The following is a 144179-nucleotide window of genomic DNA, read 5'->3' as shown; positions in this document are numbered from 1 at the left end:
GGTCAGTGCTCAGCAGACCTGAGGATATGAACCTCCAGGGTGTGCACATGAATGCTCCTGCATGATGTTATTTTAGACCTGGACAGTGGTCAGCAACACCTTAAGGACACAGAGGGGCTAAGCCAACATAGAAAATCAATAGCATTTAAAGAGGAGAGAAAAAAAACCCACAACCCACCCTGTATACACATTAAAGCGTAAGTAAGCTTAAAAGATCAAAGAGTTTGGCAATATGTGCGTACTATATAGAACAACTGCAATGTTTTACACGCAGCCAGCATTTTTTGCCTTAAGAATAATTAGGAAGGATTCGAGAGGCCTAATTCCGCTTCCAAGTCATATCAGGCACCAACAAACTTGCATTTCCTGTTCTTAAATGTTTTGAGTCTCTCCAGTTTTAACTGCTGAACTTTGAGATAGAGATCATAGTAACAGCAGCAGAGCAGAACAAAGGGAAGGGAAATGCAACAGAAGCAGAAGCTTAAACCAAAGCGTAAACTGCATGTTGTTGATGTGCTTTTATTAAGAGGACATGAAAAGAATATTATAAGGGATTCAAAGCATTAGGGAGTGAGGAGAGAGGGGAGGAAGAGACAACACTTGAAATAAATGCTCCATGGAAAAAAAAAATCTCTAATAATTTATTGACCTTCAGTTTCACATTGTGGAAAAAAAAAAAAAAAGGTAAGTTTTACAAAATCTTAAGATGTGGTAACAAACAAAGAGACACAGCATAGACAATTTTACTTCTTCACTTGCACAGTTTTCTTTTATACATGAACCACATCTTCAATAGCCAGGGAAGGGAACATTATTCTGCTCTAATCACTCTTATTCAGACAGGTGTCAGACCTAGAGAAAAGAGGCTGCACAATTATACCAGAAGAGGAAGGCTGTCCTTTGTTATATGTTTCTACAGCAACCAGCCTGCAAAATAAGAGGAACCTTCCCATCTTATGCCAGGGTTTTTGTGTGCACTCCACTGTGAACTGCATTTGCTTCAAAGTGTGGGGTGTTTTGCAGGACTGGAATGGTCAAGTAGCTAGCCAGGATTCCCACATCAATTCAGACAGCAAAAGCCTAGTGTGTTCCCTGCAGAGCCAGAGGCCCACCCTGACTTCAGCTTCCTTCAGCCTACACACAAGAATTAATCGAGGACTTGAAAGCAGACCACAACTTTGGAAACAGCTGCAGAAAATTCATTCCACTTTCGGAAGTTGCATGGCACTACAAAACAGATTTCATAAGCTAATTAGTTAGATGCAGTGCAGCTTCACGTCTGGACTCTAATTATTTTGACGGAGAAAACAGGTCTCAAACTTATGTATCCTTATTCAAGCAAGGGGGCCCCTGGGGACCCGGTTCTTCTCTTCCTTGTACCTCCTGCAGCCACTAGTGCCTGGGGAAAGGACATGCAAAGCACAGGAAGTCTGATTTTATGGCTCCCTTTGCACTCCTGGGAGTGATCCACAAGATGAAAGGCAACAGCAGTTCAAGGCTGTTTCATTCAACAGGGCAACCTGTGCAAGTACAAGGATATAGAGAGGAGATCTACCCTATCTAAGAAGTTTTCCTATTGCTTAAAAGCCATCTAACAGAAAAGAACCAATGCAGGGGAGGGGCGGAGCAGGGAAAGAGGGGAAGGCTGTGGGTTTAAACACTTTTTAAACCTATCATTTCAAGAAATCAGTTTGACCAGAGGAACTATAACTGTTCACATCTAGCTGAGCCTCATCCTTTAAAAAAATGCTAATGCCTTTGCTAATTAATCAGTATTGTCTCAGTACTCACAGAACTCCAAATACTCTATTTCTGAAATGTAAGGGTCCACTCCAAACAGCAAGTCAAATGTAAGGCAGCACAGAGAAACTTCCAGTGACCGGTGTAAACACTTTCAGATGACAAAGCTTTCACAAATACAGCTACATCACTGTCACACAAAGGCAAGCATCACCAATGTGACTATTTTTGTTTTGCATGCATGCATGCAGCAGTTTACTTATACCGCAGCACACACCAACCACGTTACTGAATGTGCCATTTAAGTTAGGCTCCAGAAACATTAGGAAAAAAACACAATACAATACACACTTCATTACAGGATCTGGCAAAGAAAGCACCTGTGAAACACAAGCTTCTGCAATCCAGAAGAAAGAGAGCAGCTTCATCTCTGTCTCAAGACCAGACTGATAAGAAACAAATTTATTTAAAGAAATAAAATTTTGGTTTCTCAGGATTGTATCTGTCGCTTCTGAGCAACCAGGTGTATAAAGACACACCTGGCTAAGCAAAATAAAAGGCAGCAGAGTTTGAGGGCTATTTTTAAGATTGAGAGGTTTGAAATTCATTTTATATCCCCATAAGAATTTTGCTAGAGCACTTGGGTCTTTGACACCTGGCCACTCAGACGATCATCTGAAATCCAGATGGATGAGGCAATCCAGTCAGTGCAAAGTTGCTGCTCTTTTTTTTTTTTTTTTTTAAAGTAAGACTTCATTACTAACCTATCTTGAGGTTTTTTTGTTTCGATTCTTGAATCACCATACTCCACTCACTACGGTCAATGTGGCTATATTGGAGGTACCCCTCCTCCAACCCAATAAATAAATAAATAACTTTGGACAATGACTTCATCTGGGCTTGGTATCCAGAAGCTCTTCCACAGTATTTGCATTGCAATCGGGAAGCTGCACAAAGAGAGAGCTGCAAGGGATTTTTGGCTATTTCCAGATTAGAAATTGAAAGGCATGACCAACAAATGAAATGTAGCAAGGACACCATCTACAAGACACACCACATGCAACCTGGGGAGCTGGTGGCCTGAGAAAGTGACCTCCATGGCTTCTTCCTTTCGTACATGTGTAATTTAAGATCCTGCCTTGTAATCCTTCCATTTCTGACCAGGAAGCCACCCCTCCCTCCCATCTCCAACTGTTACCCAACAGTTTTCTTTCTTTGTGCAGCAGAGCAAGTCAGCGATCACAAAATGTGCAAAACATACAACAATTCACACAAGCCCTTGCAACATGAAGACAATTGCAGGCATTGTTTCAGCATGCAAGCACTGAACAATAAATAACTATATCTACAACAAGTAACATAACAGGAATGGGACAGTTTGAATTACTTATAAATACAAGGAGCAAAGGGAACTAGGAGCATTTGAGGGATATAATTCATTCCCCACTGTTGCAGAAAACATTTCACCAGTGGGCTGTTCCTTATCAAGCGGAAGGTCGCTCACTGCACACAGGAAAATGCAACGTGGGATCTAAGAGATGCTGTAGACACTGCCCACAGACAAGCATGCTCCGTTTAGCAGAGTTCAGCAGCAATTCCGCTGTATCTTCATTCACAGCAGCATCTTGCTGTTTCAGACCTGGCTTGCTTCCCCTGCAGCTGGCGCTGGCACTTCAAACCACCACAAAGAGAGGTGACAACCATTTCAAATTTCACATACAAACAGTTGAGTCCATGGAAATTGAGTGCTGTGTGCTGCACAGCTCAGAGAGGTTCTGTCTCTTCTCCTTTGAAGGACTGATTAATAATGGCATTAATCCACAATTACTAGCACAAGGACCAGATCATAAGTTCGTCCATTCATATTTAAACCAAGCGCTGAAGCACTGAAGACAGGTTTTTTTCATCCCATTCCTTCATGTCTAGGTTGGATAATTTACAAGGTGCAGATGATTTTCTTCAAATGCAAGAGACACTGAACAATTTTTCTTCATTAAAACCGTTTCTCCAGATCTGAGATTCCAATTCTCTTCTCCAAATAAAGGAGTACACTAAAAGCATGGGAAGGGGGGGGGGGGAGAGAGAAAAGACTTAAAGGGGTTTGCTGAGACAATGTACCATAAGGTTTTTGTTAGATGTCAAAGAAAATCTAAAAGCTACACTCCAGATACAATCTAATTGATGGGCCTCCCCGCCCTCATCACCTCAGTGTTCCTGTTCGATAGCCAACTGCTGATAAATAAGCAAGCCAAGAACATAATTTTTTAGGGTCAGATTCTGCCTTTATTATTCTACTAGCCTTACTCTGCAAACCATCCTCCTGCTACCAGAAAGGCTGTTTATTTTTTTGGCTATAAATTCAGTCATTTGAAACCTACATCAAACCGGCCCAATACGGTTCAACATGATGGGCTCTGCATCCTGCAAATTGCAGCATTTCTGTGTTCCCCCAAAATCTTAAAGTTTTCTGGATTTGGATTTGTTTTAAATCAACATAACTTTGTGCTACTTCTCTTCCACAAAAGCCCACATAAACACTTAGTGCAAAGAGTTTTTTCTATCCCCAGGCCAAGGCAAACCTGGTTGGAGTAAAGCAGAAGGGGAGGTGAAGGTGTCTTACTCCAATGCCTCCATTCACCATGTAGAATTCTGAACTGAATTTATTCACAACATGGAAAGGGACATATAATATCCTTACTTAAAACATATCTGCTATTCATTAAAGCAGAAGTCTGTCTCATTTCTTTTCACACAGCAATGCACGATGCACCAATAATTCCATCCTAAAGTCCTTTATAAGAATTGATTATTCAATAAGAAGTTCAGCCTTGGATGCAGAGACTGTGCTTTGCTTTTTCACTATGAAGCTGTATTAAAATACTAGCTTCCGAGCCACCATCAGCGCAGTCATTTCTGACAGCACTGCTAGAATTTTAGGAGGCAGATCCTATATCATTACAATGCAAGGGAGCTCCAGTGAATCCACAGTTTGTTTGAACATCTCTCTCAAGCTGTGATGTCTAAGAACAGGGAACACTGATAAGAAACACCACAGCCTACGTAACAGCCAGACCATCAAGCCTTTTTGCAGCTGTGGGCCTGAAACACACTATCTGCATTATGTCTAAAAAACATTTTCTGCACTTAGTGTTCATTAGACTTTTCTAGACTTTCTTAGCATAGTGTGCCATCCTTCCCCCTGAAACACACTACCAACACTGAAGCCAAAACAATGTTCCCTGTCATGGGATGAACTTTAAAAAACAAGTTATAAACAATTCTGAAATGGAGGGAACAAAAAAAAATCCCTAACCTACTCAGAAACCCCAAGTCTGAGGAATGGGACAAAGCAGACTGAAGTCTTCCTGAGAGCTGTCAGACTGGGGCCACACAGCGCCACGAAAACAGAGGGTAATCAGAAGTAATTTCCTTTTTGTCCCTCCCACCCGCGGACAAAACAGCAGGAGTCAGTAGGAAAAAACCCTACTTGCTGGATGAGCGCACAGCATTGGAGAGACTTCAGTCTATGGCTGCATTCAGCCAGTTATCTTGTGTGTTAGTCAAGCCAGTTATCTCGTTCGTTAGTGAAGCTAAACTAATGGCTTTTAACAAGATACTGAAGAGCAAAGGAAAGCTTTTTGCACCGTTATATTCTGAGAACTCTTTTTCAAAATAAAACACTCCCTCTCATGTACTATAAACTTCAGAACAATTAAGTCAGTCTTGGAAGAATAAGTCAATATTTTTCTTGGCACAGAACTGAGTCTGGGCATTTAATACTACTGCTCTGATAACACTAAGAACTGCTGAAAGTCAGTAATAATAGAAATTAACTGAAGATGTCAAGACATAGTTCCCAGCTATGGAGGAAGCCACCACACAGAAATCAGGGCTTCCATCTGCTGGCTGTTGGGGGTGCGATTACTCCCAGCACCCAGGATCTGGTTAGGTCTCAGGGGTTTGCCCTGCTTTCCCAGGAGTAAGTCTGTAAAAAACAAAGTGTCTGCAAGACAGCCACCTGAGACAAGCGCAGCTGATGGCACAACACAGCCCAATTTCACACTAGATTTCCATGCCGACCTGCTGCTTTGCATGGGCCCAACCTTGTATTCTTTCAGTCAAAGCTCCCAGTCAGCTGAAAGACAACTACAAGATGAATCCTCAGTGTACCACAGAGAAAGGAATTTCACCACTACCCTACATTTCTAGGTATATACTTCTATCTATTCTGCTTCAAAGACATTTGGGTTTTATGTTTACTGCAAGAGTCAGCCAAATGTCTCCAGCTGCAAAAGACGCCAGAAAAAAAAAAAAATCATCTGTCCCTAACAGAAGAACTTATGTAAGTCTTTATACACACTCTGTTGTTCCTCTTTTCTGGAGAACCTCCATCAGTCTGGACTTCTGGGTAACTCAGATGCAAAGGCAGAGTTTGTTTACTTACTGCAACTGTACGTATTTGCCTTGTTCCTTCTAACCTGCCTTCATGGTTACACTATACACTGTTCAAATCCAAAAAGAAACTACCACTCATAGGGCATGGATTATTTAGGATTAAGCATGCCACTCTGGTTGGTTGGTTGGCTAGTGGTAACTGTGATTCTGTACTAAGGTCTCGAGTGGGGGAAAAGAGCAACACAACACTAAGGGGTGTCTGCCAGACTTGTTGCAAAATACACAGATTAATAGTTCTGGAAGATGCCTGTGATTTATTTTAAATGATGTAACTCTAGAAAAGACAAAAATAAGGAAAAACTAGCAGTTGTTGACCTAACAGTAAGTTAGCATGGAAAAACAGATCTGAAAAATAGTACGTGTAGGTACTCAGATTTTGTAGGGTTTTTTTCTCCTCCTAAAAATCATAAATTCACAACAACCAAAACAAGCAAGGCCAAATTCAGACTTGCTTATGAGAAGATACAATGCTGAAGTTGCACCTGGTAAGAGCTTGGCCCATTATATATAATTAAATTGTTTTGGAACAGTGTGTGCTACAGACTGGTAATTATTTCAGCCAGCAATATTAATTACATGTCTTCCTGACACTGTAACTAGTCCAACATATGTGACCATAACTATTTTGAAAAATATGTATTTTGAAGTATGTCAGTGGAGCAAAAGTAACCTTAGTCCATGCAGGTGCAACCATGCTGTCTAGGCGAGATGGAAAATTAGGCCTGAAGTGCCTGTAAAACACCTTTCATAAGTCAACAAGTTTCCCCAAAGGCTGTCTGCATGGAGAAAGCATGCTGTCTGCCTGGAAATTCAAGTGAATTCACTATCAGGCTTCAGATCAGAATTTACAGTATCTTTTCTGGGCACTGTTACTGGACATACGGAGTGACCTGGCCTCTGATGTCAGGAGACCAGCACTGAACCCTTGTTTAGCATGTGTTTAGCATCTAAATGCAGAGCAGGATTAAATCTCAGAATTATCTGCACTTCCACACAAGTAAAGGACTGAGCAAAAATAACATTTTCAACATCAAAACCATGCAGGAAAAAGGCCCCACACAGAGAAGTGGCTCCAAGATATGTGGCAAACTACTTCCAAAATCTGGCTTTGTCGCAGACGTGATACGTGGCTGACAACAGCCCATGAATGTGTGTCTTAGTTGCTCCAGCTGCAAAGTTGGATTGAATATACTCACCCTCCTCAGAGCTGCTGCTAAAAAGCTTTGTGAAAATCACTATTACAGTGGAATTAAGGTGCTATTTCTTACCTGATAATTTGTAATTGCAACATACACATAATTATGAGGGGAGGTGCTTCCATGTGCTGACAAATGCCGTGGGAATTAACGAATAGGGCACAGTTGTTATGCTGTTCCATACATCTAATGTGGGATCGTAGCAGTCCAACGTTTTGCACCTCTGAATGCCAAAGTAGCCTCCAACCACATACAATTTGTTTCCAGATGCCACAGCGTGGCAGCTCATTCGCTTAGCTGTCACATCTCCCACCTTAGTCCACTGGTATGTCTCACTGTTGAATTTATAAGCAGAGCATGCAGAGAATTCGGTATCTCCGCCCATAATAAAAATCTGGTTACCCAGAACAGCTGCAGCTGTGTAGCGCCAGGGCTGGGGGCAGGTGGCTGGTACTGTCCATCTGTTTTCACACTGATCGTAGCACTGAACTTTGGGCAGCTTGTCATGGCTAACACTGGTACCTCCAAAAGCAAACAGCTTAAGCTTTGCGCTGACTACAGCTGCATTGCTTACTCCCTCTCGCAGTGGGGCAACCATGGTCCATTTGTTGGTCACAGGGTCATATTGTTCTACTTGCTTTAAGGATACTGATGGGGAAGCTGGAAGGCAACCAGTTGCTGCGGTATGTCCTCCTACTACATACAAACAGTGCTTAAGTTCAGCAGAGCCATGCCCAAACCTAGCTACCAGCATGGGAGCAGCCTTCGACCACTCCTCGTGAAGGGTGTCATACACCCACACATCCTTGGAGACTCCGTTTTCTGACCCTCGTCCCCCAGTGATATACACTTTGCAGCCTATGGCACAAGCGCTGAACTCTTTCCGTGGACTTGGTATGTCAGCCTTTGGAATGATCTCCTTTGCCTTTTGGTCCACCAGGTACAGCTTGTCACACATAAAGGTTTGGCCACCCAACAGAAAAAGCGAATGGCCAGTTTTACGGGGTCTGGCACACAAACTAGTGACCACTCCATCATTCTGCAAGATCTTTAACTTGCATCTTATTGATTCTTCTACTATCTCTTTGCTTTTCCTTTGCTTGGTGATAAGTTCTTCCATGGCCACATTCTCCATAAGGTATATGGCTGGCAAGAGGGCCAGTCTCACCGTCTGCAATAGCTCAGGCAGATAACAGTGACGCTTACTCAGATCATAGTTGACCCAGTTGATAGCTGACTCATATACCAGCCTTTCATCTTCAGTTTCTAATTCTTCACTGGAAAGCAGCTGCACTACCATATCTTTCGGCAGCTGGAGGAAGTCTTCACTTTTACTGATACTCTGGAAGTTGCCCAGGCACATCCTCCAAGAGAGTTCATACAGCTTGGTGCACTGGTGAGCGTCTGACAGCAGCAGCATGCCGAGACAGTTGGTGGGATGAAGGTTTTTCTCCAGAAATTCTGCACAAGCATCCCGAATGTCCTGAAACTCCAGCATGTCACCGGCCTCCAGCAGCGACTCTGCATTCTCCTCATTGATAATAACCCTGGAGGAATATGCATAGTCCAGAAGAAGCTCCAAGACTTCCGGGTGAATCGAATTATGAAAGTTGACTTCACTGTCCTGGCTCTCCTTCAGTCCTCCACTGAACATTGCTTCAAAATAGCGGCTACAAGCAGCTAGAACAGCTCTGTGGCAGGGGAATGACCTGTTCCCAGCATGGAGAAGCACATCTGTGAAGAGACGCTGCTGACGCAGAAGGTTCAGGTGAGTAAGGACACTATCAGCGTAGGATGACTTGTGGAACAAGTATATGTTTATGGAGCCAGTACTGGCCCTAGATTTGCGATTTTCATGCATGCTGACTGACATTTTCTTTCACACCTATAAACAAAAAAGAATAAAATAGTAAGATCAATGAGACAGTTAAATTCATGATTAGTTTTACATACCAAAAAGTGTATTTATTATTCACTATAAGACGGAGAAAAAGTCTTAATTTATAGCTGAGTGGACAGAGAATTGCATCTACCTTTGGCATGTGTTTATTTTTTTGTAATACGAGTTTCATAAATGACATACTCTATATTTGTTGCCCAAGAGCAGGTTTATCTTGGGAAACCTGATCTCCAACTTTCATAGCAATACAGTAAGCAACGAAGAGGAGAAAGAAAAGGAACTGGGACTGATTTTCTCACCCTTCCCCAACCTAGACCAGCTGATTCATTACATATGTACACATGCACATGCTTGAAACATTCTCCTATACTGAATCATAGCAGGAAGAGCTACCAGGAATGTCAAAAGCCACACAGGGAACAAAAACCTACTAATCCCATTAGGAAGCTTCCCTTTGGTATAATGATTCCATATGCATCAGCAGAGAATGAAAAAAGGGAACTTTAAAATAAAAACCTAGCAACAATCATAAATTTACACTTGCGAAACCTCTGCAAAAATATGACAACTGAATTTGAGAGATTTTATCTTGAACTCTGCCAGCAGCCGCCTGTTCGAGTGATACAGCATACACACAGCCAGAGTCAGCAGAAAAATGTGTTTTGACTATCAACTGAAGTCACCGAGGCATCGCCTCTGAAGGTACCTCAAGAGTCAGGTACTCAGAGCAGAAGCCATTGGTTCACTCTGAGGTTTGGAGGAGTCATAAAACACAAGACATATCCTATCCTACCCTATTCCTAACAAACACAGTGCTGTTAGGTCCCTGTTTGGAGGTGAATGTTACTGTCATCTGCCATGATATGTAGGTCTATGTATGATTACAGCAGCATGTTTCCAGATTTAATTAAGAGTCAAGGCAAAACAGTATGGAGTATAGGGAAAGGGACGAAAATTGGCAGCCATAGAAAGCTAATGGCCAAAAAGCCACAGTGTAAGTAATAGGAGATGAAGCATATAGAGCCCAGTGCAAGCTGTGGCTGTGACTGCTACGGTAATAATCTCACTTCTCTCTCCCCAGACTGCAGAGGAGTTTCTTGGAGAAAGAACAGAAGCAAACTTCCCCAATTACTATGATATTCGCATGCCCAGAGTCCCTTTTACTGTACCTTCAAATAAGGAACAGGGCAAAAGCCTACCTGGGAAGCACCCAATGCTCAAAGTCAGAGCATGACCTGGGGCCACCTGTGCAGTTTTTTAATGTGGATATACTTCCCTCTCTCACAGACTCAAATATTTTCATATTAGTGAGCATGTTTAAGCAGTACAGAAGTGTACAACTCTATTCCCACATTTCATGCTTCAAGATGACACAAGACCTTTACGAGCCTCAAAAAAAAGAAGCATTTTAAAATAAATACATGTATTTTTCTAGATTCATATGACCAGAATATTTATGACAAAATACAAACCAAATATGATTAATTTGGGAAGCAGACTCCATTGCAGAACAACTGATTTGTGTATATGGAATATACAACACCTGCAGATGACCTGCAGCATAGCCAGTACCATCAGCCTCACTAGCTGTGCTAACACATAGAATAATTGATTCGTCGCATCAAACGGCAAGTTTGTGATGCACCTTTCCCTTCAGTCACAGCAAAAAATCCCTCAAACCAACATCAATTAAGGAACAAAGAGACACCTTACTGCAAAAGAACTATAGCCTGATTCCTTGATTCTGGAACATGATGTCCTGATGAAACTTAACTGGGATGAAAAAGAGCAAGCAACACAGCTCAGGATACAGTGGCTCAATTCAATATCCTCCAAAACAGAGAGGAAATCTCCCCATCAGAGCCACAGGCAGAGTATCTGTCTCACGCTACCATGCAAAAGTTTAGAAAGTTATTTTACCAATGCTTCCTAGACCAACCTATTAAATGCACTAAGCACAGAACGACTTAAGGAGGCTGGTACTTCTCCACAATCCTTTTACAAGAAAAATTATATTACCTTTAATGCAATTGTGTTGTCTGGCAAATAAAGACTCAGACAGCATTCAAGAATCCTAAGACTAATCTCAGACTGAAATTACCCATTTTATCTACAGCCAAAAAGACTATACTGACCACATACAGGTTGAAACCCGCTGAAATTGAAGGATTACGGAAAGGGTCATGGATTGAAATACTGGTACATAAACAGTTTGGAGACACAGATGAGAAGGTGAGCCCTTTACTGGCAAAGCACCCCCTGCAAAATTTTAAGACTTTACTAGGCACTTTACCATTTAACATGCTATTTATGATGCAGCGCAAAGTATTCACTGTATTTCTACAGACTGGCTTTCCTTACACTGAGGACCTACTCCTGCAAGGTTTCCTTGCCAGGGAGCAGGACAGGAGCTAAACACCCACTCATCAGAGACAAGAGCCACTAGATTATGAAGATGCCTACTGCCCCCCTGCTCTCCATCCCAATTAAGTGAGTGTGTAGACACCACAGCATAAGCATGTCAGGATCTCTATGGAAACACAGTTCCTCTCTTTTCCCCCCACATATAGGGGGAATTCAGAGTACACTGAAAATTTTCTTTTATCATGCACAGAGTTCAGAAATAGGGCAGGTGAAGTTCATGTCAGAGGCTGCAAACGCACACATTCAGATCCTTCAGCAGGATGTGTACTTCTGCAAGTGCCACTTGCTCAGTATCATTCAGAATGAGACCATATCCAGAACAAAATAGAGGCAAACATTAAAAACCCACCCTGCAATTAAGGCATACGTTGGAAACTAGTGAGCTACAGACCATATGCAGAGGAGAGGAGCAGGATCACTGTGTGTTACCCAAGCCCACCCACAGCCATAGTAATGAACACTGCCATAATAATTAAAAAAAAAAAAAATAAAAGAGCGACTCTCAAACAGCTACTGAATAAGGAACCCAGCGTTTCACCCCACTAAAACAGAAGACTTGGTCTTTCAGTGAGCAATGCCATTTCTTACAAAGCGCTTACAGATTTCACGTATGCTGGTGTTTTAACTGTTCCAGTAACATTGCCTTTATCACCACAATGTCATCTATTGAGAGAATTCAAAGTATGCCAATTCACATTTAAGATAAACTAATGTATTTCCCCAAGCAGAACAAAGATACACATCTATACATATCGTTTTCTGCCACTGTGGTTGCTGATGTGAGTTCACACATGGACTAGTCAAACACCCTTACAAGCATTTATCATAATTTACTAACACTCAGTGTTTCTGTAAACATGTCCTTTTGCAGTTTCTGACAACTACCTCAGTCCAGAATCTTACAAGAACAGTTAGATGTATTAAATGACATCTCTGATTTCTCTGTTTGGTGTTGGAAATTATGCAAGCCTCAAATACTTCAGCAGTGGTAATTTACAGTCACTGAGCAAATGTTCATCTCGAATAATATGAGTCAACTCCCTTCAGGCACTTTTTCTTCAGAAATAATAATATTTGTATGTAAAAGACAAAAAGTGGTCAGTAAATTACAGATATAGATTTTATCTAGGAAGAGAGGTTGAACCAAGACTTTGATTTATAATTACACTTCAACAGGCTACTTGTCACAGCATCCCAGCAGTAAACACTACTTTAAGACTAAACAAGGCTCCTTGCCCTACTTCGTACCAGCTCTGCAGCATGCAGGTCTCAGCCTAAATCAAATGAAAAACTAAGTATTTTCAAATTAGTGCCACATCCCTGATGTAGGCTCATTTTAATACGACTCTGTAATTACATGGTGGTAGTTGCGTTTTTGTTTAGAATCAGTGGAACAGCTGAAGGAGAGGAAATCTGCTAAACACCCCACCGATTTAACTAACACCGCTTTCAATTGCTAAATCTGCAGCGATGCTATCAGTTTTGCAGAGCCAAATCCCAAGCCTACCTAAAGTCCTCTAGCACAAACTCAAGTGGCTTCCTAGGACCTGCAGCGAGATGGAAAGCAGAACACGCTGCTCCAGCGAAGAATGCACTACTGCTCACCACACGCAGACAAAGAAACCCAACTCTGAATTCCCCTCGGTTCACTCCACCATAACGCCAAAACGACTCCGCCTCTGAAAATAAACTTGGCTAAATTTCTTCCCAACCTGATAAAGAAGCAGCATGAGAAGGTAAGACGCATTTGGTTTCCTTTACAGACCAACAACCACGTGCAAAAGTTTCTGTACCGGCGCCGGGCGCGCAGGGTCGCAGCCGGCTGCGGGAGCAGCGAGGCGCTCGCCCACTCCCTTGCCCTGACTCACGCCCGCTGAGGGATGCTCCGGCCCCCCCGGGGCCCCGAGGAGGACGCCGAAGCCCACCGGGGAGACTAGCAGCCTCCCAAACAGCAGCCAGCACCTTCCGAGGACTGCCGCATATCGGAGACACCTAAGAGCCACCGCGGATGTATAACCCACCGGCCGCCCGGCGCCGGGCTGCCTGCAGAAGGATCGGCGGCCCTCGGCGCTCCTGGCGCAGCGGCGGGGTCCGGGCTTCGGCCGTGGCGGGGATCGGCGGGGCTGCCCGCCTCCAGTCGGAGCGGCCCCGCCGCGCTGCCGGCACCGCGGACCCCGCAGCGCCCGGCCCGAGCAAGCGGCAGCTCTGCCCCGCCGTCCGGGCCCCGGCCGCCCCGCCGCGGACCGGCGCTGCCCCCCTCCCTCCCGGCGGAGCGCGGCCGACGCTGCAACAGGTCGGCGGGCACCGACTTACAGCGGCGGCTGCCGGGCGAGCGGGGATGTCCGTGTGCCTCGGCGGGCGGCGCAGCGCCGCGCATGGGACGGCAGCGCGGCTCTGCTCGGCGCGGCTCGGCTAGGCGCGGCTCAGCGGTCCCGCGGAGAGGCGGCCGGGCAGGCTGCAGCGCCGGGAGCCGCGGAGGGACGGAGGTGGTGCCGCTGGCGGGAGGCGGGCCGCGGGAGGAGGGCGGTAAGAGGGACGGAAGGAGGGAAAAGGGGGCGGCGGCGGCGCCTGCTCCTGCTGCTGGCACTGCCGGCCGCAGCTCTGCCCCAGCAGCGCCGCGGAGAAGGGGTATATGGGCTGCGGGGCGGGGGGAGCGTTTATGCAAAGCGGGTGAGTGACAGGCGGGGGAGGGACGGGAGGAGGCGGGCAGGGCTGTCGCAGGGGTTGTCGTCCCGGCCGGCCGCGGGGAAGGTGCGGAGGTGCCCCCGCGCCGCCCGGCCCCGCCCCGCCGGGGGCTGCGCGACGGGACGGACGGCCCTGCCCTGACGGCCCTGCCTACTCGGCCCGCTCCCCCGCGGAACGGCCGCCCCGAAACCGAAATAACGGCGCGGGTCGGGGGCAAGCCGGGGAAGGGGGCCGGTGGGGAGCCCCTCCGCAGCGCGCCGCGGAGCGGCCGGGAGGGCCGGAGAGAGGCCGGGGCCAGGGGCGCGGCGGGGGCCGAGCTCCGCGCCCGGGCGCCGGCCCTCCCCGCGGCATCGGGGCGCCGCCGGCAGCGCTGACGACGGGCGGTGCAACGCGCTTTTCTGGCGCTGTCGTGAAGCCGCCGCGGAGCTACCGCTCCGTAGCCGCGCACGGGAGCGCTGCAGCGGCACTGCGCTGAGCCTGGCTTTAATTATTAGCCAGTTAACTAACTGTGAGAAAAATGCGCTTCTGCAAAAGGACGATTTCAAAAATAAACGTCTTCTAGACATAACGGCAATGTTTACATAATGGTGTTGTGCAGCTCTCTGCAAGAAAAATACAGGATAGCATACTAAACGCTTTGCATTTACCATTTACCAAAACGATTTACCATTTGCTAGTACCATTTAAAGCAATGGTATTAAAGAGGCTTCAAGAAAGATAAGAACAATTATTTTACTCTCCCCAGCAGGTAACTCCTAGCTGCATATAATAATTAGGAGAGTTCGTTCATTCTTCACAATGAAATGTCACCCAATTTCTTCTGTTAAAAAAAAGCCCTGGAAGCACTTCACTAATGTCGGGAGGGTTACTTGTGTTCCTGTTGCTGGACTCCAGAGTTCACAGATAAGCACACAGCCAGTGCACAGCAGGACACCTCTGAAATTCGGGAGAGCCTGGGGGCATATGCGAGCCTGGAGAGCGTGGCTGAACAGGGACCACATGAAGGAGTAATTTGTTTTATAGATTATTTCTTTTTACAATATTGTTTGATTATGACATGAAGTATTGCAGATTGCAAGGTCTGAAAGTGCTGCACATCTGTATGTAATAAAGTGTATTTCAAAGCTGTTTAGGTGTGAGAAGCTGTTGGAAATTGTAAACGACCTTACGCAAGGGGTATTCATGGACACCATGGGCCTAATCCAGTGCTCACTTGAGTCATGTAGCTCTAGAGGATTTTGGATTAGGCTGTGAATGTACGACCTTTGTTGCACATTACATTGTTCGTGCTACAAGTCTGGGTTCTTCCTTTCATCATAACATGACCCATAAAATGCCTTGATCCTGTTTTCTCCCATTTTCCCACAACAAAACCTGCAGAGATTCCACCCAAATCCTGTTACCTTAGACCTAATTCCATTATGGTGAATATTCCATAGTCTGGTGTCGGAAAATCAGATTATATCATCCTACACAACTAAAACATTACTTCATACAGTGTCAGGATAAACTTCAAACAGGCAGAATCATCACCAGATATGGTGATAATGGTGAACAGAAATGGTAGAATAGTAATGTCACCTAATCTATTGCTCAGCAACATCTGAACTGTAAAACTGATTTGGAGCATGGCTATGAGGACTGGTCAGTGAAAAATGAAGTCTATAGGGAGGACAACATACAAAGCTTACATGGCTGCCTGCGGCACACAGATGCAGACGATACTCTCAATGAACAGAATAAGGCAACAATCCTGAAAGAGAGTGACCAGATGAAGTAGCGATCTTCCTTGTCCTCCATAAAACGAGGAACATGTTGAATTTAATCAGTGCAGAATGATTGGATGAAGCTATACATCATCTGTTGGGAAACAACTACGCGGCCAGACAGCCCCTTCTGCATATGTGTAACTCAGCACATATGTGCTGTGTAAAGCAGTGCTACTGGTGGGAGAAGAAAAAGTAACTCCATAGTCCTCTGCCTGTGATTCTACAACATGGCTTGCAAACCTCAACAGCAGTTCTCTTGAACATGCTCACAGGGGCTCCTATTTATGCTCAGGTGACAAAGAGCATCTAAAGTGCCACTGCTCCTTTCTGCAGAGGAGTTAAAACTAGGCAGCTGTGGCTGAATACAGCTTAAAACACATTAAGAAGTAGGATGCTTGCATGGCTAGCATGGAAAAAATGCTCAAGAAATTAACCTGGTCCAAAAGCAAATCTTTAGCCTGGTCTACGTTGGTCTAAGAACTAAGGTCACATTTAAACACTGTTCCGGTTGAGCCAGTTTTGTAGGTGGGCCAATCTGTTTTTTGACACTGCTGAAAACAAAGCTGGCCTAGCCTATCCCAGGACATAGTTTAACATGCCCACTGAACTAGTTTAAACATGTTTCCCCTAGTATTTGTGTGCCAGGATAGATAGGATCTTTGAAGTGTTGCTAAATACTATGATTTTATCACAAATCACAAGATAATTGGCCCTTTTCTCAAAGCCCCAGCTTCCAGAGTCATGTGAAATTGATAATCTCTTAGTGCTGGTTTTGTTGTTTCTTTTAATAAGAAGTCTGAAAAAAATGACTATGTGAAATGGAAGTGTGGCCTTCAGAAACAGAAAGCATGTAAAACCCCAGATTTTTTCAGTTTTCATCTCTGGAATTGTTAGAGCCACATTTGACTGAAACAATTGGGGTAGCAAAAACTTTGTTCAACTCAAATGCAGCTTGCTATGCAGAGAAGCACTGCTGTTTTGACTAAATGAGTTTCACCTCGCACTTTATTTAAATTGGTTTGGCTTCTGTGTTGAGACAAGTTCTTGGATCCTTGAATGTATAGCAAACTTTATAATATGGCTTTGTTGACACTTAAAACGCTTTGCAGGGATACCTATGTAGCTGAAACGCCTTCCAGACTACTCTAGCAACACCAGCAAGGGTTCTAATGCTGGCAGAGCTGTACAAGCAATATAATCCATTTACCAGTGCAGGTTATTTCATTGAGGAGATGGAAATACTTTTTTTGTTTTGTTTTGTTAGTATCAGCTGCATCTACAGTAGCAGGGTTTGCCAGTACAGCTATCTTGGCAGCCCTTTTAAATGCAAACAAGCAGTATGTGCCCGCAGCACAGGCTGAGATCTCATTTTTAATGCTATTAAACAGCTGTGTCTTGTGCTTTTGCCTTGTTAGACTCTTTTTAACCACATTATTTTGTTCAACTGCTAAATAAACAGCATGGGGTTAAATGTATTAGTGTAATTTATCTTCATTCCTTCCTAATTTACACTTGGAATGAATTAATTAGAATGATCTAATTAACACTGTACAATAGCAGTACCAGTGCCAGAGATCTCCCAGGGGGATGGGGCTAGGAACACCCCTCCGTGACCCACACCTGCTTTTCTTATCATTTGCCTTTGATGGACTTCTCCAGCGTGGCCTGCAAACACAAACAGAGGTTTAGGTTGATGCAGCCCAATGTGGTACAATGCTTGTTTAGTGCCAGAGACATATTTGATGTGTTTGGTGGGAGGTCAACATTCAACAATTCTTAGTCACAATTATGCCAGCTTGCCCAGTAGTTCTGAGGGGAGAAATCCCTCTTTGACCTGTTCTCCTTTTCTCACCTTTATGTATGTTTATTTTTCAAAAGGATTATATTCAGTCAGGCTGGCCCATTAGATGTCATTCCTGCATGGCATGGCAACTCAGGCCAAAAGAAGATACCTGCTGTTGTCTAAAAACTGGCAGCGGTAAGGGACAAATGTTGGTGTCTGTGGCATGTTCCTCTCCAAAACTTCTGTATCACATCAGCATGTCAAATGGTTGTAAGGTGTAAGTCCCTTGTCACTTGTAAAGTATATGAACACTGGCCCATTTGAAATCAGTGAGTTATGCCATCATCTTATCTGTGAGAGGTGGGAAGAGTCAGGCCTTGGTTTCTATGTAAGGCTGAATGTGTTTTGTACAAAAGATTTTAAGAAGAGTCAGTTTGGCTGTAATATAACGTTATAGATGTGGGTAATGTCTGAAGTGAGAATGGTTTTCACCAAGGTTTCTTAATCCTTAAGGGAAGCCCTTGGAAAAGCCCGAGTACTGCATCCAGTCCAGAATTCACAATTCTGCATTATTCCAGCAGTATGTGCTTAGACAGAAAAGTCGTATTGAGAAAAAAATATCATCTCAGACTATAAGGAGAAGCCACCGCTTCTCTTTTGTACATAATGCCTCTGTCCATCTTATAATTTTCCAGTTTGTCTTGCTCTCTGATTACTTCCCAAAAAGTCTCTGCTACCTGAGTTGTATTTTTTGCCTATTCCATATTGCCTGTTCTTCCTCTTAGCCAGAAAAGTAATTCCTGGTCAGTGAAGACACCAGTGATGACAACCCACTTTCGACCAGGTTTGATTAGCAAGGGGTCCCAATTACTACCGGTATGCAAGCCATTTCCCACAGATATGTGGACCAGCACAGGACTGGGGGTACTGCTGCCGAGTGGTTGGTATCACCTCTGCCGTCACTCATGGTGACATTCAGCAAAAGTCTTAGCATCTCATTCATCTTTCATCTGTTCAGGAGATTTCAGTTCCCTCTGTGTATCTTTGCTGGCTGTTCCCATCTCTGAACAGTGACGCCACACAGGGACACTTCCTTGCATCTCACCAGGAGCTGTCTCCAACCAGTGCGGACTTCAGGCCTCAGAGCAACTTCCCTCAGTTCTCTATTGCTAAGTAGCAGTGGCCCCCAGTGGTGACAGCTAAGCTGGCTTCTGATTTTAAGTTTTCCCACTCCATAATTAAAAGCCTCCATGCTGTAACAGCACCTTGGCCTAAGGACTTGTGAGTTCCCCACACCTTCCAGTTCTGCAGGGACCATGGGCCAGTTCCTCCTGACCCCTTCAAGCCCCTACAGACCTAAGCTTGGAACCAACCAAACCTGATGAACCTTTGAGAACAGGGCTGTACCTTACATTATTCATTAAATGTTTAGTCTTTAAGAAGGTACTAGGTAATTTAAACATTGGACAGTGTGTCATCTAGGGAGACCCCTAAATGATGGTGATTTTTTGCTTGTCTTCATCTTTGATGTTAGTACTGAAAGCAGGAAGACAAGAATGCGTTCATGCAAACAAATAGCTTTGGCTTTGTGAGGACAGGAATACACATCTAAATAGCTATTCTTACATTAAAGACTAGCACTACACATCTAAATACAAGGTATTTAAGGACTTTTAATACTTAAGGACTATTTAAGGACTTTCATTCAATGTATTTAAGGACAAGGATTTTTGACATGAAGTGGGAATACACATACTTATTTGGTGGTGAAACTTTGAGTCACTCAAGTCTGAAAATGCAGACATGTATGCCTCAAAAATAATTTACATTTTAGCTGGGGAGTTGTTACACTGTTCCCCTCACTTAGATGATATTTTGCCCTCCGGTCAGAAGGGAACTACTCTTCACTTCTTCAGGCCTGCTGAAGAGACAAGTCATATGCCAAAAGATGCCAGAAAAAATAGAAGGCAATGCATAGCAGCTGAAATGCCCTGACTGCATCACATACTTAGGAAAGAGCTTTGGATTTCTTCAGGTGGATACGAGCAAATGAAAGAAAAACTTTTTTTGCCCCTTCTGCTTTTCAGTGCCCAGGGGATATTGAGCTCATCTGTCCTTATAGATATATAGGTAGATCAGGACCTTTGGTGTAAGTTCAGGTTGCTCAACTGCCAAAAGTCTACATCTCAATGCTACTATCATCCACTGTACCAAATTCAAGTGACAGCAAACAGACAGACTCTTGTAGCCACGCTTTCCATCATCATCGACATATGTCTTAAGAGGACTAGTTCCAAACTACAGGCCATGAGGTCATGCGAAGTGGTCCACAGAACCAAAGTAAACTGTAAAGTTTATGTTGTTTCCAATTCAAAGTTTGATGATAAGAATGCATGAGAAATTTGGAAGCTTAACATGGTTTGTTGGGGACCGCTGCTTTAAAAAGACAGAGAGTACAGAATTTCCTGGTTTTTATGGGTTTAGGACAGATCGAGACAAGTATTTTCAAGCAAGCTTGTTTGTGTAAGTATGGCTTTATTAATTTTCCTGCTGAACAATTCACCACAAACATCTGGAACAGCATTATTAGTAGTTTTGAGGCCACATTAATTGGATGTTCTTAAATAGCATTTTTACAGATACTTAAGAACACTTAAGAAAGGAACACTTTTGAAGGCTCTTGGCAGAACATGAGAAGGTTAAAATAGAGTCTCAGTTACCTAGTCTTATTCTGTGAAGCTTGATGATTGCGAGGACTAAGTAATCTGATTCCAGATATTTTAACAGAATGAAATGTGTCCTATGGAGTTGGTATTTCTGTGGTTTAGATCTAACTTTTGAACATATTGCCTACAGCAGGGGTGGTTTCCCAGCCGCTCTTCTATGCACAAGTAACCTCAGTATCCTCGTCAGCCTGTGTCTGTTTAATGAGAAGGACTTAAAAGGACACACTTGCTTGTTTTAAAATATTTGTTTGTATACTCTATCGAAACCTTTATTTGAGACTTTATTGTTCTTGTGTACAAAGGAAGTCAGTGAATTGGATCCTGCCACAGAGCCAGTGTATTATACAAAGGTTTAAATCCTTCATGGTGTTGGTTTGAAATTTTTAAAATCTTTTTTATAAGCCTTTGTAGAAGATGAGTTCACTGTTGGTGCAGTGCTGGTGCATTTAGAACTGCAGAAGAATCTTTTTTAAGAAGAAAAAACAGTTTATGAGTGAAGAAATGTCACATCATAATAGGCAAAAACCTTGCAAGTTTCACGTTCAACAGTGAGAGGAAACCAGCTTTCTTAGGTGAACTTTATTCCAAAAAGGCCTGTTACCTCTCTGCTCAAAATGTTAATTTGGACGATTTAGTTAAGGCCAGGTTAAGTAGAAGGGCTTAAACTTGGAAGAATGTGTAGTACAGGCAAAGCTTCAAAACTTTCTTAATACAGTCAATATGGCATTTACTCTGGTTATTGATCTGCATCTTCAAAGCTCTGCTTTATTTTAGGCTAGTGGAGTTCAGTTAGAGATCTGATTGCTGCTGAAAGTAGTAAAAATGAAACTGGTGATGCTTTATTTGAGCTCAACATTTTCTGGCCATTTTCCCAACCTCTAGGACATGTCTGAACATGTTTTTACTTTCCTACCTGAAGAAGGAGCCACTTGGCATGTCAACCTATGTATACTTTGGCTTAAAGAAAAGACAGTAGTTTGGAGATACAAAAGACAGCTTCTGTCTTTAGTAACAGGTCATGTGTTAAGATGTAAAAGAGGTAATACATTAAATTAGAAAGAATTTGAAGTGCATAGTTGGAAGATAGCTAACTGATCGCTTGGGCTTTCTTAAATAAATGTATTTAAGGTTTTAGTTAAGAGCCCATTTCCTTTTCAGAATTTACTTTCATCTGTATGTAAACTTAGAATTTTGCTCAAATAGAATAACAAAGCCTTGTGACTCACCACAGCCAAATAATTGATTGGAAGAAACACCGTGTTTTCCTTACAGGGGTAATGAACATTCAGCTGTGGAAGTAATCATATCCTGTGCTGGCTAACAGATCAGAAGATTCCCACTAGTACATTCTATAGACATCTTTGAAATTCATTGCTTATTGCGATAAACTGAACATAACACAAGTATTCTGGATAGAAAAATATGTGCAAGCTTTGTCATATCACAATAAATAGATGAAGGCAGGGGCTTGCAGCCTTAAGACAGTGGTCCTTGCGTAGCAGTTGTCAAGTGCACATAAATGGATTTTCACAGAATCACAGAATCACAGAATCACAGGTTGGAAGGGACCTCAGGGATCATCTAGTCCAACCTTCCTGGGAAGAGCAGAGTCTAAACACATGCCCCAGCACCCTGTCTAGATAACTCTTGAAGGTGTCCAACATGGCCGAGTTAACCATTTCCCTGGGGAGATTATTCCAATAGTTGACTGTCCTCAGTGTGAAAAATTTCCCTCTTGTGTCCAATCGGAATCTCCGCAAGAGCAATTTTGTAGTTCAAAAGTAATAGTTCATCAGAATATCTAAGCAGATATCTCTGAGTGCTCAGTAGCTTGTGTGAAATGGCCAGTACACTTAGGGTGCACATGCACGTGTGCACACACGCCCAGCCTATGGTATGCACAAGCCCAGCCAGAAATTGCGTTTCTACATGTGTAGTCTAATTTTCTCAGCTAGAAACAAAAAAAAATGAAATTTATGGGTGACCAATTATATGAAAATTCATCGGATTTGGAAGTCTGGCTTAAAAAATTTCTCAAGCAAATTTTACATGTTCATGGTTCATATGAAGATTGAAACTACCTAAAAACCTCAGCAAGTGTTAATAAAATTGCCAGATTTTCATGCAAATGAAAGCTGCGTGCATATACATACAGAATCCTAAAATTTGCCTACAGGATGGCCTGAGCTCCTATGACTAAGACACTTTGGAAAGACCTTCTATTCTCTTCTGGTCAAGTACATTTCAAGAAGCTTTCCTTCTGCTGGGGGTCTTTGAGATTCCAGTATGTTAAATGTGGGAGAAACCTTTGAGGTAAAAAATACCTGACATGAGTCAAGAGTGGTTTCTTTGTCAGGTGCCATTGATTTTCCCAGATCACAGTCAGATTGAAAGAAAAAAAAAAGATTTACATAAACCCAAGAAACAACACTGAATTCTCCTTTACAATTGACAGAGCATATTCCATACAGTTTTTATAAAATAAATAAATAAAATTATTTTATGTTGCTTCTCTGAGCAGGTCTAGTGAAGATGTATTTCTGCAAGAGAGCTGTGTTGTCTGAGAGCAAGAGTTTTACATTTTCTAGAGTTCCTACATCATATTTCCTACCAAATAACATTAATGTGTGAACTTCTAAAATATGTATTAAGTAATGTGATGTGGTTTAGCTTTTTAATGCTAATGCATCTTGATAAACAGACTATAAAATGAAAATACATTTAAAACACAGGGCTCCCAGCCCACCTGAATAAAAAGCATAAAATTTTGTCTGTGATCTTCAGAGGAAATTTAAACAAGGACTAATCTTAAGACTCCTTAACTTGTCAAATTTTTCCTTTTAGTATAAATATTCTGAATATTTCAGCATACCCCAATATACTCCTGTATGAGAAATAAGCTCAAAAAATATCCAGTCCATTGTTTTAAAGGACCAAAAGAAAAAAGATCCTTTAATAATTTATTACTATGACAAGGTCTGTAAGAAAAGGAAAACTCTTCAAACCTTAATTCTTCTTCTAGTGTTATACTTACAGCACCACAACTACTACCATGGAACTACCATCATGTTCAACTGTTTACTTGCTAGGTACCATGCTTTAGACACCTCTTTTTAAACTGACAGTTGTCAAGTCTGAGCTGAGTTCTGCAGCCATCTCTCCCCACTGTCTCTCACAGTAAGGTGGCAGATGTCTGCCCCAAGTCAGCACCTCTGCAGGCAGGGTGGGTCACCTATACCCTCCCTGTCTCTGGCTGGGAGACAAGCACATGGCACTCGGCAAGGCAAGAAAACTGCCCAAAGTTTGTTAGAAATGATGTTAAACTCACTGTTCAGGCAATCTCTTATCAAGAACAAACATCAGACATCTGAAAAGGGATTGGGTGAATCCTGGCCTTGTTGAAGATGGTAGACAGATGATTGGAGACATGGTTTTGCCTCACTAACTATTACAGACCTAGGCAATTACATTTAGTGAAACAGACATGCATTCATATTACCTAGGCTCACAAATGTAAAACTAACTCCACCCTTCCCTCTTTAAATGCATCCCTCCTCCTTCTTTTATTATTACTTATGGTACAATTACTTATTCTTTATCGATAAACACGTTCTTAAGGAACTCATGGCAATGGTAGCTTTTCCTTTGTTGTTTTCTGCATATAGTTATTTCTCTCACACATTCCCGTCTGGCTCCATCTTGGCATAGTGCATTCAGGCTGTGTCCTAACTGTTAACAACACACATTTCTCTTCATTGCCCTCCTAGTTTAGCAGTATCTGTCCACAAAGGTAAAAGGAGCTCCAGAGAGGGCAGCCAGCCAATTGCACAGCCAAAATATACTCAGTCACACCCTGGTAATGGACTGATTTTGGAAAGATTGCACAGGTTCCACCCCGATAGGTTTTGGTACCACACCCCCTATCTGATCCACTTATTTCAGTAAATCCCACAGCCATGAAAAGATGGGTCTGACCTGTTAATGCCTGCAGGTATAGATGTCCACTCTACCCTGATCTGAACCAACAGATTAACTCAAAAGTTTCTAAAGCACATTTTCTCAACATTATTCATTTAAAACTAAAACCCAGCTCCTGTGAAGTCAATGGGAGTTTTGCCAGTGAACATAACACCTCTGCTATTTTATTCCTTGGCTTCCTAAGCAGGAACTGCCAATCATGCTCTATTACACAGTAATTTTACTAGGCATCCAATTGTGCTTTCAGTGAAGTAGAGACAAGTTACCCTTTGCCAGCAACAGAATCAGGCGCCTTCAGCAAACCACCAAATTCTCTACATGTTTCTTTTGTTGGAAGACACAACTCTAAATTACTTCAAACGATTCTGACTTCATTCTGGCTTCTGAACTGATAAACTAGAACATTATGCCGTCACATATATGTAGTATCAAACTCCTGTCTGCAAGTGTATTTTCTGACTTTTTTCTCCTCTTTCAGGACCCAGGTATTTTCCCATTTCATTCTGAATAGTAAAGCCTGTAGAATAGACGTTGGTATATTCTATATTGTATCATCCTGCACAACTAATATGAAGTGTCAAGAAAACACAAGATAATAAAAAAATCCAAATCTCAGTTTTCATCAGAAAATCAACTTCAGCTTTAGAAAAATCTGTAGTTATTACTTCAGACTCTTTGCCTAAAGGTACGTATTTGACTGAGGTATCCTTTTGTCTGATTATTTTTTAAAAAATAAATCTCCATATGACCAAACATATGGCTAATTATATTAGGCAATCTTCTTAAAATATTGGCACCTTGGCAGAGCAACTCCTGGCAGAACTGAAAGCAGTAGACAGATATGGCTTTAAACTGTCTTCCTCTCTTTGTTTCCCTTTCTCCAGTTGCAGCTACTGCCAAAGCAAAAAGCCACCTCCAAGCTACTTTTCACAGTGTTTACATTCAATATCCTTCAAGGAGCGAAAGCAGACAAATGGCAGTACATGTGTGCTACTTCAGGAACATGAAATGTGAGTAGCACAAGCCTCCCTCTGTCCAGGGGTTTGCTTTAAAGCCATTTTGCACTATCAGCATCAGTAGAGGTAGTTCTAAGCACAGGGTGCCATTTGCACATTCCCCTTATCCACAGAATGACTTGAACGAAGCTGGCTTTCTAAGTACTCCTCAGCTGAGCAAACATAGTGTTGAAAATGATAATAATAAAAGGCATTATAGATTAGTATAGTCTATTTCTGATACCGTTTATTCATAGCAGTACTATGAAGAACATTTACTCAAAGTATCACAGGTAATATGAGTAATTAATGACCACTAGAAGCAGGAGTTAAATAACATGATCTGACCACTTCTGCTGACAAATTAAACTGCAAATACAATACACAAGCCTCAGAGCTCACTGAACAAAAGAGATTACTTACAGACTGCCAAAAAAGAAAGGAACATCTGTTACTGGGGTCTATACAAAGAAAATATTACTGTTTAACTGCAATCAAAACCATTCTGCAGCTCTTAAAATCCACAGTTCACTTTAAATGTATTGGTTTTTTTTTGAAACCTGATATTTTGTAAGGTTTTCTTTACTGCTTAAAAATTCTTTTCTCCAGAATATTTCACAATAAATCTTGAAATTCTTTTCAGCAGGTCTTACTTAGTATACTAAGCAATACTGCTTACTGCCTTTTAGTTATATTGTGATTGCTCTTTGGATTGTGAATCAGTGTTTAGTCATATCTTTCTCTAAGACTCTCCATAGTCATAGCTTTCAGATCACAATTCTCATTTTACTTCTAAGTGAAATTATCACAATAAATTATATATTCATAGTAAAGTTTAGCGGCTTGGGGAGGTGTGTGTACATTGATTATGTATTAAAGGATTGATCATTCATTCATTTTATGGATACACAGAAAGTTAAAAATATTTCAAATCTAAAGTCTTTCTTACATACACAGAACTTTTACATACAAACTCTGTAAATTCCGTATTTACTTTGCACTTCCCCATTAAGTGATTAAATTAATTCTGAGAGCTGAGATTCCTCAGCTGACTAAAGTATATCAGATTATCTTCTTTATCATGTGAAAATCATACAATATTGGCTGGAAAGGTTCTTTGGAGGTCTCTAGTCCAACCACTTTCTCAAAGGAGGGTTACTTTTGTAGTTAAATCAAGTTGCGTATGGCCCTTTTGAAAATCTCCAGGCATATTTTGAAAAATCTCCAAGAATGAAGGATGTTAGCTGCCCTCAACTCACCAATGATGATCTTGCTTATACTGCCCAGCATGCTCTTCGCTTTCATCACTGCAAGGTCACACTGCTGACTCAGGTTCAACCTGCTGTCCACCAAGAGACCCAGACCTTTCCTGCAAAGCTGGTCTCTCACCAGGCAGCACCCAGCTTGTACCAATGCATGGGGTTTTATGCCTCAAGTGCAGGACTTAACACTTGGTTTTTGTTGAACTTGTTCCTGCTTGTTCCATAGTTGCAAGGTTCCGTGGGTTTGTATATGCCCAGCTTATTTAAGTATTTTCTAATTTGATCCTCCTGTGCTGTGGGTAGTGTCTCTCTCTTCAAACTTTGCTAGCAGTCAGAGAAACCTTATTAGAACGGAACAGAACAGAGCAGTTCAGTTGGAAGGGACCTACAATGGTCATCTAGCCCAACTGCCTGAGCAATTCAGGGCTGACCAGAAGTTAAAGCATGTTATTTAGGGCATTGTCCAAATGCCTCTTAATCACTGACAGACTTGGAGCATTGACGACCTCTCCAGGAAGCCTGTTCCAGTGTCTGACCACCCTCTTGGTAAAGAAATGTTTCCTAATGTCAAGCCTGAACCTCCCCAGCGCATCTTTGATACATTCCCATGCATCCTATCACTGGATAACAGGGAGAAGAGCTCAGCACCTCCCTTTCCATGTCGCCTCTTCAGGAAGCTGCGGAGAGTAATGAGGTCTCCCCCCAGCCTCCTTTTCTCCAAACCATACAAACCCAAAGTCCTTAGCTGCTCCTCACAGGACAGGCCTTCCAGGCCTTTCAACAGCTTTGTTGCCCTCCTCTGGACACATTCTCAACAGACTCAACAAGACCTCAACAACCTTCTTAAATAGTGGGGCCCAGAACTGCACACAGTACTCAAGGTGAGGCTGCACCAATCCTGAATACAGTGGGATAATCCTTTCTTTGGACTGGCTAGTTACACTGTTTGATGCACCCCAGCATGCGGTTTGCCCTCTTGGCTGCCAGAGCACACTGCTGGCTCATATTGAGTGTGCTGTCAACCAGCACTGCCAGATCCCTCTCTGGAGGGCTGCTCTCCAGCCACTTCTTTCCCAGTTTATGCTTGTGTCCAGCATTACCCTGTCCTGTGTGCAGAATGCAGCATTTGTTCTTGTTAAATTTCATGCCATTGATGGTTGCCTAATGTTCCAGTCTATCTACAACCCTCTGCAAGGCCTCTTGTCCTTCAAGAGAGTCAACAGAACCTCCCAGTTTAGTGTCACCAGCAAACTTAGTAACCCCGCATCCAGATTGCTGATGAAAAGATCAAAAAGAGCTGGCAGAATCTGGGAGGCTTAGCAGGAGATTCTGCTAGTAAAGACTGAAATAAATAAAGCGTTGGGTACCTCAGCCTCTTCCATGCCCTTCATTAGTAGGTCACCTGCCTGATTCAGCAGCAGGTCCATATTTTCCCTGGTCTTCCTTTTGCTGCGAACATACCTGCCGGAGCCCTTCTTGTTGCACTTCACATGCCTTATCTGTTTCAATACCAGCAAAAGTTTGGTCTTGCTAATTTCATCCCTGCACGCTCAAGTGATGCTTCTATACCCCTCCTTGGTAGTATATCCTGTCTTCCGCTTCTCATACAGTTCATTCTTGTGTTTGAGCTCAGTCAGATGGTCGTTGACCACATTGGTTTCCTGTGGTGCCTGCTGTATGTCTTGCATATTGGGATAACCATACTGGCCAGTAAAGATGTCAGGTACAAGCAGGTTGAGTCTATGTGAAAACAAGGGGACAAATTTTTTAAAAATTGTTCCAATATGGGCTTTGAGAGCACTCTAATATTTTGGCTTAGAATGATTTTTTTCCTAATGCAACCACTTCACGTTGTCCCTCATATCTAAATCACACATTAAGGCTGAGACACACTAGTACCTTAGTCCCCCTCCGTCAAGGCTATAGATTATGAGTAAATCCATATGTGACAGTTTACTTATTACTACAGTCAAGGGGTTGACAGAAACAGTGTTTGAATCTTGGACCTGAATGTCAGGCTTTTTCTCTAAGCCATGGTTTCCTTTTGCTTGCCTCAATCTTGTTACTGAACGAAGCATGTATACCCACTCTGCTCATTACAGACTCAAAATCGGGAAAGGAGATACAAATCCAGTAAGAGTCCTGAAAAGCGGAAGGTTGATGTTGAACCTGAATTCAAAGATGCCTGGCTGGAGGGATGGATGGAGAATATGAAAAAGGAATCTAAGTACAGTATTCTGGATCTCCTGAAGCTGAAGAGCATAGGGATTTCGAAGAACTCTGAAAGAAAGACCTGAAATAGTTGAGACAGGAAATGATTCAAGAATGAATAAGAATTTCAACAGAGCCAGAACTGAAGCAAGGAAGAAGCCTGGCAGTGCTGTAGAGATTGTGAGAGGTTGGTGACACACAAGCAAACTGTAAGGAAGGTAGCAGCCTTAAAATTCAGTTCAGGGTCAAGGATGGCTTCAAGATTTCTAGCCTTCACTACTGCAAAAGATAATTAAGCAAATTATTACATTAGTTGGAGTTCTCTTACAAAGTTGAAAAAAGAAGATTTCATAGCTGCCAAGCCAGCATCCCTGCAGGCTTTTCCTCCCTTTCAATAAAAGTCACGGGAAGGTGGGATGTACTTGAAGAACAACAGTGGTTTTCTGGTACTGACACCTGTCAAGGCTGGCCTCAGTACACTTACTTTGAAACAACCTATAATATATATTTGCAAATACACATGCGGAGGATTTATTTGTTTGAGGACATATTGCAGAGTAAAAAAAATTAACTAAAGCTGTAAGAGAGATTTGGCATTGGCAGCTCTTCTACAGGTAATAACCATGGAGAAGGACATGGAACTGAAGGATTATAGCAAATGCAGAATATTGTAGGATCATCTCATGTAGACAGAGCTCAGTGGGCTCAACAGAAATGGGAACAGTAAATGAAAGGAAGTTGTAGATGCCATTCTTGAAAAAGCAGTGATGATTCAGGCTGAAAATAGTAAAAATCGTGGACAAAGAAAAGGCGTGGAGGAGAGAAAAGCTCAGTTATGTGCTTTCAGGGCCTTCTGGAAAGTAACAATGATAAAAGCTAGGTGGACAGGGCTTAGTGAAATCCCTTTTCCATCCAATAGATGTTCAATTCACGTTACTTGAAAATGCTGGGCAAGACTGTAAAAATGGAGACTGTGGAGCTGGTTTTTATGCAAAGCTGTCATCTTAATGAGGAAATGTGAAAGGCTGAAGAATAAACATAAAAGAATAATTATTTCATAGACCCGTAAATGTAACAGAACACAGTCCTAGAGAAGAAATAAACAGTTCTTAGATCAAAGGATTTGTAGATCACCTTCACTGGAGGAATAAGTAGAAATTTATTAGTTGTCTTTTTCTTTTTCTTTTTTTTTTTTTAACCCAGCTCAAAATAAGTATACAGCTTAATGTCAACTTAAATTACATCTACAGTTTTCTGACAGATTCATTTGCTTTTTCAGGTTTATGTCTAACACACTGACAGTTTCTAATCAATAGGAGACAATTCCCTTTGAGAGTTATTAAAATATACCTTGCATTTAAATGCAATAAAAAGCATGACTGAACATGCCTCTGTTCCTCATAAGACATAAATACCACATCTGGTCCATAAAAAACATGCATTATACAGAGGTTGTATGAATGCCAGATACGTATTATTACATAGAACTGTTTTATCCATCTAGCTTAATTTCCAGATGTTTTATTACTTGTAGACAAGAGTATTGTCAAAACTGTTTCTGGAAGTCCATTTTTTCAAGAGGGCAAGGGACAGGGATAGTGAGTTAAGCTACAGGAAATGTTTGATACAGTTAATGGCAAGTCATGTGACTGAACCATCAGTGCTATCATGTTTAAAGAGATGCACTTAAAAATTCAATTTCAGACTAAAATTTCAGTTGACTGAATTTTAAATAAGCACTTACTTATTCCTCCAGCAGTAAATGGCACATAATTGCAGGTAATATTTACAAAAAACAGAGCAAGCAACTAATGGAAATGAAATGGAAACCATTAATACAAAAGTTGCTGGTAACTGTAACCATATCCAAAAACATATCAAGCAGCTAAATAAAAATTCTGAGGACACTGAAAACTAATATCCTTTAATTCCTCCAATTTGGAATTGGGCTGTAGGATTTTTCTTGTGTTTTTTTTTTTCTCTGTAAGGAATAGAAATGTGTTTTCAAACATTATTTGAAATGAAAGTGACAGTTCTCAAGGAGCCATATGGCAACTGAAAAGCTTGTTTGGATCCCCCAGAAAAGTGAGGTGTCTAGTGCAGTAGTAAAAGTACAAGGTAGAGGAGGGGATGAAAAGGCATGTAGGTGAGCACATAAAGGAAGGGAAAAGCAGCAGACACTATGGCATAAAAATGATGTTTCACCAAGATGTCGATGAGACAGGGCTAGGTTTAGTTTGAACACAGCAAGGTAGAAATGAGGCAATAGTAAGAATGCCACTAGAAAGGAGGCACTAACATAAGGGTTGGACAGTAACCACTAGTTTTCCTTGTAATGGAAGTACATTTCATTAAATGCAGGAATTGTTTTAGTGAAGTACAAGCTATCAGAAATGTGAAGATTACCGAATGAAAACACAATGATTTTTAGAATATTTGGCATATTGGTGTGACATTTCTGATTTTATCCCTGAAAAAAAAATTTATAATGACTATAGTAAATTTACTTTACAATCCCATTCAAAATAGCATCATAACGTGATCTCATAACTTCTGTTTCTAAGAAGTAACATTAACCCCAGGCTCTTTTCTGTCCTGTAACATTTGCTATACTGGCACTGAAAACCTAGAAGTTCCTCTTCTCAATTCATTGTGGGTCCTCTTTCAAATTACATATCACTTCTCACACCATACCTTTTTTAGTAAATCCTGAGCAGGAGCACAGCCATGTAAAAAAACCCCAAACGTCTCAATAATGAGGTAAAGGGAGAAACCTGGAGCCTACAGTCTATGATTCTAAGGGCAACTTCCCAGTTAAATGATTAATTTAACTACCTCTCTTCAGATTAACTGAACAACAACATTTAAAACAGTTTTACACTATATCAACTAAAAACCTAGAAAACATTTCCAAATTGTTTGAGGTATATAATGGCTGGAAGGGTAAAATCAATTTCAGTCCTATAAAGACTGTGACCCCATAAACTGTATTTACCTGAAACCCAACATAGACTATAAACATGACCCAAGGCTTAGACAGGACTCAAAAAATGGGAAAATATTCATCACCCTGTCCATGAAAAATATGATTACTCCACCATCACTGGATCAGTTCCTCAGAAATCAAGTTGGGATGATCATCAATAATATACCCTACTTCTCAGGTTAAGGCCTGTCCTGCTGCAACCATTAGCCCTCTTCTCTAAAGACAGCGATTGCCTTGTTGATTAGCATTTCAGCACGCCCCTTAAACCAGTCAGAAGTCTTGTGCTTTGGTGTACTGCCAACTACAGGACCAGGGCATCTAGAATTACAGATTGAGTACCACAGCACAGGAGATTATCCTTGGTAAACACAAGACTGCTTGGTGCCAGTGAATAGCCAGCTGAATGGCTTCTCAGTGTGGTCTGTGGCCAAAGCCAGGAGAGTTGTCACGAACCCTCTCAAAAGGTTGTGTATAATGATTGACATAGCTGCAATAAGACTAAGAAGGTAATTAATATTTTTCACTGTATGTATCAGCATAATCACCAATGCATTCCCTCTCCTTCCTCTTTCAAACTCTTTGTTCTTTTATAGTAAATGGAAGGCAATCTGGACAGAGAGCATATCTGATTCTGCTTGTACAGTGGACTGCTCAAAGAGGACAGAGTACACAGAAATATCCTGTGCACAAACACCACCAAGAAGAGAGAGGCAATGCACTTGTGCAGTGCTGGAAGAAAAACATCCCGTATATTCTCTGCAATGTTTCTGTGTTGGAAACATTAAGTGAATTGTTCCTTTTTGAAGCCCACAAAGAAGCACTGGTTAAATTAATCTTAAGACTCTTCAAGACTCCTGCTATTGGAAGTAAAAGCAACTCAGCTTCTCTGCACTGCTAAATATCCTGACAACTCTAGGGATCAAATCTGTCACTTAGAATATGTCTATAATATATGTAACAGAACAAAATTAAACTTGGCTGACTACAGCAATAGAAACACATAATAGCAAGAGAACTCAAAACAAGCAGCTTTTTTGTTACAAACATCACAAAACTTACACCTTTTTGCTGAAAATGGATTTTTTTTTCCAAAGCTAAACACATAAGGACTATAAATACTAATAGTAGCATTTATGTTAGGAGGTCTCAAAATATTTTGCAAAGGAGACACAGCTCTCCAAATATAACATGCTAGCCAAAAACATGCTAAGTCACAGAAATGCAACAATTCCAAGCTAAATCAGAACAGCTGCAGTTTATATGGCAGGTAGAACTGGCCTCATCCTCAGTCTTTAGATTAATGCATTCACCTCTGTCCCACTATCAATTTTTATTGAAAGCATCTGCAAGCTCTCACTGCCACTCTCTATTGTCTAAGAGAAAGACAAGCATTAAAAACAAAACAGTATCCTCAGTTTGCCCCTCTGGGGATTTTTCAATATACCGTTACCTACATTATTGTCTAAAACATAGGGTATTCCTTCTGCAGTTCTCATGAAATCCAAGGCAAAAAGGATACCGATCTACTTCTGATTTTCTGGACTAGAAAATGTGTCTGCCTTGTATGTACTCTGGGTGCTGTTTGCATACATGCTGTAATCCTAACACATGTTCTTGTTTCATTTTATAAGAACCAGTGGAAGAGTTTGTATCCACTGACTTCTTTACTGCTCCATAAAGCATGCCTCTTCTGTAATCAAAGTTTGTGATAAAAATGAAATGAGCCTAAGGAGGCTAATTCATACGTCCTTCCTCCATATCCCACTTCTACTCCACGCTGCATTAAGGAGTCTGTATTTGACATTGCAAAAAAAGGTTTTACATTATTTTCTTCTTAACAGACTACCCTGCATGCAGCTTGCTGCTTTTCAGGATCACAGTCCCATTTTAAAATAATGGAAAATCAGCAACTATTTGCCAGCAGTGAACAATGCACCAAATATAGTTTGGCAACACAGTAGAACACATTAGTGGTGGACAATGCTTTGTGAGCTTTTGGACATACAGATACCAAGTAGATACTGTAACACAAACATCCCAGACATTTTCGGAGCATCTCTGCCTTTCATCTTTTGCTAACCCCTTTCTTGCTAGATCATGACTGCTCTTGAGCCAGAACTTAACTTAATGGGACTTTACTTCAATGGAAAAACAAGCACACACATACGAGCACTCTCTCTCTCCCTCTTTTCTCTTCTGCTCTCTCTACAAGACTTACTCCCTTTCCAGGACCACATAAATGCAGCAGCAGCTCTGCTCCATGTCCAGGTCAGCTTTTCCTGCACCCTACCTACCCAGCACACCAAGGCACAGTCAGAAGGAAGCTGCAAGGTCTCTCTCTCCAGCCACAGCAGGGAGAGACACAGCATGGCCAGGTGGCATAAGAGCAGCTGAACCTAGTTAAGGGTATCCGAGGAGGACAGAAGATAATATCAATAGGGTACTGTGCCTAATAACTTTGATGTCACACACATTTACCTCATTAATAAGAGTGTATATTTAATTTATCTGTTATGTATAATATAGATCTACTGAGCTGGTACTAGCCTACAGCAGCATTGATCAAAGAGTATTGTCAGGAAAGGACTTCTGTGCAGAGTGTGCTAACACCAACCCCAGATGAGGTCAGCCGGATGACACACACTGGCCTCTCCACGTAGCTTGTTCCAGTGCTACACCAAAGAAGTTACCAGCCTGGTCTGATGCATAGGGCTTTTCTACCCTGGCACACTTGTCATTGATGTTCATGAGTTTTCTGTTAGCCCAATCCTTAAGTTTCTCAAAGTCTCTCTGAACTGAAGTTCTACCTATAGGCCTGTCATCCTTTCCTACTAAATTGTACTGTCCACAAACTGGACATGTAATCACAACAGACCCTGCATAACCCTCCCTAGAGAACTGGGACTCCACTTGAAACCACTCTGTGTGTTTTTTTTAGTGGGGACTTAGTACAGAGTAAAATAATTACGAGAAAGAGATCAAAACTTTTCCAAGGCCCTGGCAATTGAATTCATCCTAAGTCTAACATTTTCAGTGACAGTGAGGAGGGAGGCAGAAACAAAACAATATCCACTCAGGTCCCGAGAAATAATTTTGTTTCTTGCCTCTCTAAACAGAGATGGTTTAGCTTTTTCACTACTGGAAAATTATTTTGGTGTCCTTAAAGAGCGTGGGCTTATCCCGTGCACTGAATTTTGCCCTGTTTCAGAAGCTGAAACAATTACCTATTAACATGCAATCTGTAATTAGTATATTTGAACATTAACTACTCAGAATACAAGTAATCATTAAATAGGCATCAGATTTGCATAGATTTTTCACTGACAAAACGCAATAACATTTATTTTGCCATATATGCACAGCATGGAGGAACTCAGTAAAAAACTGCGTGTGTGGAATCCCGGGGCAAGTTCTAATCGGCTAACAAAAAGTGCAGACGAGACTAATTGCTGCTTCCATCACGCCTGTAGTTCCACTTTCAGGTTGATGTCCCCAAGAGCCAAACGTTGATTCTGTGAGGGCGTAGCGCCACCTGCTGCCGAAGACAAGGCTTCAGAAGGGAGGATGTTTCTGCCGTCTTTCCCCGTAATATTGCTAGGTTTAATTAAAAACAAACAAACAAAAAAAGTAGAAGAAAGAAGGAAAAAAAGAATTACCTCTCTGTATAGACCTCGTCCTCTTTGATTATTAAAGAAGTCTCCAACATATAAAACTTGCAAGGGTTCTGCGCCTTGAACATTGCGTGGGAACTCCTACTAGGTGTTTATGGGCCATTTCAATTATTCTGTCATATTCATATTCTGTGCTGACAAGGTGCTTCTCTAGAAAACATCCCTTTTAGAGCTTGTATACACCGACAATTTAGTCTAGTATAAAGCAAGGGATGTAGAAGGAGCTGTGTCCTCAGTGTGTAATTTATTACAATGATGCAACAGATAAGTGACTAAGATGCTCTGACACTATTTTAACCTCAAACAAATGTGCAGTAGTTATGTTTGTGTGGGTCTGCCTTTTGTTCATAATATATTAGCAGGTGCCTTCCTGCCGCACCTCTTCCTGACTGACCAGCCTGCTCATGTGGATGCGCTCTGCTCTTGAGATCTCAGAAGCCTGATGTCACCGCTCTGAAAAAATGCTGCTGTGCAGCCATGCTTGGTCCAGTTCCAGGAGACAGAGCATCTAACTAGCCAAGCTGGTACCTGGTCTGTGTGCTATGCTGCCTTGTCATGTTATCAGCTGAAGCTATGCTGGGGTCCTGGATTTTATTTCCCTCAGGAACCAGCAAAGAGGCAGGATACCCTGAATGCTTAACATCAGAAAACTTTTGAGGAAACTACTGTTATGCACTACTATCATAGCTATCTTGCACAGACAAACTAGTGGTCCTGTCTGAGTCCCTTCTCCCCATCTGAGCTGCACCTCTAGCATGATTAGAAGTTTTGCACCTTTTAATAGCACAGAGTTCCATGACTGAGGGAATGCAGTTGCAGGAAGCCAGACAGGTACGGAGCTGGAGACTATAGTGCATAACTATAAGGAAGCCCACCCGGAAGAAACTCAAGAAGAACAAGTGGAACTATTTTTAAGGAAAGCTGTATTTAGCAGAAGGCCAGAATTACCTGAATGTTTGGGGTGTAGAGGTAAAAGATCTGGAGATCTTCAGGGAAGTGGTCCTAGAAGCATAAGAAATTCTCCTTCTGCTTGAACAGCCCTTATTCCTCCAAGCTCAAATTAGTGACTCATTTGCTGACAACCTTGCCTCTAATCCAAGACAGCTCTGCCATGTCCCACCCTGCCAAACTGTGTGTGCAGTGACGGACAGTGGTCTGAGAAACCAGCAGGTAATGATCAGGCACAAATCATTAATCAGACTGTACAAGAGTCCTTACTCACTTCAGTGTTTTCCCCCCTCTCGTACCTCATTGCAGTCGCTACAGACCAAAGAACCAGGGCTAATGAAACTAAAGACCCTGGAACGATCTATTTGGGAGCAGCAGTCCTCCACCAGAATAGGAAACCTCATCAGTCTGAAGTCCCCAAACCTGGAGTCAGGACTGCTCCAGACCTCAGAATTCCCAGACAGCTGTGAAGCAAAAAGACAAACTGGCAAAAGCCCATGAGGAGTTTCATAGCTAGCAAGTAGACTAGAACATTTCTGCATCTGGCATATGCTGGCGCTTTCTCCCACCATGTTTTTCATACCTTCTAGGGGCTTAAATACTGAAGCCACAGACTTGACTCAGTACCAGAATCATTCAGAGTTTCTTGTATTCAAACAACATAGCAAACACTGAAACACTAATCATAGTAACACACAGTGAGGCTGGCAGCCTAAACCACAATTGCCTTTACAAAACATTACACATATATTATATATGCTGTGTCCACAGTTTACTTTGTAGCTGGTTCACACACTTAACACTAATCATGCATCTGTTCACAAACTGTCCTTGCTATTGTTTGAAGCAGTTTTGGCCTGTGAGTTTTCTTTGTTACATCAGTTAAACATCCTGTTTTGGTTAGTTCTCATCCCTAATTACTTATGTATGTCAACATCAGTACCAGCATTCTCTGTGTGTAGCTCACACACAGCTCCTGTATAATTTTCTTCTATTTTGAAATTCTCCTCAGCCAGCAAACATACTTGATGTCAGTCAGTCCTGAGTTCACAATTCAAGCACTCTGTGGTCACACACAGGATTTCTAGGCTGTTGGGGGTTTCCAGCCTTCTAGTGCTGATAGGTGGCTGGACACCGCTGATATATAAGTGATGTCCTTAAAAATAAATGTGGCCAGCAGAAGATACATCTGGCAAACTCTGGACATACAATCACTATACAGAAGACTGTGTATAAGCTAGGTTAGGAATTTACAGTGCAGCAAGCGACTCCCTGCTAGAAGTTTATTCCATTTCCAAACCGTAGAGTCTTCACAACCTTTCCCTGTAGGAAATCAATGTAAGCAGCTACTTATAGTATGAAATGATTATCCTACCTTAGTCATAACACCTCCTTGTAGGCAAGCCCTTCAGCTGAGGTACCCTATACCATTTACTTACAGAGTAAGCTACTGCATGTAAAGATTCAGGCTTGTTTGCAAAGGATATGTACAACTCATACTTAAAGTATATGTTCCACTACTCATGTACTCAAACAGTTGAACTGCTTACAACTGCAGTGAAAACATTTATTTGTAATTTAAGTCAGTTTCGGTTAATTTAGGGATTTAGCTTAGATTGGAAATGCAGCAAGTAAAATATCACCTTGTTCCCAATTAATGGAAAAGTCACACTTCTTGCTGACTGTGATAAATTCCTTTCAAAAATTAATGGACAGGTCTTTAACATACTCTAAAAATGTGTTCAGGAGCCACCAATGTGAAATTTCTAGTCTGTTGTCAGTTCACACCCTAGTTTATTGGGCAATAACATCCCCATATGTTGACCAGACTAAAGTGGCCACAGAATATTACTCAGTGATAATAAGTCACTATTTCCTCTCTGCTGCTTTGTTATTTCTCAAGTAAGAAGTAGAGTCAACTGCAAAGACTATATGGTAAATTTATTTGCACACCTGGAAGCACTGCTGAGAGACCTCCAGTCACTTTGAAGTGACTGTTGTAGCCACAGCAGAATTGGAAGACCTGAGAGCCACTTTTACCACTTCCTCCTATAAAAGATACTGCTGTCCAGCCCTATACCACCATTTTGGTTAGCAAGATAAACCTTTGAGATTCCTTAATGTCCAAAACTGCTTTTGTTTTTCTCCTATTTAACACAGGGATGTGTGGGTGAAGGAATCTGTACAATTCTGTTGTAGAAGTTGAGCTCAGCTATGTTCATATCATGCTTTATTTTCCACTCTAGCAACCTTCCTCAGACCTCCAAGAAGAAAGGGTTAGACTATAACTAATTGACACTTATCTTTTACCTTAGAGAATGGAAAAGCCATCTCTGACAGAACCAGGGCATGCAGGTTCCTTATCTGAATAATGATTCACGTTTGCACTTCTGAGTTTTTAAAAATTTCCACAAAAATGCAAAATAGTACTTCTAGTACTCATTCACTAGGTATGTATAAGCTATAAAGTTGTGTAAGTCTTCACAGGCATAGATAAAAGTACATTTCAGTTCTACACAGATTACAATCTAAGCAAAAAGTCTACAATAAGAGAGGATCAAAATTCATGTCTCTCAGGAGCACAACCTCAAACTTACAGAACAGGCTAAGGATAAAGCATGGTAGATCTCCACATACAAGACATTGAGGTGATACTGGAGCACAGTGGTCTTTGAGAAATACTCTCATTGCTTTCCAAGGTTGTTCCATGAATCAGAGGTATAAAGTCATAAACAATTCACAGATACTTCAAAACAGCATTTGTTAATCATAGTACAGTCTGGAAGCAGAACCATATCTGTTATCATTAAAGTCTTAGCTACCACTTGATGTATCAGCGTACCTACAAATTTCAAAAAGAAAACCAAATAGAATGATTTTCCCCCAAATAATGACACTTCTTTAACCCACACTAATAAGTATCTAAAATAAGGTGTACATCTTACCTGAAATCTACTTCAATTGTCAAAGCCCCCTTTCACAAATGAGGTTAAAATGTCTCAGCTAAGGTGTCTTCTCCATTGCTGTTCTCAACTGTTATGGCCCCGTTTCCCTATTTGTAAAAGACACATAAGATTCCTTTCTTCCCAGACTCCTGCTTCATTCACATTTCTTCCACTTACTACGTCTCATCTTGCCTCTATCCTCCACTGCCAACATCCATATCTGATTCACCAAAAAAGGGACATTATAGACAAGTAGTAACTCTGTAAAAGACAGAAAAATTACTCAAGAAATAAATCCCACAGTGTATATTCTTCAGGTGAAGCAAATGACCATGCAGTATCTTGCCACTTACATGTTCTACTAGTAAATTCTACTAAGAAAGCCCTATCTCCCAGACCTCTCCCCACAGACTAACAGGGAATAACACACCACATAAAATACTTTCTATTGTTGCCCTACCACCCCCTGAGAACATAAGAAACCATTTGTTCTGCCAGTGCATGTGGATGTGTTTCCATCACTGGCACCAGGGTTTGTCATTCATGTGGCAGAGGGGGTATACTGTGTTTGTGGGGAGACGGAAATGGAAAGAAGCTTTTTAGGCAGTCTTGGGGTGTGGTTATGAGGTTCATAAGAGACAAGGTAACTAAAGCATACTCTCTGGCCAGGGAGCCTGTCATTTCCTTGGCTTTAAAAATAATTTAAGTGTGGCAATTTTCCCTGGACCCCACTGAATAAAGATTTTGTTTGGGAGATTAATTAATCTAAAGGAAGTTGCTTCATATTGACAACTGATTTATGCCATGCATATAATATTTTCTTTCTGCCTTGTCTTTAAGGAACTGAAAGCATCAGCTGTGTGTGCTTGGGATCCATATAGTCTTCCAGATCTTGTGTTCATTCCCTACTGAGGAAGTACAGAGGAAAGTACAGACATTCATCAGCCTATTGCTGTCTAATCTCAGACTCTCTTCCACATCTCTGCAGTACTATCCCACTCTCTTTATTGCAGTACTATCCCACTCTCTTTATTGTTTTTAAATCTCCTCTTGATATGATCCTTGAATTGAATAAAGTTGTGGGTTTTTGGGGTTTTGGTTGTTTTTTTTTTTCTGTAAAGAGCATTGTGCTGGTTTTGACTGGGATAGAGTTAATTTTCTTCACAGTAGCTAGTATGGGGCTGTGTTTTAGATTTGTGATGAAAACACCATTGATAATTCAAAGATGTTTTAGTTACTTCTGAGCAGTGCTTACACAGAGTCAAGGCCTTTTCTGCTCCTCACCCCACCCCACCAGTGAGGAGGCTGGGGGTGCACAAGAAGCTGGGAGGGGACACAGCCGGGACAGCTGACCCCAGCTGACCAAAGGGATACCCCATACCATATGACATCATGCTCAGCATACAAAGCTGGGGAAGAACAAGGAAAGGGGGGAACGTTCAGAGTGATGGTGTTTGTCTTCCCAAGTAACCATTACACTTGATGGCTTTCCTGGAGATGGCTGAACGCCTGCCTGCCCATGGGAAGCAGTGGATGAATTCCTTGTTTTGCTTCACTTGCATATGTGGCTTTTGCTTTACCTATTAAACTGTCTTATCTCAACCCATGAGTTTTCTCACTTCTACCCTTCCAATTCTCTCCCCTGTTCCAGTTGGGGAGAGTGAGTGAGCAGCTGTGTGGGGCTTAGCTGCCAGCTGGGGTTAAACCATGACAAGCATGAATCACAATCATGTCTTCTCTTCTTGTGCCCGTGCTGGAAAAAATTACAGTCCCAGATCTGCAGTTTCATCAGTCTGCTATGCTCAGTGAAAACCCCAATGAAATCAGCAGGCCTCTGAAGATGCCAACATACTGGAGAACTGTACCCTGCAGTCACATAGTGGTCAATTCTACAGCTCCCTGCTTATCCTCTGCTTCTCCCCTGTGAGCTGAGAACCAGATCCCAGATGCAATATAAACTAGGTTACATGACAGCACTTCAAACATAATAGTGTCTAAAAATACCAGTGCAAACTCAAATTGCTTGTGGTTACTAAAGCCACTGCAGTCAGTTTTCCTCAGAAAATGAGGACAGCACGTTCATGTCTCTCTACTCCATCATTCTACCCAATAACTTTTAAATCCCAGTCACCAATTTCACGCAGAACTGGCAGAGAAGTAGATGTCTTAGAGATAATAAGTTTCTACAAGCTTGTCCAATATACAAAAGAGTAAAAGAAAGAAACTATATTCATGGACTTCCACAAGGAAAGACTACCTGCTCCCTTTACTGATCATCAGAAAATCTACCCAGAGCAGAAAAAAAATGCAAAATATATTTAATTAGTTTTCTGTGCAAAGAATAGCTTATTTAAAGGGACCTCTGGGATCATCTAGTCCAACCTTTCTAGGAAGAGCAGAGTCTAAACACATGCCCCAGCACCCTGTCCAGACAACTCTTGAAGGTGTCCAAAGTGGCTGAGTCAACCACTTCCCTGGGAAGAATATTCTAAATGGTGACTGTCCTCACTGTGAAGAATTTCCCTCTCGTGTCCAATCGGAATCTCCCCAAGAGCAACTTGTGTCCATTCCCCCTTGCCCTTTCCATGGGACTCCTTGTAAAAAGGGAGTCTCCATCTTCTTTGTAGCTGCCCCTTAAGTGCTGGTACATGGTGATGAGATCCCCTCTGAGCCTCCTTTTCTCAAGGCTGAAAAAACCCAGCTCTCCCAGCCTATCCTCGTATGGCAGCTTCCCAGTCCTTTGATCATCTTGGTGGCCCTTCTCTGGACCCCTTCCAGCCTGTCCACATCCTTTTTGTAGAGCGGGGACCAGAACTGTACACAGTACTCCAGGTGTGGCCTGACAAGTGCTGAGTAGAGCGGGATAATGACTTCTTTATCTCTGCTGGCGATGCCCTTGTTGATGCAACCCAGCATCCTGTTGGCCGCCTTGGCCACAGCAGCACACTGTTCGCTCATGTTGAGCTTTCTGTCCACCAGGACCCCCAGGTCCCTTTCCACAGAGCTGCTCTCCAGCCAGGTGCATCCCAGTCTGTGCTGCACTCCTGGGTTATGTTTTCCCAGGTGCATGATCTTACACTTCTCCTTGTTGAACTTCATAAGGTTCTTGCTGGCCCACTCCTCCAGCCTATGCAGATCTTCCTGCAGAGCAGCTCTCCCTCTGGAGTGTCTACTTCCCCACTCAGCTTGGTGTCATCAGCAAACTTCATCAGGCTACACTTGATCCCGTTATCCAGATCACTTATGAAGATGTTGAATAACATTGGGCCCAATATGGATCCCTGGGGGACCCCACTGGTGACAGGTTGCCACTTGGAAAAGGAGCTATTTACCACCACCCTTTGGGTGCGGCCTGTCAGCCAGTTCCCCACCCGCTGCACAGACCACTTGTCTAGGCCATAACACATTAATTTCTCCAGGAGGAGACTGTGGGGGACTGTATCAAAAGCCCTGGAGAAGTCCAGGTAGACAATGTCCACTGCCCACCCCATGTCAACCAGGCAAGTCACTTTGTCATAGAAGGCCACCAGGTTTGTCAAGCACGATCTGCCTTTAGTGAAGCCATGTTGGCTTTTCCCAATCACGTGCTTCATTTGACTTGTGATGGCCCCCAGGAGGATTTGTTTCATAACTTTCCTAGGGATTGAAGTAGGGCTGGTGGGCCTATAGTTACCTGGATCCTCCCTTGAGCCTTTCTTGTAGACAGGGGTAACATTTGCCTTCCTCCAGTCCTCTGGGATATCCCCCGTTCTCCATGAAAAGATGAAGTAAGATTCTGCTGTGGATAGCCTGCATCAGGCAGCTTCCATCAAGCCTTCAGAATCCAGTTGCATGGATGGGCACAGGAAATGACAAAACCAGGACGTTTTGTGATTCATTGCCTCCAGGTGCAGTTCACAGTCTAAATAGTCCTGGCGTAGTCCCATCTTTCCCTCATCCTGCCATTTATTGCCCCTCTTTCCACTGTGCCATCACTTTCGTGGAGGAAGGTGAGAATAGATCAGTTCCCTGGACGTGCTGGGCATGTAATCACATAAATCTGACTGCCAGACTTGGAGCAGCTCTGGGGACACCTAGCAGCCAGGACTCACCTCCTCTTAAACTACTGCGCTGCCCAGCCCTGCAGTGATCCACTAAGAGGGTTAGGTGCCCACGTTTCTGGGGGTAGCCTTCTGGACAGCAGGAAAAGCTTCTCCTCCAAACTTGAAAAGCAACATAAGCCAAAAGAGGAGGACAAACCCTACCAAAGAAGAGGGGTTTTGCTTCTTAGTAATACTATGGCAAGACATCAGTGTTCTTTGCAAACAGATGTAACCTTCATTATGAAGACACTCTTCATTTTCTTTTAAACTTAAGAGTCTATGTTGTAACCTGGAGCACATGACTACAGAGTTAACCTTCCACACAAGGATGATTGCCAAGGGAGCAATGGCTGACTGGCTCTGCAGTTAACACTGCAATAACAGCATGCAGGTGTCAGCTCCCTCATCGCTATGGGTTTAACTGATGCATCATCCGAAGCAACAGTGATGACACTTCTGTGTTTGTATTAACCATCTCAGTTGGCTTAAAACCTGAATTCTTCCCCACTGTGACTTCCAGCTTTCGAACGCTTGATTTGCTTTCTGAACACTTCACAACAACTTTCCAAGATTTGTACTGGGATCTGCCAAAACACCTAGTTTGTTTGGTTCAAGCTTGAAATACTTCACTGCAACTCAGACATCTGCTTATTCACAATACAGTTTTTAACAATCTGCAGGAAGTCTGTTAAAAAGTAAATTCTGCGGAGACTGAAATAGTTTTGTAGGAGTAAATGAGACACATTAGTTTTCCCTTCATGAAAATGTAACCCAAATCAAGAGCTTTCCATGCAGAAGTCAAACCACTCAAAATTTGCAACGCAGCAATGCTCCCTCACAGTTCCTTTGGGCGGTTTCATGTGCAGGACCACGGGATGACACCTGAAGGAGGAAACCCCTCCAGAGGAGAGAGGAGCACCCTCCTATTCTGGCGGGGGCCATTTCCCCGGGCCCCTCCTTGACCGCCCAGCCGCGGGGGCTGTCGAGGGGCCGTTGCAGAGCCGTTAAGGGGCGGTTGCAGGACGGTTGAGGAGCTGTTGTGCCGCCGTTGAGCAGCCGCTGAGGGGCCCGTGATGGCGGTGGTGCCGCGGGAGGGCGCTGAACCGCGCTCCCGAGGCCCGCCCCCGCCGGTCCCGTGATGGCGGAGGCGGAGCCGCGCTACTCTTCGAGCGGTTCGCCGCGGCCAAACAGAGGCGCCGCCGCCGCCGCCGCACCATGGGCAGAGCCATGGGGCTGGCCGGGCTGCTGGTGGGACTGTTCCTCGTGTCCGCCGTCCTGGTGAGCACCAGCCTTCGTCACGGCGCCCCGCGGGCCGAGCCCGCGCTAGAGCCGGCCGGGTGGGAGCCGGCCTCGGGCGCCGTCTCCGAGGACTCGCTGTGGCCCCTGCCGCAGTGGCTCCGCACCTCCGGCCGCCAGCTGCAGCTGGCCCCCGCCCGCTTCCAGCTGGTGCACGGCGCCGGCTCCTCGGCGGGGCCGGCCTGCGGGCTACTGCAGGACGCCTTCCGCAGGTGAGGGGCGGCGGGGCCGGGGGCGCGGGGAGGGGCTGCAGGCGGCGGCGGGAGCCGTAACCTCAGGGCCCCGCCGGCGCCTGTGCTTCCCCGGCAGGTACTACGAGTACATGTTCGGTCAGTCCCGCTGGCGGAAGCGGGGCCGCGGACCCTTCGGCGCCCGAGCGGAGCCCGAGCTGTCGGAGCTGCAGGTGGTGATCCAGTCCCGGGACCCCGGCTGTCACAGCTACCCGCACCTCGCCTCCAGCGAGGCCTGTGAGTACCGCCCGCAGCCGGTCGCCGCCTTCCTCCCTCCTTGCACGGCTTATACGGCGTCGTTAGCGCTTGTTTTCCAATCGTGTGTCTAGTGTAAAAGTCAGGAGACTTTTCTTTTGAGGAACTGGAAATCATAAGCTCACTGACATGCTCAAGAACATTTCACAACAGTGGCAGCCAGAACATAATTCTTGCTCTAATGCTGTGGGAAATATCATCCCACAGTGAATCATGGAGCTAGTTAGAAGCGTAACCTATCATTTCAGCAGTGTAGCTAGCATTCAACTCATTTACCTGCTGCTATCTTTTCTAGTGACTGCCATTGAGAATCAGAGGTATTATGCTGTGCTGTACCCAGTTATGTGCGGTGAGGTCTGTGTAGTCAAAGAGATCAGCCTTTCTTTCAGTACAGGGTGTTGAGTGAAAGCTGGCCTTGCTTACTCATCTGCTTTCCTTAGAAATAACTACATTTGAATTGAAGCTACCTACAACTTGACTTATGTACATGTTATTTCTGCTTTTCCTGGAAAACCAGAAAGTGTTCATTGAACTTCTTGCTATTCGTCTTGCAGTATTATAAATCCACTTTCTTACTACCAGTAGATACAAGAAAGGATTTAAAAACATGACCATTATATTGGGTTTGTTCTCCTATGCTTCTTTAGTTCTATAACTGAAGTTCAGAACGGAGAAGTACTCTAAAATCAAATCCTAATCACTGGAGAAGTTTCTTGCCAGAATTAAAGATGAGTTTGATTGTATTGCTCTCTGTCTGGGTAGGTTAGCACAGAACTGAACATACTCAGTTCATCTCTGTCTTGAGATAATCTTCTGTACTAGGCTAGGCGGTTGTTTGGTATCCAGGATACAGATCCTTAGGAAAAGATCCTTTTAATCTTAAATCTTATATCTGCAGCAGGATTATTTCTACCTGACTTGTGATAGAAGGTACTGATTTTCAATTTACTCAATACACCTAGCCAAGTCGTGCAATTTTTGTGTGCAAGTTTATTGTACATTTCAATGCAAATGAGGTATAGGAGCAAATTTGCTAATGGTTTCAAATTTTTCTGCCACAGTAAGGTGGTTATACTGCTTTACTGCTAGTTGAACTTTGAACTGGTTTATCAACATCACATTTTAACCAAAGTTGTTTCTTGTCTTCTGTCAGGGAATCTGTTAGATTGTTTGATTTTTAGGCTGGACTCTTCAGAACAGAATTTTTCCCTCTGCTGGATGAAAGGAGTTTCCTGTTACAAATAACATGAAGGATTTTTTCACATTTAGTAAGCTGAACTCTCCAGACTTCAGCAAGGTTTAAGTTTCTACCTTTAATGGGATAGCTCATTCAGGGGATAAATCCTGAAATATACAGTTATTAGTCACTTGCTGGGTTGACCAGTTTGGCTCCTTTTCTTAATAGAGATAGTATGGATCAGTCAGTGACTATCCTATAGCAAGAGTATTGGATACGTAATGAAAGTACAAGTTATCTGCCCTTCTCCCTGCTGGCTTCTTGCCTCTTGTGTAAAAGGTTCCAAATAGCCAAACAAAACTTGTTGTTCTATGTTCATTTAAGGTATGATATATATTCAGAAAAAAGCCTACTGTCTTGGAATTAAATCCCTGACTGAGCTACAATTTACCCCAGAAAGACCCATGGAGATTGCAGTAGTCTTCTAAGTGCTGTTTCTTATCCAGAACTTCCAGTATATGCAAGCTGTGTTTAGGTTTAAATGGAAGCTTAAGGTACTTTCTTCATGTTTTTCCATTCAGGGATCTGATTTTTTTTTCCCCTTTGTAATTAGTCCTTTATATTAGGCACCTAACAATATTACTTGACAAACTACATCTCTAAAAAAAGTATGTAAGCATAATCTATATAAAAGGAAGGTAAAAGGAGAAGTAAACTTAGGTGGTTAGGCCTGGCTTAGTTACCCAACCCTTATCACTTCTGTCTTAAATGCAAAAATCTCATCTGATATGTTTTAAATCTGTTGGGCTAAACTGGGCTGGAATATTGCCCATGTGCAGTATTTAATATTGCCATTATTAAGCACCATATTGTTTTATCATCTTACTGATTAACTGTTGACTCTCTGACTAGTAGCTTGTATTATTTCAGGAGCACATAAATGAAAAATAGCTGCATGGATTAACTGTTAAAAGCAGCATTGGTTAGAATTTAAAAAACAAAGGGAGGCATGGCACTTGAAGAATCTAATGCATGTTAGCATTGTAGCATGACACTGTCAATCCATGCTTCCCTGAGGAATAACTTTTTTTTCATTTTATTTAGATCATTTAACTGTAACTGAGCCTGTGGCTATACTGAAAGCAGATGAAGTATGGGGTGCTTTAAGAGGTAAGCTGATGCTTTTCCTAGAGAGCTGTTAGTTCTGGGCTTATACAAACTCCATGCTAGACTAAGAATCAGCTGACCACTGGGGCTTGTCCTCATTCAGCCCGTCATGGGAAGTAAGCTTGGGCAAAGAAGCCAGAAGATGCCCAGATGTGTGTTGGTCAGACCATCAGTCCAGATGCTTAGTATCTCAGATCCAGTGGCACACCGTAAGTGCACTCTTGCTGTGCCTGAAATCAGCCAAGCCAACTAAATCCTGAATGCTAAAAAGCTCTGTGATCTACAGTGTGAATACATTATTCTCTGCCCGTAGTGAACATGCTGGATGCATCACCAAGAAGACCATAATGCTGAAGTTTCAGTGTGCTGTTCTTACTGGAATGTTAGTCAAAATTAGCAGATTTTTCATGCTGAATTAGAAGCTTCACCAGTTACCAAAATGACAGGAATACATGCATGACAACAGCAGAAATTCTTACCTTACTCTTGGTAAGGTCTATACTATTCAAGGATTAATTTGGTACAGCTGAGCTGTGGTGCTAATATTCAGTACTTTTGTATAATTGAGAGCTTGAATGGTTCGTTCTTTAGAACTTCCTTAACTGGTGCTTGAGCAATTCAGTAAACTATGCTAAAGAGAAAGAAATTCAGCTACAAAGCATTCTTTCTAATTATGTGAATGCCTATGAATAGTTATGGTCCTGTTTTTAACTAAAACTTCAAAGACAAGTACTGGGTTGTACTCCAGATCCCTTTATTGGATTTTTTTCCAGGTTTGGAAACCTTCAGCCAGTTGGTTCATGAAGATGACTATGGGAGTGTAAGTATACCTATTAATTTAAACCACAGTCCTGATAAGACAGCCACATTCTTTATTGGATGACTTTTTAGAAACAGCAGATCTACTAGTTTCATTAAGTGTTTTTTCAGAAAGTGATCCTCAGAAAGCTGTTAACAAACCAAAAAGTAAGTATTTCCTGTTTGAAATGATGAATATAAAATGGGAATTCTAATTTTTAAATCTCTTTTTCTTAGTTTCTTGTTAATGAATCTGAAATTGAAGACTTCCCAAGATTTGCTCATAGAGGAATCTTACTAGATACTTCAAGGCATTATTTACCATTGAAATCTATTCTTACAAACCTGGTAAGTGGGCAGTTCTGTATCATTAATAATGAAGGCTTTTTGTTGTTGTGCTGTAGCAACTGGAGCTGGTATGAAAGGAGAACCCACCTCCTGTGGCTGACTACTAAAAGGACAGGGTGAACTTTGCTAAGTGAAGGTTAGAACATACACCAGAGACAAAGTGAGTGGGCAGACACAGTGATTAGTAAATCTTTAAAGGAGGCTGGGATTTGTGGTACCTTGGTTCTCTGTATTTTCTGTTGCCTAAATCAGCTCACGTATTCCTTGGAAGCATATTTTGAGACATCCTACTGTCACCAAGCAGTACAGGGGAGACCTTGCAAGTCCTGGCTTCAGTGCCAGTGACTGCAGGAAGATTTCAGTGTTTTCAGACACCAGGCTTTGGTAGTCCGTTCTTAGGCTGCTAAGAGCAAGCCAGTAATTAAGCAATACAGAGCAGAGAAACTGGAGTTGTTCATTGGAAGCTACTGATTTGTTTTCACCGCATCCCTTCAAAAAGAAAAACAAACAAACAAAAGAAATGGAACTTCCTCTGAAAAGCTTAAGTAAGCACATTAAAAATTGTATGATCCCACCTTGATGGGACGGTGATGAATTTGTGTCACCATAGCAGCTAAAGCTGTGGGTTTTCCTCTTTTGTACTCCCCTTTTCTGCTGTAGAAATCCTTGTAGCAAGCCTTATTTGGTGGGTTGAAATGGGGGAGCCTTTGAGTGGAGGAACATGCAGTTTCCTGTCTCGTCTCTGTCTTGCTTTTCCAAGCTGAAATAGTGTTAGAAATTTTCCTTCCATGTTGCAGAACTTTGCAGAGCAGGCTTAAGATGGGCAGAAGGGACTGCAGGTAAGACCAGTCTTCATTTCTGAGGTCATCCTTGAACTGTGCTCAGAGCTTGCTCCTCCATGGGTATTTAACACTGGTATTTAGCTTTAAGATCAGTCCCCGTTCAGCAAGTAGCATTTGTGTAGTGTTTCATTTACAGCTGAGTGTGCTTCAAAGACTCAAGTACTTACTTGCATCAATATTTGTGTCTTTTATAAAACAGACAACAATGTTCAAAGAGTAACTTGACTTTTGAGACTTGCATTTCTAACTATTTTTGTGTTTCTGTAACTGTTGCTATTCTTTTTTCTTTCATTAAATTATGTCTGTGGCTCTGATACTTTCCCAGAGCTAGGTTTTATGACATTTTGCTGGTTTAAGAACAAGTGTACTTCTCCTCCCACCTCTGTACCTGTTTGAATCCAGGCTAACCTAATAAAAAGCGGCAGTAATCCCTCACTGATGTGTGGGAGGCTCAAGGCAGCAGTTCAAGTGCATTTCTTGTTTGTGTTCAGCTGCTGTACTGTATTTCCAGGAAGGGCATTGTCCTTGAGGAAGGAGTGGCTGAGGTAAAGGTTAAGAGGTATAATTTTCTATATGGGAAGATGGTATTTGATAGAAATGCATGAAGACATGCGGTAATTAAAACTTCTCCTGTCTAATAAAACACATAGGATAATTTTGGGGAATGGACATGGTATAGATCCTCCTTTGGACTTGGTGGGAGTTCCTGAAGAGATTTTGTCACTTCTTTAAACACAGCTTGGTGAAAAAAAGAAGGGGGAGGGGTCGAAATAACTGTACTGTAGCAAGAAATTGGAAGCAACTGTGTTGCAACTGCTGAATCCCAGATAAGGCAGAGAACCTTTATTCTGTCTGCTCACAGCATGCTACACTTCTAGTGATTCTAACAAACTAGCATAACTCATGGTATGTGTTTAACATTTGGAGTCATAATTGTAAGATCAATGTGTTGACATTTATCTTGATTATCTTCAAGTTCAAAAAAGGGAAGTACTCACACTGCAATGACTAAGAACATAAGGGGAACACTATCTTTGGCAGGGAGAATGCATGGTTTATTTTGCATGCATTTGAAACAGATTCTGTAGAAGTCACTAGCAAGTAGGGATGTACTAAATAGTAGGAAACTCTCTCATGCTGTTTAGTTTTTGAGTCCAAAGTATTTAGGCAGAAAAGTATAAGATTTCTGTAAGCTGAAATAGCAGCTGGTGCACAGAGAATTCCCCAGATATGTTCTGAAGTGGAAGAAATCTGTAAGCAGTTCCCCTGCTACCAGCCTGTGCAGCATGATCAGATCAAGAGCTTGTTGACAGGAGTGGTGCAAATAGATGGCAGAGGAACAGAGCAGTAGTATAAACAGGCTGGTGCATTTTGGTGTATGCTTTTAGGATTTGGTGAAACATGGTATGCTTTGTTTTTTCTCCTTTTAGCTATTGCATTAGGCATGCAGGATGCACTAGTACAAGACCACCTCTTTTGCATAGGTATTCTGTGAGAGTGAAGTGCTTAACTAGACTGTATTGCATTATTTGTTACAGGATGCCATGGCTTTTAACAAGTTCAATGTTCTCCACTGGCATATAGTAGATGATCAGTCATTCCCTTACCAGAGTACTTATTTCCCTGAGTTAAGTAACAAGGTGAGTAAATGTTATTGGAGCAGAGTGGGAGGGCAGAAATCTGGCATGTATTTTGTGGGGAAAAAAAAAAAAGCAGAGCCTACCAATGGTTGAATACATCTGCCTTGGCTGATTGTGAAACAGTGCCACAGGAACAGTAACCAGGAAGTCCACATTTAGGATCCGGCCAGAGTGTCTGGGTGGACCATGTTCAAGTATTCCGTGGTGGATGCATGGTAAATGGCCTTCCTAACTCTTCTGTGCAAGTTTGCTGGTGACAGTGAGCCTCACTGTTTGCAGGCCTTCAGGCAGTAATGGTGTGCAAACAACCCGTTGTGCTGAATGCTGCTTGGATTTCTGTTGCTTTGTTTAACTAGTAGACTTCCTGCCATTCAAACAAATGTCAGAGAGTTTCCTGTCAGCACTAGGTCTGGAACTACTGCAGCAGTACTTCTGCACTTTCTGAGATCTAGTTAACTTTACAAAACAAAACATGTAATAGGTCCAAAAGTGAGAGGTTGTTTTCTAAAACAAATACAGGGCAGCGTATCTCTTTATTTTCTGATTCACAGCAGATTTTGCTAACTAATGAAAGCCATCATGAGGTTCTTGCACAGTCACAGTATAGTAGTAGCCTAGTCAAGCATGAATAATTAAGTAGACTAAGCTTAACCACAAGATTTGTGATTCTGTTTTAAAATGCTTGCTAGAATTTGATCCTCATGAAAACTATGTAGGCAGTGCTTGAACAGATGCTGCGAAGAATTTTATAATCCAAAATGTTTGATGGTGCAGTCAGATTATTTTTCATAGTAATGGCTGTGGGGACAGGAGTTGGACTCGATGGTCCTTGTGAGTCCCTTCCAACTCAGGACATTCTATGATACTATGACTTCTGTCCTATTCCCCACTGACAGCTGGAGAGAGGGAGATGGCTTTTGTCTCAATAGCTGCCTTTTTTGAGAGGCTTCTTGTTTACCATTATGTTTTTTGAGTAACTCAGCTGTGGAAACAGTTTCCAGATAAATAGAAGCTTAAGATGCTATTAATCATGAGGAGTCATGATGCTTTTCTTATGTAGTTTTACTCTTTGGCAAGCATCTGTTTCACAAAACTGTAGTAGTCTGGCTCACTTGTCACATTTGTTGGCTGTGTGGGAGTAGAGTAGCGGTCAAATTCAGCATCACAAAGCAAACATGATGCTAAATTGGGCATTGTATCAAAACTGACAGGCAGAGGTGTTGGAAGAAGACGCTATTATTTCTGACTTGGCAGAATTTTTCTGTTAGTCTTGCATATCATGTAAGAAGGGCCCTGTGTTTCAGAACTAATGATGAAGAGTTAGAGGGGAAAACTAACTTGCCTTTGTACAGAAGAATTGAAAAATATATCTTTCAAAAATGTTGATGGAATAGAAGCTAGCTTTTCTGTTTTCTTCAGAAACTATGAGCTAAGGAGGAAAGGATGGTATCCTCAGGAGATTTGTCTTGGTGTGGAAAAAGAGCTTAATTTTTCTGGTCGTTTTGTCATCATCATTTCCGCCCCCCTCAAAGTTCTGTCAGTGCAGCTGCACATATGCTAACTAGAAAAGGCCAACTTATAAAACTGCTCTCCAGTCTAAATTATAAGACTTTAATCCCAATTTTGTGAGCTGCTGGTATAACACTTTGTGAACTGTCTCTAAATGTGAATATTTTACAGGGAGCATACTCCTATAACCACATCTATACTCATGCTGACATCCGTCTGGTGATTGAGTATGCCCGGTTAAGAGGCATTAGAGTTATCCCAGAGTTTGATACCCCAGGACACACACAGTCTTGGGGAAAAGGTATGTCCAAGAAAATATTAATTGTTAAAAGGCTGTGGTAAGTAGGGTGTAGCAAGCAAATAAACTTGTTAAAAAGCAGCCTTTAAAGTGCTTTGAAAGGCCCTTGTTAAGAGGTAAGCAAGGGGCAGGCTCAGGGATGGTCATGATGGCCATGAAATTTACGTGTTAGAGGAGCTGAAGTGAATGCAGGAAGCTGACGCTTCCTGTGCTGGAGGTGTGTGTGAAGGCACAGATATAGTATGTCTGCCTTAGCCTTCATGTTGTTGTTATCCCCCCATCCAGTACTCTTGAGTTTGGAGTAATAAGGCAGGGGCTAGAAATAGTGAGTTGCTGTCTCTAGAGCAGAGATTTCTGCTTTGGGAAGGTTCTTTCAAAGCGGTTGATGTCTCTGTCTATTAGTGAAGTGGCTCATGCTGCTTCAGATACCTTAATTCAAGAACCAGTGCTTAGTTTTGATGTCTGTCTAGCCTTCCTTTCTTGTGTAGAGGTAAATTCCTAGCACACGGAGGTAGGACATCTACCTTGAGCAATATACCTCCCACCTACTTAGGTGTTAACAAAGCAGAGTAATAACAAGAGAAAAGAGGCCTCTGGAACAGACTTGTTATATTTGGCTTCCTCCTAGTTGGCTTCCTTACTAAATCCATTAAAGCTTTGTTATTCAAATAGTCATCCAGAAGCAGTTTTCCAGGTATAGTGACATGTTTCATAAATTAGTGTGTGTTAAATCACAAATCTAGAAGTCAGAGTCCTGATTTCCAGTTAGAAGGTTCTTCAACCTAGGGCAAGTTGTTTTGTTTCATACTGTTAACCTTTTTAATATGGGTATCTGCTTCTTCCTGCTAGCAAAGTTAGCATACCAACATGGAACTGAATATCCTCTATTAATTGTTTCTATTAGGTCAAAAAGATCTTCTCACCCCCTGTTACAATGGAGAACAGCCAACTGGGTCCTTTGGACCTGTAAATCCCATTTTGAATACAACTTATGACTTCATGACTAAATTCTTCAAAGAGATCAGCAGTGTATTTCCAGATGAATACATTCATTTGGGAGGAGATGAAGTGAACTTCAGTTGTTGGTACGGTGACAGTTCAAAGAATAGTGCCTCTTAAACTTGCCTAAATCCATCAGTTATGGAACTCGGTTGTGTGAGACAATTTTTATTGCTTAACCCGAAGATCTCCACTCTACTTCTGTAACTATTTACAGGCAGAGAATTTGTGATCCTCAGCAAGTGATGTTTTGCAGAATTTTGCTTTGACTAGTAGTTTCACAAGTATTCAGGTACTCAGAAGGATTTCTTTATGAAAATTAACCTCACAGGAAGGAGAGCCAGTATGGTAGAAAAGTACTATATGAGAAAATTAACATTTAAATGCTTTGTGTTAATGGAAAAGCAGTTCTTTCCATTGAGTCCTACCTTCCAGAAAATCTGCTGACATTAAATGTCATAGTACTGACTCTTGTGTGCTTGTATTAAAGTACGGCATGTATTAATAGAGTTTTTCAATTGTTTGTCAATTTTGAATATTTTGGAGTCTCTCTGCTGGAGTAACTAATAATACGGAATTTGGAGCAGATCTAATTGGATGAGTATTCATATTGATCTAGTTACTATCTGTGCATTCGCTTGTAACACCAAATCTGAACACTGAGGAATTGCTTTAATTTTTAAACAGAGAGAAAAATTTCTGACAAATGTTTTATCACAAAAGTGTTTGTTTTGCTTTGGGGTATTTTCCCAAATTCTATATGTCATTCCCACAGAATCCCTGGTACTGTGGCTGTTCAGTTTCCATACCTGCTGGCAACAAGCCCCAGAACTCTTAGGAGCTTGAGGCAGACTGCCAGAGACTGCTTCAGAACAGGGCCTCCAGTAATTCTGCTAGAGAAGTAGGACTATTGGCTTTATTTCAAATCAGGATGAAACTGTTTCAAAATACCTAAATCACATTAGCCTGCTGCATCTGCTTGTTTGTGCTTTTCAGGCTATGGCACGCCTAAGGTATCAGCTTGCGTGCTGTGCATAGGTGGAAATGGTTGGGAAATTTGGTTTAAAATAAAATTCTTTTTTCTTTTACTTGTTTTGTTATTATTTAAGGAAATCTAACCCTGAAGTGCAAGAGTTCATGAAGAAGCAAGGATTTGGCATTGACTATGCTAAACTGGAATCTTACTATATTCAGAAGTATGTTATTTTTAATTCTTGCTCAGGTTTTCATAGACACTGAGGATGGTGTTGAGGTGCAGATACTGAGGCTGATATAGGCTAGCCTGTATTGTTTTAAAAAACTGCCATATATTGGGGACTACCCACTTTATTTTATTTTAATACACTGTAACGTGTAAATACAAAGTGAAGTTCACAGCTCTAAAAGATGGGACACAACAAGGACGTGTAGGCTAGTTCTATGCACACTCTGAATGTGTTAGGCATCTTAAACTAGGTGTCTGCTGTAATGTCAGCACAGAGGGTGGGGAGAAAAAGGCGTAAGGCTTTTGCAGCTGTTTATTTCCCTTGTTCTTAAATAACTTGGGTTTAGACACGTGTGTGACTTGCTGGTAGTTCTGAACATCAGTTTGTGTTACTGCATGTGCATATCTTTATACATGGGAGAATCCCCTTTGAGGCAGAGCACTGAAGGCCAAAACCAGAAAAAAGTGTTTTTTCTTGATCCCTTATGCAGTGCTGGGAAAGGCCTGATGTGCCTTAGGGCAGAAAACATTGCTACTTTATGTGCCTGTACTGATCACCTTGAAGTTCACAAGTATGATCTTATTTCTAAATTCTAGGATTTTGGACATTGTTTCCTCCTATAACAAAGGATACATGGTCTGGCAAGAAGTGTTTGATAACAAAGCACAGGTAAGATGGGGGAATAAATAGATACTCTTGCATAACAGCATAATATTGCTGGAGGCTTCCAAAGTAGACTATTAAGTAGTTATGGTTGTGTCTCATAGGAGTTAAAGCAAGTCTGCTGACTTTAGCAAGTCTCCTCAGGTGTGGGGCCTGCCTTAAAATTATCATTTGTTGACCACGTAAAACAGGTGGAACAGGAACACCAGCAGTGAAGTGCTTTCTAAAGGCAAACACAGATAATGTAATATGCTTTAGAGCATCAGAGTAAAGGGTAGGGAAGTTTTCTGTTGATATCCATATGTTTGATTTCTTCTTTTTGTTCCTCACGTAACTGTGCATCTGTTGTAACACCAGCTGCTCAGCTTTCCAGAGCTGGTCAGATAACTGGTGCAGGTAAGCACCCTCTGTTTAAACTCCAGTGAACGCTGTTTAAAACCAGCAAAAAGCTAATCTGCTTTAGATTGTGAGGGGAAAAAGAAATTACAAAAAATAGCTTCCAAAATGTTCCTCTTCAAAACAAAATACCCAGTTTTGAAATCAATCGTGCTTTTTCTTGATAACAGCAATTAGGATTGTCTTTAATATTTTGGGTTTGGTTTGGTTTGTTTTTCCTCCTTTTAGCTGAAACCAGACACTGTAGTTGAAGTGTGGATGGAAAACAACTATGCTCATGAATTGAGCAGTGTCACTGGAGCTGGGTTCACTGCTATCCTGGCGGCTCCCTGGTACTTAGACTACATTAGTTACGGGCAAGACTGGAAGAAATACTACAGCGTTGAACCACTTAACTTCCCTGGTTTGTTACTTTTTTTTCATATGCATGTTCCATGCAGGAAAGTCTTTGGTTCATAGTAAGGTGTAAATGGGAAGAAAGAATAAGGCTATTTAGAGTGGTCATGCAGCCACTGTGATCAGATATGCTGTAATTGAAGGACTTGAATGTCAACTAGAAATCTGGAAAATTCTCAAATAAAATCCAACTTTCCACTTTTCACAGGGACAAGTGTTACCTTCCTCAAGCATCTGGCCCTGGTACTTGTGTGAGGCAGGATGCTGGCCTAGGTGGACGTATATGCTTCATGCATTAGGGGCAGAGCTGTGCAAAATGGTTGTTGGTAGACATTGAACTCATGTGTTAGCAAGCTTGTAGAGCGTTGGACTGTTCTGTAGACAGGCATGTTCTCTCCCTCTGGCTAAAGCTGATGCAAACATCTACTCTTTCCCCAGGGCTTTCATTTTGCGCAAGGTAGCTCTCATTGCTGATTAGGGAGAACACCTGACTTCATAGCTTTTTCAAGGAATGTTCTGTGTGTGATAGAATGTCCAGTTTCAGTCACAACTTAATCTCTGAAGAATGTCAGAAGGCTGAGGAATGTCTTCAGAGGATAAAAAGTAAAATCCTTTCTGACAGAGAAGGGAAGTGAGTTCTCTGGGCAAATGACTTGTTGATTCTCACATTCAGTACAAGACTACCAAAACGTTCAGTTAGTGCTCAGGATAGGTGTTTTATATGATAAAACAAACAACTGAACATCAGTCCTCTCTCAGTATTGGAAAATGAAATTGTTGATATATGTCTGCCTTCTGGGCAAACAGAAATTCTAACTTTCTGCTTCGAATTCAGGATCTGAAAAACAGAAGAAGCTTTTAATAGGTGGAGAAGCCTGCCTGTGGGGAGAATTTGTGGATGCAACTAACCTCACACCAAGATTATGGTATGAACTGCTTTATTGTTATATTTTTAGAGAGTCAGCTACAAGGAGCATTAATTAATCCAAAAGGACTGTATGTTAGTGGTAACATTGCACTGTGCTGATCCTGGGCAGCTACAAAAATTGCTGCTTCTGGATATCTAAGACCTGGTATTAAAAACTTTAATCCATTCTTGGTTATAGATCATAGCTAGTCTAAAACTCAGTGTATCTTTACAGGCCTCGAGCAAGTGCTGTAGGGGAAAGACTCTGGAGCAGCAAGAATGTGACCAACTTGCAGGATGCCTATAGAAGACTGACTAATCATCGATGCCGCATGCTCCGGTAAGATCAACAGCTACAGTAAAGCTTGGTTCACGTGCCTTATAACCAATGGAGTTTCAGTACAGGCCTAAACTGCTGGCCTGGAAATGAAAGGGAGGAGGGCTAGCAGTCTGACTGTGAATGTCATCCCATATGGTTTTGTATCCATGAATATGGAAGAACAGATACACTAAGACAGGAGTTGTAGACAGTTTTGCAACTAATATTTTCAGAACTCATTAACTTTCTTCAGTGAAATACTAGAACTCATCTGTGCCTGTCCTTCCTGTAAAGGAAAAACCAACACCTTTTCAAACAAAAAGGATATTAAAGGGTATATGGGAGAATTACATAGACAGGAGAAAAAGTAGACTTTTTTAAAAAGTTGTTAATTTTTTATTATAAATAATAAAGTCCTGCAGCAGGCAATCAAGTGGAGCTGTGTGCATGAGAGGTGAGCTTAAGCCAGCTATTCCTTCAGGTATTGCTGTAGTGTAGGGACTGAAAGGGGTGGATGAGGAGTACCTGATAAATTTTAATTCATTTATGACTACTGTAAAGGAAGTCATAACTACATAACATATTCTCTCTGCAGCTCTTTCCTAAAAAGTACCTAGACAAGTTACCGGTTAACCATGGCTAGTGCTGTCTTTGTATGTTTGCAGTTGTAGAAACAAGTGATTTCTAGATCTTAAGTTTAAGTTTGACTCCACTTTTAGAAGTATATAGTCGGAGAGCCTTTAAGGTTTTCCCAAATGCTGTGGCAAGTTGGACTGCAGCAAGAATGCAACACAACATCTAATTTCTCTATGAAAGCTTATGACAGGTCATTGAAAATCCCAACGGTGTGAAGAAGTATTTCCATCTAGATACAAACCAGCTTTTTCGAGAACAAGATACAACGGCAGTTACAGTCAGAGTTAAAACTCAAGCTCTCTGCTTATGTTCCTGTAGATGTCTTAGTATGATTATCTGTTGTAATCACTGAGTTTTAGCTTCTAGTATAAACTAGCTCTTCAATTTATGAAGTTAGGAGTGACTGAAAGACTCCTAAATTTTGACTTGTGTCATTTATTTCAAGCTGGCTTAAAATAATGCTGTAGGAAAATTGCTGTATGTAAACTGTATGATCTCCCTCAGTCTTGAGAAAAATAGATACATGAAAAAAGAGTTAACAAATGATAAAAACAGGATTAAAGGGCTTTAAAAACTTAAGTCCTATCACTAAACAGGATGGTGTATCTCTTGATGGGGCTCAGAGAAAACACTGACACAACTGAACAGTCAAGTGTATGGTAGCTGTACCTCTAGGATTAGGGTCTTAGAGTGAACTAAGCCATGCTGTTCTTAGATGAGGTTAACTGTTGCTGCACCCTCATTGTCTTCCTTAATGCTGGCACTTGTATTGCTGTACAGGGAGCTGATCCAGATGACTGCAGCTTCTCTGGTAGTGCTAGCATGAGAACTACAGAATGCAGGGGCAGACTAAGAACCACCCCCCCATACTTTTTGCACACCTTTTCCTTAAACTACTTGTCTGGTGCTAAAACCCCTTTGCTGGCATATACACTTAGGATGAACAATTACTGCTATAAACAAACTACTTTAATGAAGGGACGTGTCCTCCTGACAATGATTCCTTTTATATAGGCTTTGAACTAGAAAAATACCAAAGAGACCATTCCCTTTCCACTGATGAAATAAGCATTCCCTGAAGCTGCAGTTCTGTTGCCTTTCATGCATACAGGGCTTCGTTAACATTGTGTGAACTCCAAGAGCTGATTTTATCAGTCAGGCTGTTGTAGTCTCAGAGCGTGGGCAAAGGACTGTGTCCCTGCTCACACTTTTATACACAGTATACACAGACCATGGCAGTTGGAAAGGCTCCTTGGCCTGCTACAAGTAGAATAAACAGCTCTGGCTTGCTCTACAATTGGGTATCAGGGAGTGAGTAGGTAGAACTTTCTGTAACAGCTAGACCACAGTCACTAGAAGAACAGCAGCTCTGCCTATCCAAGGCGACTACTGTTGAAATAGTACCATAAAAGCAGTAGCTGCTGTTCAGATCTAAACTCAGCTTCCTGTAGAATACAGTAGCCCAAATTACAGAGAAATGGTGATGGGAGAGGGGAGACAAAGGTGGGTGTGTATTCCAGAGACCTAGACAACAACCCTGTCTTTTTAAGAGTAGGTCTTGCTTAGGGGCAAGCAATAGTTCAGCTGAGCTGTTTCGTTATTCAGTTTCTCCGCTGCAGCTCTTAAGTGCAATTTAAACACCAGTATATGTTACCCTACAAATCACAATAGCGGTACTATCTAGCTCTTAAATATCCAAGAAGCAGAATTTTTACTACAGCTACTTAACTCTGAAACACCTTTCCATACTACCTTATTGTATAAGCTACAGGGCTTTTCTTGTTTGTTTTTAAAGCCACATAAGAACAGAATAATTTATGACAGTGTAGCTGGAAAAAATCCTGCTTACTAAAACTGTCTCCCCCCAAGAAAATGAATGAAAAGGATTTAAGTACTTCATATACAGCTGTAAACATTGGGGTTGGGGGCAGGGGTAGTGTGTAAATGTCAACTGATAAGAATGTGAAAATACTAATTACTTCAATAAAAGCAATATATTTTGCAGAACAGTGAGACAACTAGCCCTGAATTTAAGCTTTTCAACATTTTAATATTCTGGTACACCTGATTGAAAAAGAGAACTGCACTTAAGTATGATCAATGGTAGAATAGTTGTTTGATTATAATCACACACATTCCACTTTATTTTAACAGCCGTGGCATAGCAGCTGAACCCGTGTTTGTTGGATACTGCACCCATGAAGCAAGAGGGCAGTAACTGCTACAAAGACTTCTAGTCAACAGCCTGAAGTGCCTCTGCGGTATGAATATATGTACATGCGGTTTGATATTTGAACCAATACTTAAGAGTGAATATTTTAAAAATAAAGTTATTTGATGTTCTTGTTGGGAGTAAAAATGATGGTTTGTAGCTTTCATTAGAAATAGGGCATCTTCACTGTGAAATCCTGAAACTTGATACCATTCTCCTTACATTCTAAAGTTGAGGGAAAATAAAGCTAGGCAAACTAGCTTTGAAATAAAAAGAATCTTATCATTTGCCATTTTTCTATGTAATCAGATAACTGCACACAGCAAATCAGAACCATGACAGCTGAAATCACTCATTCCAAAAGGTCAAAAAATATCCTCCCCCAGCATACTCCAAGGTGGTATGTAGGGCTCACTGTCCTAGGAGATCTCTGCCTTTCTTCTATTTTTTGCACAGATCTTACTCAATTTGCAGAAGTATCCATTCCACATATTTACTAAACCAAACTGAGGCAGAAGTTACACCCAGTCCTGATCTTTGTCCTGAACTCTGGTTCCAGTTGGTTTCTAACCATACAGGAAGTAATACGGTTGTACAGCTTAAAATGCTTATTAACCATATTTTTCTATTAAGCTGAAAACAAGTAACTTCAGTTTTGTCAGTCTGTATCTTGATTTAATTTATAGACATGAACTTCACAACTGTACTTACTGAAGTAAGAAACAGTCCTAATGGCACATTAAGGTGCACTTAGTACTCATTTCTGTGGCAAGGATTTGCATCACTTCTCACTGCAGATATCTGTAAGATAAGAATTTGCAAAGCAGCCACATGTGGTTGCATCTCTGGTTCAGCTGCCTTGCAGTTATAAGGCTGTGCCAGAACAACAGTCTCTTGAACCTTCCCTTAGACAGTTAAAGGTAGTCTGTTCATACAGCTGCTAATTCATCACTGACCACAACCATCCCAGAAGCATGTACTGGTGTACATAAACAGGGTCCTGAAAATATTTAACAGGGAGGGTACAAAATATCTTTATTGTTCTACAGAGTAAAGTGGTCACACCAACCCCATCCTCCTCTGAAGAAGTGCACTTTGCTCTTGACTGTTCAGGGCTTGATAACTGGCAAGCTCCAAAGTGAAGGTTGCTGAGCCTGATGTTAGAGAACGCAAAACTGTTGAGTACCCCTGGACAAAATGGAGAACACATGTCACTCAATTTAGGATAAAGGGAAGATAAGTTAGTGCAGAAAGCTGCTTGTGGGGTGGGCAGAGACTGTATACTAGTAAGTTAGTTTTTTAATATTACTCTATTAAAAGTGCAATACATGCATGAGTCAACCTAATATTTAAAAAAAACCCTCTTCTCTGTAAAACCTGTTTTAGTAGTATTTACTACTTCTCTGACTTGGAGTTGAACACATGCTGGTTTAACAACCTGTATCAATCATCAGGCACAAACACACTACTAGCTTTGTGGGCACTTCCTTCAGACCTTCAATAATTAAAATACAATAAGAGACCTCATTCCAAACTTTTCCTGTTGTTATGGATAAGTAAACTAAAGCCTAATTATTTTTAAGCATTGTGTTTTACCATTAATAAGATAATTACATACCATCATTTCTGCTAGTGGAACAGCAGCAACCACAACTCTGTTGTCTTGACGACTCTGGATTTCCTGAATACTACCTCTCCGCTGTGCAAGGTCAGCAAGTGCTGCACTGAGATAATCTTCACTTACTGTGATTTCTAGCTTCATCAGGGGCTCCAGTATTTGTATACCACCTTTCTTCAAAGCCTACATGGAAGGGGAGTTATGTTGACTTTTTTTCCCTTTTTTCATTTTTTTTTTTTAAAGAAAATTCATTTAAGTACTTACATAACTCAAGCTAACACTGCCTCTCAAATTCTCTACTTTAAGAAACTATAAAGTGAGGGCATGACACTGTCAGAAGAACAATTACCAAATACTGATACACATATATTTTCCCAGTAGTCTACCACGCTACTGTGTTCTATGGCAGCTTACATTTTGACTGTACCTTTTGCATGCAACGGGAGAGACAGGCTGATACCATCGTGTGGGAGGTGTCAGGATGTACCATCAGTGATTGCACTGTCACATCTATATCCTGAACTGGGAATCCAAGCAAAGGTCCTAGGAAAAAGTGATTTTAAAAAAGAGAAAAAGAAAAAAGCACCTTTGTTTTTCAGAACATTATGGCACATGCAAAGAAGTTTCAGGATTAATTTGGAGCTTCTCACTTTCCTCTTTCCCCTCTCCTTTCCCTTCCACCCCCCAAGGGCATGACTACTTTTTCCTCATTTTCTGATTTTGTTACTACTTAGCTTTTCCAAGAGACAAATGAATGCAGACTCATACTTTCTTACTCTCTTTACCAAAAGCACGGATAATTTTAAGAACCAGAAATTCGTGAGTGTGCTCATCCATGCAACTGTTTCCAAAAATGAAGTTATTATTACTTGTCTATTGAAACAAGACCTCGTTTGAAAAAACAGTGAAAACTTTTGTTTAACCAGAAGCCAGAGTATCTTCTGTATTTTCCTTTTCAATACAATGTGATCTCAGCAAAGCATAGTACTAACCCACTACCAAAAACGCACGGTTAACTCAATTCCACGAGGGATGAACCAAGCCTGGTGTCCTAGGTAGGTTATCTCCCTCCAACCCAGGACTCAACCAGATCAAAAGCTGTATTAGACGGGATGGGAGGCTTGAACAACATGTGAGAAAAAAACATATAGCTTTTTTCTTACAAAGAACATGGCCAGTTTTATTTTTTTTAAAATCACTTTATGGCATGAATTTTAGGCTGGAGACAGTGTCTCCAAGAAATGTCTTCAAGAAGCATGAAGAAAGCACACAGCCGAGACATATTCCACAGTGAGATGAGAGCTACTTTCCAACTCAACAAAGCAACATGGAAAAAACACCTCATGCTGCTGCTTCTAGAGTAATTCTTATTTATCAATCCACTGCCTGTAATTTTACTGTAAGGGGGAGTTCTTTGGCCACAAGTTATTAAATACTTCCTATTTTTAATCAAATGCAAAGGACACTTTTAGTCCTTTAGAAAGCCTATACTTTGCAGTCAGGTAAGGCTTTTTGTTTTATACTTTCAGGGATTTAACATGTTTGAAAATCAAAAAACCCCATCAGTAACTCTAATGGAAGTGTGGTATGTACATGTTAGCCTCTGAAACCACTTCTGCCACATCACGGTGGTTTACATGATGTCATCAAGTAAACAAATGCCTTATCTCTTATACCAGATAAAAAAGCAAACCAAAAGAACCCCAAGCTCACTGTTGAGTGACTGAGAAGAAATCAACCTTAAAACCAAAGGGATGCTGACTTCCATTGCTGGCATAGGATAAGGAGTGTTTGGCAATTTCTGTAGGTAAGGAAATTTCAAGATTTTCCTTTGCATCTGATGTTAACAGGAACTGTCCTTTAGTTTTCAAGCTACCAAAGAGTTTTTCTTCCTAGAAACATACTAAATTGCTTCTTACAGAAATGTTAGACCAGTATAGCTGTCATAGCATTTCCTTTACCTTGGATGCATGAATTTGTGATTCCATTTTCTACAGCTCCTTGGAGTTCTTTGGGTAGTGCTTCAGTGACACTCGCAGCATACTCGATGATGGGTTTTGTTGTTGCTCTCTCCCCTAACCTAGGCCTCACCTCTAACTCTGCAGTTACAAGGTGTCGTTTATCTCCTACTGTTTTATCCAATGTATCTACAGGAAAAAAGAAAGCTAAACAACTGTTTGGAAAAAATCCTGATACATAAAATAAATCTGAAAGTGACTCATAAGATCATTTAAAATAAATCAAGCTACAAAACCAGAAATAGGATGTTCCTTCCATTCACCCATTTTACCTGTAGCTTGGGCAGCATTTAGGATGGTTTCTCTGTATGCTACTTGAAGAGGTCCCAAGTAAGTCTCAATTCCATATTCACGTTTGATTCGGTCATGAATGATCTCTATGTGTAGTTCTCCCATGCCACAAAGAATAGTCTAGTAAGAAGAGTTAAGAGAGAAGAGGAAAAACATGCAAAACTCAGGTTTTAATGCAAACTGTTTAAGCAAGGACTTGCATGCTCTTAATAGTTCTTGTAAATACTTCAAATTCTAAGGAGCCTAGAGAGAAACCAGGACTGCTTTAGGTCATCTGACAAAAACACCATATAAGTGAGGGTAATTACCACTACTGTAATTCCGCTATAAAAAAGGTAATCTTATATTATCTTAAAGACTGTGTAATTGAAACTTTTGAAAATACAGAACTGTCAAAATCATGCAGAGCATAGGATGACTTCCCCTACTCTGTAAAGCACAAGTGCACAAGGCTCCATTTTCATTTGATGAACTTTGTACATACATGATATGAATATTTAGAGAGTCCTTTTTATTCAAGATAATCTCAATATGCAAATTAATTAGCTGGAGGGTGGTCTTGACAGTTCTAAAATAAAGCTTGGTTATAAGGTGAACAATAGAAGATTCATCTTACTTGTCCTGTGTCAGGATCTAGCTTCACTTTTAAACTTGGATCTTCACGCTGAAGGCAGCTCAATGCGTTATCCAAGTCTGTACATAAATATCAAACACTGTATCTAAAGAGACTTCAGTAATTTTAGATTCACTACGAATGTCTAAACATCACTTTCCTCATAAGGTCAAATCTTATTCTCAGAAGGAACCTAAAGGACCCTAGAGAAGCATAGATTTTGGCAAACAAAGTCAACTCAAATTACAAGCAACTTGCACTTCTGATTCTTTCCAACAAATTAACTGCACACTATGAAGTATTTTAATTTAATGAATAAAAATACTATTTTCAGAGTTATATTTTGTGCTTGTATCAAAAGAGAATGCAACCTGTACATACTTCATCAAGCCAGTGAAAAGTGCTGCTCCATTTTTACATGTAATAAAATTTGTCAACTAACTCTGATGGTTCACCTAAATATTTCAAGATGAGTTCAATATTAAAAGGTTCAACTGCAAATTTTTTTTTGCTTCTTCATTATCTTAACTGCTGAGGAAAGCAGCTGCAGGAAAGCAGCTACTGAATGATAAACTCACAGCTTAGACTTATCTCTGTTACAGTCTTTGGAAAAAAAAAAACAAAAACCAAGCAAACAAAAAAACACACCCCACAAAGGAAAACATCCAAACCCCCCAAAAACAGGAAGAGCTTACAACCCAGTGGCTCAGCCTGCAGACATACTGCTCCAAATCTGCATTCTAGCCTGCGCCATCCCATCACACTACACTGGTACTTGTCCTTCCTCCCCTTCACTCCCAACCAAGCTCAGCTTTGTTGGAATGAAGATGGAAAGTTTAAAGTATATGCTTCCAAAAAGAGAGAAATGGAAACAAGTTCTCTGGTACAGATTCTGTGGAAAGGCAGTAAGATTACAAGACACGCTGCATGGGTGAACCCTAACTAGACACACAGAAGTCTTGGTAAGTGAAGACATTACACAATACAGCAAACCTGTGAGTGCTGACTGAAAAACCCCCACATTTCAAGGTTATTTGTCCTCAGGACACTATGTGCAGCACACCAGCGTGACTGCAGCAAAACTAAGCATGACAGCAGGAAATGAAAGTGCCTCCCTCTCTTCTTTCAAAATGAAGAGCTACAACTTTCCTAAACACAAAACATAGAAGAGCACTATTACTGGTACTGTTTGGCATATTAATAGCAAAGGATACTAACAACCACAATCTAAAATATATCATCTGTGCAAAACACCAAAAAGGGCCTTATTTAATCACTGACTGATAGATTTGTGCAGCTCAGTCATGTCAACCAGGTGTGCCTGGATTGGGGACGTGCATTGTTCCTTACAAAGGACAATACGGTTACACTGTAATATCTCAGCTATAGAATATCTTATCATATTCTTAGGTAGCTATGCTGTACCTTGTTGTCTGGCCATTGAAGGAGGTTCAATTGTACAGAAGAACACAGGGTCAGGGATCTCAACGCCTGCCAGCAGAAGGCTCTCCACATCACTGGTAGACCACTTCTCTCTCCCAGCATCCCTTCCAGCTCGGCGTGCTGCAGCAACTGCTGACGCCTTTGATGACACTATGGTATCTCCAGTGGCACTCTGTCAACACCCAGTGACCCACAAGATACAGGAGGGGAAGAGGAAGGGATTTGGAAAACAAAACAAAACAACACAACCTAAAGCCAAAACCACAAACCCTGACCATTTCTCTCTTAAAAACCACTTGTGCTGAACTCCACTTATTTACTTAGTCATAGACAATTACGGTAACTTCTCTCTTCAAATAACTACAGTGATCTGGAAGAGGAAAAACTGTGCTGAAATTTAGATCACCATTTGTTTGCCCAGGTCACTGCATTTTAAATCTAACTTACCAGTCAAGATATAAAGCCACAACGAACAGTATTGGTAAATGAAAATTTGCTTATGCATTCCAAAGTTGGTTACATTTTAGAAAATCTGTGCAAATGAGATTATGCACCCTGTTCAGACAACACAACACTGAGTTAGTAAACTAATAGAACCAAGCATGAAACGAACTAACTTGAACTTAATTTAAACTGTTGCATTTGGGTAACTTATTTGGAACATCACTCTCCTCCCCCACAGGAGGTGTCTCTGGCATTACATTGTATTTTGAGAGTTAGAATATAAATACAAGCTCAGAGCCCTACTAAAATACACCTTCAGTTCTCAGTCCTTTCTGTGTAACCAGCACTGCATCTCCCAGGTCAGTTATGGACATCTGTACATTGTAGTGTTTCATTTTAGGAGGAAGTACATGTGCATGTACTTCAAATAAAGCAGTTTACATATGTCACAACAACCAAGAACACGACTGAGATACAGTACCATAGAAGTAGAAAGCACACTAGTGAAACAAGCTCCCAACTAGAATCTGTATTTTCCATTACCTGTTTTAACCCAACAGTAAGGGCAATGTTGCCAGGCATTAGTGATGGTATTTCAATTTGCTGATCAGCAAAAGGCAAGAGCAGCCGACTTATTCTCTCCCTGAAAATGAAATTTTTTGATTACTCAGGACTTTAACACACATTCCAATGTTACACTAAGCCACACCTCTATGTTACTCACGTGCAACTTTTGTTAATATTGTATACAGCTGATTGAGGTTTCAGTGAGCCTGAGTAAACACGAACAAAAACTAGTGGTCCACGACATTTATCATGGAGAACTTTAAACGCTAGGGCACAAAGGTCATCCTTGTACCATTGTCTGCAAAACAAGATGCACAACAAAAAGCATACTGGTAGGATTAATCCACTCAAACTCATGTTTACCTAAATTTCAAATCATTTAAGAAGCAATATGTTTCTTATTGTATTATTAACAGAGGCAGATTTTTAAAAATCAGTATTTAAAAAAACATTAACCTTAGCAGTTCCAGCTCCAGTAGGATATGTTAAGATGTCATGTGACTCAGCCAATACTAGAGATGATCCCAAGACCCCAGTTTTGTAAAATGGCAATATCCTCAGATTAAAAATGAACTTTAGATACCTAAAGTGCAGGTTTGACAGCTGGACATAAATGGATACAATTCCTGTTGCACTAACCGAAGCAGGTTCAGTACTCAAGGGTATTTTTTATATCTGCACATTTTTACTGTTATTTAATACCTAAATACAGTAAACATTTTTAAAATTATGAATGCTTTGTTGATACTTTTAATTTTCTCCTTTTATGCCTTCCTACTTATTTTTCCTTTTTCCTTTTCTCCTTGTACTTACAGAAACTCATAGGAACGCTCATTAGGTGCAGGCAAGTACATAGTTATAGCATCCAGTAATGGCTGCACACCTTTGTTCTTCAGTGCACTGCCACAGAGTACAGGTACCGCTTTCTGAGCTAGCGTGACTCTGCGGATAGCAGACCGTAACTGCAAAAAAGAATTATTTTCTGTTAACGTATGAACTACAATTTAGCCTTAAGTTGCATTCCAGCTATCAGATATTGCTAACAAATCCCCAAAAGTTAAGAAGCATGTTTGCAACTACAACATCACTCATCCAAACTCCTTTTACTGCTTTTAATGAGCTCAAAACCATAAACCCAAATGTTTAGGTGCTAAAACAGAAGACACTGCTTTTAAGATTTCTTAACATTTCATGCAGATCTGCAGCTGTTGTTGTTCTTTTTCTAAGAGTCCTTTTAATTCAGAGTGTTGTACCTCACCACTTTCAGCATCTGAACATCCAACCAATTCATAGCAATTGAGATGCTACTTTTGTTAGTAAGAATCAGCCGCTCGGACACAAACTGCATGGACTGTACCTGGAAATTCTATTCACCTTTCCCTAAATGCTTTCAAAGTGGCCTAGTTTTCAGTAAAAAACCTTCCTGAACAAAGGTACCCTACTTTTGAAGTTGCGTCTAGCATGTCTGATAATCACAGTTAGTACATGATCATATAAAATTCATACTGAGCTTGAATATACTTTGTCCTAAATTCAAAGGACTGGAAATTCAGTACAAAAGCTGGTGTGACTTTTTTGTTGATAAAAAATTCACAACTGCAAAATCATAATCTGCATGTCCCAAAGGAAGAAAAACCCAGCCCTTTACAATAACAGCTAGTAAGAACTTGTTTATAAATAATGAAATGTAAAAATTACCTTGTCAGCTGGTATTAAGTCAAAATTTTCACTATATTCTCCTAGAACCAATTCAGCAAATTGATCATCCAGATCTGCAACCTTCAACAGAATAGTTCTTTATTATTTGGCATATAACAGTTTCACAGATAAGTGAAAAATCTTAGTTATTTAGGAAATATAGCTAAACAGAGCAGGAACAAAGCCTTTAAAGACATCAGAGATCATAAACAACCCACAGAAGATCACAGAAATGAAGGCTTCAAGAAAGGACAGGGAGAAAAAAAAGGCAACTCACAAAGCTGCTGTCAGGCAAAGCATCAGTGGGAGAGAGAATGGTTGTACATCTCCCTGAAGCTGAAAAAGCCTGCAGCCATACAGTGACAGCCAGGAAGGGTATAACAGAATGTATTTCAGATCTGCAGACACAGCAAAGTCTGAAGTAAGCAGCAAGTAACCTTTGCGAGCCAACAGATGCACAGCTGGACAAAACAGACAAGCCTTCGGGGCATTTTGACCTCCTTCAGGGCAAAGACCTGTAGGTCCAAGAGTGCATCTGTGTTTTCAAACTGTACCAATTCGCTCGACAAATAAATTAACTTCTCTTTAAACCTCATCTCACACATACCGTCTGTCATAGACTCGGGGCACCGTAAGTGCAGGAAGGCACTTTGCCCCCTCTAGTGGCTACGACAGCAATTGACCAAATACTGAAATGAATCATTGATAAGCAATTAGAAGTCTAATCCAGCTAACAATTTAAAACATGAGAGATAAGGGAAAGCATTCACAATTAAGTGAAAGCAAAGTGTGCAAGATGGCTGGTATTCAAACTACTGAATTTTACAGTGTTTCTGACAAGGAGTATTAATAGGATAAAAAGAATATTAAAAAGAAAATTTTATGAACACAAAATAATGTGGCACCTTAAAATGCCATCTGAAAGGATAAGAAAACCACTCTGGACAAACTATTTCAAATGTTTTGCACTGCTCAACAGGCAAGTTATTCTTTTAGTTCTATTGATTCTTTCATTCTTCATCCCTTCTAAACTGTCAACTGTGCAAAACCTGGTATCAGGTAGCTTCTATTGCCTTTCATAGCTTCACAGTATGACAATTACGTTAAAGAAGTATTTTTCTCATGTCTCCCATGGACTCGTTGAATGGATGTGGAACAAGATTTATGGTTGGATTCAGCTGCCTCTAACACAATATTTAGGGCCATTTTGACCAGCCTGCAATACCCCATCTGGCTTCTAGCTGCCGCTCTAGAAGGGTATGGATATCCTGTAGGTTCTGGGTCACACCTCCCAGGCCTCCCAAGGCCTGGGAATGTCCCAAGCATCTCTTGGCATCTAAGACAGTATAATACGCCACGTTAGCTGACCGAATGCTAAACCTGGTGTCTTTCTTCAGTTCCCAATTTATAAAGCCGGGAGTATTTTCCATTTTACACACATATTGTACAGTGAGGGAGTCCAACTCTCTATAGTCAGCATGTTTTGCCATCATAAATTAACGTTTCCAGTGTGCATTAAGAGTCTTCGATGGATGGAAAGGAAGTTGAGAAAACTTGAAATTAGTTCAATAAGGACAAATGCAGAATCTTGCACCTGGGACAGAGCAAATGCATGTGCTGATACAGAGTGGGAATCAACTAGCTAGGAAACCGCTCTGCATAAGTCAACTAGAGGGTCCTGCTGGACAACTGCAGACACTCTCAAGGGCAGAGAGGCCCTGCAGAGGGATCTATACAAATCAGAGAGCTGGGAAATCACCAACTGTATAAAGTTTAATGAGGGCAAACACCCAATTTTACACCAGGGGCACAGCAACCCTGGATGTACACACAGACTGGGGAACTAGAGGCTGGAGAGCAGCTCTGCAGGGAGGGGCCTGGGGTTTCTGGTTGATGGCAAGCTGAACATGAGCCAACAGCGTGCCCTGGCAGCCAAGAGGGCCAACTGTGTCAAGGGCAAGTGGTTAGTACCTTCTGCCCTGCACTTGTGAAGCTGCATCTAAAACACTGTCTGCTTTTAGGTTCCCAGCACAAAAGAGACTGATAAACTGTGGGACATCCAGTGGAAAACCACTCAGGTGGTTGGAGGGCAGCTGGAGCCCAGAGAGACAAGTCTAACTTGGAGAGGCTAAGAGGGTATGCAAATGCTGTCTCTTACTACTTGAAATGGTGGTGAGGAAGCAGAGCCAGATTCTTCACAGAAGTACACACGGTCAGTACAAGTGGCCCCGTTGCAGGTTGCAACATGGTAACTTCCCATTGGACAAAAAGAAATATTTCGCTACAAGAATGATCAAGCACTGGGACAGGCTGCCTAGACAGACTGTAATCTCTGTCCTTAGAGACTTGAAAACTCAACTGAACAAGGCCTGAGCAACCTGATCTAATGCTGAAGTTTGCCCTGCTTTGAGCAGGTCACTGCACCAGACACCTCCAGAGGCCCCACTCAGCCTATTTTTGTTACTGTTCTAAATAACAGTTGTAAATATATTATGTATTTACTTTAGAACTTTACTTGTTCTATTAAGGTATTTCTGGCATCCTGGACTTCTTGGAACAGGTTGGGATCATCGGCCTCCAGCAGCAGCTTTTGCTCAAAATTTTTTCCATCATCCAAATCAGAAGTAGGTTTCCAAACTATTTGTTCCTTAGTCACAACATCAACCAGACCTCTGAACGTCTTGGCCTCCCCAATGGGCAACTGTGAATAGAGCGGAGATTTTAAGAGAGCTGCAAAAAATTAAAGAACCTAAAGAAAGGGGTTCCATTTGAAAGAAAGCAAATAAACATTTCATTTCTAAGCTTACCTGTAAAAGCAAAGGTTTTGTCTTCAACTTTTGTTTGATGCTCTCAACAGCATAGGTAAAACTATATAAAAAAGATACTAAGTTACACAAAACTTAATGATACAGTAAAATAAGTTAGCATTCCTTATTTACTGCAAAAATTACTCCTACAATTACACAAAAATATGCACCTGCATAATCAAAGATGTATATAGTAAGTATTAAGATAATTGGCTTCAACTTGATTAGATACATTCTCCTACAAGGTTTTTAGCAGTGATTAGAATAACTGTCTAAATACCTTGCCCTGTTTTTGTCCATCTTGTTCAAAAAGCAAATTCGTGGTATCTGATGTTTGTCTGCTTGTCTCCACACTGTCAGAGTTTGAGCCTAAAGCAAAAGACAAAACAGAAACACTAGTGCCAACAGCTGAACTACATATTCCCCAATACCACTGACGGACCGCGTTCAGAGTACACAAGAGAACTGTGCTGAATGTGTTGCAACAATCCCATATCTAGCAGCACAGATGAACTCCACATGCAGCTTTGCCTCATCTCATCTCTCAGCTGCCATCATTCCCCGTCCTTCACTAGAGGCACACAGGCTTAGGGGCAAGGGAACCTGGAGAGAAACGAAGCATTACAGGGGACGTATACGGAAAAAACTCAGTAATGTAGACTTAAGACTTTATTGCCAAGTTACTTAAGCACAAACAGGTGAGGATTGCTCTGGCTACACATACAGCACTAAAAACTACTGTGGTTTTGCTAGTAATTTCTGCTAAGCCATTTATGACATGCATGTAACATGAAAGTTAAAACAGGTATCTTTTAAAAATCAGTTCAGATTCAGAAATAGTCTCTTACCAATACACAGAAATATGCAAGAATTTCCTCCACAGTTTTAGAAAAAACACAAGCAGATCTAATTGTTTTGTTTTTGGGGGTGGGAGCTCAGTTCATTTTCATATACGATGGCACCTAAACACTTTCCAATAGCAAGTCAAATAATGTGACTCAAACTGATCAAAAGTCCTCTCATCCCTCATCTAGAAGAAAGTGATCTCCCATGGAACAGTGATTTCACAACATGTAACTTTCCTGCAGGATTGAACTACTCAAACATCTCATGCTATAATGTCAAATTCCAGCCTGCCTCCACCTTTTCTACCCTGTGCCCCAAAGGGCATGTTAAATAGGCCACTGCAGGGCAGGGGGAGAAATTCTGGGTTAAAATTACTGATTTTCTACACGAAATCTGAAAATGAGAAATGAACAGAGATTAATTTCTTTCCACCATTGGAGATAGCCAGAAGTATTCACCTTAATCAATGTTTGTAAAGGACAGCAATGAAACAATAAACTCTCGCAGACTTTAATGGGAATCTCACTTTTTTGTCCCTAATTACCATATAAATTCATGTGCACTACAGGACTTGAAATTAAATGCTTGGCTTCCTGAAGCTGAATTCTGATGCAAGCATCAAAAGAGAGAATACAGAGCAACACCTCTGTACTATTACTGTTATTATTTCAGTCTGATTTAAGTCATTAGACGAAATATATGTCTGCCGTTTATTTTTACCTCAACACCCGCTGAAGCATCAAACACTGCTACTGCTCCATCGAGGACTCTCAAGCAACGTTCAACTTCCACCGTAAAGTCTACATGACCTAAAAAACAATCTTCCTTTTACACCATGATAATTCAAACAGGCAACATCAATGAGTAATCAGAATTTTTCTTTCAAATTTCTTTTCAAATCATGTCAAAATAACCCTGTCTTCACTTGCACAGAAATAGACCCATCAGTCCTTGAAACACACAAGATAGTTATGTTGCAATCCCAGAGCTGAAAGCAATTTAGTGTGGGAACATCTGAGCTCACTTTAAACAAGCTAGATTAGGCACCAGCAAACAATAATTAGCCATAGCTGAATAGAGCTCAGTATAAGCCTTTTTACTCACACAATTAAACCAATTAAATATTACACCATATTTAAAACCAAGACTTACATTCTATGACACCTCACTGCATCTACTCTCCCCTAATGATGTGAGTACTGCTGAAGTGTAGTACCTGGAGTGTCAATCAGATTGATTCTGTAGTCCTTCCAGTCAAATGTAACAGCAGCAGACTGAATGGTAATACCACGTTCTCGCTCTTGTACCATAAAATCAGTCACCGTGTCCCCATCATCAACATCTGTAAAGAGGAAGCAGGATCACAGCTGGGTAGGTAAATAATTCAAAAGCTGAAATTGCCTTGGAATACAGATGCCGAGAGAGATTTTGAAATACTGTCCTTTCTGTATATGCATAAGCTATGAAAACTAGCCTTTTTCAGAAAATTATAATGTCAGCTCATTTACCTAGGCTCCCTTTCCAGGGAACAAATGCTCTGTCAGTCAAAGACAAACAATTCCAGCAACCTTTTTGTTGTTTTTGATCCTAGCAACACCATGAGAAACTTAAAACTAAAGCAAAGTCCAAAATCATGAACAAACAACAGTTTTAAAAAAACCTGGCTGCACTCATCATATGAAGTGTGACTGGCATTTAAAAAAATTAGTAATTACAAGGTAATAAAGTTAAAGCTAGACTTAAAACAAACAAGTAGGAGGTTGGGGTTTCCTTGTGGGGTGTTTTTTTTGTTATAAAAAGAGCAGTTCCACATTTTTAAACAAGCAAGCCACCAAGTTCAACCACTCCCACAAGCCTAACATCTACCATTCTCATACACAATAGAGAACAGGAAATTAAACTTAAAATGTCAAAAAGTAGCACAAATGGAGGCTGCTTCAATCTTGAAGAATTCCCTGAGAGTTGTCAAAGCAAGGAATTCTTCCTGTGGTATGACTTTCAAAAGAAATTACTACTTTTTGTTCATCTCATTTCTTTACTGGTCAAAAGAAGAAACAGCATTACCAAAAAGGCCAATGAGCAACAAGTAAATGAGGGAGAACCTCTAATTAAATGTTAAACAAAACAGAATGCACTAAAAGAAAAGTATGAATGTATGATCTCTCAAAGTACAACTGCCTTGGAACGTAATGGAACGTGCGTTAGAATTTCATTATATTGCAGCAAAACTTTGGAACCACCGGCAGCAACCTCTAACTGCATTGCATGTTACTGTATACTACTAAATCTCTCAAAGCTACTGAAATACAAAAAGCATTTCTAACCTCCAAGTGTTCTTATGTATCCAGAATAATACAGCATTCTCTCTGTTGTTGTAGTTTTCCCTGCATCAATGTGGGCCATAATGCCAATGTTTCGTATTCTGCATAAAGCAAAAACATTGCTTTTACTGTGGAAATCTTTTTATTCAGTGATATTGTTATCTGCATAAACAATTAATATTCACTGACAATAGCATACCAGATAAACAACGTTGTTTGTCTGTTGCATATCTGATACATTCTGATAGCGAAGTACATTTGTACTGAAACAGTGGATTTTCTCATGGATTTTCTTCAGATAAGTAGTACTCAAGAGCTTTGGGACAGGTTTCCATGCTTCACTTCAGGGGAACGCCACTTCTTGGCCTCATCCTCACCCATCTGCCCCCCCCCCCAGACAGAAGCAGCCCCTCCACCCTCTCATTCATCCCAATCCCTAACTCCTCATGCCTGAAACAACCCACTGCATATATACACATTATGCCCCAGATCTAGCGTCCATGTTGCTATAAAGTTGTCCTTGATTCTGTTCAGCCAAGTCTTTCTGAAGTACCTCGCCAGTAGCTTCCAAAACCACTTTACTAGCCCTGTGCATCACAGACTAGTGATCAGCCCCTGTATTTGGCGGGGGTTACATCTCTGGATGGTATAATGGGCCCCACACCATTAACGGCTAGCTGAATTTTCCCTCGGGACAGAAGTAGTCTTCCACGGAAACTCCACCCCCAATCCATTCCTTTGGCAGCTCAGCCTGTCGTTTCCTTGCCCTTGTTAACTAAGGCCCTCATCTAACACAGCGGAGCGCTCCCATGAACACGAAGTACACACCCCTGCCCACAGCGGTGGTCTAGCTGCTAAGGCATCCCTTCCCCCTTGTTCAGCTCCCAGCAACTACAATGGATTTGGAGTTTCCCAAGAGCCCAGTTTTGGTTCTGATGACGTAAAGAGACAGTCCAAGACCTCTCTGACACCAACAACTGTTCTCTACTGAAATGTCAGAAGGGTAACAGTAAGGAAGTACTAACTTTAACTGGAACATGCACATGATCTACACGTGACAGGCAGAGCAACAATCCATGACTTTTTATCACATCAATTGCTCTGTCTGTTGAGCATTTTGGTTACCTCCAAAAAATAAGCCAGTGTGACATACCTGGATATATGAGGATTAATGACAGAACGCAGAGACTTAACATCTCCTGGAGACAAACAAAACAAAACAACAATTTGTAAGGCTGACCCCAATGTAGAAATACTATCTTTAATTTTGTTAAAATCTACTTAAGAAAATTCCTAAATAGTTCATTAAAAAAAAGAGCCACAACTCATGACAATCCATAACCTCTACCACCTCAAATTTCTAAAGATACGTACTTAATTTTCAATAAATATCTCTCTAAAAAAAAAAATATCTTCAAAACACTTGTAATTTAGAAACAACAGGAAAAAGCCAACACAGAAAAGTATCATCAGCACAGTAAAATCTTACTCTGCAGAAGCAAAAACAAAACATGCCACAGTTCAAGACAACTGTAACGCTGACATTCATCTGAACTGGATATTAGATAACAAATTTTGAAAGTCATTCCCTTAAACACTGAAGCTGGACACCATAATCCTCAGGGAGAAAAATGTAATCTAACTCACGTTAAGAAAACACAGGACTGAGAAGTTTTAAATTCGTATTTTAATGAAAGATATTTCCTGTCTCACACCCTATTTGGTTGGAAAATAAGATGCCAAGCTAAATGTTTATGAAATTAATCCATAATTCAGTTACTCAAGCCATTTAAGGTGTGTTTCAGGGACTCACTTTCCTAGTAGTTTAGTTCATCTTTGGTAGGCCAAACAGAATTCAACAATATTTAAACTAACATTCCTTCACCATGTGCAGATCATCCCTCTCACTGGAGGACATTGAAGAGGCATCTCATAGGTTAACACCTCCATGAGGAGAAAGACTGATCTTAGGAAAAGCAAGGTAGTAGGCTGGAAATTCACCACCACCCCCCCAGATGAAAACTCCAACTAATGCTGCCTTTTTCCCTCCAGATTCTAAAATAACCCACAAAAATAAAACATTAGTGTGTTTCGTCCTTGTCTAAATCACAATATCTTCCTGTGCATGGACTGAAGCTCTGCCTCCATGTGACACACTGACGTGTTTAGCACAGCAAAACTGGGGATAAATATGGTAGCTGGCAGGGACACTGCGTAGACAACTACATAGATAGGCAGCAACAGAGGGTGTGTTGACATTAGCACCTGAGAAGAGTAAGTCTTCTTCCCATGAACATGACTGCAGGTTAAAGAAGACTCTTGCTAAGATACACAGTGCTGAATCCATTACCTTTTTTTTTTTTTTTTTTTTAAAGAAGCTGGTTACCTACCAGTTACCAATATTTTCTTCCCATCTCCTTCCTGATGTAGAAAAAGCAGCCCTGGATCCCAACACTATCTTATATAAATCAATTTCCATTCAATCTCAGTGCAGCTACTCAAAAAACAGTAAAAATGCCTTTTAATTGAAATTTTATTTTCCAAGTATCTTATTTTTTAACTATCTTCTATCCTTAGTCTGCAAAGGAAATAAACTAATTATAACTTCCAACTTCTTTTTAATCAGATTCCTGTCTATCTCCCTTTGTCCAACATGCTGGGAATCACCAGTTACTTGATAACCACTTAATACTTCAGGCAACTGGACATGGGTTCCAGCACGCTTCACAACTGACCTGACTTCTTTTATATGTGTATCTTTTCTTTTTCTTATTTTCTAAAGACTTTACACCACACATCTATGGTGTAATATGAATGAAGTAATTCTATAACAGAATATGAATAGAATTCTGAATAGAAAAGAGCACCGATACAAATCACTTCCTTTCAGTCCTTGAACCTTTTAACTACTCTGTTTGTGCTTCATACACCAAATTATATAAATGATGACCAAAAGAATACAATAAAATGAAATTTAGAAAGCATTCTTTCTCATTCTTAGAGTAACCCCTACTATTAAGAAAACAGTTTAAACTTATACCTGGTGGAGAACTGTAGTTTCTTAGACTGCACTTGTGCTGTGTCACGCTTAGAACTCTCATTTTTGTCTTCTGGAAATACACATGCCTAAAAGGCTAAAAAAAATCATTTGGAATATTTATCATTATAAATAATTACTTTGTAGGCACGTTTTTGCCTGTTGTATGAAATTAAAGTCAAAAAATACCTACAAGAACCCATACAGTTGTTAGCTATTTATATAAGCTCAAGACACCAGCTATTTGGAAGCAGAACCATGAAGATGGTAGCACTGAAGTTTAAACCAAGTCCAACCCCAATATTATTTGGGAAGTCCAGTAAAAATCTATCATAGTGTACTGGGTTTGCATTGCAAGGTTTAGGTAGCAGGGGGCGACAGGGATGGCTTCTGTGAGAAGATGCCAGAAGCTTCCCCCATGTCTGATAGGGCCAATGCCACCTGGCTCCAAGATGGACCCACTGATGGCCAAGGCTGAGCCCATCAGCAACAGTGGCAGCGCCGCTGTGATAACATTTTCAAGAAGGGGAAAAAAACCTGCTGAACAACAGCAGCTGGAAGAGAGAGGAGTGAGAATATGTGAGAGGAACAACCCTGCAGACCCCAAGGTCAGTGAAGAAGGAGGGGAGGAGGTGCTCCAGGCGCCGGAGCAGACCTTCCCCTGCAGCCTGTGGTGAAGACCACGGTGAGGCAGGCTGTCCCCCTGCAGCCCATGGAGGTCCATGGAGCAGATATCCACTTGCAGCCCATAGAGGTCCCCACGCCAGAGCAGGCACATGTGCCCAAAGGAGGCTGAGACCCTGTGGAGAGTCCATACTGGAGCAGGCTCCTGGCAGGACCTGTGGCCCTGTGGGGGACCCAGACCGGAGCAGTCCATTCCTGAAGGACTGCACCCTGTGGAAAGGACCACACTGGAGCAGTTCATGAAGAACTGCAGCCTGTGGGAAGGACTCATGTTGGAGAAGTTAATGGAGGACTGTGTCCCATGGGAGGGACCCCAACCTGGAGCAGGGGAAGAGTGTGAGGAGTCCTCCCCCTGAGGAGGAAGAAGCAGCAGAGACAACATGCGATGAACTGGCTACAAACCCCCATTCCCTGTCCCCCTGCACCGCTGGTGTGGAGGATGTAGAGAAATTGGGAGTGAAGTTGAGCCTGGGAAGAAAGGAAGGGTACAGGGAAGGTGTTTAAGTTTTAGTTTTTATTTCTCATTATCCTACATTGACTTAACTGATAATAAATTAATTTCCCCAAGATGATTCTGTTTTGTGATGGTAACTGGTGAATCATCTCTCCTTGTCTTTATCTCCTCCAGTGAGCCTGTCTTTATATTTTCTGTCCCCTGTCCAGCTGAGGAGAACGTCAGAGCAGCTTTGGCTGGCACCTGACATCCAGCCAGAGTCAACCCACCAGCGACAGCATCAAACCATGTTGTCGGCTGCCACAATCTTTTAAATACGTCTAATTATTTGTGTAAATAATATAAATTTAACAATGACAAACGTTAGGTAATAAAAAATTACAAGCAACTAAAGAAGTTTACAGAAGTATTACAAATTGAACTTCTACATTCTGAGTTATGTGAAGTCCTGTTCCTACAGGAAATTCTGCCTTCTGTTTGGATACCGATTTTTACAGGGAATACAAAAAAAAAAAAATAGTTTGGTCAGAGTAACCCACATATTCATTTTGCTTAGAGGGCAAGTATCAAAATTTGGGAAAAAGTTTACCTCACTGCACAAACTTGGTGACTTCAATGCGTTCACTGCAAGTTTCCTCATAATTCTTAGCATTCTGGCTCCCGTCTCTGAAGCTGTTCCCTGCCCAGAGAAGCAAACGTCGTACAAAATGTCTATGGCAGGAAACAGGCAATTATACTACTTCCACATAAATCAATCATGAGACATAATTGTTTTTCAAGTCAGATCAGGTTACTGTTTTTCAGGTTGCTGCTTTGCAGGTTAAATAGGTGTCAGATCCGTAAAAAATAATGTTAAGCCTTAAAAATGCAGCACAAACGCATGCCCACACACGCTAAACATATTTCTCAAAGCAACCTGCGAACAGTAGAGCAGAAAAATTAACATCAGAGTTTACGCTCAGACAAGCTCTCGGATATCGATTACCGAGCAGCGAGGTGTAAATAGCTCTCTGATATTCAAGGAGGAAAAGGGGCAAGGAAAAACACGTATTTGGGACAGAAAACGAAAAAAATATTAACTACCGCGAGCCAGCGCCCCACAAAGCCACCCTGCCCTGACCGCCGTGTTACGAACCGCTGGGAGGCGGCTCCGCCGGCCCCCGCGTTACCGCCTGCCTCCGGACGAAGAGTTTAACAAGGCCGAGCCCGGCCTTACGACGCGGCCCCCGCCCCGGCGGGGACAGCCGCCATGCCGCCGGAAGGTGTACTCCTTCTTCCTCTCCCCGCCGCCCAACCGCCTTCCGCCGTTCCGCTCCACCACAGGCAGTCTGTCCCACCCCAACAGACCCAGGCAGCAAGACTCGCCGCTCCGGCCTCTTCCCCTCCGCTTTTCGCCCTTCTCGGCCTCGTCAAGTCGGGCTCGCAGCCCTCGGGGGAGGCGGACCGCGGCCTCTCTGCCGGGAGGAACCAAAGCTCCGCGGGGGAGCGCTTCCAGCCGGGGCCGGCTCGCAACGCCCCCGCCCTTTCCGGCGGGAAGGCGGCGGCGGGCGGAGGCGCGGCGAGACGCGCGGAGTGGCGCTGGGGCCGCCACCATGGTGGGCACCGCGGCGGCGGGGCGGGAGCGGGCGCCGGGGTGGGGGACGGGGCGGGGGGCGCAGGAGCGCCGGGCGGGGCCCGCGCTGAGGCGGCGCCGCCGCCGCCGGGCCCCCGCCGCATGTGGCCGCGGCCCCGGTGGGGGCCTGTGTCCGGCCCCGCCGCCCGTCGGCAGCCCCTGAACGCCCGCCCTGTGCCCGCAGCCGCAGAACGAGCACATCGAGCTGCACCGCAGGCGCTATGGGTACCGGCTGGACCACCACGAGAGGAAGAGGAAGAAGGAGGGCCGGGAGGCGCACGAGCGGTCCCGGAGGGCCAAGAAGATGATCGGGCTGAAGGCGAAGCTCTACCACAAGCAGCGGCACGCCGAGAAGATACAGATGAAGAAGACGTGAGTACCCGTCGCCCCGCTGGGGCCGGTGGGGCGAGGCGTTAATGCCGCCGGGGTGCCGCGCTCAGGCTGGCGGCGAAGCGGGTTTTGTCAGGGCGAACGCGTTTCCGACCTCCCCTCTCCTCTCCTCAGCGGGCGTCAGCAGTCCTGCCCCTAAAAGCGTTCCCTTAAGATGAGCGTTAACTAGCAACAGCCGTGGCTAATGCAATTATGACAAACCACGAATGCCTTTACTTAACGCTTTTACACCAACTACCGTGTTAGCGTAGCGAGAGGGAACAGGCGGGTTTTTTTAAGTGTCGATAGAAAAAAGTCCAGTAACGTACACTATGTCCGAGCAGAACACAAGGCTTGTTTTCCAGGACAAATTACACTATCAAGCATAGGTAAACAAAAGCATTTTTCTGAAATTTTCTGTTGTTCAGAAACTCAGATCAAAACTGTTAGCAATGTGCTTTATTGCTAATGAACTTAGTATCTATCCACCGTGTTTTCTTGTTTTCCAAGTGTAGACAGTTATTGTTCTCTGCTACTTGTAAATGTGTTGGGTTTGTTAACTAGCTTGTGGGTCTGTCTTTTCCCCTAAATGGCCTCAAAATTAACAAAACGCAACCTCTTTTACACACACGCGTGCTATTCAGATTTGCAAGCGTGGCCATCAAATTTCAGAAGAGTAGTGGTATATTATTTTTTGTCAGAGGCGAAGGCTGCTATCTCTCAAAAGTGCTTGGCTGCTTGTTTTAAGTCATTCAGAAATTCCTTAATAAGGTGCAGGTCTTGTGTTCCTGTCTTGACAGAAATTGACAGCTTTTATGCATTCTGCCGTCTGTCAGTTGTTACATTAAGTGAAATTACTAGCTTACCTTGAAAGTTATTTAGGATTATTCCTCAAATGTAAATATGTACATGTTTACAAGTATCTTTTAAAATTTTGAGCAGGCACAAGTAAGTTAAAAGGATATATCTAAAACTGAGTCCTTTTATTTTTTTTTTCTACTCTTAATAATAGGTTTTTTTCCTTACAGCATTAAAATGCACGAAAAGAGAAATACAAAGGAAAAGAATGATGAAAAAACACCTAAAGGAGCGGTACCAGCATACCTGCTGGACAGAGAGGGCCAGTCCCGAGCTAAGGTTCTCTCTAACATGATCAAGCAGAAAAGAAAAGAAAAAGCTGTAAGTAACTGCATTAAGATTTAGATGTTTACAATTACTCGTGACAATGGCCACTTTGTGTTGCTGATGCTCAGGTGACTTACAGCCTACAAGCAAAGTCTAAATAAAACCTGAAACCTTGAGTAATTGAGCAATCTGGGACAAGGTAACCATATGCAATATCTTGATTTTCATAACTATAAATGCTGATTAAAATAAGTGGCTATGAGTTGTATAAAAAGTGTGGTATGCCTCTACACTTTAGGGAAATTTTATTTTATGCTTTGATTGTTCCCTTTCATTTAGCAATGCAGCATGTAAGACTACTGACTTTCCCCCCTCACACCTTCTAGGGGAAATGGGAGGTTCCTGTGCCGAAGGTCCGTGCACAAGGAGAAACAGAAGTTTTAAAAGTGATTCGTACAGGAAAGAGAAAGAAGAAGGCCTGGAAGAGAATGGTTACCAAAGTTTGTTTTGTTGGAGATGGCTTTACTAGGAAGCCTCCTAAATACGAGCGATTCATCCGACCAATGGTAATGTTCTTGAGCCTTAAAAGAATGCTTAAGTAATAATTCTTTTGACATACTGGTTTGAGTTCCTGTGGGGAGGAAACTTTCTTCTATGATAATGCACTTGATTACTGCTGATGTAGAACATTCCCAGTAGTTTCCTTGCAAAAATCTAAACTTCTAGTAGCCCAAGGGTGGGGGGATGCCCCTGCAGCCACAGTCTATGTTGAAATCTCTCTGCTCTTACTGCTGTAACTCAGATGATGCCAGTACGTTAAAGCTACGAGCTGTCAAATTAGCATGGGGAGGGCTTTAGCAAAGGCACTTGGAACAGCTTTTAAAGTTGGAGGCTGCTTTTTCATGCTGCTGTCATTCTGTCAGCTGCAGAAGCAAACTCTGTTCTAGGACTCCAGAACTCACTTCTTCTGGCTTGTTAAGAAAGTCTGAAGCACAGTCATGACTGTATGCAAGGGAACTGCTGTGCCTCCAGCCTGGCCTTTCCTTACACAGCTACAGGAGCAGCGCCTAGGCTCTAGCACCCTGGTAGTGCACAGGAGGGAAAACTTATTCATTAAGACAGTGTAGTTTTTCTAAAACTACCTGTTCCTGTTTTCTCAGAGGAATCCAGAGAGTTACTATGCAGGCTGCCTGTTGGCTTGTACCTCGTTACTGTTTTGATGGTCATCTTACACAGAAGTCTTGGATAGATCTTTTTTGACGCAGAGAATGTTATGGTACTTATGGTAAAGTACCCTTGACGAAGCACAGGTCACTAGATAGAAAGTGCTGAAAGAGATGGGTATTTAATATTTTACAATATGTGAAAGGCTTTTCAGTTTTACAAGAAAAAAGGAAAAACTTCTAGTCTTAAAAAGCAGTAGCACTGTTAAATGCATTAACATAAACACCGCAGTTCTTTGTGGAACAGAAGCCATCTGAGGGAGCAAGTATTATTCTTGTACTATTAAAAATTGACATCCTGAAAATATACATGGAAAGCTTTGTCTTGTCATTAATCAGGTTTTTAAACAAATGTGGCATTCTATAGCAGGCAGATAGCATTCTGTATTCTAAGCTATTTCATTCTTCCAGTCTCAAAACATACAAAGTTGAGGACATAATGCTAGAAGTGTTAAAGTAGATTAGTCGTGAGGGCTTAAAGCAAATTTTAACACATTCTAACACTTCTTATGCAACAGGGCTTACGTTTCAAGAAGGCTCATGTGACACATCCTGAACTTAAAGCTACTTTTTGCCTACCTATCCTTGGTGTAAAAAAGAATCCTTCTTCTCCTCTGTATACAACGCTGGGTGTAATTACCAAGGGTACCGTCATTGAGGTGAACGTGAGCGAGCTAGGCCTCGTGACACAAGGGGGCAAAGTTATCTGGGGTAAGTAGTTAAACTAGCTATACTGCAGAATTACTTTTAAAAGTTGTAAGTCTTCATTGCCTGGTGTATTGTTACGATCACATCCTACAGGCATAATTGATCCATTGTTGAATATTAGGTTTGGGGTGTAGCAGAAGCAACTACTAGGCAACTTTGAAAATGCAAGCTTCGAGTCTTACTCTCAGGCTTTCCGTTCACACTTTCAAATAAGGTGCAGTTCAGAGCAAAGACTCAACTTGCTCGCCTGTGTCTCACGTTAAATAATGCTGCAAGTCTATAAAAACCTAACCCTGTGAACTATGAACAATTGTGTTTTCAGGGGAAGTTCTGTGTAGAAGTATCTTCATAGGATCAGGCTGACCCCTTTTAACAGAGGGGTTGACTTGGACAATAATAGCAGTACCTAAGAATTTTTTTAAATCAACCCAGAACTCTACATGATCTATTTATAAAGAGCAGCCTGAATAAAATATTCTGAGAACCAAAGTTTGCAGCTCAGCAGAAGTTGGGTTTAGATTTCAAAATGCAGTTCAGTTTTGGAACAGGAATTCCCTACACTTTAAAGAGACTTGTGGATTGAACTTGCAAACATAGTTCATGTAATACTTTTTTTTTTTCCTACTTGAAGCTTTTGTAGACGTTTAATTCCCTTCTCTTTTTAGGGAAATATGCACAAGTAACAAACAATCCAGAAAATGATGGCTGTATTAATGCAGTTCTACTTGTTTAAGTTGTGTTTGAAACTAAGCACTGGACATGAGCTCCTGCAAAATTAGTACGGGTTCAACAAGCTTGCAAGATCTCTGGAACCTTCAACCATTCAAGAATATTGATGCCACAAGATGGTGAGGAACTTAAATATGCCAGGAACAACTGCTTGGGTTTTTATACTTAATATGTCTGCTCATCTGAACACTGTCCAAATAAAGTGATTCAATTTTCATGTTTTGGCTAATGTGGTATGGATTTGATCTAAACCTGTGGTGGATCCTGCGATCCCAGGATCTTGCTGTTGTCTTTGTCATAATGACTTGGGCACCAGGCAATCTCTGTCCACACCTGGGCTATCTTCTGCCTGACTTGTGTGCCAGAATTGTGGTCAGAATGTAAAATATTGACCAAAGACAATCATCTTTGCTGTAAGTAGTGATCCAAGAGGGAGAACTTTTGAGCTCTCTGGGACTGCATGAGGTTATGTGACCCACTATTGCCCCCTGGGCTGGGGCACCTCTCAGGGCAGATTTCATGACGACTGAAGGATCGTGTGTTGATGACTTTGCAAAGACTCAAAGGCCTGATTTTGCGAGGTGCACCAGCCATGTGTTGACAAATGCCAGCACACAAAAGAGTAATTTATGAAACTTGCAAAAAGGGAAATTTTAATCACAGGTTAACCTCGGGGTGTATGTGCATGTGCAATTTGACTATGTATTATCCCCATTCACATAAAGCATTGACTAAGTCTGACACTAAGACTGGACCTAGCCACACCTAGACTCATCTCTGAAAGGAGTCTGGAATGCAAGGGGGGCTATTCTGAACCTTGTGACACAACAGGAGGGTCCTCTTTATCCCCTGCATCCATGATCCCTCTGTGAATCACTAGCTCAAGTGTAACTGAATTCTTCATGCACTCCTTCGAAGTAAGTAATTGCCATTTGTGAATCTTTAACAAGTTGCTATGTTGACTGTAGAAAATTTCATTAAATTGTGTTTTAAATTGCTTGATGCTGTTAATTTGTATAATTAATACTGTGATCTCAGAAATATTAATAAATCTTAGATTGCTAACCAAAGCCATGTAACAAATCACATTCCTGACAATTTGGCATAGTCTGCCATATTGCACATACCTGTATTTGCAACACCTTGGTGTTTTTACAGTAGCAGTTTTGTGGCTTAGGTATATTGTAAAAATTCTTAATTCAGCTTACATTCCTAGTGATGGGAAATATAGCCACTGTCTCCCATGATGGCCTGCTGTAATAGCTAAAGGTACAGAAGAACACACAAACTTATATTCTGCTGCTAGGGAGGTGTAAGAGTGCAGCTGGAAGAATGCAGCTAGAATCTTACTGCAGACTGGCATCAGAATTTAAAACACTGTTTGATACTTGTCCCTAAAGAAGCACTGGCTTGAGAACATACTAGCAGCATGGGGATGCAGCAGGGGAAGATAACAAGGAGGGCAGCTGTTTGCACCCTCTCTCCCCCTCTTCTTTCCTCATATCTTTCTCCCTTTGCCTCCATGACTGCATTAATGGAAAGAGTAAGGGCTGGAGAGTGTAGCACTGTAGTTCCAGGCAAGCAGAGAACAGTTTCAGGAGTTTAAATTTATGAAGTTGTAGGGGTTTTACGATGTGAAATTTGAGAATGGCATGACAGCCCTGATACTACAAGTACTTGTAGCTATTTTGGTGGTTTTAGGAAACATTCAAAAAAACTAAAGGTCACAAGCATCAACTGATCAATATATATTTAGCTTGTATCCTCAAAACACAAGAAACAAAAGCTGCTTCTAAACTGGAGGCTTTCAGCAATGCTGTGTGTAACTGCATCAGGACTCTTCCAGTCAAGAAACAAACTTAGCACAGTCTATCACTACAAACACACACACCATTTTATATTCCTAAGCAGTACTGCACTTCAACCCAAGGAGCTTTTAACACAAACTCCAATTAAATCCTTATAAGTTTTCTCGAGTTTATGAGGGCATTCTTACCCATCAACATGGTAAGAGGGGAACTTTCAAACAAAACCCTTAAGTTGCAGAAGTCAGAATGTGAATAGGCTTGCATTGGGGTTTTCTGCATTAAAAAAAGTTTAAGGCTAGAGGTAATTGTTGCACTTAAAACATTTTAATATACTACCCTGTAGGGAGTGCGTTGCAACATTTCTAGTTGACTTGTCTATAGCAAACTTCATTAAAACTACTAAGTTTACATCACCTTGCATAGTTGGTATAAATAGCAGAATGCATGCTGTAATGTTCAGAACAGTCTATTCTACAGCTTTTTTTAAATAGAAGTCTGATGCATAAGCTAATGTAGTACAGGAAATTGTTTTAATTGGTGAAAGATTTTCAGTTAATAATCTTTGAGCTTTTAAAGCTCCTTGGTAGCTGACAGATTGTAAAGTGATGCTAGTTTCTAGTGAACTAATCACTTTCAAACATGTCTCCTGTATAGCAGAAAAGGACTCAAATAGTAAAATCCAAGAAAAAAATAATCACAAAATATAAGTTTAATTACTACTTCAAAACATGTCAAGAGCAGCCAAGACAGTACTACAAAAAGGAAAAAGGAAAAACTAACACTGTAACAAGACTTAAGTACAATACTCTAGAATAACAACATATCTTTCATAAGATTTATAAACAGGGTATCACTATTTTAGAAAACATCTAACACCACATTTGTTAAAAGTAAAAGTGTATCCTCTGGGAAACAAAATTTTAGAATGGTCACTTAAAGCAGAGAAGCTGAAACTTAGGCCTATCTGTTGCTACGTTTAGCTTAGTAGTGTTGATGACACTGTAAATGATCAGTTTGATTACTAACGTCTACAAATGAAACAGTATTAAAGAAAGCAACAAACCAACGTCAGACATCATTTCAAGTAATTTAAAAGCACTTTTGAAATAGGACATGTATATATTTTCATGTGAAGGGCTATGAAACATGAACAGCAAACGAGAATTCTGCACAAAATGAAAACAGACTAAAAGAATGTGGGAGAAGCAAAGCAAATCCTGTTGAAAATTAACAAGCAGTACAAGAGACATTTGAACAAATGTTGGATTAAAATACAAAAGCATTTACCATTTAAGTGCAAGGCTGGAAATTAGTGTTCTTTAAACCCTATTCCTAGGCTAAATAAAGCTCAAAAATAATACTGCTTGCTTTCACTGTATGCATGTAGTTTCACAGCATGTTGTAATAGCATTTGGTACAAACTTGTATAAAGTTGATGTTCTGATTATTGGTTGCTGGTGCAATAAGATCTTAAAAATTCTGTAAGAGTTTGATGGCAATAAGACAGATGGTTAACAGACAAAAAACCCAAATTGTTCAAGCCTAAGAACCACTGGTTTTCCCAAGGTAGAACACTTCAGTCAATACAATTGTCAGATATGTTCCCTTACATTAATGTAACAGAAGGTATAGACCATTAAACTACTGTTCTAAAGGGACAATCAGTACCACAATAAAATTATTTAAAATCAGTATTTTGATTTTGCTATTCCGTATTTACTGCAAGATACTGGTGCCAAATAAATTGTTATAGAAATAAACTGTGCCCTTTATTTCAAAGTACTACTGCGATCACAGAACAACGTATAGTTTTCAAACCTGCACTGGTTATCAGAATTGCTAAAGGCACCCCAACTGCCCACATTCAGTGCCTAACAGTCTGGCCATCAGCTACTATCTCAGGTGCCCCAGATTTAGAGAGATATCTACTCAAGAATATAGTTACAGATGTGAATTTAAGCTCAGTTTTAAAAACTGACTCATGGAAGTGAGATCAGAAGTCTGATCAGTAGAAACCAAGACTGACCTAATCCAATAATCTTGTAACATTTATGTATTCAATATGCAAATGTATTAAAAGAAAGATACTAACTGAAACCAGTTCCAACTTAGCCATGAAAAGCAGAAGCCAGGAGAGTGACGTTAGCTTCTCACGAACACTGACCTCACAGGGAACACAAGCTATAAAACATATGAATAAAAAAATCCACCTAGAAGTAATTGACACAACTGGGACCCACTTTTCATAAGTGAAAGAACTGTTAACTTCTTGAGAGTGGATACATTCGTATCAACTGAAATATTTGGCAGATTGATCTTTAGTAAAGCTTGCTCTAAAGATAGAAGATGGGTTATACTATGTACTGTATGCAACCATCCTTTAAGCCACCAGTCCTCACAAATCCCAAATTCTTAGCAATGCAATAGATGTGTTTTCTAGCTTTTTTTTTATACAATAAATCTTAGCAGTAAAAAAGAAGCCATACAGAACATAAAGGAAGTTGTGTCATGCTTTATAGAAAATGCTTGATTAATTTTAGAAATACTTAAGGTTCACTTCAATATATGAACAAACAGTAATGAGAGTTCTTGAAGATTTATCAGTTATAGGGCTCATAAGGAGTACCAGTATGTACAGGTAACCTGTAGTTACAGTTACATGCACTAGTTCAAGAAACCCAGATTTAACTCAGTAATCCCATGCACCCTGACCTAAAGTTTAGAAGTTTAGGTAACATGTTTTCCAAAAACTACCCTTTTTTTTTCTTACAAGGTGCTCTTAACAGATTAAAAAGAAGCATGGCACTTCATCAGGTGAAAGAAATAGTACAAATGTATCTTACACAGTTAAAATATCTTATAAATACAGTTAAACTGTGTAAACATAAAATACAAAACCAGATTCTTACATTAGCAACATAGAGGCATAAAAGTTAAGACAGCATTGCAACTATTCAGGTGAACCTTGTACTCAAGTCCTGAACAGCAATTTCTAGATACCTCTGTTTTTTGAGACACTGTGGGAAACTAGTTCACTCACCTTAAAAAAGGCATATAGGAGGACACATAGTGGTCTCCTGTTCTTAGAACCACTGGTCTTTCTTATTCCTGAGTTTTTAACCCATTACAAGAGGACCTTCATTTACTGAAAGGAACACATAGCAAACTAAGAACAATTTACTTTACGTGTGACAAATTAAATTAAGTTTATGGCTTGCCATGAGAACCTCTGAAGGGAGACACACATGAAAAGCCTGTTTTTATTTCTGTTTGCATATAGCAAAGTTTGGTTGCTGCTTTTAAGAAAAGCTGTGAAATGGAAAGCTATGATCCCAGGGATCACATCCAAGTTAGAAAAAAGGAAGTGGAAATCAGAAGTATTTTCGATCACCTGCTAACTCCTAAAGGCATAGTTTGGCAAACAAGCATTTGCTGAAACACTAATATTCACACTAATGAATGTCAACCACCTGAAAGGCCAGCAGTCACACCTGGCAGACACAACATTTTAATAGTTACCCCACAGCACCAGCTAAGTGTTTGGAAAACACAAAGTACCATTTCTTTTCAGACCAAAACCAGTTCAAAAGTTGTCATGTCCTTTTCTTGTAGTGTAACAACTAATTGAGTATCCACTCAACACATGCAAGTAGTTAGGATGGCAGTTCAAACAATTCTGCATATGTACTGAAGTCTACACTCCATACACTCTGGAAGAAACTTAGGCTTACCAAGATGCTGCCTGTGGAAACTACAAGTAGTTTGGTGTGTAGTCATCTCTTAATCTTCACGTAAAGAACTTCATTACCAGAGTGTGCTGTGGCAGATAGAGCGCTGACCATATTTCTACCTACTCAGCTGTTTCAAGCGATTCTCATGAAAGACAGATGCTGTTTATGTTGTTTTGATTTAGTAAGTTATCCCCTTCTTATGTGTTTTAAGACCTAGAATTACAGAATGTTACATTCTTTTCATCTCATCTGAGAAAAACCTATGGGGAGGGAACAAGAAGTGAGGGAGAATTTTTCTTGTTCTGCTTCTCTCCACAGTAGAAAACAAAGTTATTAAAAAATGCCAGAGTGATATCTGGGCTCATGAAAGTCTATGGGAATCTGAGGGACATGGACAGGGTCAGAATTTCACACTGCATTTTTCTTCCATGACAGCCACCTCAAATATGCAAACTGTTCCTTTTGCTATCACAACCGTATTTATTCAGCATGCATCCTTTATAAAAGGAGGAGGCTGGCTGTCTACTTTCATGTTCTGATGAAGCTCAATGTCTAGCAGTTAAAAATTGAAGAAAACTTGAGGGAAGGTGATGAATCCCAGGAGTAAGTCCAATCCAGAATTTTAAACACATGTCCCATGTCCCATATGGTTTAGTTAACACCCTACTGTTTTACACAAAATAACTTTCTTATAAATAGATGAATTAGCAATCATTATTTCACTTTTAAGCTGGTTTTCCTTTTTTCTTGGGTGGACCTTTGTAGCCTTTGGCCTTTCTTCGCAAGTTTCTCCGATCTACAACGGGTACCTCAATTTCTGCTTCCTCAGAGCTGCTGTCAGCAGCCCGCTCCACTGCTGCCTGTGTGTACTGATGTATGGACTCGGACTCTTCTGAGTGCTCTTCTAACTGGTTCTTCTGCCCTTCCTGTCCAGAAGGCTGCTGAAAAGAAACACCTTCAACTTCGACCACTATCACGGAGCTCTGACTCAGGGCAACAGGGGCCTCCTGTGCGTCGTGCCCTGCTTCCTGATTTTCATCTTCCAAAGAAGAAGCTGTTTTGGGCAATATATTTTCAGAAACAGATTCTTCTGCTGCTTCAGCCACCACAGAGCTGGGCAGGCCATTGTCAGATGGCTCTTCTTTTGGTGCCAAAGCTGCTGTATTTTCAGTGGTGGTCTTTTCAGATTCTTCCTGTTCTTCAGTGCCTGCCTCTTCTAATGTACCTTCTTCAGTCAGCACTTCTGAAACATTTGCATTTAAAAGCTGCAGGGGGAGGGGAAGGGTGTCAAAACAACCAAAGGAACAATTAATTGAAGATACAAGAGGCTGAACAACTACCACCCCTAGCTAGCAACCTCAGGGGATACTTTGGCATTCAGCAGTTTTTAATACTACATGTACAGCCAACACACCAGTCCTCTACTACTTTTTGCATGAGACTATTTTGTGAACTCCATTTGATATCCAGAGTTCCTCTCATATTTTCAAATTCAAATTATTCAAAGGATTATTCAGGTACAGTGAAAACATTCTGAAATTAATCCCAGGGGAAAAATAAACAGTTTTTATTTTAGAGATACACAATTATAATTTTGCTAGCATGTAACAATCTACTTTTGCACTATAAAAACAAACCAGGAAAATCTGTTTTCTAGAAGGGTGGCTTTTCATTCATATCCAACTAAGATTAGTGAGAAAGCTGTTTCATCACTGCCAAAGCAAACTGGAACAATGTATCTTACTTTTTGATATCACATACATATATGCCCCACTTCTGCATATTAAAACAGAAATGTTAGTACATTCTGTTTATGGATTTACATCATCTGGCCTAATAATTGTGTCTTCCAAAAACTTCATGTGGTGGTCAGGGCTACTGTCTATCTGTTACTTAACAAAAGAAAAAAACAGCAAGATAGGTACACTCTGAAGGAAAGATGGCTTCACATTCTGTTTTAGTTCTCTCACCTTCTCTGATACAGTGTCTTCTGACGGTTTTGCTAGAGACTCAAGGATTAATGGAACAAACAGCGTTAAGGGCTCTTCTGGACTCTCAGACTGCAATTTTGATTCACCACTTAGAACTTCATTTGCTGTTTCCTCTTCAGCCGTAAGTGAGGTCTTGCCAGTTTGTTCTATTACCTCACCATTAAAAGGTTCTGAAGGAGCTTCCTAATTAAAGAAAAAAAAGAAAACAAAACACATTTCTAAGTCAAGATTATGCCCAGCCATTTGTTCCCCAACACTAGTGGGTATATCTGATCTAAACTTGCAGCTTAATGTGAGAAGCAGGTAGCTCTGGTACCTAGAAATGTGTACTAAGGAGGCAGAGCTTAGTGCAGTGTAACTAACTTAACCAGCATATTAGCTTGGTGCTGTCACCTGCACTGAATTTCACACCATAGCTTACGCTGTTAGGAGCCAAGCCAGGCAGTTTTTATGCATCTCAAGCAAACATGCTGCAGAAATTACTTGAACCCAACATAGTGTAAGATCCACTTTCTCACCAATCAGTAAGGATATAAAACCCTGGAGGCATTGCTAGGCACAACAGTTACTCACAGATTTAAATTCAAGCTGTTAACAAGTTGTAGATAAAAGTTGGATTTAAACACCAAAGCAGGCAAGCTTTAAGTGGAGAAGTAAAAAGAGCCAACAGTAGTCACTGAAGCATACCAGCTATTGGCTTCTTCAAAGAAACTTTTTTTTTTCTAATTTCGAGATACTGGATCAGATCTTGACCTTACCCCAGTTCTCCGGAATATCTGAGTAGGAGAAATCAATTATGACAATTAGGTTGGTCAACAAGCTAGAAATTCACCTTACTGAAGATCCTTTGAACTTGGTATGTAAATCAAAGTCATGTGATAGCCACATGGATCAAGGCAGCAAGGAGCATATTCAACAGAAACTGTAGTGGTATTCCAAACTTATCTGCTATTGCTATCACATTCAGCTCACCTCCTCCTCAGTTTCATTCTCAAGGGCCGATACATATAGGTCTGTTTCTGATACAGCCTGGCCATCATCTTCAATAGTTGCTTTTTCATCCATAGCAGTACCCTCCTCAGGTACTACCACTGAGCCTTCAGCGCTTTCAGATGAGGGGGCACGAGGTTCCAGCCTGCAGCAGGTATTAAGATATATACTTTAATCTTTTAGATTAACACATAATTTTGGTGATCTCAGCAGGGAAATTCTTTCATGTCTAGTTATAAAGTACCGTATCACATGCTCACCATAGGAAATAGCCATTTTCAGATGTACTTTGTTTTCTAGATTGTTAACTCCTCATTAGGAAAAAAATCAACCAGGAAAGATTGCTTCGTCCATTATAAAATGAAGACATCTATCTCAATTCCATTTTATGGGAATAAAAGTCAGAAACTTGTTCGTTATTTTAAATTTAGAAAGCAGTGATCTATTACATATTTGAAAGACACAAATGGAGGAAGCAACTTCTCCCACCCCCACTGTAGAAACAGTTTAAAATTATAATTTCAATTATATTTCAATATACACATTTATTTACGATTATATATACAAAAAATTGCATAGAAGCAAATATGTTTGTATAGCCACTGAATATACATATATTAAAGGCACCATGACTTGAAACGAATTCAGGACAATAAACACATCATGGATGAAGATTCAATCAGCTGGAGATTAAATTAGCAAATAGTGTTACTACCCATCAAGTGCATCAGAGCTTCATCTTTACCTATCTCAAACATTCAATTTTCATTTTTGAGATGATAAATCTTAGATATACTGGAAGTATTAGATACAAGCAAAGAAAAAAGTACATGCAATAGATTTGCAGGAGGCTGCTTCACAATCTCATAATAAAGGCAGTATTGGAGGGTTTTATCCAAGGTGCCAGTCTTGAGATGAAGGCACTCCATAGGAGAAAGTCCCTGACCAAAGACCCTGCTGCATTTGCTAATGTGCATGGAAGGAGAGAACCAATTTGATATCCTGCCCTGTTGCCATCAGGATTAGCTCCTTAGCTCTGCTCATGAACACTATGTTCGAAGGAGCAGTGTCACCTCATTGACTTCCTTTTGCAAGGCCCAAAATACTGACATTCAATAACAGGCTAGTCCTCACACATACTACTGATTGCCTAGTTGGTAACAGGTAATAATTTCTCAACCTGTGGCAGCATGAAACCATGACATTTGGCCTGTTTGAACCAGCTTAGGGCAGCACACTGATAGTGCAGGACAGCAGTGCTGCATCTCTGTAGTTCTACTGAGCAGTTTATACACAAAAATTAGGCTGTGTCTAGCTGAAATGCTCAGGTTCGTGTGGGGAATAAAAACCACCCCCCAACTAATTTTGTTTAAGAAACCTAATGGAACCAGTTTGAGGGATTTCTTAGAAAACAACCACATTATCCTTAGTTATGGGGATTGCAGTGGGGTTTTTTGGAAGAGAATGAGACAGGGAGAGACAGACATGGGGCAGGAGGGTGACAGTGTGTGTCTATGAGCATTTATACACTCACACACAGGAAGGGGGATGAAAGAGCAATTAATTTATTTAAGAGAGCCACAGTTTTGCTTTCTGGATGGAAGCCAGTACAAATTAGTACATCAGGCCCTGTCTTGTATGAATTGTTATGGCACACAAGTGGTACAATTCTTCACATCCCTATTTGATAATTAATACACAGGATAACATCTTTTAAACTGGAGATAATTTTTTTTTTCTGGGATATAAGTTCAGATATGATGGTTTTCAATCAGAATTTGTCTAAACAAAGGGCTTTACTTTCATGGGTGGCTCCCTATAGCTCTTCTATTATTAAGTGACCAACAGTAAGCAGCTGACAAACTAAACAGTCAAACTTTTAGCACAACATACCGCCATAACAAGAGGTCAGGAAAGGACACCTCTCCAAAGATCATACATAGCATTGTGGATACATGTACAGTTACATTACTGCAAGAAAATGTGCTGTATGAATACAGATTTTTTTACCTTCATGCAGACTCAGTTATAACAGAACACCCTCAGCCCTCACTGTTTTCTTACTGTTATTTCCAGTATCTGCCAACCTTTCAGAGACATCACATCTTGGTGCAATCACTCTCCAGGTGATGTCTCAATTTTCTGTCTCACATCAGGCTTTATTTTTAGTAATTTTGAAATCAAGCAAGTAGGAATAAAGGAGAAGAAATACCAAGCAGCACACGGAGAAACCGATTTAGTTTGTGACTGCCCAAGCAACAAAATAAGAGATCAGTAAAATATGGGCTCCTCTACCTGTTTTCTGACACATGAAGAGCATTTTCCTCATCTCCTCGGAAAGTTTCAGGTTCAGGTTCCTGGATATTTTTTCCTACCCTGGGACGTTTTAAATGACTGCTTCGTGTCCGAATGGAAATGGAAGTTATGTTAAAGTCTTAGGGAAAGAAAAAAAACAACAAAAAAACAAAACCACAAAATAAATGCAAGTGAACAAATGCAGTCTAAGATATGTGTACAACTTTCCCCCCTAATACTTCATTAAAGAAACTGAGCGTAAGTAAAACAGCATTTCATTGTGGTACTTGTTCTTCCTGAAAACACATACATAATAACTTTACCAAGACCCGTACCAGTTTTATCCGAAGTCCTTTAAAAGGTTTATGAGTTGATCCTCCGCACCTTAGAGGAAGGCATGTTTTTATACAGTGTAAGATTCTGCAAAGTGTAAGTTTGAAAGCAGTAAAACAGCCTGCTAACCTATTAATCCACAGTAATCACAATACTGATAATCAAGATTATTTTTACCTTGAGATGTGCTTGCACGGACATCTACTGATTCTTTACGTTTTTGAGAGTCAGCCTACACAGCAAAAGCAAAGCTAATGTTATTCCAAAAACTTATGAATTGATTGAAATACCTTCTTCTCCTTCTCTGGGGTTGCATCTGTCTAAAGCACTCTTTCATAGTAATGATCCTATGGAAAAGCAGCTACAACCATTCTTAATTTAAGATACGTACATGTCTCTCAGAATTTTTTTTATTATCTTTATTACACGGATTAATTTGTGTGTGTGTTTTACTTCTGGTCTCAACATAGAAGATAAGACTTGAAAGTAACCTGTCATTATAAATAACATTACCAAGTTTTTCCTCCAACCATTCACTTTATAACAGGCATCCATATAATTAAATGCTAGAAGTCTTTCTGTTGTTTCCCCTTTCTGTATAAACCCAAGGGATTACATTACAGTATCTGACAATTGAACAGTAGTTTTATTTTTATATTTATATTCTATTTTTTAGTCTCATTTTTATCATGGCATGCAACAGAATATGGCAGCCCATGTAAAAAAATTCAGACAAGAAAAAACAGACCTTAGTGATTCAGCAGTAACGCAGCTTACATGCAAGTCAGCACAAGAGGCTGCTCATGTCAGAGCTCCTTCTCCCTAGAGCTCTTCTACCTCCTGTTCTTCCCCACCACCCCAATACTTCAATTTCTTCTGCAAGTTAGCCGAGAACTTGGTGGTCAAGCACTTGACACTAATGTGTACAGCTTGTACCCAGTTCAGAAAGTTATTCACATTACTCTTTCTTAGTTGCTGGAAGTAATCTAGAACTGGCAATAACTAGCATCCAAGTGTTCTGCCACCTTTCAAGCCTCACTTCCAGTACTACCCAAGAAGGCCAGCAAAAAGTGGCCATATCTATGTTCTGCTGCTTGAAATAGTTTCACTTTGAGTTTTAAATGCATAAGAATTTGTAGACTAATGACAAATTATTCTAGCATCAAACACAAAATGGGGAGCACTAAGTTAAAGGTAAAAATGAAAGTTGGGGGGTGTTTTCTCCTGGTCCAGGACAAGGTGGGGTATTTTATTTTGTGTGGTGATCCAACAGTTTTCAAATCTTTGCAGAACTGCTTAAGGATTGTGCAGGTGCCAAGAAGAGAGCTGCCAGCAATTCTAACAAGCTATGAAGAGTTGGAGCACTTTGGTATCTACTATATTCCTCTTCTGGAAAAAGGCAAGACACAGGGCTTGAGCTCTTAATTCACACCAATAGAAACTGTAAGAACTACTATCCAGCTGCTATTTTCTCCAGTTACATCCATATCACTCTACAACCAAAACATGCATTTTCTAAATAATTTTGGTGATATGATCACTATGGGAATCTGAATCCATAACTCAGCCGTGATGCTCAAGCCATTATTGCCTATTTTTAATTAAAGCTTTGACTTCTACAACAGCATGGTCATGACAATACTACAGTCAGTCCTGAAGCATGCAAATCCATGCTCACTGTATTTGGAGCTACAATTTATTCTGAAGCACATTCTCTGTGGCCTCAGAACACAAATGAGAGAGGAACAGCTTCATAATATTTAAAGACACAAATATATTCACAACCACATATCAACCAGAGTTCAGCTACATATTGATATTTCAAATACATACAAGAAAGCTGCAGTCCTTCTATATGGACAATATATAACTCTAAATACAAGCTACACACCTTCCATTGTATTGAACTGTGATGTGAACGTGCACTTCTATAAACACTTCTCATTCTCTCCACTCTTACAATCACTCTGCTGTGCGACAGCCCTTCTAGACAGCTTAATCTCAGCCAGTTGAAATACTCTCTCTAATCTGCTAGCAAACAGCTCAAATTATACTGTGACAGCTGTGGCACAGACCTTCTACGTTAATGGGGACACCCTGCCCTCTTGGGGGGGGAAGGTATTTTTAACCCCAGCTTAGTCATCGGTGTTACATTGGCAGGAAGCGTAACATCCACCCAAAAAGTAATAAAAACATTTGTTTTTATAGGTAGTGCGGACTTGAGCCAATTCAGTTATAACGAGGTGGACAAAAAAAGCATTTCTCATGCTGTCTTTTAGTAGCAAAGCAATCAAAAAAACAGAGGTAACAGTTTGTGCACATACGCTTAGCTGTGTTTCTAGCTCAGTCCTCTGTCCACTTGCTTCATATACTGCTGCAGACTGCTGAAAGTGATCCTCTGCTTGGAAACTCCTACTTTCTTTCTGTGAGGCCTCTGCTGTAAGATTTTAAAAAAGGAAACAAGGGATGTAGAAAATCGTAGTACCTTTACGTAACAGTTAACTATTCCAAATATGATCTCACAGATCTCAGCAGAAATAAAAGTCTTTCTGCTAGTTTCCATAGGCAGTGTTCACAGACCTCACTGTTGTGACTGTTCAACTTTTAAAGTGTCAGAAAACAATAAAACGAAGCATCCATACCTCTCATCTTGAGCTTTTCCTTCTCCAATATAGATGCAATAGGTGTTCGCTGGAACCACTGTCCTGCTCCCTCCACTTCCCAGAAAAGTTTCTGATCCCCAGGGTACTTCTCCAGATATTGCTTACAAGCTGAACAAACATAAGAAAAAACACCATTATATATACGCTATGCACTCGACTGTACCTCAGTTTCCAAAGTTTACCTAAAATAAAGTTTGCATCCATCATACACATAATCCACCACAAAAACATGTGTCCAATGAAACAGTCAAGTCTGAAATCGACATAATATTGCTTTACCATACTCATCCTTCTCAGTAAATAATTTCTTCATGTTTAAAGGCTTTCCATTATTATCATAAACTGCAAAGATGGATGGGATTTCTTCTTCTTCTATAAGCACCCACTTGAGTTTTACAGCTTCACTGGTCACTGTCCCTGCCAATCACAAGACCCAACCCACGATGGAAGGGCTCCTGGGCAGAGGAGATAGTCAAGTGATTTTTGTCTCTCCATGTTATTATTGGCATTCGTTAAAAGCACTCTTTGGGAATGCAAACTCATTACCATTGCATGGTTTATCATCTGCTCACTATTGGCTTCTGGAATATTTTCTTCTCTGCTGCCCCTCCACCTCTTTTCTCCCAGTATGTATAAACTAAACATTCATGTGGAGAGGCATGCTTTGTCAGTATTCTGCAGCAGCTACGAGGAAAACTACTATTTTTCACTAGATTCACTATTCATCCATAATCTCGGTGGACACAATCCCTGCTGTATCATCCCTTGATCAAGGAAATGGATTAGTCATTAAATTCTGCTCAAGACAGTTTGCTAGCTGAATCCTAACAAACCAGGTCTCATCAGATCCAACAACAGACAGTGCTCTGGAAAAGCAGAAAACTTCCAGTGGCTAACAAGGCCAGATGAAAATGTTCATAGAAGGAAGCCTGGCAGATGGCCTAAGAGTAGGACATGCCTTGAGAAACAGGGCAAAGGCGATGTTGCTTGGGACTGTGTTCAGGCAAGAAGCACATCATTTCCAGAACGTGTGTCAGTTCCTAGATGACACTCTTAGGTTGCTAATGGAAGAGGTGTGTTTTCCATATATATTAATTCTGTGCCTTCTTTACCCAAGGTAAAACATAGCCTATTATGTCCATTTGACCAGAAGTTCTGAGAAAGCATGAATTAAATGACCTTGTGAGGCTTAGGTGTTAGCAAGAGAAAGGTGTTACAAAGAAGATACACATTAGATCACACACACAAACACCTCAGCCCATTCTGGTGGCTTGAGGGGGACACAGCGGCAAACTTCATAGTAGCAGAAAGTCAATGGAGATCCAATAATCTGATCTCATATAGATCAGATAATCATATAGGATTAAAAATCTAATGAGGAACTACTTCACCATCTTGACCAAATCAGGATTTTTAGCCTTCACTGAAAAGCAGAGCATGTAATACAGAAACTGAAGATGCAGCCACAAATACAAAGCCTGAAAGCAGCTCTCAGTTGGACATGTAAAGAAAGCACAGAGATGACCAGAAAAATAAATTAAAGAGCTTGCCTGTGTAAACAAAGGGTGACAACGGGTATCGTAGGCCAAGACGATCTTCAGTAAAGGAGTCAACGAAGTCTTCCAACATGATTAGCCCAGAGTCTTTCCCACGATGTTTCTTTCTTACAAACATTGTGTCTAACACTGGCAGCTGGTAAGTCTGACCGCGATAAGAGCTACAAATACTTCCTGCGATAATAGGAAGGGAAAATATCCATCATTACTTCAGCATTGGCATGCTGCATCATCGATCTTAGCATATTCAAATTAAGACTTTTATTAATTATAAAAATTATACCAAACCACATAACTGTAAGCCATATAAAACTTACAGAAATAATTTATAACGTTCATTAAAAATAAATGCTATCAGCCATTTTTTGGCTCTATGGGCAAGCTTCATAATGTTGCCAAGATATATCAATAGATTAATATATTAGAAAAAGTCTGTAGTACCAGAAAAGAAAAGCAGAGATAGAAAGGAAAGGATCACTTTGAAATCTCACTATAAAATTCCATAGGAAAAACAATATTAACAATTAAGCTGAAAGAGGGAGGAGAGAAAAGGAGATAATAAAATTAAAGAATTGCACTTTTATGTAGATTAGATCACTCCTCAGGACAAATATGAAGACTATAATTCAGCTCTTTTTTAAAGACTGAAACAATAATTTAAAAAATTAAACCACAAAATTCCTAGGCTACTTTACAATGGCATTCTCCTCCAAAAAAACCATCCATAATAAAACAAAGATGAAACAGACTGTCACAACACATAGGTACTTCAGTATCAGAGGATTCAAAGGGTAGTTATGCACTCAGCAGTGACAAAGGGGTGCCATATAATGGCATTAAGATAGTCCATGAACTATCCAATCCATTTTCAGGCCCTCATTTTGCAAGTCAGAGTGAACTATGCCGAAGAGTTGCCCCTTCCTCTAACAAGGCCAAAGAGAAGTATAAAGTTGCCTATACAACATAGTCATTGCAACCTGGTACTTTTGATACCAATGAACATACTTACCTTCATTTTTCAAGGAAGGAAAACATGGCCAGAGAGGTTACATTATTCAGGTACCCTTTGGGATACCAGTCAGGCTCTACCACTCCTTCCTAACCATCTGTTTCCAGAGCTGCCTTTCTCCCTTTCTCCATGTAGACTACTCACTTAGAGCACGTGTCAAACATTGGTGAAATATTGATAATGCCTAGAAAGATTAGCCCTCAGCATTTGCTAACTCGGGCCAAGTAAATAATAGAATCACAGAATGGTAGGGGTTTGAACGGACCTCTGGAGATCATCTCATCCAAGCCCCCTGCTTGAGCAGGTACAACTAGAGCAGGGGGCACAGGACTGCTTCCAGGCAGGTTTTGAATATTTCCATAGATGAGAGGGCATTGTGTGAAATGCAACAAGTGAGCACAAGTAAAACAAAACTTCAGTGCCACATAAAGAAGTGTCCTCATTCTAGACTAAAAATAGAATCACTACTCTAATATCCAGCTATATAAGGCCACAACAAAAAGCACTGCAATGTAAATACTACCTTGTGACCACCACACTGCCTCAATTTTGACATTAAAAATACTAAGACTTATATAAATTATGCAACATACAAATTTCTTTTAAGAAAAAGAAAAAATCCACAAAGAGATAACAAAGACAATAGAACGAATTAGCTCATTGCTTTCCTATCCTGATTGCCAGACCAGAATAGGTCAGTTACCTAGACAGCTTACTGTTTTAATTTTAACAGTCTGCAAAGGCATATATGTATGTTAGATGACAGAAGTCTCCAGTGAGCCTTCAGTTAACACCCTCTAGAGATGAAACAAAAAAATGCCAGACTGTCTCCTTGATCCAAATATTTATGTTCTACAAAGTGCTATCAATGTGCTAAACAGCCTACCCAATATTCAGCAAAAAAAGAGAAAAATACAACAATAAAAAAGGAAGTTAATGTTTTAGAAAAAGAGAAAAACAGAAAATCTGTAACGTTAGTAACAAACGTGCCAGCTGAACTGTAATCTTTGAGGAAACGTGTGTGTGGAAGGAAAGGGAATCTCGTTTTGTTATCACCAGGTGTAGCTGAATGTTATACCTGTGGGCAAAGTTTGTATACTGTCATTCTACAAAACGTTTAACTGGTAATGACATCTGATTCTACATTCACTTCTGATAAACAGGATCTCTGCATTCTGGAGCTAGGTCAAAAAAAACCACCCCAAAAAGAAGCACAGCCGTATCTAACTGTAAACAATTGTTCTACAGAAAAGAAAAAAGCTTTTGGATATATGTCATTTCTACAGTTTTACATATATTTCGTAGAATATGAAAAAAACAAGAACTTTTAGATTGCTAAAGCATGTAAGCATTTAAGCTAGAAATTTTAACAGCAATCTGACCTCTTATGATTTCAGGAAAACACCAACTCATTAGGCCTGCAAGGCTTTTAAAGTCTAGTAATACAATATTCTTCAAATAAGCTTCCTACCCCCCACCCTTTGTTCCCCCCAAATCCCACAATACTGAAGTGTTTTACCTGTAGGTTTAACAGAATAGAACCCAATGGCTTCTCCTTTTTTCCACATAATCTTTGCATATTCATTGCTACCATGACAGAGAAATGGGATCTCATTTCTTTCCATTTCTTGCGTCCGATAGATAATTCGGTTCAGAACATAAAGAACAACCCTCTCTCCAACAGACTTCACCTACGGAAAAACAGAAGATCATTTTAGAAGAGTGGTCAGACTAGTTAATACTCATACATCAGGGACGTTACTTTCCAAAGTTGCCAGTTAACACAGCTACAGATGGAGTCAAGAGAAGCCGTAAGTGCTAAAGCAGGATGAAGCTCTGAGGTTTGTTTGAGGGCAAGGAGGTGCTCAGAAGCCATAGCAATAGGTTACATATAAAGCACTACCATAGACAGAGGATATTTCACAACTTCAACAACACTCCTACTCCAATGGGTAAAAGCTGAGAGAAGTGCTAGGAGTTGGGCATTAGGAGGAATGTTTTGATTTTAACTCAAAACTATTTTTGGATTTAGGAAACATTCACCAAATGCAACAGCAGTACAGCAACCTCAGGCTTCCCAGGCTAGCTGGTAACTGGAGTCCTACAAAGGAGAAACGATGAGCCTTATGGAGTAGCAGAACTTGGCACACTCAATCACTGCTGACAGAGTGGCAGACAAGAGGACACGATGCAGTGGAAGAACTCATTACAACAGTTTCTGTGGCATGAAACAAGGAACTCAATATCCCTTTCTGTGTCCTGCAGGGTTCCTTCTAAGTAAGAAATTTAAGTTCACCACTATCCTACCCACTGTGAAGGAAGAGTGGAAGAACCATGTTTTCTTCCCAGTGCCCAGAGCCTCAGCTATCCTACCTGTAAAAGATTCATGTATTGTCACACTGCAAGCCACCAGCTCCAACTTGCCACTACCAAACAGGTACCCGACAGCATTTTTAGCTTACTAGTCTCCTGATAAGACCAATAGGTACCACTATGGTACAGTGCCCACTGTACTAAGACATTTCAATACAGCCAGACATACAATGTTCTAAAGAGTAAAGAAATTCTTAACATTGTTAACATCTAAATAGCTTACACATGAAGCTACTGTACAAGAGTCACTCTTGGTCTAGACACTATCTTCACAGCCAAATTCTCTTCCCCCTGCTACCTACTCCTCTGTTCCCATTGACCTTGCTTTTGACTTGAGACAGACAACTAATTTCTGAATGAAACAAAAACATGTAACATCACACACTAGCTATTTGCCATTACCTTGAAGGATAAGAGTAATTGCTATGTAATTGTTGGAGTGCTTTACCTGATGAAGTCCCTTTCTAGCAGGGACAGATGTTTTCACAATGTCATCAATTGACCACCACTGGTCAGCAAGATACAGGGCTACAGCTTGAAAGAAACAAGGGGAAATAAAGAGTTAGTGATTCTTACCATTCCAAAAGAAACATATTCATTAAAGCTGCTAAACAATTAGGAATAACACCGTAGTAACCAAGTTCAGCATCTTCTACTTGGCACTGTATTAATGCAGCTCTTACTACACTAGCACAACAAATGTGGTGCTATACACCCCCCATATGCAATGCTCTCTAGTCCAAAGGTTGTTTGAAAACTGAGAACAACAAAACTAAATGCAGATTTTGTGCAGTACAACATACAAGAACTATTATTCGGACATAAGCACTATCCTTCACCACTATGCTCTAGCACCTCCTTCCACTAAAAACTGGGCCTGCCAAGAGGAGCCTCATTCATACATGTATTTTAGTTTTGGTTGCTAATGGATATTGATATTGAAACTGTGCAAGTTTTAGGGATACAGATGAATGTAAAATGGCTGATGGCTGTGTGATTAGCTGTCAGGAAGAGTTTGATCTATGGGCATTTGTGGCAAACTTGGCAATCATATACATGGCATTAAGTGGAAAGAGAACAAAACATGGGAGACCAGAAGGGAAGGAAGAAAACCCCCAAACCAGTGAGATGTCACCTTAGCCAGAGCTAAGGTATTATGACCTAAAGCTAAAGACAAATTTACACTTGATGCTGATGAATCACTGCTAATACAGAACATCTAAATTAATGGCCAAATTAATGGATTCTATGAATGCTCAATAAATTCCTTTTGGAGAGGTGAGGTGTACGTAAAGAGACGAGGAGATGCATGTTGTACTTGGATTCAGATAAGCATCATGTTATTTTGATACATATCTTCTGAATTCAATGGGTCCAGTTCTACTCTGATTAGCGTGCCAAGTTTGATCACTTGTGTATATGAATCCACAGCAAAAATAATAGCATGAGAACAAGAACGCAGTAAACAACAAATGCAGAAGTGGCAAAGTTATGAGCTACACTAGCATGGAATGAGCCAGGGCCTGGTTACATGTATTTGTCATAGAAAAAGAAACAGCACCACAGAGATTAAAATCTTAAATGAAACCTGTGAGTGAGTCCGCTGGTGCAAACAAAGCAAGAACTTTGTGTGTCTGCTCTCCACCATAAAGAGGAACGAAGCCCACAGTTGACAAGCTAATAGGAATCTGAAACAAGAGGGTACATTAATTCCATAGACTCTTGCTAAAAGAACATTAGTAAAATACACAGAGAATATTTAGCAGGGCAAGCAAGACAAATATTGAAAACTGATGGCTTAACAGTTAAAGGACAAGCATCAGACCCTGACCCGTACTGTGAATATTTCTTCCTAAAGACAGACTACATTATAAAGAGGTCTGCCTCTCAAGCTCTTGCAGATTTAGCTACAGTAATTTATACTGTTACAGCTCTCTGCTGTCAGCAGTTTGCATTTACATGCCCCACTGAGGTTATGCAAAGAGCCAGTACGTTCACTTCAACTGTCAGCTAAGCAAGCTGTCAAAGCCAACAGAAAAGCAAGGCAGGCAGTCAAGCACAGAAACAAAACTGGCACAGCAAAATTGCTGTTTGTTAACACAAGCCCTAATGTACTAAGGTGGGAAGGCTGGATTCAAAAGGGTTTTCTTCCCTTAAGTTGCACATATATTAGAAATTCCAATGTTATATGCTTGTTTTGCCCTCAGGAACAACATGAGAAGGATCAAATCAATCCACCTTTCAGGAGTTGAGTACCTTTGTGGAAATGTATTTTGGTATTTAAATTCACATTTTCAGTATTTAATTAATGCATAAAAACTAGACAGGCATTAATGGTGTGGTAAATAGACTTGCTTACCCAATTTAAGAAGATTATGATATGCTATGCCACAAACAAGGACATTAATACAAACAAGTATTTAGGTATACAGCACCTGCAGAAATGCAGGAAAGAACTCAAGACTGCTTCTGCCAAGGAATCTGCAGCACTGACCTTTTTTCCCCACAGAGAATTCTCTCAGCTCACTTAGTTTTCACTAAAGCCATACACCATTGCTTTTACTGCTACCAGTTCTAACAGAAATGTTCACCTAGACAGAACCAACATAGACCAACTTATCACACACGGGATAAGCGATCAAAACATGAAGCATCACAGCCAGCCTCCTCTCCTAGAGCTCCCAACAGCAGGGAATGTTTCAGATAAAAGGAATCACTTCTGAAATTATTGAAACTTGGCAATCAAGAACTGAATCGAACTGAAAAACATTGAAGGACTGAGATGCAAAAAGAGCCAGTTAGCTTCAGTAAATCAGGAACCCCTTAGTTATGATGATAGATTTTTGTGATTCCTTGAGTTAGTGCTTTTTAGGAAAGAATGATTCATCAGTTGACATTTTAAGTTTGTGGTTTGTTTTTTTTTTAATTACTTAATGCTCAGATTTAAACCCAATTACAGAATAAAAAAAAGTAGAGCTTACAACACAAACAGGAATTTTGCAAATACAAAAGCTTTGCTAAAATTATGTAATTCAATAGTTACAGACTGGACATTTAAAATCTTTTAAGTCTGCAAGTATATGGAAAACTGGGACTAAGTTATTTGCTGGTTCTTACTTTGCTGTGGTCTGGCAGAGACAAGAATTCAGGACTGTGTGGATTCGCACACCGGAGGTCAGACAAGTAGTCCTCTGCCGAGCTCTCCAGGTCCTCATGGCTGCAGCTTTTCAGTATATCCACAGGGAACGACATCCTCTTGAGAGATAAGCAACATTATTACTGGAGGTAGTCAGAGAGATGATGCAGAGCTTATCACATATTCCTACTAAACACGTAACTAACTGTTGAACACCCCTGCTCTGCTGCCCTCTAGAGCCCTCTATATCAAGCCAGAAAGGAGAAATGTTCCAGGCATTTAATTAGGATGGTGCCTATTAACACCCAGTCTCTAAAACAATACATGAAACCAATCTGTGTTTATAAGCAGAAAAGGATGGGTTTAGGCCATAGATTCCCCATAGACCCAAACATGACAGATTTCCAACTTACAAGCCTCCCGTTTGCAGCACATGTACAATAGAGCACATGCTGCGTTGAGGTGGCAGGGTCAGTTATCTCCCTTCCCAGCTGATGAGCCCACAGATTAAGCAGTAAGTGGCCAACCAAATAAAAAGTAAATAGCACTGAAGATAACAACAAGAAAGAGGAGTTCATTTATTTTGGAGACTCTGCATTTAAATCCACCTCTGAAGAAACCACAGCATTGTTCAGAACTTCTCTCAACAACCGGCCAGTTAGTATGCCCAGCAGCCGGCTGTTTCCAAAAGCATTTCAACTGTGAACAGGAGATGCTCATGCTCATTAAAATCAAGAGCCCACAACAGACTAAAGCAACACTTTAAGGAGGTGACAAGACAGAAACTAAAGCACTGAAGACCAACCATAGTGCCAATATCCCCCGAAAGCTCTTAGATTCAAGTTTTCTTTGTCAAAGTGGTGTCTAAGATGAAGAGGAGCGCCTGCAATCCGCTGTGTGCTCTTCAGCTAACGCTCTGCCAGGTCTATAAAACTATACACAGAAAGAGACCCCTCGGCTCCTTTCAGGGTACAGCCCCAACTCTCACAAGCTTGAGCTACCACAAATTCACGTGAAGCTGTTCTGGAGGAACACAGGGATCTCGATCTGTCTCACTCAGCTCCCAGGAACTCATTGCCCAACTCTCAAAAAGCTGCAAAGCTTTTCATTGGGGATTTACAATTTCTAGTCTCTGCTATGAAGGTTGGTTTTTTTCAATATTTTAAATCGTAGTGTCCAATGATTATTTTTCCGTTATTTCCAGTTCCCTCCCTTTAATCCACCATTCAGTGTTCTACTAACACAGGTACATCAAATGTAAGAGAACTTATTTCGACTCACCTAGTAGCAATTAAAAAGCCTGCATTTTAAAAGCTTTAACAGCAATAATATACTGTTATCCCAAAAAGCCAGTTCATTCACCCAGTGTTCAAAATGCCAAACTACACATGGAACAGAGATATTTAATTCATTTTTGCACAAAGATTGGTGCTAGGTGGTAACCTACAAAGCCAGCACCCCACACTGAAAAACTACAAGTCATTTATACAGTTAAACGTGTCAGCCACAGCTAATATTCACACACCTCAGCTAATAATGTTAATTTCTTTCTCACTTCAACTTAAAATACAGCTCACTTTTAATTTACATCTGCTCAGAGCAAGGGGCTTATGGGGGGGATGTTCCTGGCCTATGGCCCTGATTTTTAGTATTATAATGAGGATAGTTCACCAAAAGGGCACTTTGTTTTAGTTCTTATCAACATCCCAATTAGTTGTTGTCTTTGACTGTACACTTTATCACCCTGTTCTCAGCATGTATGTTTCCTTTTATCAGTCTCTCAGCCCTCCTCAAGCATAGAATTGTAAAACAAGCGCTTCCTTATCTCTCAGTTCCCTTCTTTGGCTGCCAAATTCTGTTTTGCCAAGCTCACATGGTTCATTATTATGGTTTAGTGGAAAATTCAAAAAATTCCATTGTCTTTGAGATATCAATTCTACTAAGTTGCTTGAATAGATGAGGCTGCTCCTTCTAGAAGACAGATTTTTTTTCCGTTAAAATAAAAAACCAGACTTGGACATTACTTCACTGGCATTTACAACTGCTATATTCAATGCTTTTGCTGATGAAAACTCTAATGCTTTCCATGAATGCTGCTGTTTAGATATACACATACATCCCTCACAGCCATCTCCTTTTATATTCAACTCATTCCTTCCCCCTACCTGTTACGTGGTGTTTCTCTTGCCTTCTCTTCCAGTCTCTCACATTCCTCCTATTGCTTACTCCTCTTTCAGAGGCTTAGCTGCTTCTCAGTTCTCCACCGATTTCTTCCCACCTTCCAGGTGCTGCCCTTTTTAACAGGGCAGAAGCAGGCAAGCGAAGGGACTTGAAGAGCAAGCGTGCCTTCGAACACTGCAGCAATGCACAACAGCCAGAGGAACTGCTGCTCGGGAAGCAATTCATCCACAGCTGGTCTCCTCACCTCTAGGAGATATGGTTCCCCCCCCCCCCCATATTACAGTTCTGAAATACACCAGCAATACTGTAGTACGCATAAACAGACTAGCCTGATATAAGCATGTGGCAAGGGGAACAGAAAGAGAGGTCGAGTGTGAGATTACGTGGCACTGCTTCTGTAAGACAATGGGGCTTTAGCAGCCGGTCAGCTGCAACAGGCCAGGTAAATTCTGCTTTAAGGGAATACAGACACAGGAAAACATGAAACCTAGTTTTCTGTATGCTGGCAGAAAGGTGAACCCCCCTATGCTATTAAAGAAATACCTAAGTGCTTGGATAACTCTGAGAATAACAGACAAATTGAGCTGAGCTTTTGTTATTACATGACAAACACACAAGCAAGCCACAAGCTATAACTGAAAGCCTCTAGGTTATAATTCCTGACATTTTTTTAGAATAAAATAATGCAGGACCAAAGCAGAAAAAATGCAATAAGCAATTCAGTAGATTATCTGAGTTCCATCCACTACACTGCTATGAAAAGAAAAGCAACCATATATTTACTTGTAAACAAAAAAGACAAATCCCTCTTTTCTTCTAATCAATAAATTAATTAAATTACTCTCTAGATAATTCAGAGACCTCATTTCCATTTAGCTGTTTGGGATACTTAACATTTTTGTATAATATACTTTGACTTTAACTCCAACTCACATCACGAAAAGTCAAAAGTGACTTATACGTCATTTACAGAAAATGGGTTATGCAGAAAAAGCATACAGAGCAATCTTCCAAGTTTGAACCAAAGAAAACCTATGCAGCACCCCTGCTAGATAACCATTTATCATTTGTTTGGTGCAGCAGATTAGACACGTACAGTGACAAGTTCTCAAACACCTGTGCAGTGTAACTTGTCTCGGCATTGATGACATCAGAAATATTTCACAACATACAAGTCCACTAGATCCCAGAAGAAATCAGTAACTACACAGAAAGTTATCAAACATGAAAAGCATTAAACAGGTGACAAAGGAGAACGTCCCATGCTAATCTACAGCACAGCAAAAGGAAATAAGTAGTTAAACAGTCCAAAATGCAAGCACCTTCATTCTGAAAGGTAAAATAACCTACCAAAGACAAACCAAATGGCTTCCAGAAAATTAATACATTTTCTTCACAAAAACACAACTGGTTTGTCAGTGTCCTTAACAAAGTAAAAATACAGATGGCTCCACATCTAACCAGCCTCAATTAATACAGGAGAGAGAAAAGGGGAAAGAAAAAATAGCTTTTCAGTTCTCCTTGACAAGACCATTACACTTTTTTCTCCGCAGAGGCAGCAGGAACAGCACAGGTCTCTAACTCTGTCCCTCATGCCCCTTTTTGTTGCATTAAGCCTCCATGTGTTGCACAACTGTAAAACTGTCAGGTCAAATCCTTGTCACACATTGTGGGACTGTGCTCTGCTCATGGAGTACTACTCCAATTGGTTAGCGAATAGTCAGGTTGACTGAGCACATGTGATGTAGCCTTAAGCAACCAAACTCATCATGATCATTTGTACAAAAGGCATATTAGAAGTGTGTGTTTGGAGAGGGGGAATAAAACGTATTCTTTTTTTAAATGAGGAAAATTATGCTTTTCATGTTTCAAGTGAACAAAGAATCTTACACTTTTTATAACTGTATCATTTCACATAACAGTATTAAAGATTGTATGTAATAAACTCACATGAGCAATATTTGCTTTAAGGTGGAGTCACATGCCTTCCCCCCTTGTCAACATTACACAAGCTACTAAGCAAGAAATGGCATGCTCTTTTTTTAGGAACAGCTGCAGCACCCGAGGGTAACAGATCAATTCAATGAACACCAACACAAAAAACACATTTAACAGGGTGAGTTAAAACATTCCTGTGCAACTGAGACAGTTCCTTATTCACAAAATCTTTATTACTATAAGCATTAAAGTTAAAAAAAAATTGAATGTAGGATAAGTTGGCAACATTGCAAATTGATTTAATTATAAATTATAGCTACAACCCTTATTTCATCTTATAAGTGCATGAAGGAGAGATGCACAGTACATGCAGCTTCCAGCAGGAATTGAAAGATCTGTTCATCCCCTTGCAGACCCTCAACATTGAGTGTCACGGAACTGCAGAAAGATAAGAAGTCAAAAGCTATATTGTTTCTTACAGCATGTCAGAGGGCTTAAATATAGCGTTAAATGGGGTTTGGTTGCCTTTATCTTAAGGGAACTGAAGCCTAAGTGGTCAGGCTGCCAGCCAAGGATTTAGAGGAATCAGGATGAATTTCCAGCTCTAGCACAGACTTATGTGAGCACAGACACATTACTTGATCTGCCTGAACTCCTCATCTACAAAATGCAAATAATCATTACCTCAGAAAGATCAGTGCGAGAAATATGTTTCCAGGATCATGAGATACTTGAACACAAACTGAATCAAAACTTGACAAGTACTGGAAGTAGACAGTTACTTACACAACACAACATAACACAGCTCATTGTCTTTACAAAAAAATATCACAATCAAGGACTTTTCAAAATAAAATAACTGGGACAGGTGAACATGCCTTGTATAAAAAAATGTGCAAAACTAAATCAACGGCTACATAGCAGGTGAACAATCTTCAGATGTAAATTTGTGTTTAACAGTAAGTAATTATAATTTAATTAGGCTGGGGCTTTTTTTCATTAAAATTTTAAGGTAGAGAACAGACACCGGGGTGTTCAAGCTATGACCTGCAGAACTTCTCTGCTAAACCAGGACAACTAATCCAGCCCCAGCCTACACAACACATGAGGTCCAATCCTGTGAAGTACTGACCTACTTGGAAGAAAAGTAAACCACAACAGTGCCTGACCTAAGCTTTAATCTATTTAAACAAGTGCTGAAGTATTGGATCACAGAACCCTTCAAGGACTGCCATGCATGCCTTATGAATTATCACACACCTTGAGCCAAGTCCTACCATGATCTCCTGGACTAACTGTAAGCTGCGGTAGCATCATGAGAAGAGACATAAGTAACAAGCTAAATATATATCTCCATATACACACTAGCTGCTGACGTTCCAGAGAAAACCAAGCCAGGACTGCTGAAGTCCCAAGCCATGCTCCAGAACCAGATCTGATGATGCACCAAACCAGCAATCGTCTTCTCAGTCAGAGGAGTGAGAACATTATTTCTGTTTTGCTACGATAGTTTCTGACCGAGCAATAGCCTACTGCTGGTTTTGAAAAAGCTGTGAAACTACATAAAAGCTGGAAAAATAAAAATTTTTAAAAAGTAGTATTTTTATTCTTCTAGCTTCAGCTACAAAAAAAAGCATCACATCTGCTACTTCTAAAATTAAATTCTACTAGTTATATTAACAGACAAATTACATAAATGTTTCTTTGCCTAGACTAGCAGCTGCCACATATACAAAACATTTTCATTGCTTTTGTTTCTTCTTTATTTAACATCAAATACTTTAAATTGGAAGGGGTTGTTTCCAAATGCTGTTTTTTCTTCTTTCTACCCAAATAGAGTCTGAAACATTTGAATAAGTAAAAAGGTTGTTCATCCTTTTCTGATATAAAAATAAGTAATTTTAAACCTATGCTAAGATAATCAATCATTTAATAAACCAGATAGGTATTCTTGATATGTATTTGAGTCTTGTAGTTTGAGATACATAAAGAAAACCTGTCCCATAATTAACAATTTAGACCACTATTGTAACAAAGCTTTTATGCTTTATAAATAACCTCATCTCTTTTAAAACTCTATTTTGTAATGTAATTATGTCAACTGCAGGAAGAGGCTGACATTTTTGAAAAGAGAAGTTGTTTTTTGGACAGAGTATATATTGGGATTTCTTGGAAGCCATACAGGCTTGAAGAAGCAAAAACAATAATACACTATGTGACCTTCCACATTGAATAGACAACTCAAACCCTCCTCACTCAAGTAACCGCATATTTTTATGGATTTTAATTCAAAAAGCCTGGTTTTGTATATTCCTGAATGGTCTTCAAACCATTTTCTGCACCATAGCACTAAGGCATATAAATACAATTTCCCTGCAGCATGGCTTTTGATCACATTGTTAGAGAATATAGACACATCAACCTTAAATACAGGTTCTTGCCAGAGCAGATAAATTTGTTCTGGTTTAGGGAAAAAAATAAAACCCTAAAAGTTTTTTTTTTTCCTCTAAAAAAAAAGGGAACATAAAACCCCCAAACAACATCTACTCACACCCTATAAAATCCCAAACAGAAAGTCCTTAAGGAAACACAGGGCAGTGGTCTAGAAATTGTTGTCAACATCCACCAAGAGCTCTGGATTAGTATGTCAACCACGTTATCCGTAATCTGCTTGAAACAGCTTATGCAGCTCTGGTTTTCTGTCAGACACACAAATCAAAGCTGTTGATGTGAATGTAAACAAACAAAAATAATCAATCCTTTCCATTCACTAATTAGCCACCACAATTTAATTTACTTTCATAACACAGAATTATGAAATCTACATAAAGGATCCAACTCCCCAGTGCTGGTATAAATCATAATTCCAGTGGAGATCAGCAAGAATTATGGTCAAAAGGTCTATGTGACTGGGTTCAAACAGTCTTGTCAAAAGAAACATGAACAAGGAAGGAAAAAGAAATGCCTCCACATTAAGAAACAAAACATATTTGCATGTGATTTCTTTTCAATTACAAAATTACAAAATTTTCTTTTACAAAATGAAAGTTTGCAAAAAGTATAATAATTTCGTTAAAACAAATTACAGTCTTAAAGTACCTAGAAGTTCATTCTACAACTAAATATATTCAGGATGTTCTAACACATAATAAAACTGAACACATTTGGTAGTTCTAGAAGACTAAACTGCAACCAAAATGTACTAACATAAAACTAGATACTCTTAATGAGAGTATAAGCAACAACATTAAGGAGTGCTTTTACTCAACTAGTGTTGGCAGAAAACATGGACGCTTAATAACTACAAAATTATATGGCTTTAATGAAAACAGGTCAGAAACACTTACCTGTTATCAAAACTGAGGTAATAGAGTAGTATTAGGAGAATGTATTATGGAACTTCACTCTCAAACCCACCTTAGGTAGGTAAGGTTCTTAAGCATACGCCCAATTAAGCACCTGTGATATCACCACTGGCATTTTGCTCAAGCAATTAAAATTGAGTTTTTGATGAGGTAGCCTATTTAATCAAAGACTAAGTTCTTAGGTATACAAACTACTAACCTGTTATTTACATTTTTCTACAGTCTCACATTTTAATATTATCTACTTCCTGGAAAAGCAGTGTCTTCAGTTTGGGGAAATTAATATGCACAAGTGTTTCCTATGTGGAAAATGTGCCAGAGATTTACTAAATTAAAATTCTGCATTTGAGACTACTCAAAATAGTCACAATTAATAAATCTGAAAAATTACTTTTTCTTAAAAAACCTTTCATGCCTTCCCTTTTAGCTTCTCAGATTCAGGGTGAATATATCCAAACACAAAATGAAATCTACTCCAGTTGTGTTTGCAAGCAATTAACATCTAGAAGACAGAAACATAGGACTGAGTGGGATTATTACTTCCTGGGTCCACCTTTCTTTGACATAATATCTGGTCTCTCCTGGGCCCAGCACTCAGTGTTCTTTTAATCTCCCACTTTCCTCTATCTCCCCTTCACTACACAAGGCAAACCTGCTTAGGGTCTTAAAAAATAAGACCAAAGGCCACACTGATACTGCTAGTGACCTGCCTTTCCTCTCTGGTCACTGCTCTCTCTCACTTCCATGCCCCTGCAACTTAGAGCAGCTGTTCTGCAGTTCTCCAGCTCCAGCCTCAGCTCCCTCCAGTTTTGCTCCTGCACTTTATATCTCACAGCATCTGCTCTTAAAGGCCTTCCTATAGCTCAGTCCTTGAAGTCCCAACTCAGCTTCTTTCCTCAGGTGACTGGTTGGCCAACCACTTGGGGCACACCCAGCCATGCTACTCTTGCCCCTGCTCACCTTCACAACTCTGCATCCCCAAGTTCTCCTTCTGTTTCTCCAGGTACCTCTTCAACAAGGCAGTAAGATATGCTTCCTCTCTGATTTTCTGCAGCTTTATTTGCTACTTGCTAACAAAAGACCATGTCCTCCTCCCACTTGGTGCCCATATTTCTTGGCAACCTGTTCAGTTTTTGAATCTTCACACCTTCCTCTAACATTATGCAACCAGTTTGTAAGGGCCACCTCATAAATACATTTAGTGTTTTCAGAGACAAGAACAATAAAGTTCTTCCCTTGACCATACTTAAAGTCCACGCAGAATCCAGTTAGACAGCTGGTGGACTATCAAGCCTAACGTAACTAACCTAACACTGCAGCAAGACTGGTGTTGCAGTAACTCTGTACACATTTGCATTTATTTTTAAAATGCTTGGTTGTGCTGTCCTCTCCCCTATCCCCACAACTGGGGTGGACTTCAAAGTGTCACAGATTAGGTTAGCCAACTGCAGACACATGTTAGCACAGTCTAACAAGTTATTGCTCATCAGCCAAACAGCAACTCTCTTTATGGCTGCTCTGAGAATATTCCACACACAAAGTCAAACATGATGGTGACCATGGTTGCTAACAGTGAGCAGCAGGTCATTAACCTTTGCAGTCATACCCTCTATACCATATAGGTACTAAAACTGTTGCCCAAGCTACAACTATGCCACATGAAGTCTGTAGATGTTATGGCTTTCAGCAGAAGAGCTGGAGGAAATTCAAGGGTTAAGTACTGTTCAAGCTTTTTCTGCCTTTTTAAAATTATCTGTAGGTGGTTTTGTTGTTTTTAAAGTCATTTGCAGCAGGAGTCCTATAACTAAGAAAGCAGCAATTGCCTTGGTTTTTTCAGTGATTCAAACGAAAATGCAGAAAAGGGAGTAGAAATTAACAAGGGAACTTCCCAGGAGTAGGAGTAAGTCACAGAAATGAAGCAGTGAAGGCAAATAAACAAGACTGCAACAACAGATTCCCATCAGTCAACCCTAAGACTTTCTTGCAGACCAGCAAGCATACAGAATTAGCAAGTTTCAGAGTCTGACTATATGGCCCTACAGCTCATTTACAATAGCTTCATGATCAGAATCTGGAAATCAGCACTATAGTAAGTATAACATATTCAGAGCGGTAGAATTTAAACCTGACTGTAGATTAAGAACTGCATTTTTTTCCAGAAAGTGAGAAACCAGCTATCTCCAACTGTTATTACAATTACCTTCAGAAGATGACAGATGGTTAAAAGTATGGTGTTTAATAAAAAAAAATTCTGAATTTTACCTGCTATTTGCGCTCACTGTTCTACAGGAGCAAATCCTTCCAGCTGCACACAGCTGAAGACTTGACAGTGTACAAGAAAATTATGAAATTCACAGGCAATGCATTTTGTTAACTTATCAAAACTGGATGGGATCAAAGAACACCAGAAGACCCAGGGACAGATATAACTAGACAGAATTTTTACCTTGCCTTTCTCAAGGGAAAAGAAGGGTGAAAGCCAGATAACAAGAATACCACAGACATCAGGAACAACGTTCAAAGGAAGTAAAGGAAATAATCAGGGCTTTCAGACACCATGCTTGGGCCACAGACACAACAAGGAAGTCGTTACTGAGTGTCAGTCTGAGCACAGTAATTTTGTGAAGAGATTTCAAGCTACGATCCCAGGTGACAGACACCATTCTCGCAAATGCAGTGGTAGGTGTAAGCATTTCCATATGCCCATGCAAAACTGCACCAGTACTTTCTCACCTTTACTCAGACTACCCCAGTCTAGCTCACAGCTGGACTCAGCAGAGAATATGTTTGTCCTCCTCATCTCATCTTCAGGAGGATGGAAAAAAGGTACATACGAACTAAAACTCTGAAACTATATGTAAACTCCATCCTCTGAAAAATAAGCATCCAAGAAACACAAATTTAAACCTAGCATCAATATGACTAGGAAGCTGGGAAAGAGTCAGGACCTTGTAGGCTGTACCAGTTAGAAAAAAAAAGTAGCAAGTTCTGGTATTTCTTGTTTATGTAGGAGTCCTGTTCCCAAAACAAAGGAAGAATAAAACATCAGAGAAGTATTTTGTTGTTCAGAGCCCTCAAGAATCTGTTCAGACATCAACTGACTTACAGCCCTCTTCTCCAAGCTTTCCAACAGGACCACACAAATGAGCAACAGCTCAGAGCCCACCATCTTCCCCCAAAATTAATCTCTTCTCCCACTCTCCATACCAACTGCCATCAGAACCAACATTTAGCCAACCCCTTAGCAGACAGAGCAGATTCCTGAGCAGCTCTGCATTTGCCTTTGCTTTTAGCATATTCCTATTTGCATATGGTTCATTTTTGTTTCCCACAATTTCCTGGGTATAGCCACTGCTGGTTTAGTTCAACCTAACTACAATGACGAAGCTGATGAAGTGATACTTGGGGCACTAAAGCAAGCTTCTAGCCAACAGCACCTGGTCCTTATGGGTGACTTCAACTACCCAGACATCTGCTGGAAGAACAATACGGCAGCTCGCATGTCATCCACCAAGTTCCTGGAATGCATGACTGCTTTCTCATACAAATGTTAGATGTGCCAACCAGAACGAGGCACGGCTGGACTTGCTGTTCACAAACCGAGAAAACCTACTTTGCAGTATCTCAGTTAGTGATAGCCTTGGCTGCAGTGAGCACAATATTGTGGAGTTCAGGATCCTGCTAAGCATGCTGAAGGTCAGTATTAAGACAAGGGCTCTAGATTTTAGAAGAGCAAACTTCAGCTTGCTCAGAGCTCAGTTGGGAGGGATCCCATGGGACATTTCCATGGAAAATAAAGGAGCTAGTGAGTGCTGGGAGTTCTTCAAGAACTCTCTTGGAAGCACAAAACCAGTTTATCCCCTACAAAGGAAAGGGAAGTAAGCAGAGCAAAAGATCCCCTTGGCTCAGACATGAACGCCTGGGTCTGCTCAAATCCAGAAGAGAAGCATACCAGATGTGGAAAAGTGGAGGATTATCAGTTGAGAGCTACAAGGGCATTGCTACAGTGGGCAGAGATGCACAGCTTGAACTGAAAGTGGCCGTAGGTGTCAAAAATAACAAGAAAGTGTCCTTCAGGTATCTCAACCACAAGCAGAAACAAAAGGAAAACATAGGCCTGCTGTAAAACAGAATATGAGAGCCAGTCACCAATGATGCTGAAAGGCAGAGGTCCTCAACACCTTCACCTCTGCCTTTACCAACACTGCTGGGTCCCAGGCTTTGGGAACTAAATTCCTGGTTGATTCAAACATAGACCCACCATCAGTGAAGGAAGAGTTAGTACATGAATTATTACAACAGCTTGACCCCTACAAATTGATGGGCCCTGACGCCATCCACCCACGGGTGTTGCGAGAGCTGACTGGCATCATGGCAAGTCCACTCTCCATAATCTTCAAGAAGTCATAGAGAACGGGGGATGTCCCAGAGGACTGGAGGAAGGCAAATGTTACCCCTGTCTACAAGAAAGGCTCGAGGGAGGATCCAGGTAACTATAGGCCCACCAGCCCTACTTCAATCCCTGGGAGAGTTATGGAACAAATCCTCCTGGGGGCCATCACAAGTCAAATGAAGCACGTGATTGGGAAAAGCCAACATGGCTTCACTAAAGGCAGATCGTGCTTGACAAACCTGGTGGCCTTCTATGACAAAGTGACTTGCCTGGTTGTCATGGGGCGGGCAGTGGACATTGTCTACCTGGACTTCTCCAAGGCCTTTGATATGGTCCCCCACAGCCTCCTCCTGGAGAAATTGATGTGTTATGGCCTGGACAAGTGGTCTGTGCAGCGGGTGGGGAACTGGCTGACAGGCCACACCCGAAGGGTGGTGGTAAATAGCTCCTTTTCCAAGTGGCAACCTGTCACCAGTGGGGTCCCCCAGGGATCAATATTGGGCCCAATGTTATTCAACATTGTCAGGCCACACCTGGAGTACTGTGTACAGTTCTGGTCCCCACGATAGAAAAAGGATGTGAACAGGCTGGAAGGGGTCCAGAGAAGGGCCACCAAGATGATCAGAGGACTGGGAAGCCTGCCATATGAGGATAGGCTGGGAGAGCTGGGTTTGTTCAGCCTTGAGAAAAGGAGGCTTAGAGGGGATCTCATCACCATGTACCAGCACTTAAGGGGCAGCTACAAAGAAGATGGAGACTCCCTTTTTACACGGAGTCACATGGAAAGGACAAGGGGGAATGGACACAAGTTGCTCTTGGGGAGATTCCAGTTGGACATGAAAGAGAAATTTTTCACAGTGAGGACAGTCAACCATTAGAATAATCTCCCCAGGGAAGTTGACGACTCCCCTACATTGGACACCTTCAAGAGTCGTCTGTACAGGGTGTTGGGGCATCTTGTCTAGCCTGTGCTCTTCCTAGAAAGGTTGGACCAGATGATCCCCGTGGTCCCTTCCAACCTGTGATCACAGCTGTATTATGAAAAAAACCAACATTCTTTAACATGTATTCACTAGCTATCAGTAAACACGTTGCCACAGGACTGAAGTTCTATGTCCGAGAACATTAGCAAGAATGTTTCTAATAGCAGAAAGGAATTCACGCACAGCCTGCTCCATGGTGTCATTCTGGTCTTATCAACATCATCAGCAATCCTGACATCCTTCCAAGAACTTACACACTTCTGTGAATATGCCTCATTTCCCCTGCTTCTCACTGTAACACACATTTGTAAGATTCAGACTTCGAAGCTACACCTCCTAGTACCTAGGCTATGTTGTTATGGTTGTACCTGAATTTTAAAAATGCCTTAAAACCTTCAATAACTGATCTTCTCTAGAAATACAAACATTACTTGCTATTTAAGGATGGGTTTAGAACAAAGATAATCAAGTTAATCATACCTCTGAACACATCACCATACCATACTGTATAGAACACTGGAACAGTATTAGCACTGCTAATTCATTGTATTAACCTAAATTAATGTTCAGCTTTCAACCTCAGTTGCAGCAGTCAGGTTGTTACCTCCTGATTCTTCAGAAAAACTCCGTTCTGCAGCTTCAGAGTAAAGGTTGACAATGTAAACTCTCTATGCTGCAGTATCAAAAGAAATAAAATACTCCAACATTTTAAAAAACTTAAGTTGTTTGTGCTGCACTGTAATAACATTTCCATTGTTATAACGATAAAATAGTTGGGGATGTTAGCAACTCAAATAATTCAAATTCCCCAAAGTTATGATTATTGCTGGCTAATTCTACAACAGCTATGAGAAGTGCTGTTCAAGCTAGACAACTTTTCTATTTGCACAATGTGCTACCTGCGAAAGAGCTAGATAAAAGATTGGTCTTCTAACAATACATTTCCTAACGTAAACATGTCACATTTTCACACCTGGTGTATTAGAAGAATAAAGCCCACTAGGGTTAATGCAGCATTCCACACCATTCAAAGTTCATCGATATTCAGTGCTTGGAAAAGACCGGTGCAGCAGCAGGCTCACAACCCCTGCTACGCGCAAACTTGGGAACAGGGTGTATTCTTTTTAGCCTCAGGGGATACTGATTCGACTGAGACCACACCTTTACCAATTATTCTTCGTCTTTAGTGATCCACAGAATTAAATAAATTTATTTAACCACCCTTACTTTACATGTTTTAATGAAGCCTAGAAGAAAGAGTAATGGTGAATTCAATTCATCCTGGCCCATAAACAATTTCTGACTATAAGCAGAAGGGAGAAACATTGGCACTCAGAATATGTAGGTCCCCTGTTCTACAGTAATAATAAAATCCTAAGATGGTATTTTAGTACAAAACAAAGTACAGGACCAAGACAGGAACAACTCAAATTTGAAAACAAATCAACAAGCTAAAGTGCCTTTTTGAATAGCTGTACAACACACAGCTCAGTACACTGTTCAGACAAATGCATCATCTTAGATTTTTCAATTCAAGCAATCACTTAGTGCCTATAGATGTATCATTTAAAACATTAGTTAGGTTTTCCAGTTAACTCTGAAAACAAATAAAGTGATATGTTAGTCCTGACAATTTTCAATAATTTTAGAGAGATTTTAGGGAAGGTTTGAAAGCCTGTCACTTGTTTGGGTCAGGATTCTTTTACATATTTTAGGGAGATATTTAAAAGCTTCTTAGAAATCTCAGGCTCACTGCAGAACACCAACCAAATTTATAATGATTTAATAAATATATGCTGTCACATCCCAGTGTTCAAAAAACAACAAAAGAAAGAAAAAGTCAGCAATAGCAGACAAAACTGCAAGAATGCCAGAAAAGAGCTATCAAAACACTGCATACGCTGTTTCAGGCATATTCAAGACAATGCGGTAGAGGAAACACATTATACAGGCTCTTCCACTCAGGATTATTTCATCCATACTGTAACAGCTGGAAGCAAAAGTTTGAGAGGAAGGTTGACTTTTGCACAATTAATTTTTAAAAAAACAAAACCATTTTTATTGTATGAAAAAGGTTTTTTGCTTTTAAACAGTTTACAAAATGACTACCCGGACTTGATGATCCTAGAGGTCTTTTCCAACTTTGATGATTCTATAAAAGCAGTTCCAAAGGAAAGCATGCACCTCTACCATAGCTCCCCCAAACTTTACATTCACAGATCAAAGGACAGCTATGGCATTCTGGAATGTATAGCTGATACGATCTGATGACTAGGTTACAACCTTGTGACTCTGGAGGAAGGTATTTATCTGTGAGAAAATGAGTAACTTAAATAGAGAAATATTTAAGAAATAACAATATGGAAACAAGCATAAGTAGATATTACTTCAGCTCTAATATTACTATTCATATTTGAAGCTTAGAAACATAACTGGTAACACCTTTAAATGATTACTGCTACTTGATATTCATTGATTGGTACAAGATACAAGAACAATACCAACCCTTATTATACCTAAGGACATAAGCAAGTGAAGGCCTCTTCTACTCTGATAAGTTTCTCTAACACCACCAAATTCCATGTTTTTCTTTTAGTGATTTCATACGAAACATTTCCATTTTTCACATTTAAAAATTAGAACAAAAGCATTAATAAGTGTCAACCTTAACACTAAGGTGAACTTCCTCCATCTTTCACTGGCAAAGATTCCGCACTGTAATAAGTATGCAATTACAACTATTTAAACCAATCTGCACAGATAGGATATTTGGATAAGTAGGGAGTTTCAAGTTCATTCTGAGTTGTGTTATCTTTACACTACTTAAATCATTTTAATTAAAAAAAATTTAAAAAACCCACAAGAAACCTGTTTTTAATTATTAAAGTGAAGGGACATTATCTATGGTAATATGCATACAAAAGAAATTAAGGCTACTTTCCAAGTCATTTCTGAGAGTAATGCCTCTTTGTAAAGGAGCTAGTTATAAAACGCTGCAAAAAGACTTGGTACTGCATGTCTTGATCACGTGCTGCTGAAAAAAGTATATTGAAAAAGTACAGTAGAATCCCATTTTAATTACTATTTTCCACCATGGTAAAGAAAGGTGCTGTAAAACATTTGCTTCCATACAGAGTAGATGCCAAGTAAGATCGGACTGGGGGAAGAGGAATGGGAAAGCAACCTGAACACCTGTCTGCTGTACTGGAGTCCTCAGCAGCTTTTCGTTCATAAAACAGTGTTGAAATTGAGATGAACCTTGAGGTTAACACCTGAATTTAAACATTTATAGTATAAGCCACTCTCTGCCCTGATGTTTTCCCTCTATGAAACAGGTGCTAAAATGTTTTTCTAACTAGCCACCATTAAGACAAGAACCAAGCAGTTCTTCATTACCTAAATCAAGTACAGGTCAATTAACAAGAAAGGTGGCAGTGTGCCTAAGGAAACAGAAAACACACTCAGTTCCTATAGAAGAAGTTTGAAGGAGAAGTGGGACCACAAGCACTCTGATCTGCAGCAATGTTTTATAGGTCCTCCAATGGGGCAGTGCTGATTTTATTATACTGATCATTCTGCCACAATACTTATTCCTCTTAAAAAACTGGTGGGTTGGTTACACACCAGGCTATGTATGAGCAATCGTGCAGCCCAAGTATCTCCACTTAGGCAGAAAGAAGAAAAAGTTCTCTCCTCTCTCCTGCATGCACATACACAAAAAAGGAACGAGTATCAGCTGGATAGCATCTCCAGACCACAGGTTACTTTTCCAAATTTCTCATTATTAATGCTGAAAACTCCACAGCCCAGAGAAGCTTAAAGATCCCTCTTTAATGGTTTCCTCTAAATGGGGCTTTATTATGTATATAAAAATCAATAAGTTAGTATATTTCATTTTCCATTAATGCCAGTAAAACCTTTTCCTCTAGCTCTCCGATTAACCCACTTTCTCAGGCTGGATTTAACACTCCATAAGCAGGATAGCAATCATACATCAACAGATATCCTAGGCAAGATACAACCCCATGTTTTAAGAGGGGAGAAGCAACCTTACCTCAAAATAAAATTCAAAAAAAGTCACAAACATCACATACAGGAGAACAGAAGAGGGCGTGTGACTGCGTGTCCACATCTATTCGCACATATAGACACACACGCAGAGCCATCTTTTGTGGGAGGCATCTGCTGCAGCGTTGCCATTATTGATTTAATATATTTGCGTGAAGGTATGTGTATTAGATCCTACCCATGCGTGTGGCTAGAACACGTTAAGTCGCAAAGCTACAATAGATAACCCCACAAAAGATGGCTGGCCCTAGCCAGCACGGAGTGGCCTGGGCCAAAACTCGCACCAAACTTGGCACCCCGCAAGCCCCGGTCTGCACCCCGCGGGGCCCGGGGGGGCGAGGGCTGCCGGGCCGGGCCGAGGGGAGGGGAGGCCGCTGCCCCTCGCCGCGGCGGAGCCCGGCCAGCCCCGCCGCCTGACAGAGCCGCCTCCGCCCTCCTCCCGCGGCGCCGGCGGCCCCCCACGGCAGCGGGCTGGGCTCTGCTGGGCTACGCCGGCCTGCCCGGCGCTGCCATGGCCGCGGGGAGCGGCGGGTGCCGGGCGCTGCCCCGCGGAGGGAGAGAGGGAGCGCGGCGCCGGCGGGGCCCCCGGCGGGGCGGCCGCGGACACACCTGGCGCCGGGGCCTGCCGCGGGGCAGCGGCCGCACCGACCCGCCTACCTCCCCTTCCTCCGGTCTCCGCAGACGGCCTCCGAGCTCGGCTGGGCTGCGCGGGGAAGAGGGACGCCTCAGCAGGTTATCACACCCCCGCGCCGCGCCTCACCTTCACTGGCCGGGCAGCCCGCCGCGCCGGTAGCGGCGGCGGCGCGGGGACGAGCGGAGACAGCGGCCGAGCTCCCTGACAGCCTTCACGGCGCTCCCTGGCTCACCTTCGTCTTCCCCCAATCCTGCCCCCCGCTGCCTGATATCCTCCGCCCCGGCGGGCCGCCCGCCCCTCGCTGCTGACGCACTCCCGCCGCTACGCCGGGAACCACGGCCCCTCGCCCCGCCCCCCATGGCGGCGGCCGGGCCCACCCGCCGCCGCCCCCCGACCGCCGCCGCCCCCCGACCGCCGCCGCCCCCCGACCGCCGCCGCACCCCGACTTGGCGAGCGGAGGGGTACCTGCGCCGCTGCTCACCGCCGTGGCGGTGGTACCCGCACTGCCGCTCACCATGGCGGCAGCCCTGGTACCATGTTCCATCGTCAGCCTCGGTGGCCGTGGCGGTACCCGCGCCGTCACTCACCATATTGGGGTGGTAGTACCTGTCCTGCGGCCCTGGCGCACAGAGGGAGCCCCGGGGCTGCCTTGGGGATACATGGTACTCGCAGGGAGGATGGAGCAAAGCCACACGTAGTCTCCTAGCGCTGGCGGCTCGCCATGAGGCTGGGGGGTGAGATGTCCTCTCTGGAAGAAAGGTGTCCTCTCGGCCCCGGTCAGTGAGGGCTGCTTCCCCATCTCTGACAGACACCCACACCATGGGCCGTGCGAGGTTTCGCCACCACTCCTGTTCGTCAGACTGGGGAGGCTGAACTGGATTACTGGCAGGACCGTGTTTTCCAAAGGAAGATGGCCAGCCCTGTTCCTCAGGACTGACCACCTTTGGCCATGGCACCCGAGCACCCACCCCCAAGAAGACCTGCATGTCAAGGAGCTGAGTAACAACAAAATCAAACAAGGGTTCCCATGAGAGGACAGCACTCACCCTTGACTCAGGCTGTGCAACGTACCCTTGCTTTATAGCGCACAACCCTTTGCTCTGAGCTGGGGAGGTACTGGGTGCGCAGCTGTGGTGACATCAGGGGGACAGAGGAGGCTGGGCACAAAATGGGGTCACAGCCCAATCTGGAGAACAGCAGTCATTCCATGGGCTTCTCAGTGCTGTCTGCCAAAGACAGGGTTGTTGCTCCAGGGGCCAGAGGAGCAGGGATTCAGTGCATTAATAATGATTATGTGCATGTCCAAAATAATGTAACTTCGCTGAAATTATGACATTACAAGAGGGGCTTTGGGAGACAGCATGAACAGAACTTTTTTAATTCAGTGATTTCCTTAAAAATCCAGTTATGACCAAGCTTTGACAGAGGTCTGTTAGCTACAGAAGAAGGGATCAATATTGGAATATCCTTTAGGTCATACTAAACCACAGTTATTCCACCAAGAAGCCTTGTGAGCTCAAAGATTGACTCATGCAGCTCTATGTAGTAGGACCAAGGTTTATGATACCTTTTTTTTACCTGCTAATTAAAGTAACACTGATTATATTTTGCTCTTGCATTTCAAAGAAAGAATTTTTTTTTACGCTGTGTTATGTAGTGAAAATTGTTCTGCAATATATAGTAGTAGAAAACAAGACACATTAATGGGGTAAGATTAGAATTTAATCCTGCCAGGAAATTCTTAAAATTAGTAACTCCGCTTCCTGTATTTTTTGCTTTCACAGCAAATGAAGGAAAGGACCTAGAAATTGGTTGTGGTTTTCTACCTTCATTTTCGCTGACAGTTTCGTGGAAGGACCACTAACCGCTGGGCCTTTTTTGGTGAAAAAATTTTCGTCCGTTTTTCATCTTGGTTATTTACTAGATATTTTAATGGAGATAAGAAGACTTTAACCTATACAATGTAATTTAATCAAAATATTTTTCTTGGTTGCTTACAGTATGGATGTGCTATTAAAATCCTGGTCATAAAGTCTCTTAGGAGAAGAAATACGAAGACATATGATCTTAAGGCAGAAAAACAAATTCAGACATAAATCCTCAATGAACTATTGCCTTCACAGGTCACCTCCAATATTGTTTAGAAAGTGATTTGCATTTAATCTTCTTATTTTTTAAATGTTATTACTTCTTTTATGCCATCTTTTACGTCTGGAAGAACCACCGTGCAAAACCCACGGATAAATATGCACTGTCTGCTTTCTCTTTAACTTAGATGGTGAGGCTTAGAGAAATCTTGACAGAAGATGCTTGGTCATGACTAGTGCTTTTCCTGGTAATCATATTAATCTCACTGTGAGTTTGTGGATTCATTCTTCCTTTCCTATATCATGCTTACACTGCAAATTTTAACAGTATGTTCAACCTTACTAATACGACTGCTCGCACCAGTAACATTAAGTATATGCAGTGCAGGATCCTATAGATTACATTACATAGAACTGGGATGATCCCCTGAATATATGTGCAATAGATTATACACAAACACACATTCCCACTGGCCACAAGGGGCCTTTAAGTCTTCTTCGGCATTTTGCATTGCCATGACAGTTTTTACAGTAAAGACTATACCCCAACAAAGCCATGGTTGTGTACAGGAAAAGGAGATGCTCCCATGACTAAACACTTTTGTAAAACCTTTGCATTAAAGAGAGAATGTAGAAGTGGAAGGTCTTACCTTGTATTTTCACATGTCTCTGGTATCTTAGAGCAATTGGCACTTTCCAATAAGTGTCAGATTGGAAGGAACCTCAACAAATTGTCTGGCCCATCTTGCAGTGAGGTAAGACCAAGACTGGGGAATGTTTGTCTAAAACTGATTTTTCTTAAATCTCCAGTGAGAGAGATGGCCGCAGCCTGCCTAGGTGGACTTACAGACTAAAGGTTTTTCCAATAAAGAAGGAGTAAAAGGAAAGTTAGCAAATTCTCATTGTGTCATGATCATGAATATCATGTGCTAAATAACACACATGCTGTGTAGCATACTAAATACAGTCATGCTGTGTAGCTACAAGATACACATCTGGCCATGCATTCAGCACAGCTCCTGTGAATTGTACTCCAAACATATGTTCCAGTGACATATGATGTATTTAGAAGCATAGAATCATAGGATGATTTGGGTTGAAAGGGACCTCTAAAGATCATCTAGTTCAACCCCCATGCCAGGAGCAGGGACATCTCTCAGTAGATGAGGTTGCTCAAAGCCCTGTCCAACTTGACCTTGAACACTTCAGAAAATGGAGTACCTACAGATTCTTTGTGTAACCTGTTCCAGTGTCTCATCATAAAAAAATTTCATTGAAATATTAGCAGATGTTAGAGCCACTAGAGAAAATAAAGAATTTAGCAAGCAAAATACTGGGGTTTATCAGTGGGAGGCACGGGTTTGAGAAGTAAAGAACTGGTGGCAGACATTGTTGGGGAGTTCTGGTCGCAACACACCTGTTGAAGTGCACAGGTAGGGCCAGTAAGATTTGACAGCCAAGAAGGAATTAGTTGTTCATTGCTAATGACTCAGGAGTGCCTAACCCATCTAGAAAAAGGGACAACCTGCTTTTTGCAAGATGTACACAACAGACCAAAGCATAACAAACCAAGCGTACAAAACATGCAAAATCACAGCTACTGACCATTTCACTATTTCTTTCCTTTCACTCCTAGAAAAGGGCAGTCTTAGGGGTGTTATTAAATTAGGTGTAAATAAAGAAAGGTGTAAAGAAAGAAAGGTGCATCTTGTAGTTCCTTTTACTGACAGGTTCTTTTAGAGCACATTGCGCAGGTGTATCTATCCTCCAGCTTTCCTTTCTTTAACCTCTCCCACCACCCTCCACAGCATGGACAAATACAGCCTTGGCATCCTTTGCAGAGCTGTGTTCGCTCCAGTAGAAGTGATGTCGTCATCTCTATTGATGAGATATTTGGTCCATCCATGTGACTTATTAGAAAAAGTCTGTGCGTTCCACTATGGTGGGTTGACCATGGCTGTCGCCACATGCCCACCAAGCCGCTCTATCACTCCCCCTCCTCACCTGGACAAGGTAGAGACAAAATATGATGAAAGTCTTGTGGATCAAGATAAGGACAGGGAGTCATTCACCAATTACCATCACAGGCAAAACAGACTTGACTCAGGGAAGTTAACATAATTTATTGCCAATCAAATTAGAGTAGGACAATGACAAATAAGAACAAATCTTAAAACACCTTCCCCTCACCCCTCCCTTCTTCCCAGGCTCAACTTCACTCCCAGTTTTTCTACCTCCTCCCCCCTGAATGGCACAGCGGGATGGGAATGGGCATTGTGGTCAGCCCATCACACATTGTCTCTGCCAGTCTTCCTCCTGCTCCAGCGTTGGGTCCCACCCATGGGAGACAGTCATCTACTAACTTCTCCAACGTGGGTCCTTCCTGCAGGCTCCAGATCTTCATGAACTGCTCCAGTGTGCTCTGGCATAAGGTCCTGCAGGGGCTGCAGGGTGGATCATGGTGCTCCATGGGCCACAGGGGGACAACTTCAGGTTTTCAGCATGGGCTGCAGGGGAATCTCTGCTCCAGCACCTGGAGCACCCTCCTTCTTCACTGACCTTGGGGTCTGCAGAGTTGTTTCTCTCACATTTGCTCACTCCTCTCTCCCAGCTGCTGTTGTGCAGCAGTTTTTACCCTGTTTTAAAACACGTTATCACAGAGGCACTACCACCATCACCATTTAGCTCAGCTGTGGCCATTGGTGGGTCAGTCTTGGAGCCACCTAGAGCTGGCTGCATCAGACATGGGGGCAGCTTCTGGCATCTTCTCACAGAAGCCACCCTTGCAGCCCCCCTGCTACTAAAACCTTGCCATGAAACCCCAATATATCCTCAAGCACATTACAAAATTTGTTTCTCTCTTATATTCCTATAGTAAAGCTAGAAACATCTCCCTTTCTGGTCAGCTTCTTCCACAAGCGGAAGGATTTTTCTGTGTCATCAGAAGTTTCATTATCCAATGACATATAACAGAAATAACAGTTCCTAAGTTAATACCTCACTTTCAATTTCCAATTTCATAGCCTGAAATCTCCCTTTTCCTTCCAAGTACGGTATATTTTGCTTTTCTACTCTGAACCTATTTTGCCTAGCCCCTACTCTCTCAAAGACTGCATGTTCACTTTTCTAGTATGAAAACATTTTTGTGTGGTTATAGTAAGTTTTACGAGGAGGTGAAGATTTTTGGAGCATTTCAGGATTTTTCATAAGCTTCTTTATTTTGCATCTTCTGTTTCTTGACAAAATGTTTTCACTCCCCAAGTACAGAATGGGCATTTATAAATAAACCAAAGGTGCTGTAATTAGTCAAATAGAAAGCTTTCCCTTGTTAAAAGAAAAAGAAAAGGGAATAAAATTCCTCCTTACGTAGTTTTGAGGAGTCATATCATATATACAGAGATCTTCTGACCTCACAGAAGTCGAACTGCATTGAAAACCACTAACACAGACCTCGTCTTGTGCTGTGTTGCTATTGCAGTCGGATGTGTGATTGCCATACAGGAAGACATACTAATGTGTGTACAGTGTGCAGGCCTTTAACTACATCAGCTCTGCTATTCAGAGCAAAAAGGCATTAGTAATGCAGTGACCTGGAAGTGTGTTTGAAGAAGATGCCATGTGGAATTGTACATGTAGAAGGTTCTCTGGGAGAGCCCCACCATCACAGAGCAACTCAAGAGAGGATGCTTCACAAAGGCTGAAAAACAGCTTTACCATTTTAAGACGGCTCAGATTTGCTTGCTCAAACTGTAGATTCTTCATTGTTTCACCCTCCACATCTTCCACTATTAGGAGTGCCTGCAATCAGTAGTCTGGCCTATGCAGGATGCATATCCCCAACCCCCCCATCTCCTTGTACAATGCTGTTATTATGCAGTTAGTTTGAAATCTGGCCTTGTGGCCCCTGTCCTCTTGCTGGCCCCATGACTTACTGCTCCTTCTGGCCCCTAGGCCTGTGGCCTCTCACAGCTTTCCTAGTGTGAAATGAAATACCACAGCAGTCCCATCTGCTCTGTGCAGCAAAAAGTCGACCAGATATTCACTAGTTGCAGTCTTTGGAAGATAGAGAGGCCCTGTGCAGGGCACACGTGAGAAGAAAGGAAAAAGACACAGATGGAAAATTTGCTGTTAAATTGCATGGAAAAACTTACATAAAATTTACAAGATATTACTTAAATGGTGAAGAGCAGAAAGAGTTAAGGTAAGCAAGCTCAATTTATTTTATCTTAATGTGTAGTGACAAGAACAAGTTAGTGTGAAGCAATTCTTGGTATGGATTTAACTAATCTATAGTAACTAGTTATGAGGATACCTTTACTCAATGATGAGTATAAACTAATTATAAGGGGGTCACCCATTTCATTTTTTAAAACAAAACAAATTTCAACTGCACTTTTACCCTAGCTTCTGGCAGAAATACACACACTTCTCTTCCACTTTAGAGACTTTTTCAATTGTAACATATTTACAGGATTCCTATGCACAAAATTCACCCAACACACGATGTCTAAAAAAGCACAAGAGTATTTATTGTTCTGTTATATCCTTGCATAAGCAGTTACTAGCATATTGTTTTCCCTTTATGAAAGTCTTACCAACCTGACTACGCCCAAGACTGCTGAGCAGGAGGGTGACCATTAGCGGGGGCATCACGGAGAAGGGAGGTAGGCACAGCACCTTCAGGGTGTCCCCTGTGGTTCACAGAGCGTGCTCTGTGTCCTCTCTCTATCTCCACTTTGAGCCGCACTTTCTTATACCCTCAGCAGATTCAATGGAAAAGTACTGACTAGATGTTGCCGCATGCATGGCCAGCGCAAGCAACAAGGCCTGCCAGGTATGTGCTCTGCCAGCTAACAGCGGCTCCCGGATTGCAACAACATATTGTTCAATAACAATCCTCCCAGTTCCCTTCTTCAAGGTTGTGTTCTCACAGCTGTGTTCAGCTTGTAATTTTTTTCCATCGTGGCCCTACACAGACCATCATCTAAAATCCCTCACACATTAATAAATACCAAAGCAGCTCTCCATGGCTCCCTTCAAATCCTTTCTTCATATATTTTTGTCTGTGATACCTGCAAACACTTGATAGCAGATGGGTAGATGCAGACCACTGACAGGCTTGAACCACTCCTTGTTAGGCTGGTCACTATTGTGTCCCTGTTACCTCTTGCTTCTGTCAGCCCATAAACCCTCATGTTTCCTTTCTTATCATGTCAATTCTCTGAATGGGAACCATCTTCTGGCCATAGATAAGACTATTCCCCATCTATGGCAGGATTAACATTTTATGGCAGGATTAACATTTTATGGCAGAAGAGAAAATGGAAGGACAGTGTTTGTCCTAAAATATCACACAGAAATTACCACAGGCAAATGGTAATCCTGTAGCCAGGATTTCATCCCATAGCTTCAGCACATCTAAAAGAACCATAGGTTGTTGTGCATCTGTCAGGAATGTTGCCTATATGGTTTTGCAAGTAAAAATATCTCACAGCCTTATCTTTTCACTTGTCTAATACAGTGATTTTTAACATGAATATGTATCCCTGTGGATTTGTGACAACTTTTGAATGATTTCTGAAGGATAACTTAAAAAAAATCAAGTTTGCTGTTTTTAGACTTAATTTTACTATATGGAAGTGAAGATTGCAAAGCAGAGGTCTGCTTTGGTGGGAAAGGTGGGAAAGAGTGAAAACAATTCCTGTAGCTGAACACATTTTTAATGTCAAAGAGTTATAAAACATCAAACTTTCTTTCCTCAGATTGTTCTGATTACTTCTTAACACTTCATTTGTTCAGGTGTTTTTTCATAGAATCATAGAATGCTTTGGGTTGGAAGGGACCTTTAAAGGTCATTCAGTCCAACCCCCCTGCAGTGAGCAGGGACATCTTCAACTAGATCAGGTTGCTCAGAGCCCTGTCCAACCTGACCTCGAGTGGTTCTAGGGATGGGGCCTCCACTACCTCTTTAGGCAGCCCATTCCAGCACTTCACCACCCTCATTTTAAAAAATTTCTTCCTTACATCCAGTCTCAATCTACCCTCTTTTAGTTTAAAACCATTACCCCATGTCCTGTCACAACAGGCCTTGCTAAAAAGACTGTCCCCATCTTTCCTATGGTCCCCTTTTAAGTACTGAAAGGCTGCAGTAAGGTCTCCCTGCAGCCTTCTCTTCTCCAGGCTGGACAACCCCAAATCTCCCAGCCCGTCCTCATAGGAGAGGGGCTCTAGCCGTCAGATCGTGTTTGTGGCCCTCCTCTGGACACGCTCCAACAGTTCCATGTCCGTCTTGTGTTGAGGGCTCCAGAGCTGGATGCAGTACTCCAGGTAAGGCCTGGAGTACTTGAAAAAGTACTTGAAGTACTTTTCACCTGAAAAGCAGAGACCTGACTTACTGGACAGTCACATTTTCAGAAATAAATTATCTTCTGCTTTTTTACTTCCAAAATTCACAGCAAAAATTGCTTTTAAAATTCACTTGCAACTCTCCCTATGTACCACTTGTGTCTGTATGCTGATTCCCTTGTGGCTGAGGGGGGTATATCTGTATATCCTGATGTATAGGACAGTGGTAGCATCGGCAATCACTGCTGTGTGACTGTGCCTATGCTCTCCCACTCGAGAGAAAGTGTCCATGTGAGGAGAGCAGCTGCTGCAGTGTGGTTCTGAAGTGAATGAATACAAATTTCAAGTCTTCAGTTCTTGCAGTCACTATCAAATAGCATTCTGTGTGAGGAAGAAGAGGGAGGACTTGTTGGAGAGATGGTAGGAAGAACTTCTAAAGTTCTGTCTGTAAACTTGGGGAATCTCCCTCAGCAGATCTCTGAAGAGGAAGCATTTAGATGACCACAGACCGTATTGCAGAAGGGGAATCCCAATAAAGGACAGAAAATAGCCAATGGGCATGAAGAGACCCACTGAGGCTCTAATAATGGACAGGGAGGTATAAGGTCACAGAGGCTGTCTGACATCCTAGTATTATTTTTTACATCTTTTTCTTCTTCTCCATCTCATAGCAGCAAGCCCTCTCTCAGAAACATGGGACTAGAAGGTTCCCCAGTCCATCCCTTTGTACTGAGGGAGGACTCAGCCTAGGCACAACTCTGGCAAATACTTGTCTAAACTTGCTTTTTTTAACCTGTAGTGAAGGAGAATCCACAACATTGGCCTTGTAGTTTTAAAAAAGCTTTCTTTGATGTCTAACCAAACTTCACATCAACATAAGTCAATTGGTTTTTTGTCCCTTGTCATTGTGTCCATGAGCATGATTGATCTCAACCCCTTACAGCCTAAGAGAATGTTTTTATGTGCAGTGCTGTACATTGTTTTTTCTTTTTTCACTAACCACCCTATCCTTTCATGCTTGTTTCAAGTATCATGTTTCCAATCCTCTTTTCACCCTTTATTATTCTTCTCTCAACATTGCAGTTTGTCAGTATACTTTTAAGTGCAGTAGACCAAAGTGGAAATATATAAAACCTACAAACTGTAAAACTGAGACCAATGCAAGCAGACCAAAATAATTACCATAGTCATCATTACCTCTGTTAATGCATCCTGGAAAACTGAAACAAGAGACATTCTGACAGGCTATAAGGAAAGAATTTTTCAATGATGAAAGCAGTCAAGCTTTGGACAGGTTGACCGTAGAGGGTATGCAGTCCTCATGCATGGAGGTTTTCATGGTGAGACTGGGTAAGGCCCAGAGCAACCTGGCCTGACCTCCTAGATGACCTTGCTTTATACAGGAAGTTGGACTAGAGACCTACAGAGGTCTAACCTGGGTTACCTTATGGTCCTGTGAAAATCATTGCTTCCCTGTCAGTAGTGTACCATTGCTTATCCATATTCAGTTTGTGATGTAGTATACATCCTTTTCTAAGAACTGCTACCTGCCCTAATAACCCTGTGTTATAGCTGTGCATTTGATTTCTCCTTTCCAAATACAGTGCCTGTTCCTTTTACCATCACTCCCAAAGAGCTCCTTTCTGCCATTTCCTGAGTTTGCTGATGTTTGCTTTTTCTGAGGTCCGCTGTTCATTCTGTTGCCACTATATCTTCTCTTTCCAGGAATCACTCACCAGTTTTTAAGAGCTTTCACCCATACTGCAGAGCAGCTGCTTTTGGCACCATGTTACTTGTGACATGCAAGCCACATTACTTGCAAGCCTTTTGCTAAGTCAGCTTAGCAGGTATGGAAGGGTCTGAAGCACAATGATGGAGGGATACTTCAGCCTGGGATGCTCTGTGGAGTTTCCTGAGAAGGACTAAATCTTCACAGGTAGGTAGGGGCTGTGGGTTCAGTCATCCAGTCCTGAAGGCGGCAACTTGAATTCCAGTCTTAAATTGATCTTCATGTTCCATTCTTTTCAAATTACACACATCCTCTGACTTGTCAAAATACCAGTCTGAGATTTTTTTACCCCACAAAATCAAATATTTAAGAATGAAATTAAATTGCTGGGTAAGTGACTCCGAAGAAGGCTTACCTTAAAAATGCTATAATACCTGTAACTTTAGTTCAGGTCTTCATTTTTTAAGGACAAACTCTTAAGGAAGCTTTGAATAGAACTTCCTCATCTGGAAAAAGGCACACCTCACCACCTGCCAAGGAGGATTTTTCAGCTTCAAGAGAGCGGTGAGCTGCAAGAAACTGTTCCGCTCTGGAGCATTTGTGGTCAAGAACCGTAAACCTCAATTTGTCTACAGACAAAGGAATTAAAGATTTTTTCCTTAAAACAAGGATAACCGTTAGGGAATTTGTTCTGTTGTCAATATTAATGTCAAGCCAAACAAAAATCAACTTCCTTCATTATTACTAGGAGCAAGTAGAGATTTACTACCCATGTTTAGCATTCCACTTGTTCAGAATGAATAATATTAAGAAATTAAGTACTTGTATATGTTCCTGCAGGACCAGGAGCTATATTTGTTTTCATTCTTCATGTTATACTCTTTGTACAAGTAACAGTTCTATTATCCAGATAGAAGAGTAATGGTTCTTCAACAAGATTTTGTTTTTGCTGAGAAATGTTATTTTGTGCATATTTCTCAATTTTAGTTTAATTCATACTATCGATTACAAAAGAGACAAAATGCTTAGTGAAAGATATTACCCAGATAAATTCCAAACAGGATCCAAAGCAAGGAGGAGATGCTGCTGAATTTCTTCACAGTAGCTAGTATGGGGCTATGTTTTAGATTTGTGATGAAAACAGTGTTGATGACACAGGGATGTTTTACTGCTGAGCTGTGCTTACACAGAGTCAAGGCCTTTTCTGCTCCTCACCCCACCCCGCCAGCGAGGAGGCTGGGGGTGCCCAAGAAGCTGGGAGGGGACACAGCCGGGACAGCTGACCCCAACTGACCCAAGGGACACCCCATACCATATGACGTCATGCTCAGCATATAGAGCTGGGGGAAGAAGAAGGAAGGGGGGCACATTCAGAGTGATGGTGTTTGTCTTCCCAAGTAACCGTTATGCATGATGGAGCCCTGCTTCCCTGGAGACGGCTGAATGCCTGCCTGCCCATGGGAAGGAGTGAATGAATTCTTGTTTTGATTTTCTTGCATGCACAGCTTTTGCTTTATCTATCAAACTGTCTTTATCTCAACCCATGAGTTTTCTCAATTTTACTTTACCCATTCTCTCCCCTATCCCACTGTGCGGGGAGTGAGTGAGCAGCTGTGTGGGGCTTAGCTGCCTGCTGGGGTTAAGCCATGACATAGATACCAGGAAAAGCATTTGGGGATTGGTTAAAACTTAATGAAGGATGTTTAGGGGAGAGACCAAGGGTGGGGAAAGCAAGGGATCAAGGCAGTTTGGGGAGGAACAATTGTGGGAAAGAGAAGGGTAAGGGGATAAAGGAGTGGTGATAACGTCAACATGTTGCTGCTCAACATTCTTGTCTGGCCATGCCCTGCACCTGGTCAACACAGTCTGTTCTGTCCTCACTAAAATCCATTTCTAAGCAATTTCCTGGGTGAGGGACTCTATTCTGTGTGCACATGTGGGTGTCTGAGTGTCAGCAACTGGAGCAGGGACCACGCATCACTGGGGCCCATCCCTCCACGGTGCCAGCAACTGGCATGAGGTCTGCAACCAAGTATGTGAGCAATGGCAAAGATCACACTGGTCTAGGCAGTGAGCACGGGTGGTGTGGGAGCTGGGGATGCATGTGTCTCTGAGAGCTTACTCCTTCTAAGGAGCTGGCTACTGGAGGGATCAGGGCTCCAGGCCAGACCGTGAGGGCTGGGTTCCACTGAGAGACCCATTTGCATCTGTATGCATGTGTGTCTGTGTGAGGCAACTGGAGATGAGAGGATCCAGGTGACAGTTACTGGGGGATCCATAGTGTTCTCATGTCTGTGAGGCTGCAGGCTCTGGGAACTTGTGTGCACAGGTGCTAGCAACTGTGGAAGCTGAGGATCCAGGACCAGTTAGCAAGGGTCTCAGTTACCGGAGCAATCCATGTTTTTGTTTATATGTATAGATATGTTTCCCACCAACTGACCTTCATCCTGATGACCCAGAGAAGGGAGCAGGACAAGGCCATTGGTGCAGCTTGTGTTTGTGTGGGTGGTACATTTTCTGTCTGTGTTTATCAGTGTGGCCAGCTACATGTATATGGATATGTACATATACATATTTATATGTGTGTCTCTGTGTGTGCCTATTGAGACTACATACTTAGCCTCACTCTTGGCTGGTCCTGGGAGTGTGGAGCTGTGATGGCTTCACATCTGTTGGACTACAGGATGTATCCTCTCCATTACAAGGTTTTGACATCCTATGAACATGGTTTTCATCTCATTGCAACCAAAGAGTTTTAAACTTTTTTATAATAATAAAATCTTACCTCAGTCTCAAACTTCTATGACTGGGAAGGACTTTGGCTTCCCATTCCAGTTCAGAAGAACAAGAACCCCAATTATGGAATTTTTAATGCGGAAAAATAATTCCGCATCACTTGTATCTCCAAGAGGCTCTGGCAATTCCAGAAAGGGTAAACAAATTACTAGAAATTTTGCATTTGTATTTGCTTGTTAGGCTATACTTGAAATAAAAAAGAATTGCTATAGATTACTGCACAAACAACTCCATGGTACAGTTATGAAGTAACTGGCATCTGCATATCTGATAATTTCAAAAGGCTTAGGATGACATGAGGAGAATATCCTCATTTCACCTCAATCAGTTATGCTGCAATTGAAATGTTGTTGTCCTAGTTCCACTGCAATTAAGACTCTGCTCATTAGTCCCAGTGAAAATTTCCTCTCTTACAACACCCCTTATGTACTATAATAAATGAGGACCAGACCACTCTGATATTGTATTTCTGTTGAATGGGGACTAATACACAGTGGGATACCCAATATCCACCTGCTGCTGCTGGAGCTGGAGGATCAGGCCCCCGTGAACACAACAAGCAGTTTAGGGCGATAAATATCTAATGGCTATATGGCTGGTTTTGTAGGGCAGAATTTAGATAGGCAGAATTCAGCCATGCAATCTGGTATCAGAGTGTACCAGTAAGAAAAAAAACCCAGCCACTTTTCCCCTTGAAAGGTCTGGAGGCATCTAAAAAGCTTTTGTAAAGGTTGCCAGAAAAGCTGAAATTTGCTTCTGCTTGTAGTTTTTAGATTTTTTCAAGGACATTTAGGGTTTCTGAGGTACTGCATGGATTTTAAAATGAATGCAGTTATAAAACACAATAGTTTAAATTTTAGTTTACCATTTAATTCTGCATCTAGAGCTCATCTGAAAGTCACAGTGGGCTGTCTAAAGAGACTGCTTCAAGAAGATGATAATTTTCTTAAATACAGTGTGTTACAAAACAGATCTCTACAACCTGATATTTGATAAGCTCCGCAATATGCTTAAATTTAACTTGGAAAGCTCAGTGTTGACCAACATTAATCCTCAAATTAAAAAAATGAAAGGGAATTATTAAAACAAAATGTTGCTCTTGCTTAACGTTACATTCAGACATTATCTTCTAAAGTAGGCCAATATTATATTAATTTATATTTATGGATCAAACATAATAGTAAAGTTGTTTTTAACACTACAAACTGAGATCTAAACTGAGGCTTCCAAATACTTATGAGTAAATCTGACATAATGCCTGCACATTTTGTTGATTTCAGTACTTCATTGGTCATTCCTGACTTCAGCTGAGCTCCCAAGAAATTGCCATAGCTTCAGGATATGGCAATGCCTGTAGTGTGATAACCTGAGACACAGCTTGCTCATCCCTCTCTTCTAAGTAAGAAACATCAAATCTATTCAAGTTTATTTGCCCTTATTCTGGAGCTCACGCTGTGCCCTCCAGCCAGAGCTTGCTCTCTGTCTCTCCCAGGTGGCGCCTGCACCAGACATCGCTCTCTTCCTACTGCCCCTAAAGCAGCAGTTTGGCTGTCAGAGAGGAAGGATCCTGCAATGTAAATCTGACCAGTCTGACAACTGAAATTGTCAGTCAATGTCTTGAAAAGGCAACAGTGTCCATTATGGGCCCCTGCACCAAAATAAATACACTGCAAATTGTCAACACCCTCCAGGATTATATAGGTCACTTTACACTGTGCATAAGTAATGATGCAGGGAGGGAGAGAGAAATTAAAAGTGCCACAGAAAGGAGGAAATTACTTTTCCACATTTCTCCTGCTGATTGCTCCTTCCCATCCCTAGCAGGTGCTGTGGGTACAGGCCTGTTCAGCTCATGTTTCTCACTTGGCAGCCTTGTTACACAGTCTATGGGTCAGCCATCAAGAAGAAAGCACTGTACTCCAATTATACCACCAGCTTTACCAGTGTACTTAGGCATTTGTTACACAGTACCTTCCTCCGGGACTGCCTTTCAATACTCAAGAGACAACAAGCCAGGTTGCTTGCCATTTGTCACTGAGGTGATCTTTTTTCCATTGGAAGTGGGGCCTTCCACCCCATTCCATTGTTTGGAGGCAGGATTGAACTCCAGGGACAGGTCTTGCCTAAGTGCTCCGTTCCCTTAGTTCATATAAGAAGGAGATAGGTTCAAGCTTCATTCTGCTTTTTAACCTGCCTCCCCCATCTCAGAACAAGCCAGCCAAGAGCATTCGGAGACCTTAACAGCCAGCATCACTCTTCACACCCCTCTGCTTGCTTGTCCTCTAGGAATCTTGAATGTACTTCTCTCCGTGCTCCATCACTCACCCTGAAAGGTCCCAAATTGGGTCCCTAATTGAGAAGAGACAGTCTCAGTGGTTGCTAATGAAAAATGATGGAAGAGGTTACCAACAACAGGCAACACATGATAGCACTTGTTAACTCCCTGAATATCTTGATGTACGTTTATGTTACTGGTGTCCCTGTTTCAGGTTTCTCTAAGTCTGACCTGGAAACACTGCCACCAGGATGCTGGGACAAGAGAATGACAAATGCCACATGGGAAGACACACAGAGCAGACACAGTCAGAGGGACCATTTTGTCACCATGGTGCTAGGGCATAGAGGCCACATAGGTCACTTTCTGCTATTTAACATCCACTCCGCAGCCAGGCACCCACTGCAATTTCTCTCTTCTTTTTAGTAAGTATCTTTATTTACTTAGTAACTATACATTTAGCCTCCTCAAGAAAGGGCAGTAATTTCTAGAGAGACTTTGGGCATAGCAACTGGATACATTTCCTTTAAAATATTTTTGTTTCACCTACAGTGAAACTGAGCTCTGTTCTGTTATCCTGTACCAGCAGGTGTCTGAACTCTATGTTCAACCCTCTGTGCACCTGTATATTGTAAACTGTGACAAATTATTTTCCATCACCAGTGGAATGTGAAGGCTGGTGTTTCATTAAGCAATCTATTATTCTTTGCCTAAGCCATGGCTTAGCAAAAGCAAGTGTAGCGCATATGACTGACAGGAGTGAAAGCATTAGTTAAAATTGGATTGACCCAGTGTTTAGTTATAACTAGATTTAACAAAGACAGATAGTTTGAGCTTGACTTGGGGGAAAAAAAAATAAAAGGATGACATTTATTTGAGTGTTAAACAAAACTACTTCCCCTCTTCCTGAAAGAAAACAAAAGTGTGTTTTGTTGAAAGTCCCTTGTTTGTCCTCAGTAATGTAACATTTTGTGGGAGAGATGCAAGAGAACAGAACACAGGTAAAAGTTTTCTGGGAAGGGTCAGGCTCTGATTCATAAAATCAGAAGAATGAGAAACAGAAAGAAGATGCAGTATTGAAGTATTTTTGAAAGTTATAGGTAGAAGCTGAGATCCCAAATGAGCTAGTACCCACTTAATAATGACTCATGGAAGAAAGTTACATTGGGAATTACGTACTCTTCTCTCACCTGTTTTAGAAGTAAACAACAGACAGCATTTAATGATAGGCCTCAAGATACTGTTGTGGTTTAACCCTGGCCAGTAACTAAGCCCCATACAGCCACTTGTTCATTCCTGTGCCGGTGGGATGAGGGAGAGAATTGGTAGAGTAAAAGTGAAAAAACTCATGGGTTGAGATAAAGACAGTTTAATAAGGGAAATAAAAGGAAGTAAAGTAGTAGTAGTAGTAGTAATAAAATAATAATAATAATAATAATAATAATAATAATAATAATAATAATAATAATAATAATAATAATAATAATAATAATAATAATAAACAACAAAGTAAATGATACATGATACAATTGCTCACCACCCACCGATGGTGCCCAGCCCAGCCCTGAACAGTGATTGCTCCCCCAGCCAACTCCCCCCAGTTTATATACTGAGCATGACATTATAGAATATCCCTTTGGCCAGTTTGGGTGGGCTGTCCCTGCTTTGCTCCTTCGCAGCTTCTTGTGCACCTGGCAGAGCATGGGAAGCTGAAAAGTCCTTGACGAGTGTAAGCATTACTTAGTGACAACTAAAACATCAGTGTGTTATCAACATTATTCTCATACTAAATCCAAAACATAGCACTATATGAGCTACCAGAAGGAAAACTAACTTTATCCCAGCTGAAATGAGTACAGATACAGAAGGATTTTCTGTTGTTTCAAGGTACTATTTAAGGCCATGCAAAGCCCACCTGCAGATTTGTGTGATTTAATACCTGAAACACAGCCTGTTTGGTGCATTAAAGCTAACAAAGCAGACCATCTTGTGCTATCGCTGCAGCCATCTAATTCAACTAGGTTTCATCTGGAGAGAAAAAGATTCATTAATGTCTCAAGCATTAAAAAGTCTAGTGGGTAATATAGGGAACACTTTTCAATTCAGAGACTGGGCAAAGATGTTAAATTGAAAGATTAAGGTAACTGCAAAATAAAAGGCTGTAGCAAGTGAGTTTACTACCAGAAAAATTACTCTTTAGTAGCGAGCAAAGTGTGCATTTAGCTAGCCCTCAGTTAAGGTGGTTTAAATACAAAAAGCAGAATGTAACATGACAGGAACAAAATATGCAACTCTAGATTTCAATAGTAAAATTCCCCATATTGCCAAATATAACATTTCCAATTGCATTATTCAAATTATCCCCACACTTTTAATAAGTAACTGGCTATAAGCTAATTTTCAAGGTGTTCATATGTGTTTATGATAATTTGTATGTGATAAAGAACTAGTGTGGCAAAGTTTTCCAGAGGCTTTATCTAAAATATGTGACTATATGTTACCTACTTTCTTGTCTGTTCAAGTGAGATAATACTGATGTTCCTTAAGAAAAAACTCTTATTGTGATAATAAGATGGGCATGTTCATGCAGCAGTTTGTGTAGATAAAGAAAACATATATTATGGCTGTATATATGCCAAGAAATATTTTTTTAATATCCTAAATCTGTTCCTAACAGGAAACATATAGTTTGCAGCTTATCTTCCGGTAAGACTCCAAACTACATAAAGTTATAATACCTTGTTTCTTTTTAGGCAATTTTGCCATCTGATGTGATTAGTACTCTAAAGTTTTAGCTTTGACTGAACCTGTTGTAGCTGTAATAGAAAGCTGCTAAGAGAAGAAATGTGCCTCTGGCTGATGGGTGGTTTGGCAGAGCAATGCATTGATTATGGAACTGTGCTAGGCTGCAACATGAGCAGCACATATAAGGAAGTGATGAGAGAATTATGTGTCCTAGCTGGGACAGAGTTAATTTTCTTAGCTACTACAGTAGCTAGTACGGGGCTATGATTTGGATTTGTGCTGAAAATAATGTTGATAATCCAAAGATGTTTTAGTTGTTGCTGAATAGTGCTTACAATAGACAAGGACTTTTTTAGCTTCCATGGTCTGCCAGGTGCATAAGATATTTGGAGGGGACACAGCCGGGACAGCTGACCCCAACTGACCAAAGGGATATTCCATACCGTATGACATCATGCTCAGCATATAAAGCTGGGGGAAGAAGGAAGGGAGGGACATTCAGAGTTATGGCATTTGTCTTCCCAAGTAACCATTATGTGTGACGGACCCCTGCTTTCCTGGAGATGGCTGAACACCTGCCTGCCCATGGGCAGTATGTATGTTTTGCTTTGCTTGCGTGCATGGCTTTTGCTTTACCTATTAAACTGTCTTTACCTCAACCCGTGAGCTTTCTCACTTTTACTCTTCTGATTCTCTCCCCATCCCACTGTGGGGGGAGTGAGCGAATGGCTGTGTGGGGCTTAGTTGCTGACTGGGGCTAAATCATGACATCCTGCTATATTGGGGCAAGCCTGGGAGATCTCTGTGGGGTGACATCAACTGTCAATGTGGTGGGTTGACCTTGGCTAGCTACCAGGTGTCCACCAAGCCACTCTATCACTCCCCCTCCTCACCTGGACAGAGGAGAGAAAATACAACAAAAGGCTCATTGGTAGAGATTAGGATAGGGAGATCACTAACCAGTTACCATCACACACAAAACAGAGTCATCTTGGGGAAATTAATTTCATTTATTACCAATCTAAATCAGAGTATGATAGTAAGAAAAAAGAACAAAACTTAAACCACTATTCCTCAACCCCTCCCTTCTGTCTGGGCT

At 41.2% G+C, this 144179-nt stretch overlaps 5 protein-coding genes and 1 long non-coding RNA gene across 9 annotated transcripts; 3 read left to right on the top strand and 3 right to left on the bottom strand.

Moving 5' to 3' along the window:
- Positions 1-613: 613 nt before the first annotated feature.
- Positions 614-14346, bottom strand: ENC1 (ectodermal-neural cortex 1). Its single transcript, XM_064437969.1, has 3 exons — positions 14029-14346; positions 7464-9276; positions 614-3791 (listed from the first exon to the last, which is right to left on the bottom strand). The coding sequence occupies exon 2, from the start codon at positions 9262-9264 to the stop codon at positions 7495-7497; it is 1770 nt and encodes a 589-aa protein (XP_064294039.1). The 5' UTR covers positions 9265-9276; positions 14029-14346; the 3' UTR covers positions 614-3791; positions 7464-7494.
- A 30484-nt stretch (positions 14347-44830) lies between these two features.
- HEXB (hexosaminidase subunit beta) lies at positions 44831-61196 on the top strand. The gene is made up of 14 exons (XM_064438077.1): positions 44831-45264; positions 45362-45519; positions 47819-47884; positions 48655-48701; positions 48917-49027; positions 51408-51509; positions 53190-53319; positions 54221-54401; positions 55425-55511; positions 56117-56189; positions 56808-56982; positions 57811-57901; positions 58118-58222; positions 60992-61196. Exons 1-14 carry the CDS (start codon positions 44972-44974, stop codon positions 61053-61055), a joined length of 1683 nt encoding a protein of 560 aa, XP_064294147.1. The 5' UTR covers positions 44831-44971; the 3' UTR covers positions 61056-61196.
- An 862-nt stretch (positions 61197-62058) lies between these two features.
- GFM2 (GTP dependent ribosome recycling factor mitochondrial 2) lies at positions 62059-81158 on the bottom strand. 2 transcript variants are annotated; one of them, XM_064438072.1, is made up of 21 exons: positions 81026-81158; positions 80480-80569; positions 78756-78849; positions 76869-76914; positions 75719-75816; positions 74611-74736; positions 74115-74203; positions 72829-72917; positions 72549-72609; positions 72257-72442; positions 69742-69822; positions 68857-69005; positions 68201-68341; positions 68020-68119; positions 67015-67204; positions 65593-65669; positions 64958-65096; positions 64629-64814; positions 63095-63210; positions 62668-62850; positions 62059-62237 (listed from the first exon to the last, which is right to left on the bottom strand). In XM_064438072.1, exons 2-21 carry the CDS (start codon positions 80540-80542, stop codon positions 62109-62111), a joined length of 2343 nt encoding a protein of 780 aa, XP_064294142.1. In that variant the 5' UTR covers positions 80543-80569; positions 81026-81158; the 3' UTR covers positions 62059-62108. The 2 variants fall into 2 exon arrangements, with proteins under 2 accessions (XP_064294142.1, XP_064294143.1); XM_064438073.1 differs by lacking the exon at positions 81026-81158 and adding an exon at positions 80974-80994.
- Positions 63210-64889, top strand: LOC135310468 (uncharacterized). Its single transcript, XR_010370536.1, has 2 exons — positions 63210-64027; positions 64347-64889. It is a non-coding gene; the product is annotated as an uncharacterized LOC135310468 (long non-coding RNA).
- On the top strand, positions 81131-85873 carry NSA2 (NSA2 ribosome biogenesis factor). The gene is made up of 6 exons (XM_064438079.1): positions 81131-81485; positions 81687-81874; positions 82900-83050; positions 83383-83562; positions 84738-84930; positions 85593-85873. Exons 1-6 carry the CDS (start codon positions 81483-81485, stop codon positions 85658-85660), a joined length of 783 nt encoding a protein of 260 aa, XP_064294149.1. The 5' UTR covers positions 81131-81482; the 3' UTR covers positions 85661-85873.
- Positions 85874-88155: 2282 nt separating this feature from the next.
- On the bottom strand, positions 88156-125418 carry FAM169A (family with sequence similarity 169 member A). 3 transcript variants are annotated; one of them, XM_064438076.1, is made up of 13 exons: positions 125230-125418; positions 107523-107660; positions 105994-106093; positions 104854-104939; positions 103552-103723; positions 101018-101197; positions 99447-99575; positions 99129-99238; positions 96982-97036; positions 96472-96610; positions 94159-94321; positions 93166-93369; positions 88156-92460 (listed from the first exon to the last, which is right to left on the bottom strand). In XM_064438076.1, exons 2-13 carry the CDS (start codon positions 107655-107657, stop codon positions 91921-91923), a joined length of 2013 nt encoding a protein of 670 aa, XP_064294146.1. In that variant the 5' UTR covers positions 107658-107660; positions 125230-125418; the 3' UTR covers positions 88156-91920. The 3 variants fall into 3 exon arrangements, with proteins under 3 accessions (XP_064294146.1, XP_064294144.1, XP_064294145.1); XM_064438074.1 differs by having other exon boundaries at positions 99129-99241; positions 107523-107658; XM_064438075.1 differs by having other exon boundaries at positions 99129-99241; positions 125336-125357.
- Between the last annotated feature and the right edge of the window lie 18761 nt (positions 125419-144179).

This window comes from Phalacrocorax carbo, chromosome Z (genome assembly GCF_963921805.1).
Source record: "Phalacrocorax carbo chromosome Z, bPhaCar2.1, whole genome shotgun sequence".
Taxonomy (NCBI): Eukaryota; Metazoa; Chordata; class Aves; order Suliformes; family Phalacrocoracidae; genus Phalacrocorax; species Phalacrocorax carbo.
Note: the sequence above shows the minus strand (reverse complement) of the source record. Positions and strands in the feature narration are given on the sequence as shown.

Coding starts and splice junctions, on each gene's coding strand:
- GFM2 (XM_064438072.1), bottom strand. CDS start 80,542: ATGCTAAGAATTATGAGGAAACTTGCAGTGAACGCATTGAAGTCACCA. Junction 72,443..72,548: donor CAAAACCTTTGCTTTTACAG/GTAAGCTTAGAA, acceptor CTCTATTCACAG/TTGCCCATTGGGGAGGCCAA. Junction 69,006..69,741: donor ACTTAATACCAGCTGACAAG/GTAATTTTTACA, acceptor TCTTTTTTGCAG/TTACGGTCTGCTATCCGCAG.
- NSA2 (XM_064438079.1), top strand. Junction 81,875..82,899: donor AAGATACAGATGAAGAAGAC/GTGAGTACCCGT, acceptor TTTTCCTTACAG/CATTAAAATGCACGAAAAGA. Junction 84,931..85,592: donor AGGGGGCAAAGTTATCTGGG/GTAAGTAGTTAA, acceptor TTCTCTTTTTAG/GGAAATATGCACAAGTAACA.
- ENC1 (XM_064437969.1), bottom strand. CDS start 9,264: ATGTCAGTCAGCATGCATGAAAATCGCAAATCTAGGGCCAGTACTGGC.
- FAM169A (XM_064438074.1), bottom strand. CDS start 107,657: ATGTCGTTCCCTGTGGATATACTGAAAAGCTGCAGCCATGAGGACCTG. Junction 101,198..103,551: donor CTATTCTGTTAAACCTACAG/GTAAAACACTTC, acceptor CTATTATCGCAG/GAAGTATTTGTAGCTCTTAT. Junction 99,242..99,446: donor GGAAAAGCTCAAGATGAGAG/GTATGGATGCTT, acceptor AAAATCTTACAG/CAGAGGCCTCACAGAAAGAA.
- HEXB (XM_064438077.1), top strand. CDS start 44,972: ATGGGCAGAGCCATGGGGCTGGCCGGGCTGCTGGTGGGACTGTTCCTC. Junction 45,265..45,361: donor CTGCAGGACGCCTTCCGCAG/GTGAGGGGCGGC, acceptor CTTCCCCGGCAG/GTACTACGAGTACATGTTCG. Junction 49,028..51,407: donor AATCTATTCTTACAAACCTG/GTAAGTGGGCAG, acceptor TATTTGTTACAG/GATGCCATGGCTTTTAACAA.